The sequence below is a fragment of the Diorhabda sublineata genome, chromosome Y, assembly GCF_026230105.1.
Source record: "Diorhabda sublineata isolate icDioSubl1.1 chromosome Y, icDioSubl1.1, whole genome shotgun sequence".
In the NCBI taxonomy this organism is placed as follows: domain Eukaryota; kingdom Metazoa; phylum Arthropoda; class Insecta; order Coleoptera; family Chrysomelidae; genus Diorhabda; species Diorhabda sublineata.
In genome coordinates, this window is record NC_079486.1 from 435,963 (window position 1) to 580,141 (window position 144,179).

At 31.6% G+C, this 144,179-nt stretch overlaps 1 protein-coding gene across 1 annotated transcript; it reads right to left on the reverse strand.

Annotated features, from left to right (window-relative positions):
• Positions 1-81,541: 81,541 nt before the first annotated feature.
• Positions 81,542-82,635, reverse strand: LOC130451961 (uncharacterized). The gene has a single exon (XM_056791320.1). The coding sequence runs from the start codon at positions 82,485-82,487 to the stop codon at positions 81,711-81,713; it is 777 nt and encodes a 258-aa protein (XP_056647298.1). The 5' UTR covers positions 82,488-82,635; the 3' UTR covers positions 81,542-81,710.
• Between the last annotated feature and the right edge of the window lie 61,544 nt (positions 82,636-144,179).

Consider the following 144,179-nt stretch of genomic DNA (forward strand, 5'->3'; position numbering starts at 1 on the left):
GTCGACGTTATCCTAGTGTTGGCCACATATTTCCTCAGTTTTCATAGCCAGGTAAAATAATCTTAGTAAGCGAACTACTGATTTCCTAGTGAAACTAGAGGGACTAATACAGTACTGAATTGAATCGCGGCCCATCTTTATTCCGAATTTATTCTAGGTCTATTACCGAATTTAATTTTGATTAAATCAAGGAGAATCAAGGGATTTGTACCATCTAAATATGTCAAATTTTCTACTTGCATCCCTCTAAAAACTGAGAACAAATAATTTTTTGAGGACGGATCAACTGCTCCAATGGTCTTACCTTCGGCGCATGTGCGTTAGAAAAAATCCTGATTAAATCAATTTTTTAAAAAAAGCATCATATATCATCAACTCATTTGCACTCTTAGATAAAGTGGAGAGAACATAAAATGGCTTTATTTTCATTTGTACCACCTTAAAAAGTAAATACTAGAGTTTCACGTTATTCCATATCCAGTTTTCATATATGTTTTGCGTTTACCAAATCAAAATATGAATATAAATTTTATTCAATAAGATTTTGATTATTCATGGCAATAGTGGTACCTAACAATTAAAGGTAAATACTCATTGGTTTCCTTGTGAATATATCTATATATAATAAGAAAATGGATAGATTCTAACTGATCTAATAGTATAAATTAAAAATTGAAAACAATCATATTATATCAGAAATAAATAAAAAAATAATTTCATAATTTTGTTAATCATATTTTAAATAGTCTTTTATTTTACGGAGCAGGCAGGAAACTATATTCCTTGTAAATAGCGTTGCCAGGCGTCCAGATAAAGCCGAACGTAAGTAGGCTAGAGATGGTACGAAATACCTGTCACAGGTATCTTGGAACAGGTATCGACTAGGAACAATTTGTAACAGGTACGGATCGTACTCGTACTCGATTACTAGCGTAGACGAGTATACATTTGAAAACGCGTGCGTACGACGTTAACGTAGTCGATCCGCTCCGGACCCGTCGGTAAGAACGGTGGGGCTCGGATAAGTTTGTGTCAGGGTACGCTGAAATATGGGAGATATCGGAATGGAATGGAATCGAACAGTTATACGGACATCTGGGGATTTCTTCATTTAGCTGACATTGATTTGAATTTTGAATATAAATTACTAGCTGTTATAAACTTTTTTATTAAAGGATCACAACCACATTCTGCAATCAGCAGGTCATAACAGAAATAATATTCTTCATAACAAATAAAAATATATTCTTAAAAAAATAGTTATTTAAAACAATAAAACTCTTCTTTGGAAATAAAAGGAACTGAATGATTGCGGGAATGCCTTTGAAGAATAATTTCATAATTACTTCATGAACTTACTATTCAATTCAAAAACAACATTTGTTGTAGTTTTTTCGCACTTAAACGAGTACGTTTTTCATGCAATAAATTTCCAGCTTTGGAAAATAGTCTTTCACATGGCACCGATGTTGCCAAGGCACAACATTTTTGCCTCACCTGCTTACTCAAATTAGGGTACATATAGCTACAGTCTTTCTACCACTGCTTGGGATTCTTATTCCTTTCCAAGAGATCATCCTCCATATATCTTTGTAACTCCATTAGAGCCCTTGAAGTTGAATTTTTTTCATGCTACCATGACCACTCGCTATCTTGTCAAGTGAAGACCAAATAGAAAATTCAGCAATAACATTTTCTTCATTCGTTTTCGGTTTTTTTGAAACAGGTTCGTCGGATGAATTGATTTCATTATTTGATTCCGCGGAATCAATTTTATTTTTTTTTTCCGTAGAATCTATTATTTCTACTAAAGCGCTAATAACATTTTTACGAACCCTTTCCACGGCATCTGCATTTTTAAAACCAAATGTTTTGAACCTTGGACAAATAGCCATTGTATTGCTGTATTCCATATTGCCCAATCGTTCTCGAAGTCCAGTTTCACATTTTTTCAAAACAGACTTCGATATCTCTGACAAGTCTGGAATACGTGACAATTCATTGCACACATCTAGTAAACCGTTGGTAATTACTATAACTAAAGAGGCCGACATATAGTTTTCTCCGCTTACAGAACGAGTAGCGCTTTCAAAAGGGCGCAGAATTTTGCATATATCTTTCATTATACCCCATTCTGCCATTGAGATTGTTGGTAAATTTGCATCAAGTAGAGCAATTGTTGAACGCAGTGGAACTTCCAAATCTATAAATCTCTCGAACATATAAAATGTGGAGTTCCATCTGGTGACCACATCTTGAAGTATTTTTTTTTGGAACTTGAATTCCAGAATTTTTCTGGATTTCATTCAATTTAGCAGTAGCCTTGGAACTTCGTTTGAAATGACTCACTATAGTTCTAAGTTTATCCAAAATAGGTTTTATTGTGGGTAATTTGAGAGCATCTTGAACAACGAGATTCAAAGTGTGAGCATAACAACAAAAAAACTTTAACATTAGATGCATTATCCGATACAGCTAGTATAATTTTTTTTTCTAATCCCCAATGTCTCGTAACTTCGATAAGTTCTCTGGTTAAGTCTTCGATAGTATGACTCTCATAAAAAACTGCACACTTCAAAAGTGCCGAATGTATCTCAAACTCTTCATCTATAAAATGCACAGTTATAGCCATAAAACTGTCATTATTCAATGATGTCCAACAATCAGTAGTCAGACAAACAAAGGGATCTATTTTTTTTAGTATTTCACTCAAACTAATTTGACACTTTACATACAAATTCGGAATCATTGTTTTTGATATTAGTTGTCTGGTAGGTAATTCATAACTTGAATTCAAAGCTTTCACGAAAAGTCTGAAACCCTTATCTTCGACTATTCTGTACGGCTGATAATCCAAATAAAACAATTTGACAAATTCATTATCAATCTTTCTTTTTACGGGTACGGTAAGTTTCCTCGGTATGTAATTGTCAATTTTATTATTTTGCCGTGTTTGTTCTATTTTTCTTCGTGTAATTGTTTCCATACAAGAAGAGGAAGTTGATTGTGCTGACACTGCTGACTCTATTGACACGCCATCGTCATCATGAAGAGACACCAGAGACTCGCCCTATAAAGTTTAAATGACTACTCATGCATTTACTATATTATTGAAATTCGGAATATTATTCGATACTGGTAGCAGCGTTCGTTTTGTAGAAGTTATTCCGGTATCTTCATGATCTGTATCCAGTACTTTATTTTCTGTCTCATCTGAATTGACATTGCTAATAGTGTTAGAAGATACAGGAATTTTTACGGTAGGATGTTTTCTTTGAAAATGCTTCCTCAAATTTGAAATAGATGATTTATACGAAAGTTTTTGTTTGCATAAATCACAAATTGCAATCTGTTTCTCGTTTTGAACTACCGAGAAAAAATTCCACACAACACTTCACTTCCTATTCTGGACATTCATTTCTCGAATGATAACAACAATTACCTACTGATATAACTTGATGATAGCTTCAACATTCAACGGCATCAAGACATAAATGCAAAACTAATGAGACTTCACCACCGTTGGACGTGAACCAAATCGGGAATCCACCTATAAACGATGATTATCGAAATACGCGCGGGAGTATTTCATATTTCATAATCTACAGATTCCTGGCAACTTCTCGTACGCATGGCACGGCGGCGCGCTGTTCCAACAAAGAGTATTTTTGTGGTTTCGAGTCCGAAAAGTATGATACTAAACGAGTCAGGCGGGAGCGAATCGTTCATGGAACAGGTATTCTTGGAACAGGTATCTGTCACAGGTATGACTTAGTAACTGGAACGGAACGTACCTGTTACTAGAAAATACTGGTTTTTAACATCTCTAAAGTAGGCTTCTTGATAGTGTGTCTAGCCAAAATAACGGTGTGTGGCTTGTCTGGCTTTTGTCAGGCTTTTCACATTTCGCAAACGAGCGTGACCGAGCGCAAGCGACGAGAGTCGACTGTCGGTCGCTCACGCAGGTCAAAGTATCGTAGGTCTGTTGATTTCAAGAAGCTGGTAGGTCATAAAAAATGGGTAGCCTATTTTAAATCAATATTGTTTTGCAGAATTTATAACTATTCCCAACTTTTTAATAATGTCGGCATAATAATATTGTCGGCACCGTAAGGTACGTTTTTTCCCATACCAACTGTCCATATAGGAGTATTACATATATGAACGCAACACATTACGTGTAGACTCTGTTGCCAAAGAAACTGAGCTCTTACTCGTAAAGCAGGTTTCGGTTAACCAAAAATATGAATAATTATTTTTATTGTGAAACTCAAAGAGAAGCTATAATTTAACTTAAAGAGAAGAAGTTTTTGATTATTTTTTTTTCAGTTGAGAGTCGAATTTTTTTGTCGTACCAAATGTCCAACCAAATTGGCTGGCTTTTAGCTTTGCGACTTGGCAACTCTAGCTGAAAACCTTAAAAATGTGACAACTGTTAAATTTAAAACCATATAAATAATACCCATATACACATGTCTTTGAATCAAATATTACTTTTGGAATCAAAATAAAACTTTAGAAGTATTCAAAATACTCATACTTCACAATCTTCACATTTCAATACCAGCGTGATGTCACATTGTAGATTGCGCATGCCTAGGCATGTAATCTCTCTATTCGCAACCAATCATATTTTCCTTTCACATGTCAGCATCAATTAATACCATCTTGCCCCTTCTATATCTGTCTAAATATTCCTATGTATTATTATCTACATATAACAGCTTACAGTTCGTTTCCGCTCTTTTAACTCTTAACCTTTATAGGCTACACGTTTTAACTACGTAGTCTAACACAATATGGTTCAATTAAAAAATTTATTAGTAATATGGTGAATAGTGAAATTAAACAAGAGAAATCACAACGATAGGACATGATCAACCAGCACATTAGTATTTCTTATATAGTTTTTCTACACATGGATGAAATGTCCTAAATCCATCAACCACGTGTTTCAAAGATGGTGAAATTCAAGGTAAGAAACTAACTTATTAATATCTTTTTATACGTTAGAACATATTAATCTTGTCCCCGCTCTAGTTGAAGTTAGAATTTTCTGGTAAAACTGAAAACATTTTTGTCTTATTCACATTAGAATCATTCAAACACCCTATCTGATTGTATTTGATAAAATTCTTGTGAATTTTTACCATAGTCATAAAATTTAAGGCAATCTACACAATTCATCAACCACGTGTTACAAAAACGTTTAAAACAAAATAACTAACTCATTTGTGAAATTTTGAAACGTAAAAACATTATGTCTACCTTTAAAGTACAGTCTGCTAATAATATTGAAAACATTTGAGCCTTATTTTCACTAATATAATTCAAGTACATACACAATCTGATTCTATTTGATAATTACTTGGCGTTATATAGTGATACATAATCTGGTTGCAGTGACGGATTTACAAATTTGCTGCCTGTACGTTATTCAACTTTTGTCGCCTCTACTGACCTCTGAAATTTAATTAATACCTCAGTTCACAATAATTTGAATTACATTTTTTAGCAGTAGAATATAAACTTGATAATTTAAGAACTAACTTTTAGTGTAAGATCCTACATTTTTTCACGGCAGAGAATTGTTAAGACATTATTTTAAGTGAAGAAAATTTCAATCACGTAATACTTTCCCCAATCACATAAGTCATACCTCCTCCTTTTTTTTAATGACTGTAGCTCAGCAGCCACTATTTTAGGATTCTATGTTGTGCCTAAAACCGTGTGTTTAATATTTCTCAGATCCTTCATCATTTGTATTATGTATTAAGGAAACAAGAAAAGTGTTTTCAATTTTTTTTATAGTTTAAGAACACCATTATTTTGTCGCCTTTATGTAAAATCTGGAACTGGATTTTCCACATGGTCCCAACAAAAGTAAGTGATTTTTCATAAGTTCATAACATGCGAATCAATTATCAGATGTAATGTTTCTGTTTGTTCCATAATATGGCTTATTCAATTCCAATACGTCATGTAGGTCATGATATTCCACTTATCCCTTTATTCTCCTCTTTACCAACATATTGTTTTAAAGGGGCACTGTCCTCGGAAGCTAAGAAGAGTCTCATCTACAGGAATGTACACCATTTGCGTAAACCATTTGGAACAGTTGAAAATGAAAATATCTCGTAATTCGCGGAAAAGCTGCAAACTTATCGGATGATTTTCTTATTTTCCTTGTAATTTTACTGTCAAACCAAAGGTGCTCAATAGAAAATGAAAACGATTTCTCGTCATGATACTTCTGAATATTGGAGAACCAAATGTGAAGGAGAACATGTCTTCAATATTCAACTCTGAATAAATCTGCAGTTTTATACAATAATCCAATTAGTGCTTTCATCACCAAAGCATTTTTATGGGCTAAGAAATAATGAGAAGAATTATATTTGTTTCTTAATCTATCAATTTTTTTATTTGTATATTGTACAATTTTATTAATGATTGTTCCTTCGCTTATGAATTTTGAAAAAAATCTGATTTCTCGTGTTTTTCCTCTACATTCTGGAAAATGGAAAACAATATTTATTGAGGGAGTCCTAGAAAATTTTGAACCTAATTGTTTATCTGCTCAAATTGTTTCTTGGTCCTTTCCTAGCTCGAAACACCTTCTGGTTCTTTTGAGGTGGGTTGTGAATCATATTCACTATCACTTTCTACTGAAAAAAACCATCTTCATATTATCATTTATCAAAACGCAATCTTGTCTTCGGAATCCGACTTATCAGACAGAAAATTCTCATTGTCGAATTCCTCTTGCTGATTTCGCATTTCTTCTAAATCCTCTTCTGGAGTTGAGAAATATGGTTTTTGCTCCATGGTAGTGCAAATAAAACAATATCAAAACGTTTAAATATATTTTAAAGATTCAATTGGAAATAATTTAACTAATAATTCAAGAATTTCATATCTATACCCAATAGAAATTTGTTACATACTGAATAAGGTGGGGTCGTTTGCAACCCGTCCAGAGAGTAAATGGGATTAAAGTAAAATAATTGTTACTAGGAGGTGACTTTTTGGTAAACACACTTCAATAAAACGAGAAATAAGTATGACTCATAGAGTAGTTATTAATGTTCAAAAAGTCATTATAATAATGATTATGCTGATTATTTCTAATATCATTTATTATATTGGATGTGATGTTTTTCTTATTTATACAATTTCTAACTCATAATAATATGCTTATCACTATCACTTAACTCACATGAATAATTTATTTAAATTCTTAGATTAATTTGCCAATTCATTCTGTTTACTACGAATATTTATTATAAACTGAACTAAACTGCGCTAAATGAACCAATGATCCTCTTTATATATCTCTTCAGAATTGGAAAAGAAACTAAACAAATAAATAAACCGCTTGCTATAAAAACGGAGATAAAACAACAAACATCAAACGGATTTGGCGTTAGTTAGCGTAAGTCAAAGTGCCAAATTTTAAAATTTATTTATTTATATATATATATATATATATATATATATATATATATATATATATATATATATATATGATCAGAAATCTAAAAGCAAGTAGGTACATAATGAAAATTTATAATTTATTGAGATTAGTTTTACTAAAGATAATTAAACTAAAGGCAAAAAATCGATAAAAAAATAAAAGAAATTGAATTGATATTTGCAAGTTAATTAATTATAGTTATTTTATATATAAGGAATTATTTATTAAAAATGATATATTCTAAAGGATTGCATATGTACAAATCATAATTTGTATCATAGAATAATGTTATTAATTATAAATTAATATAAAACTTAGTGGAAGATCGATTTTTTTAAAAAAATATATGAAACTGTTGCCAAAAGGACCCATAATAGTGAAAATTTATAAACTATTAATGAAATAAAAGTTTATTTAAAAACATAAATATAAGATCTGACAAGTGTTTGTTTGACAAGTGTTTGTCATTGTGACATTGTGAGGAGACAAAAGCAAAAGTCTAGTGAGTCATATGATATGGTTGCTAAGGAGATAAAAAAAAAGAGGATCATTATTTATTTAGAAAAAAAAGTAGTATCAGCAGAAAAGAGAATGGGGAGTGCAAAGTTATAAGAAATAGAAGTTAAATTTGAATCAAAATACAAAATAATTGCGAAATTAAAGATGAATGGAAGATAAATATCTGTACTGAAGAAAATCTAACGAGTTGAAGATTTGTTACTAATCCAATGAGTGGAAAATTTGTTACTGACAATTCACAGAAGTAAATACAAGTTTTAGATCTGATATTGCAAGATATTATCATCTCAGGTCAGTTCCTTCACGTATTATTGGCCAATAATAATAATAATAGTAATAATATAAAATAATTTATAAAAAAAAAGGAATATTACCTATACTTACGTTGACAGTGGATAAAATTCCTTATTTGTGAGGTTAAGATTCCTTTTCCGTAGAAATAATATGAATTGTGTAGTATAATTAAATTTTTGTTCAATGTATCATATGTAATCCTTCCACAAAAATAGAACTTCTTGATTATATCATATAAAATTGACATAATTTTTTTTTATATTTTCCTTATATTGTACATCTAAATAATAGAATATTCATCTGAGTCGATTTATAACAGAGAACTGTGTAGAATTAACAAATTAGAGGAACCTCAGGTTAGACTCATAGGCGTACTCAACTACATTTTATTAAACTTTATTTGAATTAAAAATAATACAATTAACTATTAACATAAAACTTTTATTGTTTTGTTAAAAGGAAAAACAACCATAAGTTATTTATTTATGCCAGAACTCAAAGAGAGAATGAGTTTTTTGCCCGGCAAATAACGTGCTAGCGACAACAATAGAAAAATAAATACAATAATAGAGGTAGAAATAAATAATTTCAAATTGGCACCCAACGTGGGGCTCACATAAAACGAAAAACGTGGGCTCTTAAGTAATAATAACACATCACTAAAAATAAAAATGAATGAACTTAAGAAATGGAAAACAGGTAGGTACAGAAGAAAGATCAGATGAGGAAAAGGAAGAACGAAGGCATAGAAGTGGTGATTTTGAGGTGCAGTATTTAGAACAAGGAAGAGAACAATCAGATGGAAATGTGACAGGGGATGAATTGGAAGAACAGGAGGATAGGAGACAACAAAGAAACAATTATGATCAATTAATGGAATTTTTGATTAGTATGAGGGGAGAAATTAAACAAGATATGAATAATATGAGGGGAGATTTTAATGAAAAGATGGATAATATTAATGGAAATATGAATAGATTGGAGAGGAAAATTGAAGAGGTTAAAATTGAAGGTTTGAAGGAAATTAAGAAACTTAGACAAGAAAATGAAGATTTTAAAAAAAGAATTGATAAGGTGCAAGAAAATATGGAACATCAAAATAAAAATCTAAGAATGGAGATCCAAGAAAATGGGATCAAAATCAGAGAAGAAATTGAAAAAAAGGTAGTGGAAGAGGTTCAAGCATTAGGAAAATGCATAGAAGAAAATTTACCAGAAACAATACTAATGGAAGTTACAAGACAAAATGAAGAAGTAATGCAGGAATATCAAGAAAATTTCAATAAAAAAATTAAAGACTTAGATGTTAGAGAAGAAGAAAAAACAGGACATGCGCTAAAAGAAATGAGACTATAGGCAAGCAATTTAATAGGGAATTGGAGGAGATGAATAAGAAATTGCGGGAAACTGTGGAATAGAAGATAAAATAAGACGAAATGGAAGAGGCATAATGTGTACAGGAAATGTGGAAATAGGGGTAAAATTTGATGGAAATATAAATACAATTCACCCTAAAGTTTTTATGAAAATAGTGAAGAGTAAAATGAAAGGAATAAAGGATTTGATGGAGATGAAAATAATAATTAGGGGAATGTTATCAGGACATGCACTAATGTGGTTTTGCAGTAAAGAAGAGCAGATTATAGATATGGAAGGTTTTGAAACACAATTTTTAATGTATTTCTGGGGGGAAATTCAACAGGCCAATTTTCGAGAAAGGTATTTCGGAAAATTTGACTACAATAAAAATAAAAATTTAAATTCTTATGCTATGCAACTTTATAATATAGCACAATATCTAGAACCAGCAATGAAGGAGGAAGAATTAGTTTTATATGTAGGAAGACATTTTAATGCTGAGATGTCTAAAACGATAGTTCTACATAATATAAAGACTATGGATAATATGTCAAGTTATTTACAAAGAGTTGAAAGGAGTATACAAAATGGAAACGGAATTAATAGATATCAAAGTGAAAATAGATATGAAGATATACGAAATGATAGACAGCGTGAAAATGGAAATGGATTTTTTAGAAAAGATCATTACGATAGATATGGAAATACAAATTACGAAAACAGAAGATATCAAGGAAATGTGGACAGGAATTTTGGAAATGAAGACAGAGGAAGATATAATGGACAGAATAATTTCAGGAATAGTAGTCACAGAAACAGGGATGATTTCAATAGACAATATGACAGGGGAGTTTATAATGGAAATAGAGGTAGGAATTTGCAGCAACAGGATAGGGGTAATTTCAGAAGAGATGAGTACAATTTTGATAGGGATCAAAGATCTGATAATAACAGGGATAATCATGCCGAATCAAAATAGTTAACATTATGACAAATAATTGAAGAATAATTTGATAGTTAAAAATGAGTTATTAGTAGAATTAGATTAATGTCAAATTAAAATTGTATGAATGGGTAGTATGATGATTTTATTTAACATACTGTGATAATTAATGAGATATTATGAAAAGTAAATTAAGAAACTGACGAAATATGATATAGGTTAATTGTAGGATGATTGAGTTATATTGTTATTAATGATATAATATTATAATAAAAAAAAATAAAGATATATGAATAATTATAGAATTGAAAAGAGAGAAATAAGAATATGATGATAATATTGAAAAATGCGAATTATTAAATAAAAGGGGAAATTATAGAAATGGGGGGAGAAATATGAAGATTATTATTATAATAATATGGCGAAATAAACGATAATTATAGGAATAGAGAGAATAGTATAAAGTAGGAAAAAGATAATCACAGTATTTTAAATAAGAATGTTGATTAATTGAATATGGATTGATGGATAAAAGATTGGAAATAGAAACTACAGATATATTAAAGAAATTGAGTTTGAAGACTTCATACAATTATTAGTGATAGGGAGTTTTATACATTATTAAATAGATAATTTAATTGGAATTCATAAAGAATTGATTATGAATAGTGAAATTATAAATTTTAATTATGGGGGGGGGGGGGAATTGAAATGATCAGAAATCTAAAAGCAAGTAGGTACATAATGAAAATTTATAATTTATTGAGATTAGTTTTACTAAAGATAATTTAACTAAAGGCAAAAAATCGATAAAAAAATAAAAGAAATTGAATTGATATTTGCAAGTTAATTAATTATAGTTATTTTATATATAAGGAATTATTTATTAAAAATGATATATTCTAAAGGATTGCATATGTACAAATCATAATTTGTATCATAGAATAATGTTATTAATTATAAATTAATATGAAACTTAGTGGAAGATCGATTTTTTTAAAAAAATATATGAAACTGTTGCCAAAAGGACCCATAATAGTGAAAATTTATAAACTATTAATGAAATAAAAGTTTATTTAAAAACATAAATATAAGATCTGACAAGTGTTTGTCATTGTGACATTGTGAGGAGACAAAAGCAAAAGTCTAGTGAGTCATATGATATGGTTGCTAAGGAGATAAAAAAAAAGAGGATCATTATTTATTTAGAAAAAAAAGTAGTATCAGCAGAAAAGAGAATGGGGAGTGCAAAGTTATAAGAAATAGAAGTTAAATTTGAATCAAAATACAAAATAATTGCGAAATTAAAGATGAATGGAAGATAAATATCTGTACTGAAGAAAATCTAACGAGTTGAAGATTTGTTACTAATCCAATGAGTGGAAAATTTGTTACTGACAATTCACAGAAGTAAATACAAGTTTTAGATCTGATATTGCAAGATATTATCATCTCAGGTCAGTTCCTTCACGTATTATTGGCCAATAATAATAATAATAGTAATAATATAAAATAATTTATAAAAAAAAAAGGAATATTACCTATACTTACGTTGACAGTGGATAAAGTTCCTTATTTGTGAGGTTAAGATTCCTTTTCCGTAGAAATAATATGAATTGTGTAGTATAATTAAATTTTTGTTCAATGTATCATATGTAATCCTTCCACAGAAATAGAACTTCTTGATTATATCATATAAAATTGACATAATTTTTTTTTATATTTTCCTTATATTGTACATCTAAATAATAGAATATTCATCTGAGTCGATTTATAACAGAGAACTGTGTAGAATTAACAAATTAGAGGAACGGCTAACCTCAGGTTAGACTCATAGGCGTACTCAACTACATTTTATTAAACTTTATTTGAATTAAAAATAATACAATTAACAATTAACTTAAAACTTTTATTGTTTTGTTAAAAGGAAAAACAACCATAAGTTATTTATGTCGATTCTTAGCTGTAATTGTACTATTTAAAAAAACGGTCGTAAATTTCACTTACTTCTTCTCTCGGAACTCGCTTTCCAGTTTTAATTTTCTGCTATCATATATCGATTCCAGGTATATGCGACTGTATACCAATGGTATACCTCTGTATATAATTGACTTAGTTGACCATTAAGATGGGCCAGACCTGTCACAGATAAAGAATTTTCTTTCTATTTCAAACTTATGACAAGTTCATAAATTCATTATTAAACGTATGTGGCCTTAACTATTTACATGTAGGCATTTCCGCTTACGAAAACTTTTCCTTAGGAGCTAGTTTATAAACGGTGTATCTTCGCAGATTGTGATCTGATTCAAAAACAACAGAATATTTAGAAGAGATAAGGGTTTAATGTAAGTCTAGTTTCCACCAACTGCTATAGCACTCCACAGGGACTTACAAATTTCGATAAACCCCACGCCGGATATGTTCAATTCAAATTTGAGTAAGAACTTCCAGAACACAACAGTGTTATTTATATTTCTTATGACAAAAGATTCCATAAGCTAAACGATGAAAAATGTTTGACGGGTCACCTTTCTTATCTCGGTGTTGACATCATTATATAACCTAAAAAAATTAACGCTTAGCTTCTTAATGAAAATTGACTACAATAAAAACCTATTGTTTGAAACTTGATAATTAAGATAAATGTTCCGATATTAAGGAACAAAGATTCTTTTAAAGTATTGCACACACTTTCACTGTTTAATTTATCTAACTGGAAATACTGGAAACAGGTAATAATCTTTTGTGTAATGAAAAAATCATTACTTCCATCCTTTTCCCCCGATATTTTGAAGCATATAGAAATTAAAATTGGGAAACCTGACAGCAATGTAATTTAAAAGATAAGAATGGACTATATCGGAATTCAACTGGTTTCAATTATTTAATATCTATTTAGAGGTAAACGAATTTTTTTATTCTTAAGATTTATGACTTACAGAAGTTATTCCGAGCTCTAATTGTAATTGATATATTTTTCTCATGAAACATTATATTAGGATTAAAAATTGGCTTTAAAAAGACTTTTTTTGAATCATTCCAAGTGCCCAGATAGCTATATGGACATTGAAATATGTTACATGATACTACAGTTGACAAAATATATTTCTCTTTAAGAAGAATGAGTTTATTTCTTTGCCTAACGTTGTAGAGTTGCCACGACTTATGTGCTTAACGGTAAAAAAAACAGTCGTAAGTGTGGTAGATAAAATCCTTTTCGTAGATTAAGTGTTCACAAGACAATCATCTTTGACTAACTCGCATCCTATTAACAATTAACAAACAAGAGCTGCATGAATGTTTACAACGAGAAAGCCAATTTATTTGGCATATTAGGCACCCGTGATATCTTGAAAGGAAGTAATATATATAAAGGTTTGAGCTATTCAGTAAATGAAGTTTGAATTTTGGGAACCTTTGGTGATATTCATAGTGAATACAGTGTTTACATTACCAACACAAACACTCACAATTACACTGTTTGACGCGTGTTTCTAACCAAGTTTAGAGACTGAAGTGGAAATAAAACCTTTTAACTTGGTTTACTATTCAATACTAAATCTTCCCAGGAAAATAATTTCAATAGGGAAAACCTCCTTGGCGGGAATTTTCACAATTATTCCTCAATTACTAAACTATGGAGTTGTTTATAGAAGAAATAGGCCTTTTTCCCCATTTAAACTGTTCTCACATTTAATAATTTCAATGCTTTTGAATGCATCCAATAATTTTTGAAAATTTCACATTAATATTTACGTCATGATAATGACAGGCAGGTTGATCCATAATCCTCGATTTTTCTGTCCATTCATATTTTAAATGCGACATGCTATTTCATTTTATTGATATTAACGGATCTTTAGTCTGCCCAATATACTTCTAGTCACAATCACTACAACTAATTTCATATTAACCACTTTTTTCCAAATTTGGTATTTTATCCTTGGGATTAACCTACAATTGATTTAATGTATAGTTGAATTTATTAATCATTTTAGAGAACCCACTCTATTGAAAATTCCTTTCCATATTTGTAAAAACAAGAATGAAAGATTCCAGGGCAATATTGAGTAAATGTAGTAAATCGAGTAAAATTATTAATTAATGTATCCAATAATAAATTGTTGGATGCATTTGAAAGCTTAAGTTTAAATAGGAACAAAGAGTTTATTCGTTACAGCCCACTCACACATTCTTGCCAATTATATGTTTGTTAAATTTTGTTTTCTCAATATTTCTGCTGGAAAAGTTTACATATTAATACCGAATAAAAAAAAATAATCTGCTACCGGAATGCATCATGTTCATAACTTCCCTAGCTGAATAAAAAGTCATTATGATCATTCATATACCTGTTCACGCTTTCGTCGTTAAGCACTTTTTCTCCTGACCTAACAAATATGAAGAGGCTTGTCATCATCATATTTTTTTATATAATTTGTTGTAAAAGTTGATCGATTTTTCGTGAAGTTACATAATGACTATAATAATATTTTAAAGTATGCCGCACCAGATGAAATATTAAAACTTCAGACCATTATTAACATTTTACTTGTACGATTTATCATTATAGGAATTTCATCCATTTTTATCATATGATTTTGAGGCTGATAATGATATAATTATTTTTATCGAGAAAAACCGTAATTCTCTTGAGAAGATATTTGGAAAATGGTTTTATCTAAATTATGACTTTTTAGTGCATATGTGCCTCAAAGTTTCCGATAATTTTTGAACCAAATGTGTTTTATTACATCATTTAGCTCAGTCAAGTTAGTACATGAGGAGAAAAAGTGTGAACAAGAGATTTTTTTTGTCTTAACATGTAGTACTATATGCCCCGAGTATGCCCTTAATTTCCCCAAAGTTTCCCCGTTTCACATATTGGAAAATTTCGACCTTGAAGTTGGAAAACCTACATTTGACGCATCACATCTCTGGAACCGTACGTACAAATTAGATATTTTGAAGCTCATTTCATTCATTAGATTATGTTCTTTGAAAAGTGTCAATGATATTTTTCTCTTGGACAGGGTTTTGGCGGAAAACTTGATTTTCCACCAAAAAACGTGATTTTCTAAACTTGAATTTTGATTCAACATTAAATATTTCGAAAACCAAATAAAAATAATAAAAACTACCCAGACTAAAACATTTAGCAAATTTATTAAGCATTCCAAAAATATATAGGTTTACAACATTTGACGTTCTGGAGGGGGTGTAGCGCTTGGTCAAAGCGGGGCCGAGCGCGACCTTGGTCCATAGACAGGTATAAAACTTGGTTCCTCAGTAGGTATTTTCATAAGATTCTTAATAATTTATTTATTTATTATTTATATATATACATTTTTTTTCTTTTAGAATGTATGTAACCTATGTATGTACCTATATATATATCGCTTGAATACCATCCAGCTCGTACCCTTCTAGTAGGCTTGAAAATAAAGATTTTGAGAATTTGTTCCTCCTGCAGGCTGACAGTATAGAGCCAAATTTACTACTAGTTATTCTGTACTTTCTAGCAACTAGCCAATTTTCATTAATTGACTGTCCTAGTTATTTGTTCAACTTTATTTATAGTATCGATATCTACTGAGCATTTTGATTTTAAAAATGTCTCTTTGTCAGTAGCCTGTGTATACTCTAGTGAATATAAAATATATTCAATATTCTTTATTATGCTTGTCAATTGTGATTGCTCAGGCATAAACAGCCATGTAAATCCAACTGGATTAGAGTATCCTAATTCATTCCTAAAATCTGCCATTTCTTGGGTTGATGCTGGTCTCGAAAAAGCCTGAAAATTAGAAAATTTTGGTTTGTAGAGATCACTAATCCTAACAATTTTTTCTCCATCGCCAGTAGGTTTGCGCTGATTCCACACACAGGTTTTGTCAGTAACACTGACGTTGTTGTGTGCATGAAAACATACAGCTGCCATGTGATGGCATACTGCTTGTCCCCTGGGGCAGGAGCAGTTGGCATCCAATATACCATCCTCGTAATCAATGGAAACCTGAAAAATAACATGATTATGCAAAATAATAACGATCTTTTTGATAGGACTTCAAAACTCACCTCAACATTATAAGTTCTATTCTTCATACTGGCTGTAACTTCACCTCGAAGTAAGGCGATCCAGCAGGATCGAAAATCATTTTTTTCACATTGCCACTGCTATAAGAGTTTTCACCTCTTTGTAGTTGGGCGATATTGTCCTTAAAAAAGGTTGCTATAGCAGATAATGTTAAAACATGCGTTGATGACACTAGAACAAATAATCAGTATTATTTAATTTGATATATTTCAATATTATTCCAATAGTATACATTAATCTAGTGAGCATAACCTAAAATATTGTTGAGATTTTATAAATTATAGAGTTGGCAACAATGCAGTTTGTCAATGATCCATTCATTGGCACTTTTGGAGCGACATGATGTATTAATTATAAGGTTAGCTAGTAGTTTTTCACTCACCACGTTGTGTTATATTTTTGACCAAAAATAAACCTTTTATTTGAAGGATGTTTTAATCTTGTGACAACCTAAAACCGTAACGGGTTCTTAACAGGTTATGGGCCCAGAAGGCGAATAAGAAAGAAATAAAATTTTTAAGACATTAGAAGTTAAATAAGTTAATAAAATGGCCAATACCATAATAAATCTTCCTCAACTCACAACTGCGACAAATTTCAATAACTGGAAGTTCAGAGTTACCATATTATTAGATGAAAGACAAATATCTGAAGTTTTGGAGAAAACAGAAGAAAATTACAGCGAAGAAAGACAAAAAGCAGAATTCAGTGTGTTCACAAAGCTAACTTTTAAACGTAAGCTGCTGACATTGAAGCTAAGGCGAGGCGAAAAACTAGAAGATCACTTTTTAGTATTTGACACCCTTATAAGAGATTTAGAAAACTCAGGATCTAAACTGGAGGAGAAAGACAAGGTATGCCACTTACTATTATCGTTAAATGCACAATATGAATCAGTAATCACAGATATAGAAACAATGAATACAAGTATTAAAATGGACTTTGTAAAATCAAGATTACTGGATGAAGAAATGAAGCTTAAGTCGAGGCAGGAGAAATTATCTACTAATGAAATGTCGTTTTAAACTAGTCTGCAGCTCATTTGCTACAAGTGTCACAAACCAGGACACAAAATGTCTGAATGTCGACAAAAAAGGAGAGTGGATTCTAGAGGCTATCCCAGAGGAAATTTTCGAGGCGGTTTCTCTTCCCGAGAAAAATTTTTAGCTGGAAATTCCAACACATATAATGGGCAAAATCAAGGTAGTAGTCAATCACAAGCAAATTCAGCGAGTGACATAGCCTTCATTGCTTTAAGTGGCACTGAAGCTAGCTGCAATATAGCAACATCTGATGTGCAAACTTTTATTTTGGACTCTGGATGCACACAGCACATGGTTATGGGAGAAATGGTAAAATATATGACTGAAATAGAAGATATCCACACAATAAAAATTGGAACTGCAAAGAATGGTGAAGCTTTGTATGCAAACAAAAAAGGGATATTAAATGGCAAATGTCAAGGTAAAGGTATAAAAATTGAAGTGCTCATTGTATCAGGTATGTCACACAACCTTATTTCTGTATCAAAACTACTAGAAAAGAATTTTAAGATAACATTTGTTAATGGGATTGATGGGACAAGACAAGCAATTTTAGATAAAGAACATTCTAAGTTTAAATGTGAAATGTCAAATAATTTATTTTGTCTTTATGTTGATTTTAATAATAAACCAGATGATGTAGCATACATGAATAATAGTAATACTGATATAAATTTATGGCACAGGCGATTAGGGCACATAAATAGGAATAATTTGAAAAGATTAGATTTACCCTATAGTTTAGAAATATGTAAAGCTTGTATGGAGGGAAAAAGTACACGTCAACCATTTTTTTTATGTAACAAAGCCAGTACAAAGATTGGTCAATTGATACATTCAGATATTGCAGGTCCAGTTACAGTAGCTACACCAGAAGGGTACAAATATTTCCAAGTTTTGATTGATGATTATTCACATTTTCTGATAGTAAAGCTACTAAGAAATAAAACTGAGGCAGATCAGAATATCATTGACTTTATTAAATTGATTAAGACGCAACATAATTCAAAAACGCAATTCGTATTGACAATTGCGGGGAGTTCATATCAAATGATTTTAAAATTTTTTGTCGAAGTAAAGGTATTGAGCTGGAATATACTATGCCACATTCTCCACAAGAAAATGGAGTAGCCGAGCGAATGAATCGAAGCCTACTGGACAAGGTACGCACCAAATTTGCCGAAACAAACTTGCCAAGAGAATTATGGGGAGAAGCTATTTTATGCTCAGCATATGAATTAAATCGAACGCCAACCCAAGCCAACAATGAGGAAACACCAGCAACCAGATGGTACAAGAAGAATGATTTAGGAAAATTGAAAATATTCGGAAGTCAAGCATGGGCAGTAATTTTACCAAGACAAAGTAAATTAGAAAGAAGAGCACAACTTTGCATCATGATGGGATATACCAAAGCTGGATATAGACTTTGGAATTATGAGGACAACAAATTTTTTCACTCAAAAGATGTCAGATTTGATGAAACAACAACAGATTACAATGAAATTATTAAGGCTAGTGGGAAGAAAAGTATAAATATAAAGGTCATAGAGATACAATACGAAAATGAATTACAAGAAGAACCAAATGCCATAGAGGAAGAAGCAATAGAAGAGACTGACTTCAGCAATAATAATGATGAAACAGAAAGCACAAGGTCAGAGGATGTAGATGAAAGCTTACCCAAAGTAGAGAGTACACAGAGAGGAAGAAAAACTAGACAGCCAAAATATCTGAATGAATATGAAGTCTACACAGCTTATTGTCTAATATCAGCAGAAGAAGATAACCCTATAAGCTATAAAGATGCCGTAAAGGACCAAGATTGGATAAATGCTATGAAAAAGGAACTAGATGCGCACGAGAGATTGAATACGTGGACAGAAACGGAGCTACCAACAAATGGAAATGTTATTCAAACAAGATGGGTTTTCAGGACAAAAGAAGATGGAACGAAAAAGGCAAGAATAGTTGCAAAGGGGTTCCAAATTAAGGAGGAGGATCAGTTTGAACCCAACTACTCACCAGTTGCAAGGATTTCAACGATTAAGTTACTCTTATCTGTAGCATTACAAAATAATTTTAAGATCAGACAAATGGATATCCCGACTGCATTTTTAAATGGAAAACTTGAGAATGATGTCTACATATATGCACCAGCCGGACTTAAAGTGAATAAATCAAAAATACTAAAACTTAACAGAGCTCTGTATGGATTAAAAGAAGCATCAAAGGTGTGGAATAATACATTTAATGATTTTACAATTCAGAATAATTTTAAGAGATCCTTATATGACTGTTGTCTATACAGTAATCAAAAGGTTTGGATACTTATTTATGTTGATGATATTTTGTTAATAGGATAAGACAAAGATGTGAACGAGACTATGAATTTATTGAAAAGCTGTTTTCAAGCAAAGGATTTGAATGAAATGAATAATTTTCTAGGAATGAAGATCACTAGAACAGAAGATATCATTAAAATCGAACAACAGCAATTTATTGACAAATTGCTAAATTATTTTAATATGAAAGACTGTAAACCAAAGAGGACTCCAATGGAAAAAAGATTCCAATATAACGACAAGGCCAAAATTTTGACAAACATTCCATATAGACAACTCATCGGAGGTTTGATATATTTAGCAACAACTAGTAGACCTGACATCAGTTATGCTGTGGCATACTTGAGCAGATTTTTGGATCGTGTAACTGAAGAGACCTGGACTGCAGGAAAACGAGTCTTGAGGTATCTACAGGGAACTAAAACTCTAGGATTGACTTATACTAAACATACAAATGGTGATGTAATACTTGAAGGATATTCAGATGCTGATTGGGCAACGGACAAGGAAAGTAGAAAAAGCGTTAGTGGATCTATAATTTTATATGGTAATAACCCAATATCATGGTCATCCAAGAAACAAACTTGCGTGGCTTTATCAACAGCGGAAGCTGAATATGTGGCAGCAGCACAAACAGCTCAAGACCTAATCAACGTAAAGGGTATTTTAGGGGACTTAAATACAATTGCCAAAACGATTCTATATTGTGATAATAAGAGCACAATTTTAATGTCCAAAAGCAATGAAAATTCGAAAAGAACCAAACATATTGATATTAAAAACCATTATATAAAAGATTTAATTAGTAAGAGGGAAATAGAAATAAATTATGTATCAAGTGAACAAAATTTAGCCGATATGTTTACTAAATCATTATATATAATTGTGTATAATTTAAAGCATCATGTTTTTAGTTGTATATTACATAATATCTTAAGTTGATTGAGCGATTTTCATTAATACATGTCAAATCGAGGAGGAGTGTTGAGATTTTATAAATTATAGAGTTGGCAACAATGCAGTTTGTCAATGATCCATTCATTGGCACTTTTGGCGCGACATGATGTATTAATTGTAAGGTTAGCTAGTAGTTTTTCACTCACCACGTTGTGTTATATTTTTGACCAAAAATTAATAAACCGTTTATTTGGAGGATGTTTTAATCTAGTGACAACCTAAAACCGTAACGGGTTCTTAACAAATATATCAATTTCAAAGGATGTCCGAGACTCAAGTTGTGATCCAACAAAAGTGGATGTTACAAAATGTTGTCAAGGCGTCCATGGACTATCTTTAATTACTACAGACGAAGTTATGAGCAGTTTAACAGGCGTGTCATTGGCAATTTTCTCATATCTCTTAACTTTACTTCCAGACTGTAAAGCCTCGAAATAGATAAAAAACCAGTTTATTAATTACACTAATAAAATTAAAGACTGGTTTATCATTTACGGCACTCTCAGTATTGTTTAATATTCAATGAACTTTGATCTTTGTAAAACATATACAAGAATTGAATATTTTACTGAAAAATTTTATTTTTTGCCTTCTAAATCAAGTATACAAGCATCTCTACCATAATCATTCAAACGACACTACCCAGAAACTCATAAGTCATAATTGATTGCTCGGAAGTTAATACCGAAATACCACCGGAAGTAAATCAAAGGGTATTAATGTATTCAGAATATAAGCATCATCATACAGTGAAGTTTATGGTGGGTTGTACGCCAAGTGGATTTATCAGTTTTATTTCTGTTATGGTGGTCGTGCTGGTGATTGCTTTATAACGAATGATTGTGGTTTAGTCGATTTAATTGAGACTGGTGATGTAGTTCTTGCTGATAAACGCTTTCCACAGATAAAAACCCAAGTAGAAAATAAAAATGCTGTTTTTGTGATGCCTCCTTTTGGTCACAAAGATCAATTTACCCCGGAAGAAGTAGATGAAACATACAACATCCCTTCTGTAAGGATAAATATTGAACGCGTTAATCAACGAATCAAGGACTTTGAAATTCTATGTAAAGTACCAAATTCGTTATTTCCTCATATTGATGAGATAGATTTTATCATCTGCGCCTTAATAAATGTTCAGAAACCATTGTTTAAAGAGAAAGAAGTAGTTGAGTAAAATTTTTTGAGAAAAATTGTAAATAATATATTGAATTGAGAATTGTATCAAAGAAATCGATACATAATATTTATATAAATGTTTTTATTATAGAAAGTAATAAAAATTAAATGTTTAATATTTATTTTATTATTATTTGAACATCAGGTAATTGTAAGTTAAGTAATAGTTTTCTTGATGTTAAATATTTCTATTTTATCACATTTATAATAAAATTTTTTAACTAATTTAACATTTAAGTTTTTTTTTAATTCTTATAAATTAATATATTATTAAGTAAATAAGTATTTCAATAAAACTTTAAAAATATTAAAACGTATTATTACCATTATTTTTAAACTCTATCTAGATTTTAAAACAATCAGAGTTATGTAACTTGACATCCGTGGAAAATTGTTATCTCTTTGATCAATACATAATACTTAGACAGTATTGCTGCTTCTATAATTCACGCACGATCTTTATTACAAATAATTTATTTTTAGGTAAAGGAGCGTGATTCTTATTTACCAAAGTGGCCTCTAATAAAAAAGAATATACATACTCTAACATATTCACCAAATTCACTATGGTAGCTTGATCTGAACTGGGCCTGGAAGTTTCTATTGCAATGTCTGTGAATTTCCAGTTACAAAAAAAATTCGATTATTGAAGTAGTACCAAGAGAACCGCGTCCACCCGGCTTTGAAAATTTTAGCGGTACTTCTATCATTTAGGTAATATTTTTGGAAATTTGATAAAACAATCCCCAACAACACTTTTTTTTCAAATATTTACCTATATATAATGATTGATATAATAGATGGATTCATATGTGGATTATTAGTAGCTTTGGAGTACCTACCTTATGGAATTGCAAGATAAAGATCATTCAAACTTTGAATGAACTAGGAGCTTATCCGTAAGTTACAGTATTAATTTCATATTCTTGAACCGATTTGGATTTATCTTCTCGCCACAATATATGTTGAAATTGTCGATCCGAGGGATGTAATTTAATCTGGCGGTACATCTCTATATCTGCCATAAAAGTAATTTGGTGCTTTCTAAATCTTAACAATGTATTGAATATATCGGGTTGTATGATGGGACATACCATCAAAATGTCGTTTAGACGTTATTATTTGATTTACACGAACCATCAAAAACTACGCGTACCTTTATAGTCAAAGAACTAGATTTTAGTACAGTGGTAAGATAAAATTAATTTAGCTTCTGATTTTACAGATTCATTTGCCAAAGAATATTCCGTATTCAAGTAACTATTATTCTGCAGACTTCAGCTAGTTTTAGAGCTATATCTCTAGTTTGACCCAAAATAGGTTTTTTTTGAAAGATAATTTAACAACAAATCGGCCATTACCTTCTCTATAAAAGTTTTTTACGGAAAGCTCCTCACATTCTTACAACTATTTTCTTCTACCAAGTAAACTGATTTCTTCGTATTAGAAACTCTAATTGTTCCTGAACGTCTATTTTAGAAAGGTTACAAAATGTAGAATTCGAAGGAACTGTAAAATTTCCTGAAATGATCCATCCCAAATGTGATTTCTGTAGGATAGGTAGTCTTTTCCCTAACTTGATTGGATTGCTTAATAAAAGTTCGTAAAATATATTACAACCAGGCAAAATAATGTCAACCTTAGCTGATGTATCAAAAGTAATATCAGCTAGCAATAAATTATTAGGAATTTTAATGTTTGAAAAGTCTATATTAAACTGTTGTTCTTTACCTGTAATTTGATCTATGACTAGAAATGGTAATTTTGCTTCCAATTCGGTATGAATTGATTTTAATTCAATTTTAATTTTAGAGACAATCGTAGAGTTTGTTGCATTTATACCTACTACTGGAATCGAACAGATTTACATGGTAATTTCAATGCATCTGCTAACTCGGTTGTACAGAGGGAACTTTGACTTCCTGAATCTAAGAGAGCTGTGCACTCCACTGGTTTGTTATTAACATCAAAGGTATCTATTAATGCAGAGGATAAAATAACACTGTTATTAAAAATACTTGTAGAACTCAAGATATTAATTTCGGATGCAGTTTCAGTATTATTGACGATTGTAGATTTAATTTCAAATTCATTTTCATTATTTATGTATTTTGTATTGGGCTAATTTCCTTTAATATTCAAATTTTTGGTTGCATTACTAGCTTCATTTATATGTAATAATACGTTATGTTTCTTGTTACATATGCTACAATTGTATCCTCCACAAACATTAGCAAAGTGGCCCTTGCGAAGACAATTTACACAACCCTTTAATTTCCATACTGAATTTAGTCTATAGACTGCATCTAACCGCAAATAACTTTCACAATTATAAATTAAATGATTTATTGCAATATATACAAAATTCACCTTTAGCTTGTAAAGAAGTGTGACTTAACACTTTATTGTGTTTTACATGGGTATGATTATTTATATTTTTATTTAGGATACACCTTTCCTTTAAAAAGTCAACAAATAAATCAATTTTTGGAGATTTTATTTTATGTACATTAGTTTCCTATTCCTTGCGTGTATGTCTGTCAAGTTTTTCTTCTAATAAATATAATTGGAGCGTTTGGATGGATTCACATGTGGACCTTTAGTAAGTTTGGAGTACCTTATCGAATTGCAAGATGAAGATCATTCAAAGGAACTGTGGTATTTCTGCACAATAAATATGTGATAGAAAAGATCCTCCTATTGTTCTGACCCATTTTACTTGTTTTATTCATATTTCTTCTTCTTCTTCTTCTTCTTCTTCTTCTTACGTTAGGACTAGGTCCTGTATTTTCATCAAGGGTTTGCCAGGAGTAGATGGGATGCTGAGGACCAGCTTCCATACCACCTTATAGGTGATCGTCCAGGAGGTCGAGTTGTGTCTGGTTTCTTTTCCTTTGCAATTTTTGCTAACAGTTCATTTGGCATTCTGTCAACATGGTCTCTCCATTCTCTTCTGCGGCTCTTGCCCATCTTACTACATCCTGAATATCGCACATGTCCCTTATTTCTCCATTTCTCTTCCGATCGAGTAACGTATATCCTGTTATTGATCTCAGAGTTCGCATTTCTGTTGTTCTTAGGAGCCGTTTAGTGGTTGTGTTCTCCGCTCTAGTTTCTATTGCATATGTCATGACCAGCCTTGCGCAAGTTTTATATATTCTAATTTTACATTTTGTGCTCATGTATTTATTTTGCCAAATCTCTAAGGTATCCTGATATTAATACTGCCTTCGTTGTTTGTGCTTTTACTTCTTTCTTTAGATTTCTATCGCTTGTTATGTTTGTCCCTAGATATTTGAAGGACATCACTTGTTCTACGTTCTGATCGTAGATCGCTAGTTTACATCTTCTCAGTTCTTTAGATATTGTGAGAGATTTTGTTTTTTTTTGTGGATATTTGCATGTTGTACGAGTTCGCTATTTGTTGAAATTTATATAGGAGCTTCTGTAGGTTATCTTCGTCTTCCGAGATGATTAGTGAGTCATCAGCATAGCATATTATTTTTATCTCTTTGTCTCCCATTCGGTATCCACTCCCGGCTTTCTTTACTTCGTTGATGATTTCGTCCATTATAATATTTAACAGGATTGGGCTTAGGCTATCACCTTGTCTGATACCAGTTGCCACAGGTATTTTATTGCCTAATTTGTTTGCCATTCTCACAAAGGTATAATTATCGGTGTTAAGTTTTTCGATACCTCGTATTATATTGGAGTGAACGTTCCTTTTTTTGTTTAGTAGAGTTATAACATCAGTTAAGCGTATCCTATCAAACGCTTGGGTGAGATCAATGAAGCACATAAAGGCTGCCTTATTAAACTCTATGGCTTTTTCAGTTATTTGGCGCATTATAAATATAGCATCTATAGCATCTAAGATTTTTATGAATAGTTTCAAAACCGTACTCATCAGGCTAATGCCTCACTATAATTCAACACTATATCTGTCAATGAAACTGAATGAGTAATGAAGAAATTTCCTGAAAAGTCCTATATGCATATGACTTGGTTGAGTGTAAATTTAGCTTAGCGAATACATTGTACTGCAACTTAATGGTTTATTGTACTCAATATCAAAAGTATTTTAGAGTTGTTGAATATTCAAGAAACATTTTTGTTTGAATTGGGTGAGATATTGCCGTTTCTACTGACACATACCCTAAACATCAAAATGTAGGCTGTCGTATGGAAGGTATCTATTTGATATTAATTATATGTATAAAGAATTTTTAGGGGACCGTACTTCTAAATGTTTTCGCACATTTGTTCTTAGCTTTTCAACTCTGTGTCACTCTTTACTGTTATGAGATATATAGAATAATTGTAGATAAGTATAATTTTGAATATGCCTCTTTCTGTTACTCCTTTTAATTTTGTTAGTACATGTCATCAAAATTCATTATTTTCATTACTAAAGTGGAGTTTATCAATTCACTCCATCATAATCCTATTTTTTTCGTGTTTAAAACGCATCGGATTGATTCCTCAACATATATAGCTGTCATAAAAACCCCTGATCTCATTTTTTACATTGCTGACTTGCTGTACTATTATGATAAAAACTTTTTGTAAATTACAGACATCCAACCCAATTTTACTTTAATAATTTTTGAATTGTTGAACAAGATATTTTCTAAAACGACTCATTTCTTCAATAATTCACTTTATTTTCTTCAATTTTCCTGATTCCCTTTTTATTATAACTTGTAATTGGACCATTTCGACGAAATTCCAAGTTGCATGATTTACTCAATTTATCAATGCAAAGGTGAAAACAAAGTAACGGCTTTTTGTGATGGTTACATTTCACTCACTATTACACTGTATATCGCCTGTTTCGATGTTCTCTAGTTTCTATGTGTTTTGTACAAAACAAAAGATATTACCGCTTATAATTTGATTTCAGATGGTGAGTTGATTGAATTAATAACTCACGAAAGGCATTGAAAAAGATATGAAATTTGATCCATTTGGTCGAAAGATACAACAGGAAGAGGTGATTCATAAGATATCAACTGTTTTTGGTATTTGTAATAACAGCAAATCATCAATGGATTATTTCTTGAAGGAAATACTAGCTATCATTACTTAGACTGGATTAGAACAATTTTCAAATTCAGTGGTAAATTCAATAATTACTCATTTTGTACTGGATACTGTGAACAATTTAAAGTTTTTGTATCTCTTAGATAAACCCCAAAAAATTGATATTGTGTGTTACATAACCCTAAAGTGATGAAAATTGATGTAATATTCCAGGTGGATATTCGCAATTGTTGTCGCTTCCAAAATCGTTTTTTCCTTAACTTTGCCGGGTCGTTATAAGTTTTATCAGTCCTATCCGAGGCTACTTTCTTCGTTCTCTGAGCAAATGGCTGTTTTACATGAGCTAGCCTTTCCTTACAGCCCTCCTGTTTTATCAGGGCTTGGGACCGGCAGCATGGTCGTTGAGCTACTAAATCCGCCCAACGGCCATACTGGCAGAGTTGAAAACACAAGACACAGTCTTAAAATAAGAAGAAGAAGAAGAAGGAAGTAATGAAAATGTCATTTTCGAGTAGATAATCTCAAATATTTGAGAATCCCAAAGTGGAGGGATACGACGATATATTGATAAGTTGATAGCCTAGACCAGTTCCAAGCATAAATAAAATATTGCGTTACCATAGCAACAAACAATAACTTATTGAAAGTGTCAGTGTTAAGTTTTACGTCAAAAACTTAAACCAGATTTACGCAATAAATTGAAAGAAAAAATATGTCCACCGAAATTGTAAAAATAGAAAAATTGAGGTATCGAGCCATCATCAAGTACCTGTATTTAGAAGCGTTAAGAGGTGAGCAGATTAACGAGGTATATTTTCCATTGAAGATGAAGACCGATCGGGAAGGCGAGCCCTGTGTCAGTCCTCGAAAATATCGAAACAGTTTATGAGATGATTTTATCAGATCGTCGAATTGGCCTAAAACCCATTGTTACTATGGGTGAGACGGGTACATTTCTATGATCCAGAAACAAAGCAACAATGGATGGAATGGCGACACTATGGTTTTCCCAGACCAAAGAAGTTTCGTGTCCAAAAATGTGCTGGAAAAGTTCTTCCTCCAGTTTTTTGGGATTGCCATGGAGTAATCATGATTGATTTTTTAAATAAGGGTAGAACAATAACTGGAGATTACTATTCGACATTACTCACCACTCAACTGAAAAAAAGTTAAATAGGTCGTAAATTTTCTCCCAACGAGGAGGTAATAAAAGCTGTGGAGGTCTGATTGCGTAATAAAATATTTTGACATTGAAATTTTGTTTGGTTCTATAGTAGGATAAGAATTTTTCAATATATCCTCGTATCACCACAGAACTGCATAACGCAATAAATAACTAAAGGAATTTCTTGGTTGTCTAGGGTTCTTTTCTGCTTAAACCGGTTAGAAAGAAAACACTTTTATTACAGAATTTGTGCCTGGATGTAGGATGGAGTAGAGCAATAATCTCGATCCTACATTCGGCCATCCTGCTCAGAATCCGCCTCGGATTCGTCTCTTTCATAGCTGACCCAACTTCGATTTCAACAACGTCATATATATATATATATATATATATATATATATATATATATATATATATATATATATATATATATAATGTTCAAGGTAAAATGCCTTTAAATTGAAAGTTATGCTGCAGTTTTGTCATTTTTCAGTTTTTAGGAAAAAATAGATTAGATAGTTACGTATTTTTATCATATTCCTATGTCACAATCGTTGTGAAGAAGTGATTCATGAGTAAAAATGCTAATAAAATTTGAAAACTTTATTTTTTTGGCCAGTTTATATAATATCAACAAAATACTTTATCAAAATAAAAAACAAACAATATTATCACCTTTGCATAAAAAAAGTACCAACTCAATACTCAACGAAAAGTATATCAATCAGTTGTTCTACAGTTTACAGACCAAGTACCTAATCAAAATAATCTTTCTGGCTTTCTGAATGACAAATTTATCAATAATTTCCGTAAAACCTATTTTTTCACAGATTTCGAATTTAATTTGAAGAGAGATTTTCTTTGAAGAGCCACTCTATTTCTCAGAATACTCATAGTTTGTTGAAAAATCCTATTTTTTCATTAGTTTTATGCAAATCATTATTTATTCATTCATTTTCATGCCTTTTCCTTAAATTTCAAAGAAAAATTCAATTATATTGTCTTAAAGCGTCATAAATATGAGTAATTCCATGATTAACACGTTGACCGCAGAGCCAAACATGTTTATGCCCCTTTCCGTCAATTTGATGAGCAATTCCATTTGGCACAAAAATTTCATAAATATGACTAAACTCATTCAACTGTCAACACGTTAACTGTCAAGCCGATAATTTTTCTTATGTCCAAGTCAATCAATTTTATTTATTTTTCAATAAATTCCAATAAAACAACTTGAAAATAGCAAATTTTTCGCGTAATTTCGATGCACAAATCAAAGAATTTCAACATTTTTTTCCGCCACAATTAGGATAGAATATTGTTTCATATCGTAAAAAGAATAGATAAAACAACAGTGAGTGAAGAAATACTTAAACTAGAAAAATTTGATTGTTGTAGTATATTTGTATTTTCTAAAATTAATATTCATCATAATAAAAGGTTGATAGTAAATTGACGAAATTTCGACTGGGAAAATGTGAAAACCAACCAGGAAACATCGGAAGGAGACTAGTACTTGATTTTCAATTTTTACTGGACACAATATTTCAAGAAAAGTTGTAGATGTAACGGATAAAAGTATGGACAAATGTTGACTCGTTTTTGTTGAGAAGCTATGTGCACATCCAAGTACTCTGCTTGGAGTTGAAGGTAAAGTTATTCCAAGTTTCTCAGACAGAACTGACACTGAATGAAAACTCTTCCGACAGAATAGAGTGCAGCATTGCAGTGCAGAAAGCACATTCATTACTTCCTCTACCTTCCGTTGAACTATCAAGAGCTTCTAGAAGAGCGAGGAGTGTGTTTTACACAGTGTCTTTGAACTATATTTACCTGGCTTACTTAAATCGGAGATATGGACAGTTGCTGTATACTGCAAGAGGTTAAATCTTGGAAATTCTGGTTTGGACTTTCTTAATTATTCCACATTCTAATCCCGGAGCTTTTGACGAACATTATCTAAACAAAGTGTATTTCGAACTAGAGTTTCCATAGATTGTTTTATCCCAATTTCACAAAATATGGTTGCAATTGTGAAGAATCAGCGATCAATGTCCAATTGGGAGGAGTATTAATTGAACTACTCATATTATTGGTTGTTATACTAATATATGGAGTATTGTCAATATTCTCAGTAGTTCTAGAATTACTAATTTCATTTATTATTTATTCTGCTACTTTTTTATTTTTTTCTGTATCCTTATATTTTGGTTGATCTGCATCAGAACCCCAGATACAATATTTTCCTACAGACAAATTTAGAAATTACTATATTTAAAATTGGTATTTTCATCTTACCTCTTCAATCGCAAAGTTATCCTGAAATCCACTTGACGAAGGACTGGCTTTTCCACTACATTCACTTTGAGATTGCTACTCTTCTAATAGACTTTTCGCGGATAAATTGATCATTAGAACTGTACGCAGTAGCAGAACATTGTAAAATAAAGTGTTACGAGAAACCTGCCAATTTAAAGAAGACTACACCGTTCATATTCCGAGCTGATCTACTCGAGGTTACTGGAACCGGAAATAAGTGAGATTGCCAGTTTAAACCTGGAGGAAGCCTGATGTGAGAAATATTTTTCCTTTTATTATTCGAAGTCCACGATCTAGTGATCAGTGACGGAAGGCTGCAAATTTTTAGATACATTCTAACAATACTTATTTAAAAAAAGAGTAGAAGAAGAGTAGAAAACAGTTGTACAAACTATAATTATCGAAATTCAATTAGTTTACCTGAATTACAAAATATTTTCTGTAGCTAAGGTGAATAATAAGTTTATATTGTATTGATTGTAACCGAAATTTTTTAGGATAATTTGGATTTTTTCTTTGCTGTAAAAACGAGATATTTTTTTATATAGCATATTTGTCTTCTGAGTAGAAAGGTACAGGATTAAGTTTTAATAAACGAAAGACAAAGAGTCGTTTTCTTCTATTTTTTTTTAAATTTTATATATTTTGCGTAGAATAAATCTTTTGATTTAATCATGATAACGTTGAGTTCTGTAGGTAGAATTGGTCACAACATTACGCATGCTAAACTCAAAGTTATAAAAGTTTTACATTTGTTTTTCTAATGACTCCGAACCGAGGATAACTCGTTAGGCTCTACGTGCTTTTCCGTGGTTCAATAGGGAGGAAGTGAAGAAATTAATAGAAAACTAAAAACCACTCAAAGCGAAGACAACGAATATTGAGGTGAAAATTGTACTGAAAAGCGAAGAACCGATTTATCAGCGACCAAGAAGACTATCGGCACCCGAAAAAGAAGAAGTAGATAGACATATAGAGGAATGGTTAAAAGATGGAATAATCAAACCGAGTGTTCGAATTTCGCTAGCCCTATTGTACTAGTGAGAAAAAAGGATGACCGAATCAGAATTTGTTGCGATTATCGCAAATTAAACAAAAATATAATACGCGATAAATTTCCACTTCCCCTTATTGAAGATGTCCTAGACAGCTTACAGGGAGCAAGGATATTCAGCACTCGCACCTACGAGTTTATGAAATGTCCATTTGGAATGTGTAGTAGTCCAGCAGTTTTCCAACGATTCATCGCTTATGTCTTGAGGGAGTTGACTGCTAGAATGTACGTTATATACTACATGGACGATGTTATCATCTTGAGTGCGAACGAAGAAGAGGGGATAGAAAGACTAAAACTTGTATTAAAGACAGCTGTAGAATATGGACTAGGAATGAAAAAGAAAAAGTGCTAAGTGTTGAAAACCAGAGGAAACCAAAATTCTGGCGATCAAGAAATTTCCAGAGCCGAAGAACCAGAAACAAGTCCAATCATAACTACACACCTATGCAAGTATATATGGTTATTGAGTATTCTTTTAGCGGCGATCTAGTGACGATTCGAAGCTTCACCCGATATAGTAGTAGAATGACGACCCCTGCAGAGATGAACTAGGAACGAAATTTAAAATAGTTACAGACTGTAATGCATTCATAAAAACCATGGAGAAAAGGGACCTTACAACACGATAGGCACTAATGCTAGAAGAATTTCATTATGAAATTTTGTATAGTCGAGGTACACAGATGGCGATAAAAAGGATTTTGACTACAGAAGAGTATGAAGATTTTTATTTAGAGCATGATATATTGTATAAATACGATAATGGATTAAAATTACTTGTCATTCCAAAGAACATGCAGACTTAAAAAATAATAACAGTACTCGAAATATGAAATTTTTGAAAGGAAAAAACAGAAGAAGTAGTAAACAAGGATACCAAGACTAAAAGACAAAATAGAAACGATTAAAAATAACTGTATACCTTGTATATTATGGAATAAAAAGGAAGGAAAGAAAGAATGAATGCTCCATCCTATACAAAAGCTAGAAGGTCCGCTAAAGACGTATCACGTCGACCAATTAGGACCAATGAAGTAAACAAAAAAAATTATCAGCACATTTTTGTGGTAGTTGATGACTTTTCCAAATTTGTGTGGCTTTACCTAACAAAATCAACCACGACGATAGAAGTGACATGTTGTCTTGAAAAATAACGTAAAATATATCACCTCGTCCTGTAGAAAGGAAAGAAGGAATGCTTCATACTAAAATCAACAAAAAAAAAACCAGGACGAAAGAAGTGATATGTTGTCTTAGCTTAAAATATGTGGTAGCCCGTCAAGGATAATATCTGACAGAGGATCCGCGTTCCGTTCTGAAGAATTCGAATCGTATTGCCGAGAAGAAAATATTAAACATGTGTTAACAACTTATGGAGTTCCTCGAGGTAATGGACAAGTGGAAAGGGTAAAGCGGACCGTTATACCAGTCTTAATAAAACTCCGTTTGGAAGAGCCAGGAAAGTGGTACAAATACGTTGACAAAGTACACACTGCCTCGAATACCACCTATCAGCAAAGCATAAGTACCACACCCTTTGAAGTATATACAACTGATCCAAAATTGAAGAGAAAATTTTTTGATCCTCACGAAATTGTTAAGGTTAAAGAAAATGATAGATATGACGTTGTTAAAATCGGAGATCACGAGATTATCGCTCTACTCCATCCTACGGCGAGACACAAATTCAGTAATAAAAGTGTTTTCTTTCTAACCGGCGTTTTAAGCAGAAAAGGACCCTAGACATCCCAGAAATTCCTTTAGTTATTTATTGCGTTATGCAGTTCTGTGGTGATACGAGGATATATTGAAAAATTCTTAGCCTACTATAGAACCAAACAAAATTTCAATGTCAAAATATTTTAATCCCTCACAGTTTTTATTACCTCCTCGTTGGGAAAAAATTTACGACCTATTAAACGTTTTTTCAGTTGAGTGGTCAGTAATGTCGAATATTAATCTCCAGTTATTGTTCTACCCTTTTTAAAATCATGATTACTCCATGGCAATCACAAAAAACTGGAGCAAGAACTTTTACAGCACATTTTTTGACACGTAACTTCTTAGATCTGGGAAAATCAGAGTGTCACCATTCCATCTATTGTTGATTTGTTTCTGGATCGTAGAAATATACCCGTCTCATGCATAGTAACAATGGGTTTTTGCCCAATTCGACGGTCTGATAAAATCATGTCATAAACTGTATCGATATTTTCGAGGACTGACACAGGGCTGGCCTTCTCGATCGGTCATCAACTTCATGGAAAATTTACTTCATAAACCTGCTCACCTCTTAACGCATAAAAAATAATCTATTTATGATTTGCAGTTATTACAAATACCAAAAACAGTTGATATCTTATGAATGTTGTATCTTTCGACCAAATGGATCAAATTGCATATTTTTTTCAATGCCTTTAGTGAGTTACTACTTCAATCAACTAACCATCTGAAATAAAATTATAAGCGGCAATATCTTTTGTTTTGTACAAAACACATAGAAACTACAGATTATCGAAATAGTCCACAGATTAGACTTTTAATGAAAGACAACGATTTCATTCATTCAATGAATGATTTAGAAGCAGAAGCTTGGAAATCTTCTGTTGCTGTTGAAAAAAATATTTTAGGAAATCAGAAGGCCGAAAATTACAAAGAATTAGTTCATAAGCTCTTAATTGGTTTTAAAAATCTTAGATGTAATATGAGCATTAAAATACAGTATCTGAACAATCATTTAGACAAGTTTCCTGAAAATCTTGGAGCGTATAGCTAAGAACAAAGAGAACGTTACCATCAAGATTTAAAGTTGATGGAAGATAGATACCAAGGTCGCTGGGATGAGCATATGATGGCAAATTACTGTTGGAGTATTACACGGGAATGTACTGAAGACATCCACCGGAAAATATCTAAAAATAGGTGCTTCTAACCTGTAAAATATTGAGTAATATAATGTATTTAAATGTTTTGAATTAAATGTTCTTTTTTTTTAATAAACTTAACACTTAAGTGTTTTTTGATTTATTTACCCTTGCGAAATCTCGAAAACCACACGTAGCATTAAAAAAGTAAGTATCAATTTAGTAGCAGCCGGGTACTCTCAAAGCTCTGGGCAGGTTCTGAATATTTTTTTAGACATTTCAGTGGGAGAGTTTAAAAGATTACAATAATAAGATGTTATTTACTTTGCACTATTACCGTAAATAGCACAAATTTATATGCACGCGTCTAATGCATCTTTGTTTTTTTGAAAAAAAAAACATAACATTGAATTTTCTCCAGAATCATGTGAAAGCTATGAAATGATTAAGTGAATTGTTCATGTTTCAGTAAATTGTGTATAATATTAAAAAGGAGAAGATCAAGATGTGATTTGCTGTAGTATTAGAAATCGAATATGACTCTCAAAGAGGTACTTAACTTTGTTAAATTTTCACATTCTGCAGTATTTTCAGATTATTTAGCTAAGAACTGTGCTTTCAAATTGACTAAACAATTTGTACACCTAATCTTTTCTTTGTAATTTTCTCAGCTACGATTTAATCCTATATTGGTATTCAAATTTCATAGATCCAATAATTGAGTCGCAATTCAGTTGTTCCATTCAATTTTATTATGAAAAGTTTAACGAAGTTTCATTAAAAAAGGACATTAATTATGAAGTAAATGAAAATTTCGCCTAGAGCGACTGTTTTAAGGTTTTTTTGAAAAATTTTATTTGTCCAACGTGCCTGTTAACAAGATACAAAAGAATGCCTCTCTCGTCACAAAATATTATGTAACCAGTGAGCACATTTTTTGTTATTGAAATAAAGTGGAAGCATGAAAAATTTGAGGGAAATGAGCTGAAATATCCTATATTTACCTATTCTATATGTACAAATTCTTTTATTTGTACATTAGTTTTCTTTGAAATTCATAAATTTTACAAAGAGGTACTAGAAATAAGCAACAATTTTTGTTGTCAATGTGATATCACGATGTGTTAAAAGTCGTTTCATTTAAGCGAGTTCTTGGCTTCTAAACATTGTTGGTCCACTACTGGGTTACTCACTAGATTTCCGAAAATCTAGAGATGTGCTGTGAGAAAAACGTTCTGAAATCATTCCTAACATTGCGAGGGCTATGAAAGAACAGATGAAAACCATTAAAAAAAACTTTCATTACCTCATTACCGTACGCTATGTTTTACACTATATGTGAAAAAGCTATCTGCAAGATGGGTATCTTGCTTGAAAATGATGCCGATTGAAAGCACACTTGCAATGAAAAACCAAACGAAATTTCAATTTGATACCAGTTGACAAAATGCACTTTGGCAGAGAGAACGATAACAATAATAAAAAATTACCGCGTTTGTTCAAGAAAACCGTTCCCATCTTAACTATGCACCTGTCGATTCTTGTTACAAGTATTCTATGAATTTTTTGAAACCTGGTGAATTACTTGAACAGCCAAATGGCCGACGACATCCACAGCTGTACCCGCCTTTGCGCAATTCCGCATAGAGAACACACTCTAAAATTTCTTTGGTCCGTCGAGCCATTTTGTATTGTTTTTTTGTTTAATTCATAAATCTAACACCATGCGCTATAGATAACGGACACAGAAAAAGCGAACGCCCCATCAAAATCTTTCAACACAAAAAATATACCAATTCCAGGCCAACAAAAGAAAAACGCTTCTGCTTCAGGACCATTTATGAAACAAACCATATTCCACACAAAGATTCTCCTGTCACCCCCACAAAGAAATCAGAACGAACTACTTTTTTTTAGTTAAATGTTGAAGCGGATATTGATTTGTTTGTAATTATGTCAAAAATTCATCTTTTAATCTGGCGAACATAAAAAAAGAATCAAAGACCAAGGCGAAAAGAAGTTATTGGAAGCCATATGGATTTTTTGAGTTTGAAGAGTTGGAGCATCAGATACATTTAAACTGTTCGTAATAAATGTGTTTCTTAACGTTCTATGGTTTTTGGAACAATTTATAAATTGAAGTATTTTTCGAACAATATTCGACTCAAATCTATCAACATTATTGTATGTTCAGATTTCTCATTATTTTAATTTTTTTGCCAAATTACGTTGAAAAAACCAATTAAAAAGGATAGAGAAAATGGAAGTGATGTTTCTTTAACATGTACCAACAAATCTTCGATACGAAGTTTCGTGCCTTCACGAGGCAAACATATAGGTTTTTAATGAGGATATGCTTATTTATTATAATTATTAGTCAACTTAAGTCAAAAACAAGTTGAAAGTAATGTGAAGAAGAGCATTGATGAGGAAAATGCTGCTGAAAACAAAAAACAAGAAACAGAAAAGTCAAAAGTGTAAAATGAAGACAACAAGGAACAAGAAATAAGGAAATCATAAAGATAAAAGTCGGGATTGCTTAGGCCGTGACTTAATGAAAGTTACAACCTTCACTTCATAGCACGAGCACCATCAGTCGTTCGTCCAATCCTTTTAATCCGTTTTATTTCGTTATCTGTAATTAAATCATCGAGATATTTAAAAGTCTTTTCTCCTGTTGGTTTTGACGATAAAGACTTGCAACAAAGCAGTTCTTCTTTAATGCTACCGAGTGTTCTGTTCCTTTTCTAGCTATCAATAAGGATAGGCGATATGATGCAATTGTAGCTTGTCTATTTTTCTTGCCAGAAATTGATGTTTTCATTATTGAGTTTGACTTTAAGAATTCTTTTTCTTTGTACTGAAAGAAATACATATGTTTTTTTGGTGAAAAGTCTTCACAGTTTTGAAGGTTTCATACGCTCATCAGCAAATACTTCGAAACATAAAACACACTGTGCCAATAACCATCTAGATCTAGACTATCTAAAACATTCAAATACGTTTGAAATGTAAACGAAAATGATTTCTTTCTGAACTTGATTGAATTAGTAACTCACTAAAGGTATTTAACAAAATATGTAATTTGATCCATTTGGTCGAAAGATAGAAAAAACTACAGGAAGAGGTGATTTATAAGATATTAACTGTTTTTGGTATTTGTAATAACTGCAAATTATCAAAGGATTATTTCTTAAAGGAAAGACTATCATTACTCTGACTGAATTAGAACAACTTTCAAATTCAGTGGTAAGTTCAATAATTACTCATATTGTACTGGATACTGTGAACAATTTGAAATTAATATTATTATAATTATTTTCTAGTTTATGCTCTTTGAAAAATAGCAAATGAATGCTCTAAAATTTTTTCGATAATAATATAATGGGATAATGGGCTTTTATTACTTGCCATTTTTTACATTATTAAGAGAAGTTAATTTGAAATTAGAATTTTCTCTACATAGAAAAATTGTTTTGACTTTGTATAATAGTGTTTCTATTAATGATCTTCACACAATGTTTTTGTAATCCATTTACTTAACACAATTTATCTGTCTTGATTAAACTTTTAATGAATATGTAACTAACTCCTAATTTTAATGTACGGACAAAAATAATTATTGAAAAATGTGAAGTTATTTCGGTTTTCTAGAAAATCCGAGTGTGTCTGATTTTCTATAGAAATTTTAAAACTTTTCAGGTCGGTCTGGTGAAAACATCCAAAGCGACTAACATGGACTTTTAAATATAGTTACAGAATTTTTGATGCCATTGAATTTAAAGAATATTTGTCAGGTTTTGATTTACAAACGCAATTGAAAATTTTTAAAGATTTATACATCATAGAAATGCGTAACTCAATAAATAACTTAATATTAATGATGATGCAAGAGCCAGGAAATGTAGAAAAAGTGAGAAAATTCGTTGATTCAAGTCCAAATTCAGAATCAAATAACAATACTGAAGTGAATGTAGTGGAAAAGTCAGTCCTTCATCAAGTGGATTTGAGGATAACTTGGCGAATGAAGAGGTAAGATGAAAATACCAATTTTAAATATAGTAATTTCTAAATTTTTCTGTAGGAAAATGTTGCATCTGGTGTTCTAAAATCATTTAGATTGTGTAAATCATACTCATCAACATGCATATTTATTGCATATTCCGTATTTTATAACAATGTCTGAAAGAGCCGCTTCACTAAATTTCCCTAAATTGAATTATTACACAAATTTGAAACTTTCAGTGCTTCCAAGAGTGAGACTAACTCTTGTAACCATCATGAAGAATGTTCTAATAATATCACTGGTATCGAGGTTCCATTGAAAAAACAGGAAACTAACATGAATACTGATGAATTACTCGAAGCAAGGTACCTATTGAGTACTTCATTCTGCAAGGACTTTGTGGTAGCAAATTTAGTAAAAAAATGCCTTGGATTCATTCAAGAAAGAGGGGACAGATTTTTCAAATTTGAATTCTTCAAAAACATTTTTTAACCATCCCATCACCCAAGAGCTTTTTATATTTCCCGTTCCCTATCATATGGTTCAGATAGTTAGTAATGTTATTGAGTAGAGATATTTAGAGGAGTTAGTAAGATAGTGAAGGACCTAGAGCATATGATTTGTTGGGGTTTATTTAACAGATACCAAATTTTAAATTGTCCACAAAATCCAGTACAAGATTAGTACTTATTGAACCTACAATTGCATTTGAAAATTATTCTAATTCACTCACAGTAATGATAAACTTTCCTTCAAGAAATAATCCATTGATGATTTGCAGTTATTACAAATACCAAAAACAGTTGATATCTTATGAATCACCTTTTCCTGTTGTTGAAAATATTTTTTTGTTTTGTACAAAACACATAGAGACTAACAGGGAACATCGAAACAGGCGTCAGACAGTGTAATAGTGAGTGTGGTAGTAGTACAAGTACAAGTCTTGGATTTCTCAATGTGAATATTCTTCTTATCTTCATAGCATCTTTTGAGCACTTTTACTTTTGTGATATGCTCGTTGAATGAAAACATCAATTTCTGGTGAGCAAAATAGACAAGCTACAATTGCATCATATCGACTATCCTTATTGTTAGCTAAAAATGGAACAGCTCACTCTGTAGGGTAGAATTATATTTTACCATCAGTCCAAATAATATCTAAAGTTTTCTTCACTGAAAAGGAATTGAAAAATTTGGTCAAATTCACAGTTACAGTTTTAAAACAAACTTTTCACTTCAACTTGATGAAAGTACTGAAATTGCCTGCCAGGGTAATCTATTAGCCTTTCTTAGATTTGGACTGACGAATGATGGTGCGCGTGCTATCAAGTGAAGGTTGTAAATTTCATAACTCACGGCCTAAGCGATACCAACTTTCGCCATTATGTGAGATGAAATGGGAAGTGAGCACAAAGCATTCCTGCTTCATTGTGAAGTATGGTGGCTTTCAAGAGGTGAAGTGCTGTCAAGATTGTTTAAGCTTCTTGATGAGTTAAGATTGTTTTTGTTGGAAAATCATAATAGGTCAGAATGTTTTCTTTTTGATTTCCTTATTTCCTGTTCCTTGTTATCTTCAACATTATTTCACACTTCTCACTTTATTGTTCCTTGTTCTTTGTTTTCAACATCATTCTCCTCATCGTGGCTTTTCTTTACATTACTTTCATCTTGTTTTTGACATCTGCTTTCTTCATTATTTTTTAATACCCGAGTTATTATTTTTATATTATTTCAATTTATTTCGATTTTATTCCAGAGCCGATATCCATTCGAGTATCCTATTATCTGAAGTTTTTTATTTCTCTTGTAAAATTCTTTTTTAAATTTTTGGCATAAGCAATACACTTGGGCTACTTAGTTTCGGTGGTTTATCCTCAATAGACTTTTCCATTAAGTTATATTTCCTGGAGTTTAATCAAGAATACTACCTCATTTTGCATTTATTCTTTTTTCCCTTTACTCATATATTCTTCCCCATTTTCTGATCTTAATTAATGAATTTTTGTATCAAATTTGGTTACTACTATACAATACTACTCGGTATTCGGGTTTTAACCACGTCCATAAGTCTATATGCTTTTAAAGTTATTCCACTTATTTTACAGTTTCCAGAAAAGACTTTTTTGTTCTAATGAATTTTCGTTTTTATTTTTGTAATACGAATTATTTATTTATACAGTGTAAGTATAGGACCCATAACTTGTTGTTTTTAGTATCATTAGAATAAAAATATCCTTTTTATTGTTATAACTTAATATGATGACAGATATGCAATAACCTAAACTGGGATGTTGCAAAAAATATTCTAGACAACGTTGTAAAATATTATTTTGATCATATTACATTGTCTAACATATGCTGTAATACTAGTATTACTCAAATGTGGAAGACTCCTCTATGGACAGTTGGTATTACATATAAGTTGCATACATATTTTCATTTTATTTGTTTTAAATAGTTAAATCATCGTAACTATAGCGGTTTTATTTCGTGATGTACATTGGGAAAAATCGTTTTTTTTTTCTTATTTTTTATTCCCGATATCGATCGTGATTTCAAGGAAAAATTTTGGTCGTAATTGAAATTTTCGTTCTAATTTACATATTACAGGGGAAAAATCTATATTTAGTAGAATAGTCTGGAATACAGTTCTCACCTCATCAACATTACTACATTACTGGGGCGAGGCATGTAGGCCACAGCTTGGGTTTTGTCGGGGGCTTTCAGTATTTTATTATGCTCAACGATATGCCGAAGAAATGGAACCCGAGTTAGGAACAAGCATATTTGTTCTTGTTCCGGTGAAAATTCCAGGCAAATTATCAAGTTCTGTTTACACTTGTCAACTGTGACACATTAACAAATCATGTCATCCATTTCAGAAGGAGCTGTTCTTATAACGATACTCAATCGGTTCATCCTATACATGCCTCTATGGTAGGTAATAGTTTGAATGACACTGTTCCGCTGGTCTACTTTCGAAAGCAAATATGCTTAATATGGATCCAGCTTCAATAAGTATGTGAGACACTCCCATCAGGCTTCGGAATAACCACCACAGGGGAGCCCAAGTCGATAGTGACAACAATTTCAAGCTGCTTATACAATAAAGAAGTGAAATATGCACAGAACTTCTTTGAAATAAACAAATTTAGTTCTGTCTAGAGGTTGAGCAAATATATCAACATTATTATCTTTGGATATTACATAATCTATATATGTATAACTTAGTAAATACAGGGTGTTTCTATATTCGACCGACAATGTTGTACCACAGAGATCTCAATAAATGATTCAGTTTGATATAGGAATACGAACCATTACGGGGCCTATTAGTTGAGATATGGGGTGTTCAACATTTTATATCAAAAATTTGCCATGAATGAAGAACGCCTTTAAATTTTCTCCTCAAATTTGGTGACCAATATGCTCCTTAATAAAGTAATATTTTGACAAAGCAATCTTTGGAAAAATTTAACCATTGGCGCGCTGTCTGAGTTAGTTGTCACTTTTATGCCCTTATTTTTAGTTGAAAAACTAATAACCTTCTATGTAGCTACAATGATCTTTTTTTATTCTTTTTTCTTAATTTCAAAACTTTCCCATTTTCTAAACAAATCTCGTGTTCATTGGCCAACATAAACATCATCTAAATAGTTTTAGTTTGAAAATAACAAGGTATAAGACATCAATCAATCCAAAATATAAGTCAAATTCACTTTATTTACAATCCAAATTACAAATATAATGATACGAATATACACTATCTATGGAAATTTAAATACCCGGATCTGATCAACAGTTATTGAACAAAGTCATAGAACATTTTAATCCCGGAGCTTTTGGCGAACATTATCTAATGAAAGTGTATTTCAAACTAGAATTTCCATACATCATCCCATTGTTTTATCCTCATTTCACAAAATCTGGTTGCAATTGTGAAGAATCAGCGCTCATGCCCAATTTGGGGGAGTATCAATTGAATTACTGATATTATTGGTTGTTACACTAATAGATGGAGTTGAAAATCCAATTGGTCGCTTTGGATGTTTTCATCAGACCGACCTGAAAAATTTTAAAATTCCTATACAAAATCTGTCACACTGGGATTTTCTAGAAATATTTTCAGTAGTTCTAGAATCATTAATTCTATTTACTATTTATTCTGTTACTTTTTTATTTTTTTCTGTATCCTTATATTTTAAAATTTCAGTAACTGTTTTAATGATGTCCTCAAAAGTATATTCTTCCTCTTCTAAACCTATCCAAAACTCAATATCTCCATTTTCTGATTCTGCTTGATTGAGATTGGATTTTTCTATCAGATCACCAGATGCAACATTTTACTACAGGAAAATTTAGAAATTACTATATTTAAAATTGATGTAGGACTGGCTTATCCACTTCTTTCACAAAGTGATTTGTGATTCCTCTTCTTCTAATAGACTTAGACGTGCTTAAATTGATCATTAGAGCTGTACGCAATCGAAGAACATTGTAAAATAATGTGTTACGACAAACCTGCAAATTTAAAGAAGACTATTTACACTGTTCATATTCCGAGCTGATCTACTTGAAGTTGCTGGAGCCGGAAATAAGTAAAATTTCCAGTTTAAACCTGGAGGAAGCCTGAGGAGAGGAGTATTATTTTTTTTATTATTTGAAGTCCACGGCTGCAAATTTTTTTTAAATAGACATTCTATCAATACTTATATAAAAAAGATCAGAATACATTTGTACAAACTATAATTATCGAAATTCAATTAGTTTACCTGAATTACAAAATATTTTCTGTAGCTAAGGTAAATAATAAGTTTATATTGTATTGACTGTATCTGGTTTTTTCTTTGCTGTAAAAACGAGATATTTTTTTAAATAGCATATTTGTCTTCTGAGTAGAAAGTTGCAGGATTAATTGTAACGAAAACAAAGAAAAATCTGTTTGTACATACGTTTGATAGTACAAATATTAGTTCACACATTTGATTAGACACATGCCTATTTTTACAAATACGCGGAACTTTTGATTGAATTTCTACTTTAAGTTCTAAACGAAAGACAAAGAGTTGTTTTCTGGGATTCATAATAAGTAACGGAAAAATCCAACACGAAATTTCTAGAGCCGAAGAACCAGAAACATTCCAATTATATTTAGGCACAACCGGATACTTCAGAAAGTTTATTGCTGGTGTTTGTGCTCAATACTAATTTCAGTGAATTTATTGAGGAAACTATTAAAGATAAAGAGTTGTCGAAAGATATTTTAATTGAGTAGAAAACCTGTTAAGTAGTATAGAGGGTACATTATTACAGAAACTTACAGACATTCAGGAACGTATTGAAATATTAACCGAAGAAAATAATTTAGCTTTGAAATATAAAGAGCAACCTGATTTTGAAAACTGGTATTATAGTGCATAGTGCAACTATTGTACACCAACGCCATGACAGTTGCTCGAAAAATCCCGCCAAAGGCAGTCATATTGTAACATGACGTCAGAATACTAGTCTGAAACGGACCCTAACACGCATGAGTGAGGCGCTGGCCCACAGATCATCCGTTTCAGACTTGGATACCCAATGTTAATTTTTTAAACAGTTTTTAGCGCCCCCAAGTTACAATAAGAATGAACTAAACGAAAAAAAGCTGGCTTATGTGAGTGTGTTTTTTCTTATTTTTTTATTTAGTAGGAATATTGGGAATTAAAAAATTGTATAATTTTCAGGTAAGTGAAAAATTATTTATTCGAAGATTTCAGAATTTCAGAAAACAATTATGCTTTTTTCAGAGTATTGCCGAAATGTTAGTTTTATATCTACATAAATAATTTTTCACTTTACTGAAAAATCCACAATGTTTATGTAATTCACATATCCAAAAGAAACGAATAATGTTCTATGTAATATTTATTTGAAAATAAATTAAAATTACAAAATAATATTCACAAAATGTGTTATGCAGAGCAGCCACATGCTAGCATCGATATTGATTGGTTGCATCATCGATTAGACAGATCAATTCATTAGTCAGCTGATTGTCTTTGCAAAAAATTCAAATTAGCGCTAGCAGCGCCAACTACCTTGTCTAAGAAGTAAACAAAACTCTGTTTCAGATCTCTCATTTGAGTGTCACATCTTGCTTTGGCTTCTCTGACTCGCATCTCTCAACGCTTCATTGTTGCGAAAAACTCGCGGAGCCGATATTTTCGAAAACTTTAAAGAAGTATGTAATAAATTACAATTGATTGTCAGTAATTTAGTCAGTGTCTGCACCGATGGCGCACCTTCCATGAGAGGCAAAAAATAAGGATTCGTTGCTTTGTTAAAAAAGGAAAACTTGAAAAAATTGATATAATTTCACTGCATTTTGCATCAGCAAAATCTTTCTACCATTTTGCAAGACACTCTGGATAGAACCATTGCTATTGTCAACTATATTCATAGATAAAGGATAGTGTACTATATTCGCGTAAATGCAATGCGTCGTCGTGAATTTCGGCAGATGATCTCTTTAGATGAGGAAACGTATAGTATTGACCTACCATACTACTGCAAGGTTCGCTGGCTATCAACAGGTCAGGTTTTGATAAAAGTTTTGTCTTTACGACGACAAACTTTTATCAAGAACAAGGAAAACATTGTGATCTATCAGATGAAGTATTTCTCAGAAACCTTGCCTGCCAGGTGAATCGAGGTATATTTATGAAATGTGGCAAAAGATCCAAAGGTTTAGAAAAAATTTTTCTTTTTTTAAAATATTGCTTTGTCGATCGGAAATATCTGCACAACACTTCCCGGAGCTAGCTAAAATGTTAACTGAGCAGAACTGTGAAAATAAAATATTCGGTCAATATGTAGGTGTCTTGGATTTTTTAAGAGAAGAGTATACTAATAGATTTTCTGCTATGTAATTGCAACATTTAATAGATATATCCGAGGCTCCTGCAGAACTACAAATGAAGATAGTATCATCAAATCCCTTTTTAACGCTAAAAAGGATCCCATAGAAATCTGGAAAAATGCTGTTGAATATCTATACCTTCGAGAACATGCTCACCGTTTACTTTCCTGCTTCGGAAGTACCTACAGTTGCGAGAAAACATTTTCTCTCATGTCAAAAATAAAAACAAATTCAAGAACACAAATTACAGATGCACATTTAGAGGATCAATTAAAGCTGTGTGTTACGTAGCTTGATCCAAATATACAATTATTGTCAACCAAAAAACAAAGCCAAATAAGTCACTAACTTAAAAAAAAAGCGATTTCTTAATCTAGAACGCAGACTAAATAATAACGATGCTTATAAACAATTATATAGTGACTTTATTTATGAGTATATTCAATTGGAGCACTTGTCTAAAGAAAGCATATCAGAAAGTGACACATATTCAGATTATTATATGAGCCATCACGGTATTTACTAAGAAGACGCTATCACCACTTCTTTAATAGTTGTTTTTGACGCGTCGTTGCCCAGCTGGACGGGTTTTTCGTTAAACAATATATTAATGGTTGGACCAACTATCCAACAAAATTTGTTTACCATTCTAGTTTAAGACAGCACAGCATAGTTATTGCCGCTGACTTTACAAAAATGTACAGATCAGTATTAGTAGCACCCGAAGATGGACATTTACAGAAAATTGTATGGCGATACAGTGATAACAAACCAATTGATACTTATCAGTTGAGAACTTTGACATACGGAGCTGCACCTGCTTCATTTTTAGCAATCAGGTGTTTATTTGAAATTGTTAATAACGTCCAAACGCAATATCCATATATTATAATACATTATAAAAAATGATTGTTATGTAGATGATTTATTAACAAGCGCGGATTCGGTTCAAGAAGCGAGAAGGATAACGTAATTAGTTTTTAAGGTATTAAAGGAAGGTTGTTTCTTTTTGAGGTTTGTATCAAAGAATCCGAGTATTTCAGATTGTATACCAAAAAACGATTCATTAGCAACAATTATTGAATTTGGTGAGAATGGTGGAAAAAAACTCTTCCATTAATTTGGTGTCCATCACAAGACAAATTGATGTTCAATGTCAAGAATTTTCCTATTAAACAAATTACTAAGCGGATCATTTTGTCGAATTCCTCAAAGACTTTTGACCCATTAGGCTTAGTCAGTCCCTGTACAATATCTGTAAAAATGTTATTGCAAAGTCTTTGGCTTGAAAATTATCCTGGAATGATCAAGTAACCAATCATATTACTCGGGAGTGGCTAGATTTTGAGTTGGACTGAAAATAGAACGTCATTTAATATGCGAAAATGCAAAAAATATTGAAATACACTGTTTTTCTGACAGTTCAGAAAAGGCGAATGGCTCTTTCATTGACTTAAAATCTATTGATAATAAAGATGAAGCTTTTGTGTACCTCTTTGCACCAAAGGCAAAGGTTGCTCCATTGCAGTCTGTTACTTTACCACGTTTGGGACTGTGTGGGGTACTAGTTGTCGCTAAACTGGCGGGTAAGGTATCTAAAGCCTTGAGACTTACGGTGAAAAAAATATATTTCTGGACAGACTCCACCGTCGTTTTGGGATGGATAAAACGCCTCCCAATAAGTTGAAAAGTTTTGTTGTAAATAGGGTCTCGGAGATACAGACTATTACAAATCACGATTATTGGGGACACGTACCCAGTGAACTAAATCCTGCTGATTACGTATCACGGGGAGTCAAATGCTCCGAAATACAAAGTTTAGATATTTGGTGGCATGGACCACAATTCTTAAACTCCGACGAGTCAAAGTGGCCAACAAATATTTGTCAAAGTAGCGATTTACCTGATATAAGAAAAGTGAAAACGGCTTGCAGTACAGAGGTCGTAACATGCAAAGAAAATTATGTTATTGACAGATTTTCTAATATAATTAAATTGAAACGAATAGTTGCTCTGATGCGCAGATTTATATATAATTGAAAACACACTAAAAACGAACGAAAATATGGTCCCATATCAGAGGGCGAAAGAGATGAGGCATTTAATTTACTTCTTTGGCATGTGCAACAGATCTTTTTTCAAATCAAAATATTACAAATTAATAACAATAAATTAAAATCCTGCAAACTGTTAAGTTTAAATCCGTTCAATGACCAGTATGGATTTTTCAAAGTAGGGGGAAGATTGATAAACTCTAAATTTGAATTTGAGAAAAGGCATCCGTTACTGCTGCCACATAATCACCGCCTCACGAAATTAATTGTTGGAGTTTCAATCGTGATAATGACGCGATTTTGAGCAATGAATTGATTAATGAAGAGGTGGACTGGCATTTTATACTATCATTCACCTCATTTGGGGGGCCTGCGGGAGGTGGGCGTAAAATCGATGAGGGTTGTCACTAAAACTCCGCTTACGTTTGAGCAATTTTATACTTTGTTTTCGGAGGTTGAAGCTATAATGAATTGTCGTCCCTTTTTTACACTTTCCTCTAGCTCAAACGACTTCACTTCATTGACACCAGCACACTTTCTAATTGATCGTCAAATAAACCTTATCGACAGTTTAGATTTACGAAGTTTGCCAGTTAATCGTTTATCTCTGTATCAACAAATGAAACAACATATATGTGACCATTGGAGTAAGGAGTGGAAGTGGAAGCAGAACTGTCACAATTTGAAAGTGGGAGAAATAGTGCTCATTACAGACGACAAAATGCCCCCCATGAAATGGAAGATGGGTAAAGTGCTGGAAGTGTTTGTAGGAAAGGACAATGTTGCCCGAGTGGCTTTACTAAAAACTGAGATGGGCAATTTAAAAAGGTCATTTCCAAAAATCTGCCCTTTGCCTATAAACTATTAATTTGTTAACCGAGCGCAGAAGTCACATGTTTGTGTTCATTATTTGCACATTTAATTTTGATTTGAGTTATTTAATAGTGCAAATATAAACTCAACAGCTGGATATACCTATATCGCAAAGCCTCTGAGTGACTTACTCCGCAAAGGCGAAGAATTTAAGCTTGAATCACCACAAAGAGAAGAATTCAAAACCTTAAAGGCGAAACTTATTTGTGAACCGGTGTTGCATATTTATCAACAAGGAGCTTATACCGAACCACACACCTATGCAAGTATACATGGTTATGGAGCATGCCTTTCGCAACGATCTAGTGACAATTCGAAGCTTCACCCGGTATACTACATGAGTAGAAAGACGACTCCTGCAGAGAAGAAGTATACAAGCAATGAGCTCGAAGAACTTGCCATTAATAAAAGTGTGAAGAAATTCAGAACTATACTTGCTAGGAACGAAATTACAATACTTTCAGACTGTAATGCAATCACAAAAACCATTGAGAAAAGAGACCTTACAACACGAGTTGCACGATGGGCCCTGATCCCGTAATATTGACAATTGCTACAGAATGAGTAATCATTCATAGAATTAGACAAGAGAAAGATGAGCACATTAAAGGATAAAAAGGATTTTGACTATAGAAGTGTATGAGGATTTTTATTTAGAGCATGATACATTGTATAAATACGAGAATGGATTAAAAATACTTGTCGTTCTAAAGGACATGCAGACTTAAAAAATAATAACAAAAGCCTACAAGAGGGGAAATTTTTGAAAGAAAAAGACAGAAGTAGTAATAATTTTCCAAAAACTTGAAACTAAAGATATATGTATAAGATTTTGCATGATAATTTACAAACTTGTTATGGTTTTCTTTCCAAATGAATAAATTGTAAAATTATTACTATCCAAGTTTGATATTGATTTGGCATGTGAATTTTACATTTGAAGTGTACAAGTCCGTACATTAAAATTAGGTATTAGTTACATATTCATTGAAAAGTTTAATCAAGACAGATAAAGTGGGTTAAGTAAATGGATTACAAAAAAATCTATGGGAAGATCATTAATAGAAACGAACACTATTATACCAAATCAGAAACAGTTTTTCTATATAGAGAAAATTCTAATTTTAAATTAAAATCTGTTAATAATGTGATTTTTTATTATAAGAAACATTTTAATCCAGAAAAATGGCAAGTAACAAAAGCAGTTCATTAAAAATCCCGTTATACTATTATGGAAAATATTGGCGATAAATAATTCACTATTTTCTAAAAAGCATAAAATTGAAAATATCACAAGGATATATTGAAAAATTCTTAGCCTACCAACCAAACAAAATTTCAATTTCAAAATATTTTATTACGCAACCAGACATCCACAGCTTTTATTACCTCCTCGTTGGAAGAATTTTTTCGGTTGGGGAAAGAGATGATAGTCGGACGGTGCCAAACCTGTTTAATAAGAGTGGTGTTCAAAGTCTGGGAAAACCAGAGTGTCACCCATTCCATCCAGTGTAATAGTGACTGTGGTGGTAGCAGTAGTAGTAAATACAGCCCACAAATTGTCCTCACGTATTTTATGAAATAATCATCACTTTTTCCCTTTTGTTTTCTATTATCATCTTCATTAGCCATTCGAAGTATTATCTGATCTGGAATTGTCAGTATTGGTATTGCCATTGACCAGATCAACACATTGGGGATCTGCATCTGAAAAATATACCTGTTTTTATATCTCAATACAAGATAATATTTTGTAATGAAAAACAATGGGTCATTAAAAAATAATGAAATTAGTACATTCTTAGTGTAACATGAATTGCTTTATAATATGAATATTGAAAATACATTACATAATGTGAAAGATATGAAGTTGTAACATTTAGAAATACGGTCCCCTCAAAATTCTTTATACATACATATAATTAATATGAAATAGAGACCTTCCATATGGCAGCTGTAAGCCGACATTTTGATGTTTAGGACTTTTTTGAAAAGATTACTGGTCCCTTTCCATTCTTCCTTCCATTAGAATGATTTGATAACAACATACTTTCAACTGGTTGTTTTTTTTTCAATTCAAACAAAAATGTTTTTTGAATATTCAACAACTCTAAAATACCTTTGATATGGAGTACAATAAACCATCAAGTTGCATTAAAATGTATTCGCTACGCTAAATTTACATACAGGACTTTTCAGGAAAATTCTTCATTACTCATTTAGTTTCATTGGCAGATATAGTGTTGAATTTGTACAAAGTGATTAAAGTGATGAAATTTGTAAGTGACTTGAAAGTTCTTATTCAAAAACAAGTGGTAAGACAATAATTTGAAATATGTAATGATGAAAACATGACATTGCAAAAGCTATTTTTTTTCAGAGTAATTTGAGATTTTTAAAGGAAGTCATCTAATTTACTTAACAAAATATATGATTTAATATCAAATATTGTTGAGCAACTACTAATTATTTTGAATAAGAGTAAATTTATTGAGAAAATATGATAATTTTTATAGAAATATCAACCCACTGGCAACATTTTTCATCAATTCATTGTAAACGACAAGTTACTCATTCTTCTCAATTGGGGTAAAATTTCTTTAAAGAACTTAACCAAACCAAAATTACTCAATATCTTATTCTCTCACCTCAGAACAATACTAGGATCTTTTCTATCACATATTTATTGTGCAGAAATACCACAGTTCCTTTAAATGATCTTATCTTATTTAAAAAAAAAAGTGTTGTTGGGGATTGTTTTATCAAATTTCCAAAAATATTACATAAATGATAGAATCACTGCAAAAATCTTCGAAGCCGGGTAGATGCGGCTCACTTGGTGCTACTTCAATAATCTAATTCTTTTTTTGTAACTGGACATTCACAGACATTACAATACAAACTTACAGGCCCAGTTTAGATCAAGTTACCATAGTGAAATTGGTGAATATGGTAAAGAACATGCAATTATTTTTTATTAGAGGCCAATTTGGTAAATGAGAAACCACGCTCCTTTACCTAAAAATAAATTATTTATAAACTACTTCCAGTATTGGTATAGTGCCTATACTTGTTATTAAAAAAGATATTCAATTACTTGCCAACCTCTTAAAAGCATTTAGCTTGTTTAAACCATATTCATCAACATAGAACATTGTGGTGTGTACATGAGCATTTTCAAATACACACAAGTACGTATATATTAAGTTTAAAACTCTGACATCAATAAGATGATGAATATGATGGCAAAATCATATGGAAGAATACGACATGCAATATCAATTACTTAGTTAAAGGTGTAGAAAATGTGAAAAATAATTGTACATACCTACTATGTATCTTTAGTGAAAATTTAGTTCATTACTTAAACTATATTCACTCAATCTTCTTGTATAAAACTTAAACGTAATAAGTTTTCCAACTAGATACAAATTCCGTTCCTATCATTATAATGAATTCCGAAGTTCCTTTGTTTGAAACTTTGATTTACTTTGACCTTGGACAAAAAAAAAGATGGACCCAGCTGGAATGTTTGAATATAAATGAAGCCAACTTACAGTAAAACTCAATGTTGTAAAATTTTACAATTTATTTGTTACGTTACAAAAATATTTATTTATACATCGTAAATTATTAAAAATCAATAAGAATCTGGCTCTAGTTCTCACTAATTTTGGTTCATGGGCAATATTTTCCACAACTGAACTAAACAAAGATCAAGAAAATAATTTTGGTGAGAATGTTTATGAAAAAATATAAGCTAGGCAACATTGCTATGTATCTGTATTCGTATGTGATAAAATGACTGTCTTTGTTTATAAATACTGAGAAAGCATTTTGAATAGATTTGTTCAAGTGAAATATTTTTGAGTGTTTAGATATTTTTCAAGTGACATTTTGTATTTTCATTCCGTAGGCGAGTTAGGCGAGTATAAGTGGCGTAACGCAAATTTATTTGTTGATAAATCGATTAACTTTTTACAATATAAAATTGTAGATTTCGTATGAAGGTAAAGCAAAGACAAAAGTAGCTAGCTGCATTGAAATACCATTGTTGCGCTCATTTTAAAGCAGACGATTTTCAATGGAAGAAAATCCGGGAAAAATATTTTTGAAAAAGAATGTGTAACTGATAAAAGAATTGGCTTATTTACAGAGAATATTGTTTTCAGGCAAAAAGTTATGTTGAATTTGGGGATATTAAACTGGTTACTTATCAGTGTTTAGACTCAACATCTGAAAGGTTTTTATTGTCTGTTGGAAAAATGTTAGGTTAGGAAAAATGTTGTTGCATACTTAATGCATATAGTAGTCATAGAGGCGGTTCAGGCAGACAGGTAGACATCCGGTCCAGCCGCTCTGACCGCAGCGCTAACCGCAAGTCGAAAGCAGTGATAACAGCGTTTACTATACTACGTGTACACCTTCTAATTAAGATACATTAATTAATCAATTTATTTAATTAAACAATTTAATTGCGGTGGAACTGAAAGTTTTAGACTTTTGTGTTTGAAGGATTTTGATAATTTTAGCACATCGCGCGACAAGCATCGTAGATAATGAAGGTCTTTCGTGACAGTAAGATCCGCATTCGATAATGAATATACTTAATTGTCCGCTCTGTATATAAAATAAATATACATTTATCATGCAAACTGTGGGTATAATGAATTATATTCCGCCTTGTCTGGCCTGTATGATAACGGCGAAAAGGATGTAGTTACTAGATTATCCAGGTCGTCGAAAAAGTTACTAAACACTCTGTATAAATAATATTAAGAATTGTGCATTTGTTGTTGAAGTGTATAAAAATTATTTTATCACAAAGCCACAAAGGACGATAAGACCAACGGTCCGTGCTGAAAAACACTTTATTCGGGTCGACGAAGTGAAAGTTGACCGAGTCTCTTTGGAAAAACAAATAGGTGCGTGTGAACAGGAGCCATTCTGAAGCATGTTTAAAAAGGTAAGTCACTTTGTTAGGCATTCACAAGTATTTAACGCTTTTACTATTTATGTATCGAATATGTCTAATAAAATAATATTTTTACTGTCAATGGCTACAGAACCATTACACACACAGTTGTAGTGAGATTAGTGGTGTAGTTTATTTTATAGGTACATGGTGGGGCAACGGCAATAGAGTCGGAGTAATAGAGATTTTTACACCTCCTAAACAATAGGTAATAAAATTTTTGTTATTTATGAAAAATATAGTTTCTCCTACTAACAATCCTAACAAGACAGCCTTGACGATTCGAAATAAAATCGAGAAGCAACATCATCCAATTACTGGTAAAACTAACGTTTTATCAAAATTTACTATTTTTCTTGGTCTTCGCGATATTTTTTCTGAATTCCGTGAAAGTGTGTTTTTAACATATCTATTGAGGAATGAGCGTCTAAAAACCTCTCTCGAAACATATCTAACCGCAAGTCGAAAGCAGTGATAACAGCGTTTACTATACTATGTGTAAACCTTCTAATAATTTTAGCAAAAAATGTTACGAATAATCACCTATTATATAATTTTGCATACAAGGTGGTAAAAAGTTTTTAGAAATTATGTAGTAATAGTTGATACAATATTCCGAGACCTTCCTTGGCTATAATTTGATTTTCTTGATCATACACTAAAAAGGCGTAAATAAAAACGTACAAAGAATAGTCCGTTTCCACAGCACCTAGGCGGTAGGACTAACGATGCGCTGTATTTAATCTTTAACGTGGCAAATACATCCCCAGTAGGCCTACGAACCACTAGTTATTGCTGAATCATGTCTAGACTTTGCAGCATCTTTTCATGGCTCTTCATGAGTAGCATCTTTTAATGGCTCTTATAAATTAATGACTCTTAGATAAACTAAGCTATCACTAATTGGTGGCATCTTTTCTTGGCTACTATTTATTGGCATCTTTTTGTGGCTGAGTCTCCGAGATGATTCAGCAACATATCTTTTAATAATGATAAATGTAAACTTATAATATTGCACCTTGATTTAAATGGAGACTTTAAATAATTTTTCAAATTCTGTTTAATAATTTTAAAAATACTTATGTACTTTGATGAAAGGGTATGAGGAAGGGATAGGAAGGAAATAGCTATGAAAACAGCTGATATTTAATACAGCTAGCATGTTAAATCGAATGTTTCCGCAGAATAGCTATGAACTGACCTCTCAACCTCACTCTGTTTTTCTTAGGTGGATAACTTTACAAAAATACTACTTAAAAAAGATTACCAATACTAGATGCATTGCCGTTTGTATCAATAAGGAACGGAGTCATAGTTTTCAATTCGTTTCCGTTTAGTAAAAGTGGTGCGGAATACTTTAGTTACCTCTTTGGTGACGACAGAATTGTTGGTATTTCTTAATATATTTCGAGTGGTTACGTACTCTTCGGTGGCATCGTTAAGGACCATATCTTTTAATTTATCGAAATTTACTTGTTTATGTGTGCTATAGTTAAGTGTTAACTTTTATAATATCAATGGTTTTATCTGTATCTGTTGAATAAACCCTATAAACATAGAGCTTAGGGCCGCCTGAGACAAAGTCTGTAATATAACTACCCTCACCGTATTCAGCTAGCTCGTCCGTCATCTCGCCGAGATAGCTTCCAATGGGTACTTCATACGTATCTCCAGGGCGCGAGACGTAGATAGCAGAATCAGTATCGTGGTACATTACTCTATCACCTAGTTTCTCGAGATATGAATATAGATTTAGTCTAGCATGTGCGGTCGTGAAGGCTGCCAAAACAACATTTACGGTCGGTAGAGAAGTGTATACCTCATCTTTAAAGGACCAGTTAACGATGAGAGTGTTGATGATTTCTTTTTGGAAATCAAAAACGTAGTTTTGCTCAGAGAGACCTTTGTGCCAGGATATAAGTTGATTTCTAGCATCCTCTTCCTCGTCTAATTTTGGAACATATTTTAAACTGTCAGGGTCATAGTATTCGAGAGCAGGTAACGGACCAATATAGTTCCAATTTTCTTTTTTATTAAATAAATGTGGAAAGTACCCTTTTTTTATATTTTTTAAATCAAAGACTTTTGGTAACTTTGCTAGAGGCATCGGAAAATAATTTAGCGAGTCGATAAAACTGACGTTACCCACTTTTAATTGTAATAGTTTTGTTCCTCGTGTAATTAGTTCAGGTGTGAGATCTGTCTTTGTCATTATATGATTTAACATAAACTGATTATCGTAGAGTCCACCTGCATGACCAGCTACGATGATTTTCTTGAATAGAGTGCGCTGGTTTAATACATATTCCATAAAACGAGCAACGGGGTCTATTTTTAGAACTTGGTATCTAACACCACAATCACACCATTTTATATCTGTACCTATACATGGTGCACAGTGTTGTTCAAACACACACAAATTCCAGTTACGACGATGAGTACCGTCAGGCATAACCTCTTCTTGTGTACACTCGAGGTCGTAAAATATGAAGAGAGTACCGTCCATTGTGGGTTTATGTGTATCTACTGGCATGTAACAGTTGTGGGGAGAGAGTTTAAATTCTCTACACACTTTACAGAAAATCTCACCACATGTATGTACTCTATCTTTCCTAAAAGTTTTTAGGCATAATGTACAAGCTACCACCCGGTCGCAGAGTTTAGTCTGAATGTGATAAGCATAACAATTTTGCCCTCTAAAATAGCGATTACAGTTGGTGCACACAATTTTTGTGCTAAAAGTACAAGGTGGAACTTGTTCACAGGCAGGACAATTTCTTTCACAGAGGTGTGAGGTCTTGTGTGTGTAGGGGCTGTGACAATTTTCGCAGAAATATGAACAGCAAAAAGCAGATGTTAAAGAAATTATTACGTTATAGTGATTTTCGTGATACAGCAAATTAGTTTTCTTACAGCCACCTATTCCTTCAAACACGACATCACGACCTTTTGCACCATAGTGGTAAACAGTTAAAATTTAGTCTGTCAAATATTCTTGAAATTTATTCAATTCTGGTATACCACCGCCCTCTTTGGGTATCTCGATACCACTAGATTCTAATAGCTCTAGAGTTTTTTGCGTCTGAAGCCCCGTAATTTTACGAAGCTTCGTTTTGTCGGGGTCTTTATCATCATATGCTTTGGCCACAACTATGGCTCTAGCCAGGCATAGGTGGTCTTTATTAACTATTGTTATAATACCACTACGACGAGCACATTCTTCGTCAAAGTTGTTATATTTACGCCCACGCAAATTACCTTTACCGCTAGGCATTTTTACAGTTGTTGCCCCGAGACAAAACGTTTCGGTATCGAAAGCCGACGAATTAGACTGGTACACTTTCGAAATCATATCCCATATATCTTCAAACTTTATTTGTGAAGCCTGTCGAAAAGACAACCATCCATCGCCACGTGTAAACTCTTTAGAGCAAAAAGTAAAACCGATCTGATCACTTGACTCTGTTCCTTCAGTTACTCTATCGACAACGCCCTTAAGACCGTCTTTGATCCATTTTAATAGATCATAGTCTTCGGGAGCCGGGCGAATCTTAAACTCTATATGTCTACCTGTTAAACCAAATTTACGAACTTTCTTAACAATATTTTTGGTTACCAAAAACTTTTCCATTGTTTCAAACAGTAACAAATTCTATAAATAAGTCAAGATAAAAAAATGAAAAACACAATAGTGAAAAAAGAAAAGTTTTTCGACAAAACTCAAAAAATCCTAAAAATGTTCGATAATCAAAAATTCCAAAAATTTTTCAAAAGTCGAAAACTCACAATCAAAAATTATTTTAGACTTACCGCAAGAGCACGTCTGAAACGTCACGAGAGCTAGAGAGAAAAGAGGCTTAGCAGCTCTGTGACCTGCTTTAAATAGAAAAAATTTGTGGGCGTGGCTTAAATGCTATCACGTGATCTTCTCAAGAGAAAATATCTTTTTCCGAGGTTCTTAACATATGATTTGTCTTTTTGAGGTTGTTAACATATGATTTGTATTTTTTAATCAGGGAATTACTACTGTGAATCATTTATAAAGATATGGGTGTAATTTTTCGAGTTTGAAACGCTTAAACCAGCGCGTGGTTAGATAACCTCACTTTTATTATTTCGATAACGTCTGGCTTTATCAGCTGTTATGATTAATGTGGAATCTCCTTTCCAAAATAAAAGCTATTCTATTGAATGCTAGTGGTTAAAACTAAAAATTGAGAAAATTTTAAAAATACGTGAAAGATATTTCAAATTAAGTATATGGTGGTAAAGTGACGCGCTTGCATATAAACATAGATAAGAAAAATGGTGATAATTTGAAGAGTTTTCATTGAAAACTCTTATCTCTAAAAAAGGTATTGCGCAATTTTAGATAACATTGCATAATTAGTGAAAATGTCTGAAAAGTGGCGTGACAAGCATAAAATAGTGATAAGAAAATTATTTGAAAAATTTCATTTGAAAAGTTTATTGAAAACTCTCTAAAAAGGTATTGCACAATCTTAGATGACATTGCATAATTAGTGAAGAAAGTTGAATAAATTGTCTGAAAAGTAGCGTGACAAGCATAAAATAGTGATAAGAAAGTTATGATTATTCTTCTCAGTGCAAAATTATAGTTTAAAGTTGTTGCTAGTTAAGAAAATTATAATAATTTGAAATCCTCATTGAAAAATGATTTATAATTAAAAAGGTACTGCATAAACTTAAAAAGCTAAGTATAATACCGAAAACTTTTATAAAATTGCTATAATTATTCATTAATGTAAAACTTGTAATATAGGATAATTAATATTTAGAGGTGGTTTTAGAAAATGGTGCAAAGTAAAACAATGTAAATCGAGAAAAATATTTTATTAATAAATAAATTTTTACAAAATAATACAATATGAACATTTTTATCTAAACACTATTAGAGTTTTACTGAAGTAATTTTCAAACAAAGTGTTTCTGTGCTAAATCCCGTTGAGTTGGATTGATAGATGGAAGATATAGTATCCCACACGTCATTAATAGACACATCTTTGGCTTTCTTGAAATTAATCCATCCTTGTTCTTTAGCGAGGTCTTTGGAGCAGAAAGTGAAGCCTACATAAGCTTCGGGCGACAATTCTTCAGTTCCTTTACGAACAATTTGGTTGATAGCCTCTTTTACCCATGCTACTGGATCGGCACCTTCTGAGATCTCTTTAATTCTAAACTCCAAAGCTCTGACTGATACACCAAAGCGTTTACATGTTTGTGATTCATCTTTAATTATTATAAATTTTTCCATAATATACGTCTATTCACTACAAGAGGTAAGACAAAAGTGGGGTACGCGCGAATGAGCTGCTTAATATATAGAACTTTTTTTCTTGAATCAACATTCTTTACACCAAGCTGTGAACTTGTAATATTCGATTCCTTTCCGGTCACAATTGTACTCTTCATCGTGCTGGTATACTTCTTTTTTCTGACAAAAAGAACAAAAACTTAATCCGCAGTCGCTGCAGTTACACGCTTTCCCCCAAGCACAATTAGGCATCTTCACTCTAGAACGGTTCGTCTTGAAATGACTACCATAGCCTTTGGAAATGTCTTTTATTCGATTATGTCTGCTCGCCTGAGCTCTTCAATTATTTCCCAAATTCTTCTTCTTTGTTTAGATATTTAAGTGTGTTTACGAGATTATTTGGTCCATTTGGCATCTTCGCTGTAGAACGGAATTCAACTTATTTTTATTCGATGATACCTGCTGTCTTAAGTTCGTGAATTATTTGATGGAATTCGTCATCTTCTCTGTTGAGCTGTTTTAGACGATCAACAAGTACGTTCGGGTCTGTCCAACCTTGGAGCCACGTAGTTTGTCTTGGATATTTCCTCACTTTTCTACGGCAATTGTTCTTACATAGAGGCTTAATAATCTCATCAAATTTAGTTGATCGTTGTTGATGTTTTAAAAACCCTCTTGAATCTCTATGTACCCCCGACAGTTCCAATATTTGCCTATATAGTTGCAAATCGGTGATGGTAAAAGCTCGCGGGGTTCTGCAAAACACTAGCTGTTGTAAGCCGGGTGTATTTTTAAATATTTTGTTGTCTACAATTATATTTTCGTCATTGAATTCTAAGCGAGAGCGTCCAAGTAGCCATTCTCTATTTTCAAGCACAGGTCCATATATCGAATCATTGTCGTTGCATGTAACACTGTATTGATTTGATGGTGGCTGCTCTATATCCTGTAAATCGTGATTTGGTTGTTCTGTTACGTGTTGTATATGTCCGTCTTGATGTGATAATATAGTTTCAAGTGGTTCTGTCACAGGTTTAAATATACGTTGAAGCTGATCTTCATGGCCACGTTCAGACCTTTTAAGTAAATTATACTTTTCTCGAACAGCTTTAGCAAGCTTTGGCACCTGTTGCTTATATGACATCCTGATGTTAAATGAACATTATATGCGAGTGAAGTTCTATTTACAGCATTGATATCTGCCTTTCCACTGACACGTACCTGACTGACGTACACCTGACGTATATCTGACACATACCTGACATGTACCTGACGCGTATCTGACACGTACCTAACACGTACCTGATACGTACCTGACACGTACCTGACGACGCTGTGACGCGTAAGCTGACGCATCTGACGACGATGTGACACCTGTCAACGTTATCTGTCATAGCTGTCAACGTTATTTGACCCATCTGACGACACTGTAACGTGTAAGCTGACCCATCTGACGACGCTGTGACACGCAAGCTGACCCATCTAACGACGCTGTGACACGTAAGCTGACCCATCTAACGACGCTGTCGCTTCTAGCACCGCTGTACCACGTAAGCTGTCGCTTCTGCCAAAGCTGTGACGTGTAAGCTGTCGTACCTGACTGACGTACACCTGACGTATATCTGACACATACCTGAGACGTATCTGACACATACCTGACACGTACCTGATACGTACCTGATACGTACCTGATACGTACCTGATACGTACCTGATACGTACCTGACACGTACCTGCCTTGCAGTATTTAATCTTAGCAATAGAAACCAGTGAGCAGGTGGTGTCTTCCTTCTGTCGGGGGTGGTAAAGATACGGGAAAGTGTAGAGCGAGAATACTCCTTTCCAAGGGATGAGGAGACATATGTACCACCGCTCCCTAGAGAGGAATAACATACCTTATTGTGGAAAATAAGCGGGTATTTGTAACATATACTTTTTAATAGTTTTCACTCATGCTTCTGGTAACTATCTGTCAATGTTAACTTTATTTTTCAACGGAATATAAAATAGTTTTAGAAAAAACAATTCATGCCTTGCTCATTTTTTGTTTCAGTTTTTCGAAATAATTATAGCGCTTTTTAAAATAAAAAAATTACAAATTTTGACATAATTTTCTAGGGATTTTTTCTTTTCTATTATGATTTCTCAATTTTCTAATGTTAGAGGGGATAGCTAAGTTGGTTGTTCATTTTTTTTGTTTCAGTTTAATTTTTCGAAAATACTTATAGTGTTTTTAAAATAAAACATTTTTACAAACTTGACATATTTTTTCTAGGGCTTTTTTCTTTCAATTTTCTAATGTTAGAGGGATAACTAGGTTGATTGGATGAAAGTGGCTATTATTGTGTTATTAAAATAATAGAGGAAGAATATACACTGTTTAGAAATGAAATGCATTTCCTCTAATAATTTTCGTCTTCTGACGCGCTAGTCAGAACTTCACAGCTAAAAAATGATTATTCTGTTCAGGTCGGATATCTCGTATATTCTATATCAGAATTTAAATGTAATGATATAAATATTTGTGTATTAATAACTTACTCGTAGAGGACCGGCTCTCCCAACAACTTCAACATATCGCTACAAATAATTATATTTAATACAATTTTACATTTTATGAACACTTTTCAAAATAAACACCACTACTTATTTTTAGCAGTTGAAACTGTAGTCTTTTAAAATTATTTTAGAATAAAATAAACCGTTAAAAGCTTACATTTAATTCATTTATGTTAATTTATGAATAATATTTGGTAAGTTGTGTTATGTTAGTCAACATAAAAAGTTGTCCAAGGGTGACCAAGCGGGGAGGTAGACACTTTCATCAAATTTCTATAAAACTTGACTACTTCACCCTCAGGATAATGGGGGAATAAAGGACTTTGGTTAAGTACTGGGTGAGGGTAATTAAAAACAAGAAAAACTCTATTTTTTATTTTTATGTTTCCAGCTGAAAAAATGTTACTACAGATTAGTACATACAAAATATAAACTTTCATAAAGTTTTATATATTAAATACTTACAACCGGCGAAGTTCTCATCAGATCTCTGAAAAAAGAATATGAAATAATTATTTCTGTTTTAATATAAAATTGAAGATTAGAAACTCACGGGTCATTTAGGACCAAAAGTCCTGATGCCGTTGATACACTAGAAAAAAAGAAAATCGATGATTTTTGGATCGGTTTTACATTTTGAGTACTTACAATTCCGTTGGCTCGCTGTAAAAAAGGTACGTTTTTAACATACTACTTTTATTTTAAAACCTCTTGTTTACTTACGCGTTATGTCGAACCAGACACCCTGCAAAAAATATGTTAAATTTTCGGTTTAAAAATATTATAAAACGACCTACATCTATTTTTAATTACCACAAAGGGGTCGGGGGCACAAAAGACCCAGCAGGTACCTACCGGTGCCAGCTGGTATGTAGCCGATTTCTTAAATTTTTCTACAAACTCGTTCCTAAAAATATAATTCATTAATTTTACCAATAATATAAAGTTGATTACACTTACATGGCCACTTCTAATTTAATAAGCTTTAAAAGATATCAGCAGCTTTTATAAGCCACAAGAGTTGTTTACGGCACTTTTGATTTTATAAATGATTATCTGAGGTTTTTTCTATAACACTAACTGATTATTATTTATTACTATTATTTTTCTTTGATATCTCATGTGCATTTTGACCATCTAATTTTGAGTTATTGACTTGCTGGAATGAAAACAACTATTTTAAATAGGTAGCACCACACATTTTTTGTTGTATTTTTTGTTGAGAATTCGTGTATTTTCGAAAAAACACCATCTGCTTCTGTATTCTATTACAAAATTTTAATATAGGATATCTATATAGAGAAAGAATAAACACGATGACCCCTAAACCGATATATATGATTTGGACTACCACTCAGAAAATGTATACGGAAACGAAACCTCAACACATCTATCTCGCAACCCAAGCACTTGGCAACATCTCACATATGATGAAGACTTTTCAATATTTATATTATTAGGTAAGACTGTGTAAAATATTATAACTACAAAAAGGTACAAAAACTTACAGCTCTAAAGTTAAAACTTTGGGTCTCCTAAAAATTCCTTCGCCATTTTCCACAAGTTTCTAAAATGTGTCACTGCCTTATTTTCATAATCTATTTGGTGTACTCCTCGTTTAATGTATTTGTTTTCTTACTCCTTGTTTCTTAAAAGGGGTTCGGTGCAGCACCCGTGTTACCGAAGTCATTATGTTTATAGTTATATACATATGTATTTACTTTTATATAGTTTATGTCCACAAATCGCTACGTCAAAAGTTACACAAGTTGGCGTTATCCTTTTATGATGTACTATATATTATAGATACAAAATGGATCTTTTAAGATTGTCTACAGTTTCATTTACCCTGTGGTTGCTTCAAGATTGCTGTATTCTACAGATTTTTAATATAGGATGATTATCTCTAGAGAAAGAATACAACATCAATCTCATTTTAGACTTCTATCCTTTTAATAAACACACCCTTAATGTAAGATAATTCTACATCAGGGTGTAGTTGCCCCCGGTCCATATGGTGAAAGACTCGTGAGATAGAAAGTGTGACCCTGTTGGCAAATCGTCACACAGTTCTATACGAATCATTTCTTTCAAGCGCTGCCTCATGCGTCTATGTGCCTGAAAAAGAAAAAAATAAAATTTAACTTTTTATTTCCTTAACTTTTTTCTTTACTTACGATATTTTTTCTCTCCGTTGTGACGTATCACAAAAGGATTTTAATACTATTTGGTACTATTCTATCTGAAAAAACAATAAGAGCTCAGCAGACTTTTTTATGACATGCTTACCTTCCATAGTCGCAATAAATAAAAATCCTGTTTTTTCAGATTTATACAACTCTACTACACTTTAGTACATAGGAAACGAAACCTCAATAACTTGTGCTCTCACTACTTGGCAACATCTCACATGGGTATTTTCAATTAAATAAGGCATTTTAAATATATCACCCTGTAATACATACGTTGCACAAATGGTAAAAATTTTTAGCGTATTGAACAATATGTTCCTAGTTTTAGTCATTTTAGAAAACATCTATATGATACCAACAAGTTGTGGAAAAAAACGACCCTTCTTTTTGAAGTAAACTGTTCATAAAACCTAGAATATGATAACGTTTCTTTTAGCGTTCCTGTTTTGAAAAACAAAATGCTTTATATAAATCGCAACCGTTATCTTTGTAAAAGATTAATTTTAAAATTTAAAATATCATTTCTAGGCTGCCCTTGAAACAAAAACTGCATTTCTGTGCGCTGCAAAGTCATACGGAAGTGAAAATCACAAAAATGGATTATTAGCAAACTGAAGATTCAAGGCATCAACTTTTGACCATAGTTTTATTTCGAATGAAAAAAACCACAAAAGGTATATTTTTTCAAACATGATAAATACGCATATATTGTTATCACTTTCGTTATATTTTTACATTTTTTCGAATGATACGAGAGTTATAATTTATATACAGAGTGTTAAAATATTCTTTTTTATATTTTACGATCGATCGAACAATAAGATCTCATAATTCTCTATCAACCCTTGCTCGCGGCTCTCGTCGGATCTTACAATATTACGATACATAAATAGTAAAAGCGTTAAATACTTGTGAATGCCTAACAAAGTGACTTACCTTTTTAAACATGCTTCAGAATGGCTCCTGTTCACACGCACCTGTTTGTTTTTCCAAAAAGACACGGTCTACTTTCACTTCGTCGACCCGAATAAAGTGTTTTTCAGCACGGACCGTTGGTCTTATCGTCCTTTGTGGCTTTGTGATAAAATAATTTTTATACACTTCAACAACAAATGCACAATTCTTAATATTATTTATACAGAGTGTTTAGTAACTTTTTCGACGACCTGGATAATCTAGTAACTACACCCTTTTCGCCGTTATCATACAGGCCAGACAAGGCGGAATATAATTCATTATACCCACAGTTTGCATGATAAATGAATATATATTTTATATACAGAGCGGACAATTAAGTATATTCATTATCGAATGCGGATCTTACTGTCACGAAAGACCTTCATTATCTACGATGCTTGACGCGCGATGTGCTAAAATTATCAAAATCCTTCAAACACAAAAGTCTAAAACTTTCAGTTCCACCGCAATTAAATTGTTTAATTAAATAAATTGATTGATTATTGTATCTTAATTAGAAGGTGTACACGTAGTATAGTAAACGCTGTTATCACTGCTTTCGACTTGCGGTTAGAGCTGCGGTCAGAGCGGCTGGACCGGATGTCTGCCTGTCTGCCTGAACCGCCTCTATGACTACTGCATATTTTATACTTTACATCAGTCTGAAAAATTCGCTTCATCCAAATTTTCAGAAATTGAATTATTTTACTCATCTGAAAATTTAAGTGCTTCTAAGAGTGAGACTAACTCCTGTAACCAACAAGAAGAATGTTCTTATAATGTCATTGGTATCGAGGTTCCTATAAAACAGGAAACTTTGTAGGAAATCTCATCAGTTCTGATTTCAATACACCGAAGGAGGCCAAGAAAAATATGAGTATGTATTCTGAAAAATACAGTGGCTCTTCAAAGCAAAAATTTTAAGCGACTTCATAAACTTGATCGAAAACTAGGGTCTTCAAAATCTCTGGTATGTGAAGAAATATCTTCAATTATGGAAAATGCCAAAAAAACTTTGTTGGTAAGTTCTTTGAGTAACAATTTCCTCATAAATAATAGATTTTCTATAAGTAGGCTATTAAGAAATGTAGGGGAAGTTGGGGCAAAGTGGTCACCTTAACAAAGCCTTCCTATAAATATTTTTTTAGTAACTGAGAGAGTATTTTGGATGGCTGAAGTCTCTTCTTCCATGATTTAGCTGTTGTTTCCCGACATATCCAGTGATTCCAGACCAGAGCTATGAATTTATAGAAGAAAGAGGATACGTACATCGGGGCAAAGTGGAAAGTAATTACCAGATAAAAGAAAACACTTTTCGTACACAAGAGTTTAATACAAAAACAAATAACACTTCATTGCTGTGATGAAAACAGCGAAAACGAATTTTAACAATTTTGAGCATTATGTATCAAAGAAAACCTTAAAAGATTGTAGGCTTTTTACTATGAAGCACCACTTATTATTGAAATGAAAGAAAAATAAACATTTCCTCTACAAAAAAAAAGAAAGGAACAACTGACATAAACATAAAGATATTCCTAATAAAAATTTAAGAAGGTTATTAACAAACTTTAATTTTTCCGTGCCTCAAAATTTCTACTTTAACTTTTCCTAAAATTTCGTTAATAACAACTTCGCTAATGTCTTTCACTTCAGGGAAAACAAAAATATCTTTCGATTGTCTATATTGACGCAAAAAGGAAACAATAATCTTAGGTTCAGAGGTTTTTTCAATGCTAACTATTTGGGCAAGAAACTTTTTTTTGTCAATTTGTCAGATGTTAATTCTGTTAATATAAATTCATCACTTTGTCTGAGGATAAAATTCTAGATCGCTATCTGTATCACTTGAATTTACCAACTCAACCAAAATTGAACTGTCTAACGACGTATCTTCATCCGTCTTTGTTCCCTTTTGTATCTTTGTTTTCTTGGTTTTTACCAATATTTTTTTAACCGCTTCTTTTTTGCCTTTTGATATTTTAATTTCTTTTGCAACTCTTAACTCTTCATAATTAGGGGTTGATGTTAGCACCATGGTTTTCCCCCTTTTTAATTTTCTTTTGGGCGCTCCTACATCACTCACATTGGGTAAGGGTAATATGTCTTGCGGTGAATAATATAGGTTTCCAGAGATTTCTTTTGAAATGGGATCTACAGCTTGTGATTTTTTTAGTACTGAATGGACTATAGGAGACGGGGATCTAACTCTAGAGGGCCCTGGTTGTGGAAACTGACTTATTTCATTAAATCTATTCTCAAGTAGAACTGATTGCGGAGTGTTTGGACGCTCATCCTCTGGTAGTCTGTCAGTAGTCTCTGCCGGTTTGAATAGTTCCTCTGGAAATACATCCGGATTATATGGATAAATTCCAGTGGCTTTGAAGCCATTAATAGCATTTTGTGCAGTTTAAATGCGTTACCAAACAGTTCTCCGACTTGATATAATGTTATCACCTTCCCAGGATTATTCAGTAACCATTTCTTCGTTTCTTGTTCATAGTACGTATTGAGCGGAAACATGGAGGCAACATCTAATGGCTGTAGCCGGTGGGATGTATGTGGAGGTATTACAATTATGTTTACATAATTTGCCCTTGCCTTTTCAACTAACGTTAAATTCTTAGTGTGCGTTGCATGGCCATCAAGAATCAGTAACACCGGGTCAGTCTCGGTGGGTTTGGTATATTTCAGGAAGTGATTAAACCAAACATCAGAAAAAATCTCACTCTGCATCCACCCACTCGGGTGATATTCGACGATCGATTCCGGGGGAAGCCCGTGCTCAAGTGCTGGGCATTTTCTTATTCGCGGGAAAATTACTAGTGGAGGAATATAGAATCCAACGGCATTGAAACAAATTTCTGCAGAAGTTAAGGTGCCTCTTTCCGCGGAACTAACACAACCCACCTGTTTTTTTCCTTTAATGGAGAATATTCTGGAGGGCCTATTTGGTACCGTAGACACACCTGTTTCGTCGCAATTAAAAATTCTGCTGGGTGGATACTTATGTTTCTCGAACATTTTTTCAGAAGCTTAAAGAATGAACTTACATTAAATTTATTGAAAGACGAGGCCCTAGCAGCTGACGTATATTCTGGCAGTCTTAGAGAAATATTTTTGTTTCTGGTTAAAAACCCATAAATTCAATCCCGCCCTGCAAGACCTTTGATGGCATGAAAATAATGAGCAATCTTATTTTTTTCTGCAAACTGGACTAAATCGCCCTAGATATTTTCTTGAAGCTGCTTCAGGGTCCTTGTTCGATTTGACTCGTCTTCGAAGTGTTGTCAAAGGGACTTGGTACTGACTTGCTGCCTTTTTGCACTAAGTATATTATTTCTGACATCCCGTTTTGCTGCTATCATACTGTCTTCCGACCAAGATTGTTGCTGAGTTTTACGTATATATTTACGCACCATTATGGAAATTCTGAAAAAAAATTCAACTTAATTTTTCTATAGGGCCAAAGTGGAACACTTTGCCCCATAATAGAAAACCCACTTTGCCCCAATACGTATAGAAGCAGTATTTTGAAAGTAATAAAAAAATTAGCTTGTTTTGTTTGATTGCTTATATGTACGTCTCAGATATATATAAAATGTCATTCTAACCTTATATAATACCGAACAAACAATTTGTATTTTCAGCTAAACTGCTACTTTACTTACCAATGAATATTACAAGCACGTGGTTCAAAACTTTTCACTTAACGAAAAAATTGCGTGCAGTCTCGACCGTGGTTAAATGCAGATTAAGTTAGCTGTACATACGTAAGGGGAATGATATACGCGAAGATACCTATAGATGTCGTAACCATGTTGGAAATACCATATAAAATCACTTTGCCCCGAGGGGCCACTTTGCCCCAACTTCCCCTATTTTAATAACTATTGTGCTTCATTTAAATAAAAAACACTTATTTGGTGTTTGATGGACTTTGATTGAGAGCAAAGTAACCGTCTAGTCTCAAATAAAAGTTAATCTTCTAAAATTTATACAACCAAACTTTTTATTTTTAGGCTTCCATTCCAGGCAGCACTAATGAGATTTTTAAAAGAATGCTGAAAACAAGAAGTAAAGAAAAGTATTCTCTAGAGTTAAGGTCGTTTGCTGTAACCTTAAGTTTAACCAATAGCATATAATCAATTCCATTTCAAAATGGTATCAAAGTGCAGAGCATAGAAGCTTTAGGTGCTCTAAACCCAAAAGCTAAAGAATTTTGTGACAGGGAAATTGTATGCAATTTGATTTGGGATGAAATTTGTAATAAGAAGACGGATTGAATGGAGAGGAAAAAAATTTACAGGATATGTCAACATTGGAACAAACGTGAATACTGATGAATTACCCGAAGCAAGGGATCTGTTGGGTACCTCTTTTTGAAAGGACTTTGTAGTGGCGAAAATTTGGTAAACAAGTGCCATGAATTTATGCGTGAAAGTTGGGTAAAAGTTTTGTCAATTATATTTGATGATGCCATGGCCAATTGGCAAAGGGTTAAGTCTTTAGGGGCAGATTTTTCAAATTCCTTAAAAACATTTTTTAACCATCCCAAAACCCAAGCAACTTCACGTTAAGGGAGGACTTAGGTTGAGGACAAGAATTAAAACAAGTCATAGTTTTTATGAAAAGAAATAAATGAAAGTTAAATTGGCATCCCAAATTTTAAGTAAAAGTACAATAGATGTCCTTTATTTATCGAGAACAGATATTAATTCATATTTCCATAATGCAGGTGCTACAACTGAATTTGTTTTAATTTTTATTGATTAATTTGATATTTTTAACTCTCGTAATAGATTTACAAAATAAATATTTTAAAAACCACTTAGTTCAACAACAAAATATATACTTGCATCAATTTATTATTTTTGAAACTATATTAATACATATACCTCGAAATATTTCATTTTCTTTGAAACTGGCTTTAATGGAATCATATGTTTATATCAATTTTTTAAAACTCAATTTTTACCTTTTTCATGGCACTTCTATGTTCGAATAATGCCATGTTTGCTTTCGGCTGCGGGAAAACAATAACAAACTGTCGTTAAGTTTGCTTCATCATCAACTGTGTGTTATGTGTTATGATCTATCGTTTTTAATCCAAAAATCTACAGAAAACCTCAAAAATAGACAGATAAATATGAAACATCAGATGATTCAGGATACTCGAATAATGTATATCGACTCTAGAATAAAATTTAAATACATAGAGATGTGGAATTCGGTGAAGAATATAAAGATAAAATCATTTCTTGGATGATGAAAGATTATGAGCAAAGCAGAAGTGAAAAACAAGATGAAAGTAATGTGAAGAACCATGATGAGGAAAATGGTGCTGAAAACAGAAAACAAGAAACAGAAAAGTCAGAAGTGTGTCATTAACAAGCTCAAACAATCTTGACAGCACTTTCATTCATTTTATCACACAGAATGGCAAAAAGTCGGGATTGCTCAGGGCGTGACTTAATGAAAGTTACAACCTTCACTTCATAGCACGTGCACCATCAGTCGTCAGTCCAATCCTTTTTGTCCGTTTTATTTTGTTATCTGTAATTGAATCATCGAGATATTTAAAAATCTTTATGGTCAATGATCTCAGTAGTTCGAGAATCACTAATTCCAATTGTTGTATCTTCTGCTACTTTTTCCTTTTTTTTTCTTCTTAAATTTCGGTAACTGATGTCTTCTAAATCTATATGGAACTTTATATCGTCATTTTCTGATTCTACTTGATTTCGATTGTTTTTTTTTCCAACAGATAACCAGATTCACCATTTTCCTACAGAAAATGTATATTTAAAATTGATCTTGGTCAAGTGGCCAATGGGATGACAATATGTAATAATACATACAAATAGAAGGTAAATGTCTCAGTTAGATTTTGGTATGAGTGTTTTAAAACTTTAACCTGGAATAATAGGGACTCTAAATATTCTCTTGTGAGAAGTTATCCGACTGATCAATGACATTTTCGACTCTATCAATGTACTTTTTGTCACAATATGAATAATGATTCTGCCAAAGTTTTGACAGCTGAAAAAAAAACTACAAACTACTCTTTAGAAACAACATATATTGCCCAAAATGATCAATGTATTAATGAGAAAACTGATTTAAATAATCTTAGTGTAATTTATGCATATCTTTCAAATTTTTAAAAAGCATATTCTATAAAAATTCAACGCCTCTAACCTCACCTAAATAAATTTAAACTTCACATATAACGACCTAATCTATGAAATTTATTGTCATTTCTATTCGAACCTTTAAATATTCAGCTATATTCATAACGACTGAACTTATTCAAATTTGATGTTATTCATAAATTCACCAATCAATATTCAACATCATTCACTACAATTTATCCTTATCTAACCTAGAAAAATTCAACGTTATTCATTCAAATTCATAAATAATCAAAAGTTAATTAAAATACATGAAAATTTCTTTAATTTCTTATTTTTTAGACCTTCTGATATGTTAATGCATCTAAATGTTCTTGATTTTAGGTCTCTTCTGTTTCAAAATTAGTTTTTTTTGATAGTTTTTAAAGGAAAGATAAATTTTGACGTATCGACTTTTCTTTAAGTCTTTATAAAAATATGATATTGACAATGACAATTTGCTTATTTATATTGATTTATAGGTCACTTTCATCATGAATATCAAAATAAGGATAAAATCAACTTAGAGCTTTGTTCCAATAAGAAGAATAAATTTTTCTTTCGTTTCCCTTAAATATATTAAATTTTTAGAATTTACAAAATAGAGCTATAAATTTTACTTAAATTATTTACACGTTTTTTATCATTTATAGCTTTTTTGTTCGTATTAATTTCTAAAAATTCTCTTTTCGTGTATTAGATTCAGTTTCAAGAATTTTCGAATCTTTATAATTGAGTTTATGTTTTTTTTGATATTTCATGGTTCGTTAATGCAGTTCTATTTTTTTATCGTATTGATGACCTCTTAATTTATTCTCTAAATACTGAGATGTTTGCCCTATGTAAACAGCGTCACAATTAGTACCAGGCACTTGATACGTATATTACTTCTTTTGTTTTTTGTTGTTTTCGATTTCAATTTAGCGAAATATTTGTTTAGGTTAGTAATGTATTATGTCCTTTATGACTTACACACTTATACTTCATATTTATTGAAATAATTCCATAATTGTTGGGAAAGTCCTTGTACATATGGTAAGGAAAAATGTTTTGTTGTTTCTGTTTTGTTTTTAAATTGATTGTAGTATCTGTTTATTTTTTTCTTGAATATGTTATTTATCATTTTTTCCGGATAATTATTATCTTTGAATGCAGTTTCTGCTTTTTGAATAGCTAAGCATCTAAATTCAGGATCTGATAGTTGGGTAGATCTATCAGCCTAACTTTTTATCACTGTTCTTTTTTTGTGACATAGGATGACATAAAGACAGGGCCGGATTAGGGTTTATAAGGCCCGGGGCTAAAATAATGACGGGGCCCTCTTAAGGAATTCGAAAACCCGGAAAAATTCACAAAATAATATCAATACGTTAGATTTGTGGTATCAACACATCAAAAAATACAGAATGATTTCCAAATGATGAGGCACTCTTGGACTTGGGGCCCGGGGCTATAGCCCTCCCAAGCCCCTAGCTTAATCCGTCCCTGCATGAAGAGAAGTTCAAATATCTTGATGAACAAATTGGTTTCGTATACCATTCTGTTTTCATGTTATTGTTAATTTTATATAATGTGACATCAAGAAAATTGATTCTATTATTTTGCTCAACCTCGATTGTGAAATGAAGTTTTTTTGATAAGAAATCAATTTTTTTTATGTTTTCAATTTGATTCTTTGGTACAGCAGGAAAAATTAATTTTTTTTATCAGAACAAAGTTCTAAGTTGATTTTATCCTTATTTTGATATTCATGATGAAGGTGATCTATAGATCTATATAAATAAGCAAATTGTTAGTGTCCATATCATATTTTGATAGAGTTGAAAAAAGTCGAAACGTCAAAATTTATCTTTTTTTTTCTCAAAATTTTAAAACAAAAAGAGCATTTAGATGCATTAATATAAATCAAAAGGTCTAAGAAATAAGAAATTGAATATTGAAAACTTTTACAAGCTTTGATAATAACAAAAATCACCCTCCTTACATCTTAAATATATAGTAGTAGTCAATTAAATTATTTGTATTTTTATTAGAATTTACAAAGTAGTGCTAATAATTTTACTAAAATTCTTCAGGTCCTTTTTAACAATTCATAGCTTTTTTTCTAGATTCTTATGAATGTGAATCACTCCTAAAAATTCTCTTTTTCATGTATTAGATTTCAAAGAAAAAATTAAAAGTATGAAAATTCCTAAAGAATTTGTATTTATTTCATTAGATGTGGTTTCTTTATATACAGGGTCCTTCACGACGTGCTGATTCGATATGTATATGGGAAAGTACTGGGACTAGTGTTCTGAAAATTTTCTTGCATGGGTTTTCCGAAATGCTCGTTTTAGTTAAAATAATTTCAGTTGTCTGAAGTTTCCGGTTCTACCGGAAGTGGATTCAAACTTCGTTATTTTAAACGGAATGCTATGGTTTTGGACACATGCCCTCCACTAAAAAATTATATTTCTAAGTTCAAGTGAGTTAGGTCCAATATCTTTGGACAAATAACACTTACAGCTTTCAAAATCTGTGAAAACCTTGACAAAAATTCGTATAAGATGATCAGAAAATTGTGGCGAATTTCGCTATCTAAAAACTTAATTTTTTCAAATGGCAATTTATTTTTCTCTTCACTACTGGATTCTAAATTAATAAGCGATTAATGGCGATTAATAAAAAATCAGAGAAAAGAGACCAACGAACTAATCGTACCTAAACATTCTCGTTTAACAAAGGAAACCTGGGTCGAATATCTCACAATACAGTAGAGAGGAAGATGCTATTGAGCGCAACACTACAGATATAGTCACAAATGAGGATATACAAATAGATAACAGAGACATAGAATTGGCGGTCCGACAATTAAAAAACAGAAAAAGCCCTGGACCCGACAACATTCCCAATGAACTGCTTAAGCACGGTGGTCAACAACTAACCAAACTGATTAACTAAATACCTGATAAATGGCGAACATGCAGTACCATTCTTATGTTTAAAAAGAGAGACAAAAAATGCCAGAGAATTACAGAGGCATAAACCTACTGAGTACAACATTAAAACTATCAACAAAAATAATAACAAACAAAATAAATAGTATTATATCCCTGTCGGCTGGACAATAAGGATTTAGAACGGGAAGCTCATGCACTGATGGAGTGTTTGTTAAAAGACAGATTGCAGAGAAGTCGATCGAATACAACAAACCAGCCTACTGATCTGTAAAAAGCATTTAACCGAGTTTAGTTAGAATGTTGTACATTTACTCTACGACAGAAAAGTAACCCATACCTTAATCAAAGTCATAGAGAATCTATACAGCGAGGAAAGAGGAATACGACAAGGCGATTCACTGAGTCCACTTTTCTACATAATTATGGATGAAATAATAAAATCGAAATGTATTCCGAACTCTTTCCTGACAGTCTTCTTTTGTTCCAATAAGAAGAATTAATTTTTCCTTGGTTTCCACATCTTAAATATATTAAATTTATTAGAATTTACCAAATAGAGCAATAAATTTTACTTAAATTATTTACACATTTTTTATCATTTATAGCTTTTTCGTTCGTATGAATGTTAACCATTTCTAAAAATTCTCTTTTTGTGAATTAGATTCAGTTTCAAGAATTTTTGAATCTTAATAATTGAATTGTTTGAAATGTTTTTGAATTGAAATGTTTTTTTTTTTGATATTTCATGGTTCGTTAATGCAGTTCTATTTTTTTATCGTATTGATTGATACGCATTCCAAACTCTTTCCTGGCAGACTTCTTTTGTAGATAGCGACAAAAAATCTAATGGGATGATATCTGGTGAACGGTGAGGCCATTGATGCAAAGTACTATCCATCAATCCTCAAAATGAGTCTGTAAAAAGTTGTGGTGGGGCTCCGTCGTACTGATATCACAGCTGATTCCAAATCAGATTTAGTTGTGAATAATTTTCTAATTTTTTTAGATATCTGAAATAAACAAAAATTTGAAGTAAAATTCATCCTCAAATTTAAATACTAAGATTACCATCCGAATTTTCGCCATAAAAATGTACCAGCAGCATACAGTCATTTTTTATCGCATCATAAACATTGAAATTCAAGTACCTTGAAACTGTCTTTCACTCAACATTTGAGGATTAGTATCACTCCAATAATGAGAGTTACGCCGGTTAAATATTTCATTCTAATGAATTTTACATTTGTCCAAATTGAATTTTGTAAAAAATTATCGTCTTCATGAGTTTTAATTAATATAAATTCACAAAAAGCAATTCTTTTATTGTCACCTGGCTTTAAATTTTGTATGAACGAGATTGAATACGGATGGAACTTGTGTTTTTTAAGAATCCTTTGAATACTCATATCTAATATTCCCAAATCTCTCTCCGCATCGGTCAATGAATTTTCAGGATACGCTTTGAAGTATCGCAAGACTTTAATTTCATTGGCATCATTGTCTACAACAGCACCTTCTTCAATTACTATGTAATGTACTATGCAACAAACTGACCGTGGGTTTTACAATTATGAATGAGCCCTGTAAGAGTATCAGAGGTGGGTCGTAGTCTATCCAGTTATCGAAAATAAAAAGTATCACACGCTCGTTCAATAACCCTATCACATTCTCCGTATATTACCAGCAAATTGAAATAATTTTGATCAATAAGTCGTAAACGGGACATGATGAACACTTTTGAAACGCTTAAATGTCAAGCTGTTTTCTTTGTACGTACGAAACAAGAGATTCACCAGTTATTGTTCTACCCTTATCCAAAAAATCCAAAAAATCACTCATGATTACTCCATGGCAATCCCAAAAAACGGAAGTAAGAACTTTTCCAGCTGATTTTTGGAGACGAAACTTCTTTTAGTCTTGGAGAATCTGAGTGTTGCCATTCCATCGATTCTTGCTTTATTTCTGGATCGTAGAAGTGTACCCAAGTCTACATCGTTTTCAAATCGAGCACAGGTGGAACGCGATGCTTCTACCCTTGCACTTCAATGGAATAGAAAATTTACTTCTTTTGATGCTTACAGTCCAATTTTTCACGTTTGCATACGAAAGATATTGATCACCAAGGGTATTACGTATATCTTCGTAAATCTGCTTACCACTTTTAAATAAAGATACTTAATGATTGCTGGATACTCCAATATTTCGATTTTCATAATATCGTTGAACATCTTTTTTAACGTCAAAATTTACACTGACACTTCTAATAAGTTATTGTTCGTTGCTATGGTAACGCAATATTTTGTTTATGCATGGAACTGATCTAGGCTAACTAGATATCAATACATCCTCGTACATATTCTGCTATCAAATGCTCAATTGCAGAATAAATTTCATTTGCTGTTGTATTATCTGTCAATTGAACGCACTTAAATAGTCCTTCAGTTATTTTAGTTACTGTTAATGCTAATGTTAATGTTAATAATAATAAAAACTGCAAGTTTGCGTTATATACTTACAGGGTAAAAATCTGATTGTCACTCAAATGTATTCAAATATTCAAGCATTTGAAACTAAGTTGAGACTGTGGGAAAATTAGGTAAATAATGAATCTTTGAAGAATTTCCGTTATTTAAAATCATTTGGAACTGTGAACCAAAAAATGGGAAGTTTATTGTCAACATCTGTAGAATTTCATTACGGAATTCAACAATCGATTTGAAGTCTTTCGCAAAATGAATAAAATTGAATTCCCAATTTTCAACAATCCATTTTGAAGTTTCACAGCCACCAGTTCATTTACAAATGGAGTTGATAGATCCTCAATCGGAGAGTATTTTGAGATAAAAACTTTAATGATGTTAAAGCTCTTGTATTTTATACACAATATTTCAAGAGTTTGGATAATTACCGGAATTAAAAAAGCATGCAGCATGCATACTCTGCATGTAAGCACAATTAGTAATGGAAGATCTCGAGGAAACTGTCCTTAGCAAACTTGATATAAATAGTCCATTCTTTTTCCGATATGTAGATGATTGCATTACTGTTGTACCAAAGAATCAAATTGAAAACGTAAATAAAAAATTCAACTTATATCATAAAAAAACAGAATGGTATACGAAACCAATTTGTTCATCAAGATATTTGAACTTCTCTTCATGTCATCCTATGTCACAAAAAAAAGATCAGTGATAAGTTAGGCTGATAGATCTATCAAACTATCAGTACATGAAACATTAAAACATAAAATACAAGGACTTTCCCATCAACTATCAAATTATTTTAATAAATATATTATTAAGAGTCATAAAGGACATAATACCATATCCAAATATTTGACTAAATTAAAATCTAAAACACCAAAAAACAAAAGAAGTAATATTATATATCAAGTGCCTTGTACTAATTGGCTGGCTGGCTAATGTTTTTTTGATATTTCGTGGTTCGTTAATGCAGATCTATTTCTTTAAAGGTATTGATGACCTTTTAATCTATGTTCTAAATACTGAGAATAAATACAAGGCACTTGATATATAATATTACTTCCAATATTATATATCAAGTACCTTGAATTTTAGCGGCATATGTAACGACCATAGCCTTCACAGCTATTTTGAAAAAGTTCCTTCATACAGGGTGATTGATATACCTCAAAATATGATGATACTGTTCATCATGCCTTATGCAAATATTGCTAGTTTCCAAGATACGGGGTGTTCAAAGTTTAAATTTAAATTTTGATTTTCGCAATAATTTTTTATGTTTTCACAATTTCTCTTTGAAAATTGTCAATTTTGCGTTTTTTGGCATGAGGATTCATAATTTACACTAAATTCAATAAATTTCAATTACAAATTTATTATTCCTCAAATTTGTAACAATATCAAATTTGTCAACAAAAATATAAAATGCCTAAAAATGTCCACCATTTACTTCAATACACTTTATAATCCGCTTTCGTAAAGATCTTTTAGCCACTTTTAGACAGTTTGTGTAAAAGCAATAATTGGATAATAATAAGAATAAGTAATACATTAGTGTACCATTTATTAACAATTTAGTAATTAACAAGAGAAATAGTTATTTATCAAATAATGCCTAGGCATAACGATTTCTCAAATAATGAGATGCGCGATATGATTTGTGTGTTTGCTCAGTCAAATTATAGTGGTCCAACTGTGGCTCGATGATATTCACAATTATACTCAAATCGAAGGCAATCCAATTACAAACTGTACCGAAATCTTTACAATCGCTTAGGTGAAACGGGGTCTTTACGCTCTAAAACTGAGCACGGTGCTACAAAAAAAATCACTGCCGATGAAGAAGATGAAATTTCAATTTGTGTTACGGAGAATCCAGATATCAGTACTCGCCGATTAAGTCTGCAAACAGGTATAAGCCAATCATCTATTTTTAGAATACTGAAGAGGAAAAAATTGCATCCATATCGTAATACTCCTGTTCAGAATTTATTATCTAAAGATTTACGTAAGCGTCTACAATTTATCCATTTTTTGCAAGATAAACAAAATGTTAACCCAGATTTTCTGGATACAATTCTTTTTACTGATGAGGCAACTGTTTCAGGTTAGCTTTAATATTATTATTTAAATAAAACACGTTTAGTTTTGAAAACACGTTTTACTTCGTTCTTCTATATGTTCTAACCTAACTATCTAAGTCTCCCGCTTCCCAACTGTCATTTGCCAGGTGACCATAGAACATTCAAGCTAGTACATGGCACTGTGAAGTGTCATATACGTAACATCTCCCCTTTTTGGACTTATACTGAAATAATTGAAATACTAACTAACTAATACTATAAACTAGACATGAAACTAATAATAATATTTTTTTTCCACTATGTATAATAGTCTCTTTACCTATTTGGTACATTGACGACCCGACCTGATCTTGTGCATTTGCTATTTGCTTCCTTGACACTTGTACATTCATTTGCCGTTTTATTATTATTAGTTCCACAACCGTTTTCATTATATACATCAGTTCTATTAGACAAACAAGTGTTCTCACTTGATTCATCAGCACTACTAGGTTTACAGTTTATGTTTATATTTTCGTTGTTGTTTGACGCATTTATAACCGTTGGATTTTTTGTATTTTTTAGAAAGGAAGAATTTCTTTTATAAACCCTGCCATTTTCATCACTAACCAAGTATGATCGTGGAGTATTAGTATTTGATAACTTTTCCCGGTGTCCAATACCCATCCTTCTTCAATTTAAATAGTATATCTTGATTTTCGTTAAAATCTGAGCTGCTACGTGCAAATTTATCATGATAGCTTTTTACTGCCAACTTTCTTTCTACTTTTTTCCCATACTCGTTAGTGGTTTTGGGTTCCAATAATTTGTTGGATATAGGCAAACCTGTTCTTAGTAACCTGCTTTGTAATAACTCTGAAGGTGAGGCCTCAAGACCACATAGTGGTGTAACTCTGTAATTTAACAAATGAACAAATATTTCGTCTTCATTGTTACACTTTTTTAATAACTGTTTACATATATGTACGGCTTTTTCAGCCAACCCATTCGACTTTGGGTACCTGGGACTCGTAAAAACACATTGTATGTTGTATTGATTACAAAATTCTTTAAATTTAAAGCTGTTGTAGGGATTGTTATCAGATATAAACTTTGCAGGTAATCCAAAATTAGAAAATATTACTTTTAATTGTTTTAAGATTTCATCTATACTTTTTCTTTGTATTTCTTTCAATTCGATCCAATTGCTGTAGTAATCGACTACAACTAAATAATATTTTGATGCTTATTCTAATATATCAGACCCCACTATCTCAAATGGATATTTAGGTACCTCGTGCGCTATTAGCGGTTCTTTTATTTTATTTCTGCTGAATTTCTCACATATGCGACACCTTGAAATAAAATTTTCAATATCAGTTATTATACCCGGCCAGTATAATATTTTCCTTGCCCACTTCTTTGTTTTTTCCATGCCAAAATGGGATTTATGTAGCTCTCTAGTCATATGATTTTGTAGTTTTTTGGGTACGCAAATTCGCTCGTTGAAAAATAAAATTCCATGGCGAACCAGTAGATCGTCTTTTATTTTATAATACTGCTTTAGTTCAGTGTTATCCAATACTTTTTTATCTGGCCAACCTTTAATGCAATATTCAGTAACTTTTTTAAGAGTACTATCATACAAAGTTTCCTTGCTTACCTCAGCTAATCGACTATTTGTAATGGGTCTTTCAATGTCAATCGTATGCACAACCTCTTCCATTTCACAATCTTCATTTACTTTGTCTTTTATGAATGACCTACTTGAAAGATCAGCTATATACATCTTTGAACCTGGTATGTACTCAACTTCGAAATTATATTTTAAGATTTTCAAGCGCATTCTCTGTAGTCTGGACGTAATTTTATTAATATCTTTTTGCTGAATGCCAATTATTGGCTTGTAATCGGTTTGTACTGTTATCTTATTACCGTAAACAAACGGATGAAACTTAATTAGACTAAAACAAATTGATAAATACTCCTTTTCTATTTGTGCGTACCTTGTCTCGGTTTCAGTAAGACGTCTTGAGCAAAATGCTATGGGTTGACCTCCTTGCATAAGGCACCCTCCCACTCCATACTGGGAACTATCACTTTGTACTGTAATAGGTAAGTTTGGGTTAAATATTTTAAGGGTTGGTAAATTACCTATAACTTTTTTCAGATTGCTAAATGTATTTTCATGATCAGCAGTCCACAAGAAATTTACGTTATTTTTTATTAAACCTCTTAGAGGCGCTACTATTTCTGACATCTTTGGTATAAATTTCGTTAAGTAATTTACCATGCCCAGAATTCTCAGCAATTATTTTTTATTTTTTGGCGCTTCTAAAGCCATTATTGCCTCTACATATGAATTATTTGGTTTTATCTCCTCTTTGGAATAAACCTGCCCCAAGTATTTTACTTCCTTTACTTTGTATTGTAACTTGTTAGCATTAAATCTTACATTAAACTGTTTAGCTCTCTCTAGTACTTTATTCATTATCAAATCATGTTCTCTTTCGTCTTTACCAGCAATTATTAAGTCATCAAAATATATTGGGATATTTAAATCTCCGAAAATTCTTTCATTTACTCGTTGGAAAACTTCTGGACTACATGATAGACCAAAACATAACCTCTTAAAACGATATTTACCGAATGGTGTTATAAATGTGCATAATTTTTGGCTATCTTTAACCAATCCTATGTGATAGAAGGCAACTGACATATCTATCACACTGTAGATACTTTTCCCTCTTAATTTTAAGCCTATTTCTTCTGTTGTTGGTATAGGATGCCTATCTATACAAATATACTTATTTAAATGTATAGGGTCTAAACAGATTCTTAACTTGTCTGAATTAGGTTTTTCGACACATACTATATTACTTACCCATTCTGAAGGTTCATCGACCTTCTCAATTATATCTTTGTCTACTAACTCATCCAAAGTGTTTTTTAGCTTTCCTTTAATTTTTTCAGCGACTCTTCTGCAATTACTTACAACTGGTTTGTAACCCTCTTTTAATAAAATCCTATATTTAAACGGAACCTTACCAGTACCTTCAAACAACTTTTTATTCTGATTGATGAAATTTTCTTTAGGATCTCTTTTATTCTTTAAGTTAACTTCATCCAGCTTGCATATTATATTTAATTTTACACAGGTTTTTAATCCAAGAATAGGTTTGCCTCGTATATCTACAACCAAGAACTTTACATTTTGAATATTATTTTTAATTAAACATTTTAAAATTATACTTCCTACAACTCTGATTTTATTGTTGCCATAGGCTATAATACTTTGCTCTGAATGTATTATGTCATTCTCCCTTTCTAATTTTTTTATATAACTTATTGGAAGCACATTACATTGAGCTCCAGAATCAACCTTAAACTTAATTACACTATTATCAATACATACATTTTCTGTCCATATTTTTTCAAATTCTGAATTATCATTCTCATAAATATTGAATACAGTTAGATTGTTAATAACAAAATCTTCATCACTCGAATCATTTTCATCAACAAGATTTACATGTTGATTACTATTTATATTTCTATTGTGACTGTTAAAATATTTACCTTTGTTCTTATTTATCTTACTGTTACTAAAGTTATCTTTTTTATTGTATCTGTTTTGCATCCTACAGCAAAATGTCCTTCCAGTCCACACTTAGCGTAGTTTTTTCCGAAAGCAAAACACTTGCCTTTGGTGTGTCTTCTGCCACATTTCAAGCACCTGTACTCTCTTCCGTTATTATTGCCACTGTCGCTAGTACTAGGGTCACCTTGACTGTATCCTCTTCTTCGAATTAAATTCACTTCTTCCTTGTTTAAATCTTTTGCTTGAAGCTTAGTAGCTTCTGTTGTTCTACAAGTGCTTTCTGCAGTTTCCAGATTTAAATTATTTATTCCCAATAGTTTTTCTTGCAAATTATGATCTTGGACCCCTAAAATTATTCTATCTCTTATAAGACTATCTTCTTGAGTTCCAAAATTGCACGGTTTAGCTAATAATTTCAAGTCTTTTATAAAATGATCCATGCTTTCTCCCTCTGTCTGATTTCTTGAGAAAAATTTGAAACGATCAAACGTTTCATTATTGCGTGGTTTACAATAATTGTCAAAAGCTGCTATGACTTCTTTGTAATTTCCTTTTTGATCTTCTGATAGACTTAATGTGCTGAATACTTCTATAGCCTCCTCACCAGCGGAGTTTAAAAACAAAGCGATTTTGCGTTCATCTGACTTTCCACTTAATTCGGTTGCTTTTAAGTAAATTTCGAAATGTTGTTTAAACTTCTCATAATTTTTATGAAGGTTTTGATCAAATACAAGACTTGATGGCGGTTTAAATCCGCTTGAATCCATATTAAAATCTTATTCTCAACTAAAGTTCTGTATTTTATATTTATTAAACTCACTCTTCTTGTTAATTCACACCTGACACCATGTTTCAGGTTAGCTTTAATATTATTATTTAAATAAAACACGATTAGTTTTGAGAACACGTTTTACTTCGTTCCTCTATATGTTCTAACCTAACTATTTAAGTCCCCTGCTTCCCAACTGTCACTTGCCAGATGACCATAGAACATTCAAGCTAGTACATGGCACTGTGAAGTGTCATATACGTAACATATAGAAACGAAATTTTATAATAAATCTGAATTTGCATTACAAGTAATTTCGTATTGAAACATGAGAAAATTCTCTTTCGAATTTATCCTTGGAAAACAGGCAAAAACACACACAAACTCGATATTCTTTGGAGATGCTTTAGCGAAATGAAATGCCTGCTTTTTCTGCTTAACGATTTGACAAGTGCTATTCGTTAAATGTAAAATTCATTCCAATAATATATCAACAAACGGAAACGGAAACTTCATTTATTTACTTACAAAGTTTTCTCTAACTAATTTTGGAAAAATCAATTGTAACTTTATTCATATTTTTGAATATTCAACTGATCCTGAAAATTAAGTATTTCGATGTTTACCTGGACAAGTTGTTTTATACATTCAAAACCCAGTTTTTTTTATTTAATTCTTTTTCGCACGATTTATAAGTTATTTGATCACAATTCTCAGAAAAAATATAAAAGCTCCTTAATAATATTTTTTATCATGAAACAAGTTAATTATAGATTAGGCAACTTGAGGTAGACATTTCAAACAACAAGTTTTTATAGCCGTTTATTGTATTTATTTTTGGAAAAACTCACATGGTAAACGAAGCTGTGTTTGAGAAAACTTTCTGGAAGGATGAGATCTGATATCAGCTCTTTTGGATTCACTCTTATTAATTAAAAGTCCAATTTCAAGCATTATTTCGAGATGAATTGTTCAGTCCAAAAACTCAACTGTCCTCATTATCAAAAATAAAGATAATAACGTCATAAGCTCGAATGCAGTATCAAAATGGATCGTGTTGAACAACGCGCGGTGATTTAATTATTGAGTTAAACTAAAATCAAAAGTTCGTAGGTTTAAATTGTCCACAAATGAACATTTTTGAAATTTGAAAATCCTTTCTGTTCCAGAAACGTCAATTATTTAATTCTTCTTTTTTGATTGGGTAATTTAAAAATGGTAAAGTCTGCGCGTCGTCGATTTATAACCCAACGGCTTTTGGGATGCTATTAAGTTTAAACGAATACCAGTCTAAAATTCAAAATTTAATTAATTCTTAATCTTTATCCTGAGAAATCTTTGATTAAACCTAATACCGGAATTATCAGAAATATCATGAGGATTTGAATTCTACGAGATATATCCACAATTCAAGTTCCGTTTATCATATCTTTTAGTAGCAGTGGTTTGATCGCAGCTCCGACATGATTATTAACATATGATAGTTGGAAAATTCAGTTTTGTGGTCACGTATATTTCTGACACAACCAACTGGGAAATCGCGCGCGGAGTTGTGCATACAAAAGCTAATAGGTTTCCTCGTTAACACAGTTATAATAATTTAAAATCCCTTACCGCTCAAAGATTTTTCTACAACTAGAGTTCATTGCACCAAACATCCGTACGAAAAATATTTTTTTATTCTGTTATAATCGAATTTTAAGCAAAAATCTATCATGTACCCCCCGAGTTTTTTTAAAATTTTGGAAAATACGAAATAGGTTATAAGTCACCAAATTTAATTGCAGCGAATATTTTTTGAGGGGCTGTTTAAAGTCAAAAGTTACATTTATGTAAGAAACAATGAAAAAAGAGAATGAAAATAAAAGTTTGATGATCGAGAATAATGATCCAAAGATATTAGATGGTGTGAAGATTGATTTGGAAAGAAAAGGGATGAGAAACTAGGGGTTAATAACTATGGATAGGTAAAAATGGAAGGTATTGGTTAATAAGCTTAAGTTTGAGGATGAACTTACCTTGAAAATGGCTTGAAAAGAAACTTCCGGAGTTGGTAGTAAATACAAATAATCATAATAGTTTAAGAAATTGTATAATAATGATTCTGAATATTTACATTTTGTGCTTCAATTAACAAAACTCTTTCGCTATTCTTAGTTTTATCCTTAACATTGTCTTTTATATAAGAAAATTCATTATCTTACGTATCGCAATTAATAGATGTAATAACACCGTCCGATTGCATTTCAAATCTTTTCATTCTTTGAAGTTTGATGTTTTCTTCTTTGGTAGCTTCGGGTGTTGGTTTGGAATTATCTCGAGCGCTCGAACTCGTTGGGACGCTACTACAATCGGTATTACTATCCGTAGCGGGTGTATCGTTTCTCAAATTTTCCATAATTTTGCGTTTATAACTCAAAGGACCCGGTTTAATTGCATCGCAAAAGCAACGCTTCTCTTTTCTCAACCTAGACATATCGGTTTTCAATTTATATCAATATTTGACATACAATCGCGTTAATGTCAAATTTACCTAACATAACCCCAAAAAAAAACATTTTATTTTTTACAATTGATTATTTGTATCCAACATACTTATTATAACTTTGAAATATTTTTCTTCTTTTTTATAATAATAAAAATAAATGGATTTCTCCAAAAAAAAGTAATAAAAGTCTACAAGCTATATAAATGTATTGAAATCCTCCACTTTCCGGATTTCGAGATAACTAATGTAAGTACATAGTGAGGAACCCAATCTTTATGTGGGATTTCTGCAGTCTTCTGTTACATACGCTTCCTGGTGGTATCTGACACCTCCAGAGAATATAGGTAAAGCATCAAGCATCTTCTAGGTGTCTTTATCAAAATAAAAAACAAACAATATTATCACCTTTGCATGAAAAAGTACCAAATCAATACTCAACGAAAAGTATATCAATCAGTTCTTCAACAGTTCACAGACTAAGTACCTAATCATTATAATCACCTAATTATAAAATAATCTTTCTGGCTTTCTGAGTGGCAAATTTATCAATCATTTCCGTAAAACCTGTTTTTTCACAGATTTCGAATTTAATTTGAAGAGAGATTTTCTTCGAAGAGTCACTCTATTTTTCATAATACTCATATTTTTTTTGGCCTTCATCAGTGTATCAAAATCAGAATTGCTGAGATTTTCTGCAAAGTTTCTAATTTTGTTGGAACCTTAATACCAATGACATTATAAGAACATTTTTCTTGTTGGTTACAAGAGTTATTCATACTTTCAGAAGCACTTAAATTTCGAATCTTGTTGAGCTCCAAAACTATTGATACCTTTACCTCCGTGCCCTTGCTATTCTTCACGCGAGTTTTTTTTGACAGATAGTTAATTCAGATTTAATCAATATATTTAATGTTTATAAGAAAAGTTGTTTAAATAACTTTTTGGTGTATAAATATAGTAATGAGAAAACACTGTATTTTGACATGTACATTGTTGCCGTTTCAGTTGGCAGGTGGGATGGACTTATCAATCTGGCTTTGTAATTACTATTTGAGAAAAGGTGATTCATTAGTATTAGATATTATCAACCTCTTAAAAGCATTTAGCTTGTGCAAATCATACTCATCAATATGCATATTCTGTATTTTACATCAGTCTGAAAGATCCGCTTCATCTAAATTTTCTTAAATTGAATTATTACACTCATCTGGAACCTTAAGTGCTTCCAAGACTGAGACTCTCTTATAACCAATAAAAAAAAATGTTTTAATAATGTCACTGATATTAAGGTTCCAATAAAAAATAAAAACAGGAAACAAACATGAATACTGATGAATTACCCGAAGCAAGGGACCTATTGGGTACTTCATTCTGCAAGGACAAGGAAAAACAAATTTACAAAAAAATGCCTTGAATTTATTCATGAAACTGGGGACAAATTTTTGAAATTTAAATTCTTAGAAACATTTTTTAATCATCCCATCACCTATGAAAACCTTTTTATATTTCCCAATCCTATCATATGGTTTAATTAGTTAATAATGTTGTTCGACTTCGAGATAATGAAGGTGTTAGAGCGGAAACAAAAATTAAACAATACATATATTCTACGAAAAGGATTTAAGGGATCTCAAATATTTGAGTTTATCTACTCGATACACTGTTTAGTGAGTTTACTAATTCAATCAACTGACGATCTTAAATCAAATTATACTCGGTAATATTTTTTTGTTTTGTACAAAACAATAGAGACTAACGGAGAACATCGAAACAGTCGTCAGACAGTGTAATAGCAAGTGTGGTAAAAGTAGTAGTACATGTCTTAGATTTCTCAATGTGAATATTCTCTTATCTTCTTTTACTTTTGTGATATGTTCATATATTCACAAATTTTGGGCAGCTGTGTGTATGTTCTCAGTGTCGATTCTTTGTACAATCAACAAATCAACATGTATACCATAAGTCTTGTTTAGCTGGGCGTCTAACCGGCAGCGGGCGCTTGTGTCTGTGGAATCATGTTTAATTTGGCGTTTGTCTGGAGGCATGGTCTTGGGTCTATAAAAACGTGTAGTTTGGCGTCTGGCCGGCGGAAAGCGCTAGTGTCTATAGAATCGTATTTAAATTGGCATCTGGCCGACGAGGGCCCTAGTGTCTTAGGAATCGTGTTTAGTTTGGCGTCTGGCCGGCAGGGAGAGCTACTGTCTATGAAATCGTGTTTAGTTTGGCATCTGGCCGGCTGGGGGCGCTAGTGTGTATAGAAATTAAACAGAAATAGAATTTTTATTTACTTCAACTTGCTGCCGCTATGTACTTTCAGTTCGACTATTCTTTGCTAGATGGCACAAGTTCGTGTTTTAGTTTGGCACTTGTCCGGCAGAGGGCGGTAGTGTCTATAGAATATAGTTCTGATTTTGATACACTGATGAAGGCCAAGAAAAAATATGAGTATTCTGAAAAATAGAGTGGTTCTTCAAAGAAAATCTCTCTTCAAATTAAATTCGAAATCTGTGAAAAAATAGGTTTTAAGGAAATTATTGATAAATTTGCCACTCAGAAAACAAGAAAGATTATTTTATAATTAGGTAATTATAATGATTAGGTACCTAGTCTGTAAACTGTAGAACAACTGATTGATATACATACTTTTCGTTGAGTATTGAGTTGGTACTTTTTTATGCAAAGGTGATAATATTGTATGTTTTTTATTTTGATAAAGTATTTTGTTGATATTATATAAGCTGGCCAAAGAAATAATGTTTTCAAATTTTATTTGCATTTTTACTCATGAATCACTTCTTCACAACGATTGTGATGTAGGAATACGATAAAAATACGTAACTATCTGATGTATTTTTCCCTAAAAACTGAAAAATAACAAAACTGCAGCATAACAATAAATTTAAAGGCATTTGACTTTGAACAGAAAAAGAATTTAGCCAGCGGCGGTTGATAATACAGTGAAGATTGTAAATTTCATTAAGTCGCAGCCTAAGCAATCCCGACTTTTTGCCATTCTGTGCGATGAAATGAGTGAAAGTGCTCACAAGATTGTTTGGGCTTGTTAATGAATTATGATTGTTTTTGTTGTAAAATTACCCGATGGGGCATAATTTTATCTTCTTTATTTCCTTATTTCTTGTTCTTTCTCTCTTCATTTTGCACTTTTGACTTTTCTGTTTCTTGTTTTTTGTTTTCAGCATCATTTTCCTAATCATGGCTCTTCTTCACATTACTTTCATCTTGTTTTTGACTACTGCTTTCCTCATAATAATATTATAAGTCAAAATATATATTATTCGTGTATCCTATTCTGTAGAGTTTTGTAAGTAACTAATTTAACCATATGACTGGAATGGGGAAATATAAAAAGCTTTACTAAAAATTGAAACTAAGACTAATATATCACTTGAACAATATCTAAACACTCAAAAATATTTCACTCCAACAAATCTATTCAAAATGCTTTTTTATTATTTAGTAAACAAAGGCAGCCATTTTATCGCAAACGAATACAGATACATAACGATTTTGCTTAGCTTATATATTTTCATAAACTTTTTCATCAAAATTAGTTTCTTGGTCTTGCCAAAATGGAGATCGTTTGACTACAAAAATCAAGGAAAAGTCGCAGAAAAAACCTTTGTTCTACCAAGATAATGTACCGATTTAGAAGTCGATGGCAACTATGGTTAAATTGAACGAATTACACTTTGAATTGGTTCATCATCCAGCGTATAGTCTAGAGTCTAGACTGTTTCGAGGCAAAAGATAAATTCTTCTACAAGAACGGCACGGAGAAGTTAGAGAAGCTTTGGAATTATTGTATTGCTCTTGAAGAAGATTACATTTTTGAATAATATCGATTTTTGGCAAAAAATGTGTTTTTCTTAGCTGGTCACACGCTTACGGATTTTACTTATATTTTTTATCTTCTAATTCATCAACTGATAGATAAGGAAAACATCTTCTTATTAACATTAATTTAAAAATACATAGCCTTTCCATCGAATTATGACATCGATGTTTGAGAATGTTTTAGAACTTGAAAATATCACTTGAATGTTATCTTAAATCCCATATATTTGAAACTTAACTTTACATATTGGATTTACTGGATACCTAATAAGTGTGTTTAAAATAAATTTCTACTGATTTACTCAAATGTAGAATTACTAAACTATTGACGAAATGAACACACTTTATAGTCTCACGCTACACCAACATTTTCCCTTGCACTAACAATTGGGATTAAAACTATGATAATTTTTATAATTATAGTGAAATTAATCAATTTGTATCTAAAAACAATCCGAAATTAGATGGAATGCTTCTTTCATTATTATATAATTGAATCCATTGTTTGTTCGATAATCTAATTACACTATTGTTGGAACGTACACTATTATAACAATTTTTAGTTCTCCGTCCGGCCAAATACTACGGGACTAACGTTACTATGAATTATTAAGAATTATTAAATCATAAACATTGTACATATGTCAAAAAAAGCAAAGTTACTTCCAAACGTTGAATCTGACATTTCACCAAAGATGAATACCACCAGTTGCAATGTTTCATCTGAGTTTTCTCAACAAAATGCAGAGCATGGTAAAAAAATAAATAGATCGAATGAAGAAATTATTCCTCAAGAAAACAAATTTAATAAGACGGAACAAATGGAAAACAGAACTGGAAAATCATATCATAATCACGCAGATGATGAGGTAGATCCAGACAATCTACAAGCGATTATGAAGGTTGCGAGACTCATGAAACACATTTGCGATTATGCACGATTAATATACAAGGATTAAGGACACAAGTTGTTACAAAGATACAGAACGAAATATCATTGATGTTGAAATACAAAATTATTGCTTTTGTTCCATTTAAACTTGTATTATTTTTATTCATAGTTTTGGTTTTTCTTATTATAAACGAATTCTTAATAAAGTTACTGTGACATTTAATGTGTTTTCATACAAACAACGTAACAAAAAAGTCTGATTGTTGGTAACTAAAATAATTTTTGACTAAGAAATAATATGAAGTACTTGAAATGTATTTTTATAATTTTGAACTTTGTACTAAATTACTAGGTATAACATTTTTTCGATACTGGTTTTTGTAGCTCATTTTGCAGATTATAACTTCTAAATAAAGAAGAATCGCAACGATTTCTCTATCCTCCGTGGTTTAAGCTCTATTCTGCGCATTCTCAAGCATGCGTACTGTAGACAAAGTGTCGCGAACGAGAGAAAAAATGAATATTGTCCATATAGGAGTATTACATACAGGTATATGAAATGGACACATATTATACGATCTATCGTAATACAGGTTGTACTACACCAAATTCCAGCTAATGAGAAGTTTAAGTTGTTAGTGAATATTCACAATTGTGAAGTAGAAAAAAGAACAGTAATTTTAATTCGACAATCTCTTAATAATTATGAACTCGTGGTTAAGTTACCCTAAGAAAACTTCAATAATTGGAAGTTTAGGATTGAAGTGATATAGAAACAAGTGGCTGTTGCATTGGAGATAGCAGTAGAGCACTTCGAAACATATTGGAAGAAAAAGTTATCAACCCTTAATTGCACAACAAATAAATTAGATCATTTATAGAATTTTTATTTCAATTATTCAACAATTATTTTTAATAGGTGACATTTATTAATTTCAATTGTAATATTTTTCTTGTTCTGGTTGATTCTTGATAATGATAACAAAAAGAGTTCTCACTACCAATTTTGAGAAAGATTCAACAACTCCAAGCTAAATACAAAAACTTGTAGAAAGAAGCAAAGACTAAGTTATTTGATGTTTTGCATGTGACCCATTGTGTTTTACAGACTAAATCTACTGTAGTGTCAGGCAGCAAAAGCAAGGGAAAATTACAGCCAGAAAAATGTATCGATTCTTATAATGTGTACTTTAGTGAATACAGTATTCATGTAAATGTCTCTGAACCATCAACTTATATCAATAGCCAATCCACTGATAGAAGTAAAAAAATTTGAAAAAAAAATATTAATGGAAGAGGAAACTGAAATTATGGAAAAAAATGAAGCACGTTAGAGTAGCACAGTAGATTCTTCTAAATCTTCAAATTAAAAGATTTAAATTCTTAATTGATTGTTTCATTTTTATCATATATTATATTTCCTCAACTTCTTATTTCTTAGACCTTTTTATATGTGGTTCGTGATAATTTTTTTGGATTTTTGTTTATAGTAACATGTTACCTCCGTCAATTTGCATAATTATATTAATCAGTAAATCGCCTACATCATGAATATCAAAATAAAAAAATAAATATTGTATTAAAATTGATGAAATAGAACTCAAAATTTGTTTATGAACCATTAAAAGAATTATTTACTATATTTATTTACAGAAACGTTATTTATTATTATTTTCTGTCAACTGTCTTAATAATTCTACTACCGCGTTCCCTACGCTGGGAAATCGTACCGGCTAGACAACAAACAGCGCAGCCACGTTGCACATCAAGATATGCTGCAATAGGAAATTATTATTTATAGATATGGTTTACAAATAAAGAACAAGGTGTGCTGGTGAAAATAATTAAAGATGTTAATATTTGGGAGATTGTCTTTTATTTAAACTAGAGTTTTTGAGTTGTTATTACAAATTTAAGTATCAGAAAGAATTGACTACATACAATTATTGTATAAACTAGATCTGTATGTTATATTCTATTGCAACATATTTGGATACGGTACATGGCTGTGCTGCTTGTGGCCTACCCTATAGGCTGAAATAATACTCAACGTAGGAAACGTGGTAGTAAAATTATTAAGACCGTTGACAAATATCAAGATAAAGATGCACTAGCGTAGGTCTAAATAACGTTTATATTTTATTTTATTTTCACCATTCGGTACATGTTGTTTCTCTTTTTAACGATACGTATTGGAATAGGACAGTGTAATGCCAACCCAAGAATAGTTCACCAATAGGATTGCTCAATAAACTGAATGTGTCTGCCATGTGCGTGCGAAAAATCTCCATACGTGACGTCACCTGCAGACCTCGACCGGTCTTAACTCTTTGTTGAGCTAGACTATTTGATGAGTTTAAAGGCCAATTTTAACAAAAATACAGTTATTTTTTTAAGTTTTATTCATTATTATGAATTAATATTAATTTAAAATCCAATTTCCAACTAATCAGTTAATTTTAAGTTCCATTTATAATAGGTATACAATGAAGAAAAGAAATTAAAGAAAATGAATTATTTTTTAAAATGATCTGTATTTTATAATTAGTAAAACAGAAGCCATTAACAAACTTTAAACTAAAAATTAAAAAGTAAAAACAAATGAAATGATTTAAACTGATTTATGAAAAATATTTCTAATAATAATCTAAATTATTAAATTTAAGAAAAATAATAAAATATCAGATATATATAAAATAAAGAGATAGGTAGAAATCTATCAATGAGTAATTTTGAACATTTTTTTCCAGTTTTTCTGCCGTCATCTTCATCCCCTTTTACAGACTTTCTCTTCAAATTCGTGCTTTCAAATTTAGCTTTTAGATTTCTAAAATTTATTCTGATTATAGTCCTTAATTTACAAAAAGCCTTAATTATTTTAAATGGATAGTTCGAATCTTTTTTAAAGATTTTCTTTGCTAAATTAAAAACAACACCTGGCCCTTTTCTGAACGATTCTCCATGATGGCTTTCAAAATAAGTGTTCCAAGTTTTAACTTTTTTTAAAAATTCTTCTGATGGCTTAGTGAGACCACCGTACGACAGTTGTTGAATCCAAGAAGGAATACTAAGTACATACGAGTGTTCTTGTGTCGTTTCGTATGTAAAATCACCCAGACTTGGAAAAATATTTTTGTATTTTTTAGCAAAAAGATTTAGGATTATGGTCTTCAGTATCATCAGAAAAAGTATTAATAGCAGCTGTTAACGTGGCTACTTTTAAAAGTTTGTTCACTTCCACCTTTGCATTTCGTTTGGCCAGTCTTTCTTCTCTGGAACTGATGCTTGAACTACTAGCTTCACTTGTTGATTTTTTTGAATACAATCCCAAAGTAGGAACAGCGGTTTTTTTCAATATTTTTCGTAGTGGTAAACCTAAAATACATATACATATTATATTTATTTATGAACAAATTGAGTTACTAAATTTCATTACCAAAATCATTTTGGGACAGTATAGACTTTGAAAGCTATAAACTATTACACTAAACAATTAAATAATTCACCAACCTAATAATTCTTCTGTAAGTCTCTTTCATAATCCTTTTCTGTGAAATGAACTGAGCAGATGTAGCTAGTATCAGGGTTAAATTTATCTTCCCGTTTGCATCGTAATATCCATTCTTTTCTCATAGTTTGGGAAACAAGATCTTTAGCTTTGGGAAACCGATGAAATATAAAATATTCATGTTCTTGCTGCCTTGTTTTATAGGTATTACCACAACCATACACAGCACAACGTGTACCAGGCATTTTGAAATAAAATAAAATAAAAATCTAGATTAGTTGCTGGACAAATGCAAACCAACCGACCAAAAACGCTGTTATGATTCGCCCATTTTTTTAATTTTTTATTGTGCTGTATAAAGAATAGAAATTTAAATAAGCCAATTAAATTGTCATTTCTGCTCAGCTGGTTTTCTTTCAGCCAGTAACTGACTTGGATTTTAATTTTTATTTTGCTATTTAAATCCAGCTTTAATATAACAAAACATTTTTACCTACCCTTGAAAGTCTCACAAGATTATTTTGCCTTAAACAATAATATTGTCTTTGTTCACTATTCTCCACATATATAATACACACAAATAATAGTTTTTAAAACGTAGAACTAAGTGAAAAACGAATTTCCAACTCTTCAATCACTTGTACGACCTTTTCGAATTAACAAAAACACAAGCAATACCGCACAGCGTAAATGGTAAACAAGCCGTCGAGGTCTGCAGGTGACGTAAGCATCACTTGACTTGGCTCAAGAATTGGCGTATGTACGTCTTATGGGATTGATCAATCCTATTGGTGAACTATTCTTGGGTCTAGATAACGTTTATGTTTTATTTTATTTTCACCATTCGGTACATGTTGTTTCTCTTTTTAACGATACGTATTGGAAGAGGACAGTGTAATGCCAACCCTTCAACGTCTTAAAGAAGCCACTTTGTTTCATTAGCAGTTTAAATGTGAAATACCTATGTTAATCATAGAATTATCACTGCTGGTTTTACAAAATATTTAGCATACCAAAATTATAAAATCACATATTTCAACGCCAATGTGTGAATATCGAGTTTCCTCGTGGAAACGGTAATACTTTGATTATAGCAAAAAATGAAATTTGTGCATTGTGCTTTTTGCATATTTAATCATTTCATTGACGTTATAAAATCCTCCTCAGTTGAAATATCAGAAATTCAGATTAAACATATCATCGGGATATTCTTTCGATTTCTTAGTATCCACGTATCATTCAAAAGAGTTTTTGGAGTAAAATATATGATCATCAGTAATCAAGGAGCACCGTCTACAGGAGTGTGTTGAAAAAAAATGGAGAATATGTTGAGAAAAAAAGAAAAGTTAGACTTTTCAAAGATATATAAATTAAGGCGAATATAGTATATTAGTAAATCAATAACCAATGCTGGTGATTGGGTAATCATTCGTAATAAAATTCTTTGTTGCCTGTTAATGAGAACAATGAAGAAATAATGAAAATTTTAATATCCTGATCCTGTAGGGAATGGAAAAAGTCTATAATCGATTGATACAGGTATCAAAAAGATTTGTCTTTAGGAAGAATGGCGAAAATAATAAAGTGCAACGGTAAAGGACGAATGAGTTCTTCGACTATCTAGAGCAGCGGTGCTCAAACTTTTTTCGTCGAGGTCTGCAGGTGACGTAAGCATCACTTGACCTTGGCTCAAGAATTGGCGTATGTACGTCTTATGGGATTGATCAATCCTATTGGTGAACTATTCTTGCTAGAGAGATATCACGTCGACCAATTAGGACCAATGAAGTCAACAAAAAAAAATATCAGTACATTTTTGTGGTAGTTGATGACTTTTCCAAATTTGTGTGGCTTTACCCAACAAAATAAACCACGACGAAAGATGTGATATGTTGTCTTAGCGTAAAATATTTGGAAGCCCTTCAAGGATAATATCTGACAGAGGATCCGCGTTCCGTTCTGAAAAATTCGAATCATATTGTCGAGAAGAAAATATTAAACATATGTTAACAACTTGTGAAGTCCCACGAGGTAATGGAGAAGTGGAAAGGGTAAATAGGACCCTTATACCAGTCTTAACAAAACTTAGCGGCCGCAAGTTGAACTTAATAAAAATTCTATTTGTGTTTAATTTCTATACCCACTATTCAAACGCCAAATTAAACACGATTCTATAGACACTATCTATCTCTGTCGACCAATCGCCAAGCTAAAACACTATTCTATGGACACTAGCGCCTCCTGTCGGTCAAACGCCAAATTAAACACGATTCAATAGTCAGCAGCGCCCCCAGCGAGCCAAACGCCAAACTAAACAAATTCCCATAGACACTGGCGCCTCCCGCTAGTCAAAAGTCAAATTAAACACGATTCTATAGACATATAAATCTATTTCAACAAATCGCCAAACTAAAACACGATTCTATAGACACCAGCGCCCCCTACGGGCAGACGCCAAATTAAACACGGTTCCATAAACAAAAGCACCTCTCGCTAGCAAAACGCCAAATTAAATACGATTCTGTAGACACCAGCGACCTCTGCCGGCCAGACGCCAAACTAAACAAGATTCCATAGACACTAGCGCCTCCCGCTAGCCAAACGTCAAATTAAAAACGATTCTATTGACCGATCGCCAAACTAACCAAACACGATCTTACGCCATCTGGCGAGGAATAGTCAAACTGGAAGTACCTAGCGGCTGCAAGTTGATCTTGATAAAAATACTATTTGTGTTTGATTTCTATACACATCAGCTTCTCCTGCCGGTCAGACGCTAAACTAGACCCGATTCTATAGACACTAGCGCCCTCTGCCGGCCGGACGTCAAACTAAACACGATTCTATACACACTACCGCCCTCTGCCGGCCAAACGATAAACTAAAACACGAACTAGCGCCATCTAGCAAGGAATAGTCGAACTGAAAGTACTTAGCGGCCGCAAGTTAAACTAAATGAAAATTCTCTTTGTGTTCAATTTCTATACACACTAGCGCCCCCCGCCAATGAGACACCAAACTAAATACGGTTCCATAGACACAAGCGCCTCCTGCCGGTCAAACGCCAAATTAAATACGATTCCATAGACAGTAGCGCCCCTGCCGGCCAGACGCCAAACTAAACATGGTTCCATAGACACTAGCGCACCCTGCTGGCCAGATGCCAAATTAAATTCAATTCTATAGACACTAGCGTCTCCCGCCAGCCAGATATTGTCATTCGTTTTCTTAATGCTTATTTGACACTTCTCAATTTGTCACTATGCAATCCAATCAACCGTTTATTCTATAATTATATCCATTCAGATTTGAGATCATTATTGAAGGTATCTACGTCTCCATTTTCCAATTCTTCTTCATACTTATACAATTCGAAATTATGTATGATTGTACCATTCAAGTCCAGAAAGAAATCATGCTCATATACGTTTCAAACGATAAGCATTCTTACTTCTTTTCAGCATCATTTTCCTCATCATGGCTCTTCACATTACTACAAATATATAATAATAATAATTTGTTCTTCAGCTAAGTGGTTTTTAAAATATTTATTTTGCCAATCTATTACGAGATTTAAGTATATTAAATAAATCATTAAAATTTAGAAGAAATTCATCTGTAGTACCTGCATTATGGAAATATGTATTAATATCTGTTCTCGATAAATAAAGAGGAACAGCTGCTCAATAACCATCACATTGTTTCCAACTTTACACTGATAAATTTCGCAAATCATGCAACTTGGAATTTCGTCGAAATGGTCCAATTACAACTCAGGTTAGCAAAAAGATATCGAAAAAAATTATATATCATTAGAAAATCTACACTCTAGCGATGTTTATAAAAAAACAAAAGCTTCCTACCACCTTTACTTTTTTTTAAACGCATGAATTGTTGTAATAATATGAATATTTAAGATATAATACATACTGTGAAAGTTATGAAGTTATAACTTCTTGCATAAGTTAAAATAAGAAGAGACATGAAAATCAGGAAAATGAAGAAAATAAAGTGAATTATTGAAGAAATGAGTCGTTTTAGAAAATATCTTGTTTCACAATTTAAAAATTTTCTAAATAAAATTGGGTTGGATGTCAGTAATTCACAAAAAGTTTTTGTCATAATAGTACAGCAAGTCAGCAATGTACAAAATGAGATCAGGATTTGTTATGACAGCTATAAATGATAAGGAATCAATCTGATGAGTTTTAAACACGAAAAAAAAAGGATTATGATAGAGTGGAGTGATAAACTCCACTTTAATAATGAAAATAATGAATTTTGATCTTCTGCTTTAGAAGATAATCTATAAAAAATACATCGAGGGAAAAAAAGACATGTACCAACAAAATTAAAAGGAGTAACAGAAAGAGGCATATTCAAAATTATACTTATCTACAATTATTCTATATATCTCGTATTAGTAAAGGATGACAGAGAGATGAAAAGCTAAGAACAAATGTGAGAAAACATTTAGAAATGTGGTCTCCTCAAAATTCTTTATACATATAATTAATATAAAATAGATACCTTCCATAGGACAGCTGTAAGCCTACATTTTGATGTTTAGGACTTGTTTTGAAAAGAATACTGTTCCCTTTTCGTTCTCTCAACGTTTTTGCTTCCATTAGAATGACTTGATAACAATATACTTTCAACTGGTTGTTGAGAAGGTAAAAAAATAAAACAAAAGTGTGTGGGTATGTATCAGTAGAAATGGCATTACCTCACCCAATTCAAACAAACATGTTTCTTCAATATTCAACAACTCTAAAATACCTTAAACATGGAGTGCAATAAACCATTAAGTTGCATTACAATGTATTCGCTAAGCTAAATTTACACTAAACCAAGTCATAAGCATACAGGACTTTTTAGGAAAATTCTTCATTACTCATTCAGTTTCATTGGCAGATATAGTGTTAAATTTGTACAAAGTGATGAAATGGTAAGTGACTTGAAAGTTCTTATTCAAAAACTGGTGAGACAATAATTTGAAATAATGATGGAAACATGACATTGCTAAAGTTATTTTTTTCAGACTAGTTTGAGATTTTCAAAGGAAGTCGCCTAAAATACTTAACAAAATATATGATTTAATATCAAATATTGATGAGCAACTACTAATTATTTTGATTAAGATTAAATTTATTAGAAAAATATTAATATTTAGACAAATATCAACTCACTGGCAACATTTTTCATCAATTCATTGTAAACTACAAGTTACTTATTCTTCACAATTGGGGTCGAGTCTCTTTAAATCAAACCAATCAAAAATTACTCAATATTTTATTTTCTTACCTCAGAAATATGAATAAAACAAGTAAGATGTGTCAGAACAATACGAGGATCTTTTCTATCATTTATTTATTGTGCAGAAATACCACAGTTCATTTGAATGATCTTTATCTTGCAATTCCATAAGGTAGGTACTCCAAAACTACTAAAGGTCCCCATGTGAATCCATCCAAACGCTCCTATTATATCAATCATTATATAGAGGTAAATATTTAAAAAAAAATGTGTTGTTGGGGATTGTTTTATCAAATTTCCAAAAATATTTCCTAAATGATAGAATCACTGCAAAAATCTTCAAAGCCGGGTAGATGCGGTTCTCTTGTTGTTACTTCAATAATATAATTCTTTTTTTGTAACTTGACATTCACAGATGTTACACTACAAATTTCCAGGCCCAGTTCAGATCAAGCTACCATAGCGAAATTAGTAAATATGTTAGAGTAAATACAATTCTTTTTTATTAGAGGCCATTTTGGTAAATGAGAAATCACGCTCCTTTACCTAAAAATAAATTATTTGTAAACTACTTCCAGTATTGGTGTAGTGCCTATACTTGTTATTAAAAAAGATATTCAAACACTTGCCAACACTTTAAAAGCATATTCATCAACATAAAACATTATGTTGTGTACGTGAGTATTTTTATCAAATTACTTAGTTAAAGGTGTAGAAAATGTGAAAAATAATTGTACATACCTACTATAAGAATCAAAATTTTAAAAATTTATACATTTTCAGTCAAAATTTACTTCATTACATAAACTACATTCACTTAATCTTCACGTACAAAACTTAAACATAAGTAAGTTTTCCAACTAGATACCAATTCCGTTTCTAACATTATAATGAATTCAGAAGTTCCTTTGTTTGAAACTTTGGTTTACTTTGACCTTGGACGAATAAAAAAGATTAACCCAGCTGGTATGTTTGAATATAACTGAAGCCAACTTACAGTAAACCTCAATGTTGTCAAATTTTACAATTTATTTGTTTATTATCTGGATGCATGTTACGTTTCAAAAATATTTATTTATACATCGTAATATTATTAAAAACCAATAAGAATGTGGCTCTAGTTCTCACTAAATTTGGTTAATGGACAATATTTCCCACAATTGATCTAAACAAAGATCAAGAAAATAATTTTGGCGAGAATGTTTATGAAAAAATATAAGCTAGGCAACATTGCTATGTAACTGTATTCATTTATGTTTTTGTTTTATCTTGCATAGAATGTTTGAAAGAAATAATATCAAATACTAGTTTTATTTGAATACAAATTTACTGTAGACATGTACTAACAAATCTTCGAGACAAACATATAGGTTTTTAATGAGGATATGCTTATTTATTATAATTATTAGTCAATTTAAGTCAAAAACAAGATGAAAGTAATGTGAAAACAAAAAACAAAGGCTAATAGATTAGCCTGGCCAGCAACTTCAGTACTTTCATCAAGTTGAAGTGAAAAGTTTGTTTTATTTAAACTGTAACAGTGAATTTGACCGATTTTTTTGCTTCCTTCTCAGTGAATGAAACTTCAGATTCTAACCTACAGAGTGTTCTGTTCCTTTTTTAGCTATCAATATGAATAGGCGATAAGATGCAAATGTAGCTTGTCTATTTTTCTCACCAGAAATTGATGTTTTCGTTATTGAGTTTGACTTTAAGAATTCTTTTTCTTTGTACTGAAAGAAATACATATGTTTTTTTGTGAAAAGTCTTTACAGTTTTGAAGGTTTCATACTCTCATCAGCAAATACTTCGAAACATAAAACACACTGAAGTAGCAGGTTGTCATCTGTGCCAGTAACCACAAAAACCATATTTCAAATAATCAGCAATGTTCTTATGGTTCGGTTTTGCCTTCTTAGGGACTTCTTTTAAAAATTCTAAACTAGCCTAATAAAAATAAGTTTTGCATTGAGATGTTTATTATTATAAATTATTAATAAATGAATTTTGCCTTATCACTTGTTTTTAAATAAGTACTTTTAAGGCAATTACCATTTAACCGATCTAATCACTGTACAAATTAAACATTATATGTGCAAATCGAACTAAACGAGTAATGGAGAACTGTTCTGAAAAGTTTTGATTGTATGTGACTTGGTTGAGATATTATAGATTATAAGGGAGACTAGCTAAAACGTTCAAATAAAATGATTTCTTTCTGAACTTGATTGATACAATCATACATAATTTAGAATTGTATAAATATGGAGAATTGGAAAATGGAGCCGAAGATAGCTCCAATAATGATCTTTAACTCGAATGGATACAATTATGGAATAAACGTTTGATTGAATGGAAAAGTGTTTATTATTTCATAAAGTACGCGAGGACAATTTGTGTGCTGTATTTACTACTACCTACTGCTACCACCACACTCACTATTATACTGTCTGACGCCGGTTTCGATGTACTCCTCTAGTTTCTATGTGATTTGTACAAAACAAACAAACAAAATATTACTGCGTATAATTTGATATCAGATGGTTATTTGATTGAATTAGTAACTCACTAAAGGTATTGAACAAAATATGTAATTTGATCCATTTGGTCGAAAGATTTTGGTATTTGTAATAACTGCAAATTATCAAAGGATTATTTCTTAAAGGAAAGATTATCATTACTCTGACTGAATTAGAACAACTCTAAAATTCAGTGGTAAGTTCAATAATTACTCATCTTGTACTGGATACTGTGAACAATTTGAAATTATTATTATAATTATTTTCTAGTTTATGCTCTTTGAAAAATAGCAAATGAATGCTCTCAAATTTTTTCGATAATAATATAATGGGAATCGTATAGAACTGCTTTTGTTACTTGCCATTTTTCTTGATTAAAAAATTTCTTATAATTAAAAATCACATTGTTAACAGAAGTTAATTTGAAATTAGAATTTTCTCTATATAGAAAAATTGTTTCTGATTTTGTATAATAGTGCTCGTTTCTATAATTGATCTTCACACAAATGTTTTTGTAATCCATTTACTTAACACACTTTATCTGTCTTGATTGAACTTCTCAGTGAATATGTAACTAAATCCTAATTTTAATGTACGGACAAAAATAATTATTGAAAATTGTGAAGTTATTTTGGTTTTCTAGAAAATCCCAGTGTGACAGATTTTGTATAGAAATTTTAAAACTTTGACTTATATTTTGTATTGATTGATGTCTTATACCTTGTTATTTTCAAACTAAAACTATTTAGATGATGTTTCTGTTTGCCAATGAACAAGAGAATTGTTCAGAAAATGGGAAAGTTTTGAAATTAAGAAAAAAGAAAGATCGTTTTAGTTCCATAAAAGGTTATTAGTTTTTCAACTATAAATATTAGTAAATAATAGTAATCTTTTTGTATTTACTCAACCTCTAAACAGAACTAAATTTGTTTATTTCAAAGAAGATCTGTGTATATTTTAGGATTTAGCTTTACTTCGTTTATTTTATATGTATGTTTTAATACAATTTCATTGTTGTTCTATTTTATACTGTTAACTCCTTTATTGTATGAGCACCTTTAAATTGTTGTCACTATCGACTTGGGCTCCCCTGTGGTGGTTATTCCGAAACCCGATGGGAGTGTCCCACATACTTTTTCAAGCTGAATCCATATTAAGCATATTTGCTTTCGAAAGTATACCAGCGGGGCAGTGTCATTCAAACTATTACCAACCATAGAGGCATGTATAGGATGAACAGATTGAGTATCGGTATAATAACAGCTCCTTCTTAAATGTTGATGAGGTGAGTGAGAAGTGTATCCCAGACTACTCTAATAAATATCGATTTTTTCTCTATTTGTTTCCCCTGTTATATGTGAATTTTATTTTTTTATTTAAGGATGAGGCTGAAACTGTTGAAATTAGGCATAAAAAATTATTTGCATAAAATTAATAGAAAAAAAATGATTTTATAACAAACTTTATTGAGAAAATTAACAAATTTTTATCAAAAATTAGAATGAATATTTTTCCTTCAAATCACGACACCATCACTCAAAAGTATCTTTCTGCTATTCTCCTCATATTTCATCCTCCTTCTCTCCTTCATCCTCCTCTACTTCTTGCTCCTCTTCTTCTTCTTCTTCGTAGTCTTCCGCGGAAGATTCCGTCTCATCACCCAACTTCGCGCGTTTCTTCTGTTTACCGCCGCCATCCTCACTCGCGTATCTCTATCGCTTCGTGTTTCTCGAAGATTTCGCATATCTATATATGAAGCTGTACTTTTTCAGTCTGTCGAGCAGCTTCATTTCGACGGCTTCTTTAACCTGTTTGACGACTACGTCCATCCTAAGTTTGAGTTTATTGAATTTATCGTTCAGCACAAGGTTATCGTCAATATTTTTCAAGAACGGTTTCAAATTTTCGGCCTTCACCCAAGATCTAGTCACCACGTCGGAATCGAAAAATGTCACGTGGTAGTGCGTCTGAAAATAATCGTTATCCGTCAATACACAGTGTGACTAACTCCATAGATCGAATACCTTGTGTCGTTTCAAGAATTTTATCGAAATATATTACGAAAAAAAGTCGATTAATCACCCTGTATATGGCCATCAAAATTTACAAATTAAAAAAAAAATAAAGCTGTATACGAGTTTACAAATTTCCCACTCTCCACTTTCAGTTGATAAAAAGAATCGCACTCTATTTAAGGTAACTTGAAATTTATTTCGATTTCCACTCCAAATGAAATATTGGAATAAGTAAAAAAATCACCCTGTATATAAGGTAACTTAATAATTTCGATATTAAAACAAAATCATCCTGTACGTGACATGAACTAAAAAAATGGTACTTACAACACTAACCTATTGAAAGTGACCAAGAGAAATATTTGACTTTTTCCTCCTTTGAAGCTTAGAGCGATACCGTTGAGTTTTGGTTTTGATAAGTTTGTTTTTTCTTCTCCTTAACCATTTTCAACCAGTTATTGAATTTTGTCACTACCAAATTTTTGTAATACAAATTGGTTTCTTTACTCAAAGTCGACGGCATATTAAAACTTCTACAATTTTAATATACAAATAACACTTATTAACCGTCTTACTTTCATTCACTTAAAAAAATATTTTTGACAATTGTTGACTTTTGAAATTTAAGCACTTTTAAATGTTTATCTCGTGAACCAATCGAAATCATCAATTGATGATATCTTTACGTATATTTAAGAAAAAAAAAACGATTTTTCGCGTTGTACATCACGAAATAAAACCGCTATAATTACGATGATTTAACTATCTGAAACAAATAAAATGAAAATATGTAGACATATATGTAATACCAACTGACCATATAGGAGTCTTACCTATATGAGTAATAATAGTATAACCATTGTATAAAGAATATTCTTTATACAATGTTATTACAGTATATGTTAGATAACGTATTATAACAAAAATAATATTTTACAACAATGCATAGAATATTTTTTGTGTTGAAAGATAAAATGGCAACATGCTAGTACGCTGTGAAGTTGGCTGCTAGTGATATTAGACAGTTTAGATTATTGCATATCTGTCTTTATATTAAATTATAACAATAAAAAGGATATTTTTATTCTAATAATACTAAAAACAACAAGTTATAGGTCCGAGACTTTTCACTGTATAAATAAATAATTCGGATTACGAAACTAAAAACGAAAATTCATTAAAACAAAAAACTTTTCTGGAAACTGTAACATAAATGGAATAACTTTAAAAGCATATAGAATTATGGACTTGGTTATAAAAAAAAGACATACATTTGTACATACATACATAACACATATTATGAGCTGTACTGGTAAATGATGAAATATTTGAAAAACTGTCTAAGCTGTATGAAGGAGATACAGAACAATTAAAAGGTAAGGTCACTCAAAAATATTTCAGCTATATCTATAAGAGAAATGACATCCAATATATCTGTATTCATAAGCGATAATAATAACCACAATGAGAGGCGATGAGTACACATTTAAAAAACTAGAAGATCAAAGCATGATGAAATCTACAAAATGTGACATAAGCGTAAAAGGTATTGGAAACAAACATTTTGATGAATACTTTCTTCAGAATGTTATAATATTTTCACTGGAACACAAAAGTTAAGTGTCAGACTGGATAATAGAATACATAAAAATGGTTGAAACTAAATTTAATACAAAAGTTCATTAAGTAAGATCAGAAATAATGGAGAATATACGAATAAACGAATGAAAGAATATATGAAAAAATGAGGTACTATTCTTGATTATACTCCAGCAAACTTCCCATAACTTAATGGAAAATTGGATTGAGGGTAAACCTTGGACACTAAGAAATCTAAGTGTATTTGGCTCAGATGCGAGGATTTGGCGAAGATACTCGAAAGGATATCGGCTCTGGAATAAAATTGAAATACATGATATGAAAATAATAACTAGGATATTAAAAGATAATGAAGAAACCAGAAGTCAAAAACAAGATGAAAGTAATGTGAAGAAGAGCCACAATGAGGAAAATGATGTTGAAAACAAAGAACAAATAACAGTAAAGTGAGAAGTGTAAAATAATATTGAGGAGAACAAGGAACAGGAAATAAGGAAATCAAAAAAAAAAATTTCTGACCTATTGTGATTTTCCAACAAAAACAATATTATTTCCTTAAGAAGTTTGAATAATCTTGACAGCACTTTACCTCTTGAGAGCCACCGTACTTCACAATGGAGCAGGAATGCTTTTTGCTCACTTCCCATTTGATCACACAGAATAGCAAAAAGTCAGCAAGTTAGCAAGCAACTTCAGTACTTTCATTAAGTTGATGTGAAAAGTTTTTTTTCAAAACTGTAACTGTGAAATTGAGCGATTTTTTTATTTTCTTTTCAGTGAATGAAACTTCAGATTCTACCCTAGAGAGTGTTCTGATCCTTTTTTAGCTAGCTGTCAATGTGAATAGGCGATATGATGCAATTGTAGCTTGTCTATTTTGCTCACCACAAATTGATGTTTTCATTAGTGAGTGAGACTTTAAGAATAAGTTCGAATAAGAGGTGAGAATGCTTATCATTTGAACTGAACTTGAATGTTACAATCATACATAATTTCGAATTGTATAGGTGTGAAGAAATGGAAAATGGAACCGAAGATACCTACAATATTAAACTCAAACCTGAATTGGATTGCACAGTGACAAATTGAGAAGTGTCAAAGAAGCATTAAGGAAATGATTGGCAATATTGAAAATTCCACATCAGATAATACTTTCAAATGGCTAATGAAGATGCTTATAGAATACAAAATGGGGAAAGTGAATCGAATAATAGAGTTAATTATTTAATTACAATAAATATATTTAAAAACTTATGATATACATATTGATTGGTTGATTGTACAATGAATCGACACTGAGGACATACACACAGCTGCCCAAAATTTGTTAAATGAACAATTCACAAAAGTAAAAGTCCTTAAAAGATACTAGAAGAATATTCACATTGAGAAATCCAAGACATGTACTACTATTACCACACTTACTTTTACACTGTCTGACACCTGTTTCAATGTTCTCCTTTAGTCTCTATGTGTTTTGTACAAAACAAAAAAATATTACCGAGAATAATTTGATTCAAGATCATCAGTTGATTGAATTAGTAAACTCACTCTCTACTCAATAACAACATTCTGTAGGCTAATGTAAAAAGCTTTTCTTGTTTGAATTTCCTGCCTCTCAACTGAAACGGCAACACTGCACATGTCAATAGGCAGTGTTGTTTTATTACTATTATTACTATATCTATACACGAAAAAATTAGTAACAATAATTTATTCCATCTGCTTAAGTTATTTAAACAACTTTTTTTATTAACAGCAAGGACACGGAGGTAAACGTATCAATAGTTTTGGAGCTCAACAAGATTTGAAATTTTTATAAAAAAATTCATGTATATCTTATATGAATGAATAATCTACATACCTTCAATTTCAAACACATATATAAACATTTTTCTTCAAAACAATTAAAAAACACAATTAAGATTTTTACTTCAACAAAGGGTTTGTGATAACCTTTTCAGAATGTAAATAAATGATTCTGTTAATGTAAAACGGTCGCTTAAACTTACATTCTGGTCCACATTTCTTAGAAGCACATTTTAAGCATTCTCCAAAGCAACCATGGCATCTTAAATTCAAGCAGTTACAAAGACCCATTTTTGATTTATTTTCATAAGATGTTGACGGCATTGCTGCATCAAACGGGATTGATGTTCTTCGTGGAAGAATATCGTTATTTTTCTTCAATTTGTACACTACTTGCGGAACCATATCGAAATGGTTTTTTTCATTTATTTCAATCTGTGACTTATACTGAGTCGATGTCGGTAGACTTGCGGAATCAAGTCGCCATGATCTTTCTCTATTTATATCAGTTTGTGGATAATTTTGACTGGATGCTGTAGATCTGACGGATTTAAATCGGATTAATCTTTTTCTTGAAAGCATCTTGTGAGATTTTCAGTTTGTGGTTTTGTTGTAAGTGGGTATAGATATGGAGGGCTAACGTTTTAATGCAGTTCTCTGACTCCTCTGGATAATAGCGGGATTGCGGAATTATACTGAGGCATCTTACTAGACATAATTTTTTCCTTGGAGGTTTATCGTTATTTTCCTCTTGCGGTATTAAATTGGATTGATGTTCCTAGTTGAAGGTTATCGTTGTATTTCCCAATCTGCACAATAGTCTTTTCTCTATGAATGTTGTTAGACTCGTAGCTCGAATCAAAATGGTTTTTCTTCATTTATTTCAGTTGTTGTCTCATTTTTACACGTTTTTTGTAAACTTGTGGTTTGACAGTAAACCTCAATGTTGTCAAAAGTGTAAAATGAAGAAAGAAAGAACAAGAAATAAGGAAATAAAGAAGATAAAATTATGCCCCATCGCGTAATTTTACAACAAAAGCAATCATAATTCATTAACAAGCCCAAACAATCTTGACAGCACTTTCACTCATTTCATCGCACAGAATGGCAAAAAGTCGGGATTGCTTAGGCTGCGACTTAATGAAATTTACAATCTTCACTGTATTATCAATCGCCGTTGGCTAAATTCTTTTTCTGTTCAAGGTCAAATGCCTTTAAATTTATTGTTATGCTGCAGTTTTGCTATTTTTCAGTTTTTAGGGAAAAATAGGTATTTTTATCGTAATCCTACATCACAATCGTTGTGAAGAAGTGATTCATGAGTAAAAATGCAATGCAATAAAATTTGAAAACATTATTTTTTTGGCCAGCTTATATAATATCAACAAAATACCTTAATACCAATGACATTATAAGAACATTTTTTTTGTTGGTTACAAGAGTTGTTCATACTTTCAGAAGCAGAAGAAGAAGTTTCAGGTGAGTGAAATAATTAAATTTCTAAAAATTTGGATGAAGCGAATCTTTCAGACTGATGTAAACTACAAAATCTGCAATAAGTATGCATTAACAACATTTTTCCAACAGACAATAAATACCTTTCAGATGTTGAACCTAAACACTGCCAAGAAGTACCCGGTTTATTACCCCCAAATTTAACATAACTTTTTGCCCAAAAACAAAATTATTTTCTTGGTCTTGAAATTATTTTTGTTTAGATTAATTGTGGAAAATATTGCCCATTAACCAAATTTAGTGAGAACTGAAGCCAGATCATAATGATTTTAATTATATTACGATTTATAAATAAATATTTGACAACATTGAGGTTTACTGTCAAACCACAAGTTTACAAAAAACGTGTAAAAATGAGACAACAACTGAAATAAATGAAGAAAAACCATTTTGATTCGAGCTACGAGTCTAACAACATTCATAGAGAAAAGACTATTGTGCAGATTGGGAAATACAACGATAACCTTCAACTAGGAACATCAATCCAATTTAATACCGCAAGAGGAAAATAACGATAAACCTCCAAGGAAAAAATTATGTCTAGTAAGATGCCTCGGTATAATTCCGCAATCCCGCTATTATCCAGAGGAGTCAGAGAACTGCATTAAAACGTTAGCCCTCCATATCTATACCCACTTACAACAAAACCACAAACTGAAAATCTCACAAGATGCTTTCAAGAAAAAGATTAATCCGATTTAAGTCAAAATTATCCACAAACTGATATAAATAGAGAAAGATCATGGCGACTTGATTCCGCAAGTCTACCGACATCGACTCAGTATAAGTCACAGATTGAAATAAATGAAAAAAACCATTTCGATATGGTTCCGCAAGTAGTGTACAAATTGAAGAAAAATAACGATATTCTTCCACGAAGAACATCAATCCCGTTTGATGCAGCAATGCCGTCAACATCTTATGAAAATAAATCAGAAATGGATCTTTGTAACTGCTTGAATTTAAGATGCCATGGTTGCTTTGGAAAATGCTTAAAATGTGCTTCTAAGAAATGTGGACCAGAATGTAAGTTTAACCGACCGTTTTACATTAACAGAATCATTTATTTACATTCTGAAAAGGTTATCACAAACCCTTTGTTGAAGTAAAAATCTTAATTGTGTTTTTTAATTGTTTTGAAGAAAAATGTTTATATATGTGTTTGAAATTGAAGGTATGTAGATTATTCATTCATATAAGATATACATGAATTTTTTTATAAAAATTTCAAATCTTGTTGAGCTCCAAAACTATTGATACGTTTACCTCCGTGCCCTTGCTGTTCTTCACGCGAATTCTTTTTTGACAGTTAGTTAATTCAGATTTAATCAATATATTTAATGTTTATAAAAAAAGTTGTTTAAATAACTTAAGCAGTTTGAATAAATTATTGTTAGAAATTTTTTGGTGTATAGATATAGTAATAAAACAACACTGTATTTTGACATGTACAGTGTTGCCGTTTCAGTTGGCAGGTGGGAAAATCAAAAAGTGATGGACTCATCGATCTGGCTTTGTAATTACTATTTGGGAAGAGGTGATTCATTCATTAGTATTAGATATTGCCAACGTCTTAAAAGCATTTAGCTTGTGTAAATCATATTCATGCATATTTATTGAATATTCTGTATTTTACAACAATGCATGAAAGAGACGCTTCATCTAAATTTTCCTAAATTGAATTATTACATTCATCTGAAACTGTAAGTGCTTCCAAGAGTGAGACTCTCTTATAACCAATAAGAAAAATGTTATAATAATGTCACTGATATTGAGGTTCCAATAAAAAATTTCCAACAGGAAACAAACATGAATACAAGGACCTATTGGGTACTTCATTTTGCAAGGACAAGGAAAAACTAATTCACAAAAAAAATGCCTTGAATTTATTCATGAAAGTGGGGACAGATTTTTAAAATTCAAATTTTTTAAAAACATCTCATCACCTAAGAAAAGCTTTTTATATTTCCCGATCCTATCGTATTGTTTAATTAGTTAGTAATGTTGTTCGACTTGGAAATGATGAAGGAGTTAGAGCGGAAACAAAAATTAATACATATTTTCTACGAAAAGGATTTTAGTGATCTCAAATATTTGAGTTTATCTACTCGAAAGTAGTTTTTTCATAACTACGGGGTTTTATATAAAATCATATGATTTGTTGGGATTTATTTAAGAGATACCAAGATTCAAATTGTCCACAGTATCCAGTAAAAGATTAGTAATTATTGAACTTATCACTGAATTTGGAAGTTGTTCTAATTCAATCTGAGTAATAGTAGTCTTTCTTTCAAGAAATAGTCCAAATGGATCAAAGTACATATTTTGTTCAATGCCTGCCTGAGTTTACTAACTCAATCAACTGACTATCTTAAATGAAATTATACTCGGTAATATTTTTTTGTTTTGTACAAAACAATAGAGACTAACGGAGAACATCGAAACAGGCGTCAGACAGTGTAATAGTAAGTGTGGTAAAAGTAGTAGTAGATGTCTTGGATTTCTCAATGTAAGTAGTCTCTTATCTTTTTTTACTTTCGTGATATGTTCATTTAACAAATTTTGGGCAGCTGTGTGTATGTCCTCAGTGTCGATTCTTTGTACAAACAACCAATCAACATGTATACCATAAGTTTTTACATATATTTATTGTATTTAAATATTTACCTCTATTATTCGATTCACTTTAACAATTTTGTTTTCTATAAGCATTTTCATTAGCCATTCGAAGTATTATCTGATGTGGAGTTGTCAATATTGGTATTGCCATTCGTTTTCTTAATGTTTCTTTTATACTTGTCAATTTGTCACTGTTACAATCAAACAAAGACTACGAAGAACAAGAAGAAGAGGAGAAGTAAGAAGTAGAGGAGGATAAAGAAGAGAACGTGGACGAAGTATAAGGAGAATAGCAGAAAGATACTTTTGAATGGCGATGTCGTGATTTTCAAAGAAATTTTCTGTCGGAATGCAAATTTCCGTTCTAATTTTTGATAACAATCCCTTAATTTTCTCAATAAAGTTTGTTGAAAAATCCTATTTTTTCATTAGTTTTATGCAAATCATTATTGATGCCAAATTTTATCATTTTCATGCCCTTTCCTTAGATTTCAAAAAAAAAAAATTCAATTATATTGTCTTAAAGCATCATAAATATGAGTAATTCCATGATTAACACGTTAACCGCAGAGCCAAACATGTATGCCCCTTTCCGTCAATTTGATGCCCAATTTCATTTATCACAAAAATTCATTATTCAACTGTCAAGCCGATAATTTTTCCTATGTCCAAGCCAATCAATTTTATTTATTTTTCAATAACAATTTTTTTCGCATAATTTCGATGCACAAATCGAAGATTCTCAACATTTTTTCCGCCATAATTAGGGTACAATATTGTTTCGTATCTTAAAAAGAATAGATTGAAAATTTTTGGAGACTCTCAAAAACAGCAGTTAGTGAAGAATTACTTAAACTAAAAAAATTTGCTTATTATATTATACTTGTATTTTCTAAAATTAATAATCATCATAATAGAAGGGTGATACTACATTGACGAAATTTCGACTGGGAAAATGTGATAACCAACCTGGAAAAATCGGGAGACTAGTACTTTCAATTTTTACTAGACACCCTATTTCAAGAAAAATTGTAGATGTAACGGATAAAAGTATGGACAAATATTGACTCATTTTTCCCGAATTTTCTGTATCTGAGTTGAGAAGCTATGTGCACATCCATGTACTCTAGTAGGAGTTGAAGGTAAAGTTATTCCAAGTTTCTCAGACAGAACTAAGACACTGAATGAAAACTTACGACAGAATAGAGTGCAGGAAAGCACATTCATTACTTCCTCTACCTTCCGTTAAACTATCAAGAGCTTCTAGAAGAGCGGGTAGTGCAGGAAGTTGTTTCATTAAGGTCAACACTGCTTCGAGCATTTCTATACACCTTGTTTTACACAGTGTCTTTGAACTATATTTACCTGGCTCAATTCAATCGGAAATATGGACAGTTGCTGTATACTGCAAGAGGTTAAATCTTGGAAATTCTGGTTTGGACTTTCTTAATTGTTCCACTCATTTTCATCTGCCATTATTGTGAAAAAATCTAGACTCTTTTCGTTCGGTTTTTGTTGGCAAAAATATTGTAGAAGCCTATGGATATTTAGTGTCAGTGTGTGAAGTAACTTTTCTTAATTCCAAAACTTTCCGATTTTCTGAAAAATTCTCCTATTCAATGGCAAACAGAAACATCATCTAAATAGTTTTAGTTTGAAAATAACAAGGTATAAGACATCAATCAATCCAAAATATGAGTCAAATTCACTTTATTTATAATCCAAATTAAAAATATAATGATATGAATATTCACTATCTATAGAAATTTAAATACCTGGATCTGATCGACGGTTATTGAACAAGTCATAGAACATTCTAATCCCGGAGCTTTTGGCGAACTTTATCTAATCAAAGTGTATTTCTAACTAGAGTTTCCATAGATAATTCAATTGTTTTATCCTAATTTCACAAAATCTGGTTGCAATTGTGAAGAATCAGCGATCAATGTCCAATTTGGCGAACAATCAATTGAACTACTCATATTATTGCTTGTTATACTAATAGATGGAGTATTGTCGATAGTCTCAGTAGTTCTAAAATCACTAACGTCTCTCCGAATCAAGTCTTAAGAGCTCGCGAAGAAGTTGAAACTTGATGGAGGAGTTTGTCCGAGATGTCCAAGGATCAAAAACCTTCTGAAGAAATCCCAAAAATATGTAACCAGTGAAGGTTATTACCTTATATTCGAACCGCCCTCGTATTAAAAGATTACAATTCATCAGCTCATAAATCTTGGTTGATAATTTTTGAAACAAAAAAAATAATAGTTCGATGAAAAACGGTTTATTACGATTATTGGCAGTCTTATAGAAGTCTTATAAAAAAAAGTTAAATGATAAAGTTGTAAAAAATTAAAAGATCTATAACTTTTATTTCAAAATTTTTTTCACAAAAATTCAAAATTTAATCGAAATTTGTGTTTGCTTTATGCGTAAAAAAAACCACATTCTAATATCTAGTTCTAGAACAATAATTGACAGTTTATATATCAGAATTGACAGATCTGTTTTGACACCTGTCATAATTTCTGATTCATTTATTATAATAATGAACATGAATATATTGAAAAGAAGGACCAGCGATACTTCCACGCAAACGGAATGTACATTTCCCATAGTACTTTTGAGAAATTACCTCGAGTACCACCAATACATTATTTACGTATAAAAAGTCTTAATACCAACGATTCGATCGTTATAACTAAAAGTAAATCGTGCGTAATCCGTAAATTACCTTCTCATTATAGTAATTTCGCTAAATCCATAAACAAGAATCAATCGGTGAATTCCACGTTGACCGACATCGATAAACCGATAATAGCTAAATCGAAGAAAACCGTTAGATTCGTGAGTCCAGTTGAAAGAAGCGCTGAAGATTTGAATGTATCTATCATGTTAAGCGAACCTTCTAGTTATAAACAAGAAGACCTCAAACTGGGTACTATTATTGAAAACGATAACGAAGATACGACAATACCTCAACTAGCATTAGCTTTCGATACTTCTAATCGTGAAGAAAAACCAGACAATGATTCCGAAAATGTAGATGTTGGAATAGTTACTATTAGAGCTCATACTGTTATTATTAATAATCATTTTTTCAAATAAATAACTTTAATTTGTTAAATTGTATGAATAAATTTATTTAAATATATAGAAATGTTCTTTAAGACACTTTTAACTTTTTTAAAAAGTACTTTTATTTACAATAAATGACTACAGAAGATAAATTTACAGACAAATCAATATTTTAACAATGAACAGTAACAAAACAATGAATGAACTCTAATTTAATGCAATGAACTTATATTTATTTGATACGTATTTTGGAATCCGCTGACTATGTGAATATTGTTTATTGCACTGTGGAATCCGCTGGTCGTGTGGCAGTGTCGGGGACCTATCACATTTCTCCTCCCTCTTTTGGTGTTGACTTCGTCCTCGAAGTCTCTGAGAACAAATCTTGAAAATCTGGATTTGAGTGGGTTGTAGTTTGAGACCATATAAGAATCTGGAAATTCTTTCTCGTTTCTTTACAGAGACTGTTATTAAAATGGCTAAAATAATCAAAATTGTAATTAAAGAAACAATACTGAGTCCTGCGGAAAATTGCGGCAGGAGTGGGATTGGTTCAATGGGTTGAACTTGTCCGTGCGTCTCTGGAATTTGGAGTTTTTCTAGCATAATTTCGTGTTTCGGATGCAGCTTGATTGGGACTACTTGCGGCACTGTAATTTCTTGCACAATTTTCTTATTGTATCGTATTCCTTCTATAGTAATTGGCTCGTTTGTCATTAAGATGCTACTTCTCCTAATTTCTTGGTTTTGAATTATGGTTGGATGAACTATTCCTAATAGAATTACTTTGCTGGTTTCTTGTGAAAAGTTGTGATTGACTTGGTGCTTCGTGAGTGGCTTCGTAAAAATTTTCGACCTGGACGTCTGGATGAGAATTTTCGTTTTCAAAATTGTCATTTGTATCGTCAAAGTCTAAAGTATCGTTAGGGTTGAAGTATTCATTTTGATGGGAGTCAACATTAAAATTAAAAGTTTTTCTCGTGGAAGTACTCATTGGTTGATTTCTACTAGAAATACTTTGTACACCACTCATTGGTTGTGGGACATTTCGAGTAGTTAGAGAATTTCTTTGGTGTTGTGGAGCAAGGGGGTTTGGATTATTTCCAAAAGAATTGTTGGTAGATGGATTATTAAATGTATGGTTATTACCAAAAGTATTATTAGGCTGAGATCTAGTGAAACTTTGGTTTTTTCTAAAGGGGTGGTTATTTTGGATTCTATTTATGGGAGAAATAAGGATATTTGAAAAAGAGTTATTTCGTGGGGGACTTGGGTTAATAATAGGGTTTCGCGTGAAAGTTTGATTAAATCTATTGTGGTTTGAAGGAATAGAATTTTGTTTTGATTTTTGGATAGAGGGTAGTCTTCTATTTTGTTGACTCCTCAAAAAGTTCATATATAATTGTTGATTTTTATGATTATCGTAGGAGATACATTTGTGCAGGGCTTCATCGAGAGAATTTATTTGAAAATGTGATAAATATTCACAATATGGCTCGTTAATGCTAGTGCAAAACGTTTTGAGAGAAATATTTTTAAAGTATGGGGTTTTGAAATTTACAGTTTCTATATTATCATTAAGAGCTATGTGTTGAAGCAAATCATTTAAATTATTAGAGATTCTTTGGTGATATTGGTCATACGTCTCATTATCGTACTGAACTGTTGTAGATAATTGAGTTAGTAAAATATCTTCGGAGCGTTGATCTCCGTATTTAGATAGTAATGCTGGACGTGCATCAGTCCAAAGTGTTAAATTTGAGTAGTTTAAAAAATCTCTAGGTTCCCCTTTTATACTAGAAATAATATTGGCATTTCATATGAATTCTTGAGATTGAGTGAGATTCTGTGACCGAAGGAACGTAATTAAGTTATCTACCGATTTTATAAATGTTGAAAGATTATCTTTCGAACTAAATTCAGGTAGAGTGGCACAGAGGCTGGAGATAACATTGTTTTGAAGAGACATATTCAAGCTAGCAGTATTTCGAACTTTTAAAATTTGATTTTTAAAAAATCGAGAACTATTAGTTGAAGTAGAACTGTCCAAAGGGTTTATAGAGTGATTTGACAATAATAAATGTAAGTTACTTTCAGAAATATCGCTAAAATTGCTCATAAATAAGGTGAAAAGGAATGTTGTACTTACAAGAGGATGATCACTGGTGATGTCTTCTGCATACTACGTTTTTCTCGCCTTGGTTCGATGGATCGTCTCGTTTAACAACTAAAGTTGACCAGGAAAACTTGTGTTTCTGTACGAATTTGATCCTGTTCGCAGCGCCAGAAATGTTCTTTAAGACACTTTTAACTTTTTTAAAAAGTATTTTTATTTACAATAAACGACTTATAATTTGTACAGAAAATAACTTTACAGACAAATCAATATTTTAACAATGAACAGTAACAAAACAATGAATGAACTCTAATTTAATGCAATGAACTTATATTTATTTGATACGTATTTTGGAATCCGCTGACTATGTGGATATTGTTTATTGCACTTTGGAATCCGCTGGTCGTGTGGCAGTGTCGGGGACCTTTCACATTTCTATATATATAAGTAGTTGTTTTTTTTTGAACATTATACAAAATTATAGTTTCGGAACATCGCCGTTACTTTAACAGCTTCATTCTTCCACCGTCTGCAACTTTTATTACGAATTTCCATGTTTTATATATTACATACATTATTGTTTTTGGATGTTTTTTTGTGATAAAATGTATACCAGTTTTGTTATTACATTTTTAATTATTCAAAATGCATATTTATTCCTCTCGCTATGAAAAGATGGATACATAAACACGAACCAATCAACTCTAATTGGAAAGTGTCGTAAAAAATAAATACAAAAAAGCGCGCGTGCACCATTAAAAAAGGAAATTGATGTGAATTGGGGAGTGATTATTTAACCGATAAACATGTTTGGTTTTCTATATTTTTCTAAAAATTTGTTCTATCCATTATGAGCAATTGTTTTTGATTTTTTTATCGTTTTCAACATATAGAGGGTGATGAATTTTGGGTTGGAACTCAACAACAACGAAACTACCATTTTTTAAAATAAATTCTACACTGTTAAATATTTTTCTTTGACTTTGTTTAACGTAAGACTTACACTTTTATTTTTGTACGTTTTTGGACGTTCTTTTCTTAAATTTTACTACTAACTACATATATAGTATGATTTTTGTTTATTTTTCGACATTATTTCAATTTAATTTTGAAATACTAATAAAAATTTGACGTTTTTTAAAATAAAAGACTCCAAAAATCAAGAAAACTTAGAAGTATGAACATATTAAAAGGTCTAAAAAATAAGAAATTAAATAAACTTATACAAAAGTCAGGCAAAGCTTTCGAAAAATCAGATATCTATGCGGGAGGTTTCGAGGGCGTAAATGCTCTTAGAATAAACAGTTTATCTTCAGTTTCTGAAGATAATATAACTTGATTATCGAAACGCGCGTCAATCTATATCGGAGTGAACATTGTATTCAGTCTGTTTGGTTATATAGCCACTGCTTTTTATAAATAATTCCCTTGCAGTACGCTGTATATCAAAATAAACTTGTACATTTCGTATAAACAGTATGTAATGAATTAAAAACCGAAATTGCAGGATATGTTGTGATGTCTCCTAGTCAAAACCGGATATTTTAAATTTCAAAAAGACATAAAAAAACATCACGAACTCCTAATAAAACAAATAATATCCAATAGAAAGTTTGAATATTAAATTTTATACAACAAATATTGAAACATAATAATTCATTCAGTTTTACGAATTGAGAAACGTAATTGGCTAAAAATCGATTATGATCGGTTATTCGAGTGGTAATCGTTTTGATTGTCAAGATATCCCAAAGCGTTTCATTACACAATGAAATTCGAATGTCCAGAAAAATGGCTTAAAATATAAGGAGTAGACATGTCTAGGTCAGGCTAGGTACTTATGGGAGCAACCACTCCACTGAAAATTTCTCTAAAACGACCTCGTTGAGAAATTTTTTATTCGGAATATTTTTCGCAACGTATTTTATTTTGGGGGATATTTGATGTCTCCCTTTTTTTCCAGGACGTACATGAAGTTCTAACGGAGTGTAAAACTTTACGTTGTATACTTTTTTATTAATTCATCCTCCCAAATAAATAAAAGCGTGGAGGGAAAAAAGTTGGAAATGGAAAACAAAAGGTGAACCTCCTCATCGGCTTTATAAACTGTGTTACAGAGAAATTTTGTTGTAACTGTTCATTAAATTAGATTGTTGATAAAATTATTGTTGATTTGATAGTCGAAATTATTTCATTTTGAAAATGGACGTTCACATGTATTGTTTGATATATAAAATAATCTCGGATCTTATTTTCCTTATAGGTAATGTATCTCTCCCTAAGTCCACTTATTTCTGGTTCCTAGTAATCCACCAACATTTTTTTATGATAAATGACAATTTCTTTTTGGAAAAAACGGATAAAAAAAAAGTTATTTTCTGACGTATATTCCATACATCTTACAATAAAACGGGAAAGGTTTGGAAGTTGATAAGGGACCCCGTTGTAATGCGGCCAATTTACGGTTTTCCGATGACGATGGTCCCCTTAATAAGCGTCGGAAATATACTACTAAACTAAGTAATCTTATGGTAGAACTGAGACAGTGTTTAATTTGAAATTGCAATGAAAAAAAATATCCACATGACCCATTTCGTTAAACCCCAAACTAAAAATGCGCGAGAAAGACTCATTAAGTAAATAAAAAAGAAGTAAAAAGAGTTAAACCAAATAAAAAAAAGGACGAAAGTATGGTCAAATCGTTTGACATAGATAAATCAACAACAACCAATGAAAATAAAACATTTTGGGTGTCCCATACTCCCCACTAAAATCCTCCAATCATATTAGAATAAAACACCACAATATGTTATGCGTAGTGAATAACTCTCAAAACAAACTTTATTAAAAACGTTAGAGCAACTTTATTGGGATAAATAAATGATAGTTATACTTTAGCCCAACTTTATTGGGATACATAAATATAGTTATACTTTAGCCCAACTTTATTGGGATACGTAAATGATAGTTATACTTTAGCCCAACTTTATTGGAATACATAAATGATAGTTATACTTTAGCCCAACTTTATTGGGATACGTAAATGATAGTTATACTTTAGCCCAACTTTATTGGAATACATAAATGATAGTTATACTTCAGCACAACTTGATTGGGATACATAAATGATAGTTATACTTTAGCCCAACTTCATTGGGATACATAAATAATAGTTATAATTTAGCCCAACTTTATTGGGATACATAAATGATAGTTATACTTTAGCCCAACTTTATTGGGATACATAAATGATAGTTATACGTTAGCCCAACCAGGTTTGAATCACAGTCCCACCAAGTTTAGGACACTGGTCCAAGTCTGGGCTTATTCTGTTCTGGACCCATCGTAAAATTCCATATGGGAAACAATAAGATGCTTTGAAAATGGAGCTCCTCGAGGAAGTCTTGAGATTAAAATTTGTTATAATACACGTATATAGAAACGAAATTTTATAATAAGACTGTATTTGCATTACAAGTAATTTCGTATTGAAACAGGAGAAAATTCTCTTTCGAATTTATCCTTGGAGAAACGGGCAAAACTACACACAAACTCGATATTCTTTGGAGATGAACAAAATATTCGCAAGAGTTATTATGAAATGTTAAATTTCTGTTCCGAAGCTTTAGCGAATTGAAATGCCCGCTTTTTTGCTTAACGATTTGACAAGTGCTATTCGTTAAATGTAAAATTCATTCCAATAATATATCAACAAACGGAAACGGAAACTTCATTTATTTACTTACAAAGTTTTCTCTAACTAATTTTTAAAAAATCAATTGTAACTTTATTCGATTTAGTAACTTCAAGGAATTTATTTTTTGTGTAATGTTGTTTATTCATACTTTTGAATAATCAACTGATTCTGAAAATTAAATATTTCGATATTTACCTGGACAAGTTATTTACTATTCAGTTCGCAAGGAAGCGTTAATTATCTTTTGAGATTTTCGTTATTGCACGAACAGTTTTATAAATTCAAAACTCAGTTTATATTTTATTAATTCTTTTTCGCACGATTATAAGTTATTTGATCACAATTCCCAGAAAAAATATAAAAGCTCCTTAATAATATTTTTCATCGTGAAGCAAGTTAATTAAAGTTCTAACAACTTGTAGTAGACAATCCAAACAACAAGTTTTTATAGCCGTTTATTGTATTTATTTTTGGAAAAATCTCACATGGTGTAATGTCTTGATTAGGGTTGAGTAAAAGTACCACGAGTGAAAATTCACTTACTTTATTAATTAAAAAAGAAACAATTCTTAATTAATATTACAATGTGTTCAATCTGACAACCGTGTATTCGATGTTAACGGTTCAACGATTCAAATAAATGAGAGGCGAACTCCTACTACAATAAGGAAAACGTGCATGCATACAATAAAAAATAACTCTTAAACGCCTGCGGTAAATATTCGAAATATCGTATCAAAAAGTAATAAGGGTTAGGTTAATAAGAAGATAGGTTTTTGAACCTATCTTCTTATGAATTATTCCCTTTACCCAAGAAGGCTTATTAACAACTCTATAATCCCTTACTGCTACATGATCTCCTATTAAATAAGTTTTATTTCTACTACCTTTGAAATATTTACATTGATTGTCCTGACTTTTAGATACTTGATTAAGATCTACTTTTACATTTTGTTTACTAATACTAAAGTCTGTTACATCAATAGCTTTATGATGGGGGGCTGTTTAAAGTCAAAAGTTCAGGTTACATTTATGTAAGAAACAATGAAAAAAGAGAATGAAAATAAAAGTTGGATGATCGAGAATAATGATCCAAAGATATTAGATGGTGTGAAAATTGATTTGGAAAGAAAAGGGATGAGAAACTAGGGGTTAATAAGTATGGATAGGTACAAATGGAAGGTATTGGTAAATAAGCTTAAGTTTGAGGATGAACATACCTTGAAAAGGGCTTGAAAATAAACTCCCGGAGTTATTGTTAATACAAATAATCGTAATAGTTTAAGAAATTGTATAATAATGATTCTGAATATCTACATTTTGTGCTTCAATTAACAAAACTGTTTCGCTATTCTTAGTTTTATCCTTAACATTGTCTTTTTTATAAGAAAATTCATTATCTTACGTATCGCAATTAATAGATGTAATAACACCGTCCGATTGCATTTTAAATCTCTTCATACTTCGAAGTTTGATGTTTTCTTCTTTGGTAGCTTCGGTTTTGGTTTGGAATTATCTCGAGCGCTCGAACTCGTTGGGACGCTTCTACAATCGGTATTACTATCCGTAGCGGGTGTATCGTTTCTCAAATTTTCCATAATTTTACGTTTATAACTCAAAGGGCCTGGTTTAATTGCATCGCAAAAGCAACGCTTCTCTTTTCTCAACCTAGACATATTGGTTTTGAATTTATATCAATATTTGACATACAAACGCGTTAATGTCAAATTTACCTAACATAACTCCAAAAAAACATTTTGTTTATTACAATTGATTATTTGTATCCAACATACTTATTATAACCTTGAAATATTCTTCTTCTTTTTTATACTAATAAAAATAAATGGATTTCCCCAAAAAAAGTAATAAAAGTCTACAAGCTATATAACTGTATTGAAATCCTCCACTTTCCGGATTTCGAGATAACTAATGTAAATACATACAAAGGAACCCAATCTTTATGTGGTATTTCTACAGATTTTCGTCTTCTGTTCCATACGCTTCCTGGTGGTATCTGACATCTCCAGAGAATATAGATAGAGCATCAAGCATTGTCTAGGTGTCTTTCTTATTACATTCGACATATTTTCTCTGATTTTAACTTCCCGGAAGAGTTTTGCCTGCGTAGATTGTCCCAGTAATTTCTATATACCACCATCTTCAACGGTTCCTCTATGGATCTATAGCTGATACCACAGACGGATTCAGGTTCTATAAAGGGTATGCCCGCCACTATTTTAGAGATTCTGTCAGTTATTTCGTTACCCTCTAATACAGTATGTCCCCGAATCCATTGCAGGGTAGTAGGTTAGATATTAGAGCTCTAATCGCTGCTTAATTGAAAAATGCTTGATTTTCTGCCCAGATTTCCAGAGTATTTGATACATTGATAGTTTCCTTAAAGTCATATTTCAGGTTTGGTTATTTTTTTTCCTAATCCTTCTCTGAACGTTCTAACGTTGTAATTCAATTCTTAGGATGTTGTATTTAAGAATATTTTCTTCTAAAGTTTAGTAAAGAGATTCAAGGACGTTGATATATAAACATAAAGTTTTATCACGTTTTCGAACCGCCTTTCCAGTCAGCAAAAGACGATGTAGACTAGTTTCAATTTTACATGACATATACTTTTTCATTTTGCATCGTGCCATATCTTATAACTAGAAAATACACGTGAGTAGCGTTCAACTTAAATAATCGATTTTCTAAGTGGAATTTAATGATTATAGTACAAGATGTAAATTTCAACCATTTTCATACTTATTTGATGCAGTTTAAGCAACATTTTTATGACGATTCACACTTAGTCCACTACTAAACTTCTAATACGAAAAAATAATCAAGACAGTGGGTTTTAAACGGTAGAAATGCTCAAGAAGGCAGTTTAGTTAGCTGGAAAAAAGATTACGATCATTTTTTTGGAGACTATGTTTATCAATTATCTTATTAAAAAAGAAAAAGAAAGTACTTTGAATTTATTCGCGAATTGGTTTACCAACCACCTTATTAACCAGATTTAGCCTTCCGCGACTGTTATTGTTACCCGACCTCAAATTTTCACTTGCAGAAGGAAAATGTTCAGCAATAATCGCTTGTTTTTTGAAGAAACGGTTAGTTCTTAAGGTGGAAACATTTTCCATAAAGTATATTAAAATTTAAATCTAAAACCACGTATTAGTTGATAACAAACAAATAATAAATGATTGTGTTGTTTTTTGTTGGAGACGTTGATAGATTTTGATAGGAAAATAATAATTAGAGTAGAGGATAGAAGTTTTAGTAGGATCTGAAGTATAGCAGATGTTATCTCGTTAGATCATCCTTTTTGATAACCTCCTTTTATAGAAAAACGTCCGTGGAACTGATCTAATTAAATACGTATATGTTTTAATCATCAGTTGTAGTAATTACAGAAAAATGAAAACTATAAAATGTTCTGAATTGATTTAGAGATGTAATGTTTGGAAATTTATGAAAATATTAAAAATTATTTTCAAAAAAAAAATTGAAATAAACTTGTACGATATTAAAGAAAAATGAAAATAAAGTGGTTGACTGTGTTTTTATGTGAAAAACTAATTTGATTTGCATACATATATGGAACGGTCTAAACAAACGTGTTTTTTTGATATTGAAATTACATAAAAAATTCTATAAATTAATCCTACAGAATAGGATTTTTTTTCCTTTATAGAACAGTAAAAAGTGAAAAGATATAACTACATAATGAACATTTTAGAGTATGATATGAAGTTGTAGACAATTGTAATTGCCGTGAAAACATAATTCGTTCTTTAAACTTCGTAATTTTCGGTCTGACTATTTACCTAAGATTTACCCCAAACGCGTCGTCTCTTAACCACGAGAATTAGAAAGTTTTCACACTAAAAAGTTTCCAATAAATACCAACACAACTAGTTGAATTCCAACTAAAAATCTTAAGTTCATCTACGATTTTTTTCTCAGGATTCTTTTCTGAATAATTACATCAAAAACAATTTAAGATAATACCATAATCGATTTTCATCATAATTCCTCATGAAGATTTGACAAAACTCCAAACGTCTCTCCGAATCTACTCTTAAGAGCTCGTGAAGAAGTTGAAGCTTAATGGAGGAGTTTGTCCGAGTTGTCCAAGGATCAAAAACCTTCTGAAGAAATCCCAAAAATATGTAACCATTGAAGGTTATTACCTTATATTCGAACCGCCCTCGTATTAAAAGTTTACAATTCATCAACACATAAATCTTGGTTGATAATTTTTGGAACAAAAAAATAATAGTTCGATGAAAAACGGTTTATCTCGATTTCTGGCAGTCTTATAGAAGTCTTAAAGAAAAAAGTTAAATGACAAAGTTGTGAAAAATTAAAATATCTATAACTTTTATTTCCACATTTTTTTCACATAAACTCAAAATTTAATCGAAATTTGTATTTGCTTTTTACGTAAAAAAAACCCACACTCTAATATCTAGTTCTACAACAATAATTGACAGTTTATTTATCAGAATTGACAGATCTGTTTTGACACCTGTCATAATTACTGATTCGTTTACTATAATAATGAACATGAATATATTGAGAAGAAGAACCAGAGATACTTCCACGCAAAAGGAATGTACATTCTCCATAGTACTTTTTGAGAAATTACCTCGAGTACCACCAATACATTCTTTACGTAAAAAAAGTCGTAATACCAAAGATTCAATCGTTATAACTAAAAGTAAATAGTGCGTAATCCGTAAATTACCTTCACATTATAGTAATTTCGCTAAATTGATAAACCGATAATAGCTAAATCGAAGAAAACCGTTAGATTCGTGAGTCCAGTTGAAAGAAGCGTTGGAGATTTGAATGTACCTATCATGTTAAGCGAACCTTCTAGTTGTAAACAAGAAGATCTCAAACTGGGTACTATTATTGAAAACGATAACGAAGATACGACAATACCTCAACTAGAATTAGCTTTCGATGAAGACGCTGTCGATACTTCTAATCGAGAAGAAAAACCAGACAATGATCCCGAAAATTTAGAAGTTTAAATAGTTACTATTAGAGCTCATACTGTTATTATCAATAATCATTTTTTCAAATAAATAACTTTAATTTGTTAAATTGTATGATTGAATTTATTTAAATATATATATATATATATATATATATATATATATATATATATATATATATATATATATATATATATATATATATAAAAGTTGTTGTTTTTTTTGAACATTATACAAAATTATAGTTTCTGAACATCGCCGTTACTTTAACAGCTTCATTCTACCACCGTCTGCAACTTTTATTACGAATTTCCATGTTCTATATAAAAGTACACTGAGAAACATATAACAAATTAAATTATTAACTCTATCTTTTTTATTGTTGATATTACGAAAAAAAATTGTTCTTTATAAAATGTTATGCGTGGTTTAAAATCTAAAATGCAATCAATAGATTTAAAAAAATTCATTCGTATACGAGATATGATGATTAATATGAATTTCATACAACTTAACCTAACAAAAGAGCAATTTGATAAAATATCGGTCAAATTTTTATTAGTTTTAACTATTGTTTGTTATTTTTCTATTTAGATTCGTTTGAAACTTCCTTTTCTCCTTTTCTATGATGTTTTGTTTGTTTCTAGACCGTTTCTACCATAGTCATTCGAATAAATCATTTGATTAAAATGATTAGTTTTTCAACATTTCTCTCCGTGTAGTTTTTAAACGTAGAACTCGGCATTGTATGATTCTATTTAATATCGGGGGTCGTAAAAAGCAAGAAGAAAATTTTGCGTAGGATATTGACTATAAAACTGTCTGAAATCTCGTGGATCGTTCAGTTTATTTATAGCAAACATACTCGACATTTACATCGTGTTTTAACTGAAAATTGTGACATTAGAAAGTTGTGTACAAGATGGATGCCGTGTTTGCGGACATTGAAACAAAACCATCGACGCGAAGATGTTTCCATCAAGCGTTTAACAATGTTTCACAGAAATAAAACCGTTTTATATGTTATAGATGAAACGTGGGTTCATAACAACGCCCTCGAGAATTGGTTTCATCAGCGAATTCATCAACATTCTGTAGTTAGTTTAATCTACGTCGAAAATCGTAGTAAACAACACGTTAGCCATTACAAATGTCAAACTTTATGATGACAATGACAGATTTGACATATTCACATCAGTGTTGCCGTATCACGAAACTTAAGTATCTATCAAATAACTCCGTTAAACAGGGTTGATCAGAAAGCGGAAAATATATCAGTATTAATTTATACATTATCGTTTTTGAATGTTTTTTTGTGATAAAATGTATATCAGTTTTGTTATTACATTTTCAATTATCCAAAATGCATATTTATTCCTCTCACTATAAAAAGATGGATAAATAAACACGAACCTATCAACTCTAAATGAAAAAGTATCGTAAAAAATAAATGCGAAAAGGGCGCGTGAACCATAAAAAAAGCAAATTGATGTGAATCGGTGCGTGATTATTCAACCGATAAACGTGTTTGGTTTTCTATATTTTTCTAAAAATTTGTTATATCCATACCATTTTTTAAAATAAATTTTACACTGTTAAATATTTTTCTTTGACTTTGTTTAAAGTAAGACTTACTCGTTACTTTTATTTTTGTTTTTGTATATTTTTGTATGTTATAGACGTTCTTTTATTAAATTTTTATTACTAACTACATATTTAGTTTGATGTTCGTCTATTTTTCGACATTATTTCAATTTAATTTTTGAAATACTTATAAAAAATTGACGTTTTTTAAAGATAAGACTCCAAAAATCAAGAAAATTTAGAAGTATGAACATATTAAAAGGTCTAAAAAATAAGAAATTAAATAAACTTATACAAAGGTCAGGCAAAGCTTTCGAAAATTCAGATATCTATGTGGGAGGTTTCGAGGGCCTAAATGCTCTTAGAATAAACAATTTATCTTCAGTTTTTGAAGATAATATAATTTGGTTATCGAAACGCGCGTCAATCTATATCGGCGTGAACAATGTATTTAGTCTGTTTGGTTATATAGCCATTGCTTTTTATAAATAAATCCCTTGCAGTACGCTGTATATCAAAATAAACTTATACATTTCGTATACACATGTAATGAATTAACATAATAATTCATTTACTTTTATGAATTGAGAAACGTAATTGGCTAAAAATCGATTATGATCAATTATTCAAGTGGTAATCGTTTTGATTGTCAAGATATGCCAAAGCGTTTCATTACACAATGAAATTCGAATGTCCTGAAAAGTGGCTTAAAATATAAGGAGTAGACATGTCTAGGTCAGGCTAGGTACTTGTGGGAGCACTCACTCTACTGAAAATTTCTCTAAAACGAACTCGTTGAGAAATTTTTTATTCGGAATATTTTTCGCAACGTATTTTATTTTGGGGGATATTTTATGTCTAACGGAGTGTAAAACTTTACGTTGTATACGTTTTTATTAATTTTGTTGTAACTGTTCATTAAATTAGATCGTTGAATACAATCTATTGTTGATTTGATAGTCGAAATTATTTTATTTTGAAAATGGACGTTCACATGTATAGTTTGATGAATAAAATAATCTTGGATCTTATTTTTCTTATATGTTATGTATCTCTCCCTAAGTCCATTTATATCTGGTTCCTAGAAATCCACAAACATTTTTTTATGACAACTGACAATTTATTTTTGGAAAAAACAAAACAAATTTCGTTTGTTTTTTCGAATACGACAGTTCTGTAAACCAAATGTCGGTTTATTTTTGAAAAACAAAGTTTCTGAAGACCAATTTTGGTTTGTTTTTAAAAATAAAGTTTCTTCAAACAAAATTTGGTTTCTAATTGCAGAAGAAAGCCTCTTTTGACAATATTTTTTTTGTTTTCGAAAAACGAAGTTTCTAAAGACGAATTTTGTTTTTTATCGAAATGGCAATTCCCGAAGTCAAATTTTGGTTTGCTTTTTGAAAAACAAAGTTTCTAAAGACGAATCTCATCTTATTTTTGGAAAAATGAAGTTTGTATAAACAAATTTTGATTTCTAATTGAAACAGAAGTCTCTTAAGACAAATGTCTAGCTAAATCGACAACATTCACAAATACACTGATTGATTCGCGTTTATATAACCATGTTGTCGTCCTCAAAAACTTTAGGTAAACATTTCAATGGATTATCATTATAACAATCGTCGTTTTATATAAACTCCTTTCATACAATATATTTATTTTCGTAATCACATCGACAATCGTTCTATTGGTAACATATTCTGCGAGTCCAGATTGAAAGAGATAAAAAAAAAGTTATTTTCTGACGTATATTCCATATATCTGACGATAAAACGGGAATGGTTTGGAAGTTGATACGGGACCTCGTTGTAATGCGGCCAATTTACGGTTTTCTGATGACGATGATCCCCTTAAACAGCGTCGGGAATAACTCCTAAACTAAGTAATCTTATGGTAGAACTGAGACAGTGTTTAGTTGAAATTGCAATGAAAAAAATATCGACTTGACCCATTTCCTTAAACCACAAACTGAAAATGCGCGAGAAAGACTCATTAAGTAAATAAAAAAGAAGTAAAAAGAGTTAAACCAAATAAAAAAAAGGACGAAAGTATGGTCAAATCGTTTGACATAGATAAATCAACAACAACCAATGAAAATAAAACATTTTGGGTGTCCATTCTCCCCACTAAAATCCTCCAATCATATTAGAATAAAACACTTTACTTTATTGGGATAAATAAATGATAGTTATACTTTAGCCCAACTTTATTGGGATACATAAATGATAGTTATACTTTAGCCCAACTTTATTGGGATACATAAATGATAGTTATACGCTAGCTCAACCAGGTTTGAATCACAGTCCCACCAAGTTTAGGACACTTGCTCCAAGTCTGGGCCTATACTGAACCCATCGTAAAATCCCATATGGGAAACAATAAGATGGTTTGAAAATGGAGCTCCTCGAGGAAGTCTTTAGATTAAAATTTATTATAATGCACGTATATACAAACGAAATTTTATAATAAAACTGAATTTGCATTACAAGTAATTTCGTATTGAAACACGAGAGAATTCTCTTTCGAATTTATCCTTGGAGAAACGGGCAAAACTACACACAAACTCGATATTCCTTGGGAATAAACAAAATATTCCCAAGTTATTATGAAATGTAAAATTTCTGTTACGAAGCTTTAGCGAATTGAGATGCCCGCTTTGTTTGCTTAAAGATTTGACAAGTGCTATTCGTAAAATGTAAAATCCATTCCAATAATATATCAACAAACGGAAACTTCACTTATTTACTTACAAAGTTTTCTCTGACTAATTTTTAAAAAATCAATTGTAACTTTATTCGATTTAGTTACTCCAAGGAATTAATTTTTTGTGTACTGTTGTTGTTTATTCATACTTTTGAATAATCAACTGATTCTGAAAATTAAATATTTCGATGTTTACCTGGACAAGTTGTTTACTATTCAGTTCGCGGGGAAGCGTTAATTATCTTTTGGGATTTTCGTTATTACACGAACAGTTTTATAAATTGAAAATCCAGTTTGTTTTTTGTTAATCCTTTTTCGCACGATTTATTTGATCACAATTCTCTCTAATTAATTTCAAGCATTATTTCGAGATAAATTGTACAGTCCAAAAGCTCAACTGTCCTCATTATCAAAAATAAAAATTAATAACGTCATAAGCTCGAATTCAGTATCAAAATGTATCCTGTTGAACAACGCGCGGTGATTTAATTGTTGAGTTACCCTCAAATCAAAAGTTCGTAGGTTTAAATAATCCACAAATGAACAATTCTGGAAAATCCTTTCTGTTCAAGAAACGTCAATTATTTAATTCTTTTTTTTTTGATTGGGTAATTTAAAAATGGTGATTACTGCGCGTCGTCGTTTTATATCCCAACGGCTTTTGGGATGCTATTACGTTTAAACGAATACCAGTCCAAAACTCAAAAGTTAATTAATTTTTATTCTTCATCCGATGAAATCTTTGATTAAACTTAATACCGGAATTGTCAGAAATATCATAAGGCTTTAAATACTAGGAGTTCAGTTTTGTGGTCACGTATATTTCAGACACAACAACCTGGAAAATCGCGCGCAGATTTGTGCATACAAAAGCTAATAGTTTCCCTCGTTAACACAGTTATAATAATTTAAAATCCCTTACAGGTCAAAGTCCCGCAGATTTTTCTACAAATTGAGGTCATTGTACCAAACATCCAGACGAAAAATATTTTTTTAGTCTGTTTTTTTAAAATTTTGGAAAATACGAAATAGGTTATGTTACCAAATTTAATTGCTGTGAATTTTTTTTGAGGGGCTGTTTAAAGTCAAAAGTTTATGTTACATTTATGTAAGGAACAATGAAAAAAGAGAATGAAAATAACCATGGATAGGTACAAATGGAAAGTATTGGTAAATAAGCTTAAGTTTGAGGATGAACTTACCTTGAAAATGGCTTGAAAATAAACTTCCGGAGTTGGTAGTAAATACAAATAATCATAATAGTTTAAGAAATTGTATAATAATGATTCTGAATATTTACATTTTGTGCTTCAATTAACAAGACTCTTTCGTTATTCTTAGTTTTATCCTTAAAATTGTCTTTTTTATAAGAAAATTCATTATCTTCAGACTTATCGCAATTAATAGATGTGATAACACCGTCCGATTGCATTTTAAATCTCTTCATACTTCGATGTTTGATCTTTTCTTCTTTGGTAGCTTCAGGTGTTGATTTGGAATTATCTCGAGCGCTCGAACTCGTTGGGACGCTACTACAATCGGTATAACTATCCGTAGCGGGTGTCTCATTTCTCAAATTTTCCATAATTTTGCGTTTATAACTCAAAGGACCCGGTTTAATTGCATCGCAAAAGCAACGCTTCTCTTTTCTCAACCTAGACATATCGGTTTTCAATTTATATCAATATTTGACATACGACCGCTTTAATGTCAAATTTAACTAACATAACCTCAAAAAAATATTTTGTTTTTTAAAATTGATTATTTGTATCCAACATACTTATTATAACCTTGAAATATTCTTCTTCTTTTTGATACGTCTGAGCGGTGTCAGATTCAATTAGACACTGTTTGAATCGGATTGCGGAGTCTAAAAATGCTAATAAAAATAAATGGATTTCCCCAAAAAAAAGTCTACAAGCTATATAAATGTATTGAAATCCTCCACGGACTCTCGGAGTCCGGATGGTGGCATTCCGGATTTCGAGATAACTAATGTAAATACATACTGAGGAACCCAATCTTTATGTGGGATATCTACAGATCCTCGTCTTCCTGGTGGTATCTGACACCTCCAGAGAATATAGATAAAGCATCAAGCATCTTCTAGGTATCTTTATCAAAATAAAAAACAAACAATATTATCACCTTTGCATGAAAAAGTACCAAATCAATACTCAACGAAAAGTACATCAATCAGTTGTTCAACAGTTTACAGACTAGGTACCTAATCATTATAATCACCTATCACCTATAAAATAATCTTTCTGGCTTTCTGAGTGGCAAATTTATCAATCATTTCCGTAAAACCTGTCTTTTCACAGATTTCGAATTTAATTTGAAGAGAGATTTTCTTCGAAGAGTCACTCTATTTTTGATAATACTCATATTTTTTTTGGCCTTCATCAGTGTATCAAAATCAGAATTGCTGAGATTTTCTGCAAAGTTTCTAATTTTGTTGGAACCTTAATACCAATGACATTATAAGAACATTTTTCTTGTTGGTTACAAGAGTTATTCATACTTTCAGAAGCACTTAAATTTCAAATCTTGTTGAGCTCCAAAACTATTGATACCTTTACCTCCGTGCCCTTGCTATTCTTCACGCGAGTTTTTTTTGACAGATAGTTAATTTAGATTTAATCAATATATTTAATGTTTATAAAAAAAATTGTTTAAATAACTTTTTGGTGTATAAATATAGTAATGAGAAAACACTGTATTTTGACATGTACAGTGTTGCCGTTTCAGTTGGCAGGTGGGAAAATCAAAAAGGGATGGACTCATCGATCTGGCTTTTTAATTACTATTTGAGAAAAGGTGATTCATTAGTATTAGATATTATCAACCTCTTAAAAGCATTTAGCTTGTGCAAATCATACTCATCAATATGCATATTCTGTATTTTACATCAGTCTGAAAGATCCGCTTCATCTAAATTTTCTTAAATTGAATTATTACACTCATCTGGAACTTTAAGTGCTTCCAAGAGTGAGACTCTCTTATAACCAATAAAAAAAATGTTTTAATAATGTCACTGATATTAAGGTTCCAATAAAAAATAAAAACAGGAAACAAACATGAATACTGATGAATTACCCGAAGCAAGGGATCTATTGGGTACTTCATTCTGCAAGGACAAGGAAAAACTAATTTACAAAAAAATGCCTTGAATTTATTCATGAAACTGGGGACAAATTTTTGAAATTTAAATTCTTAGAAACATTTTTTAATCATCCCATCACCTATGAAAACCTTTTTTTATTTCCCAATTCTATCATATGGTTTAATTAGTTAGTAATGTTGTTCGACTTCGAGATAATGAAGGAGTTAGAGCGGAAACAAAAATTTAACAATACATATATTCTACGATTTAAGGGATCTCAAATATTTGAGTTTATCTACTCGATTCATTTAAGAGATACCAAAATTTAAATTGTCCACAGTATCCAGTACAAGATGAGTAATTATTGAACTTACCACTGAATTTGGAAGTTGTTCTAATTCAATCTGAGTAATGATAGTCTTTCTTTCAAGAAATAGTCCAAATGTATCAAATTGCATATTTTTTTCAATGCCTTTAGTGAGTTTACTAATTCAATCAACTGACGATCTTAAATCAAATTATACTCGGTAATATTTTTGGTTTTGTACAAAACAATAGAGACTAACGGAGAACATCGAAACAGGCGTCAGACAGTGTAATAGCAAGTGTGGTAAAAGTAGTAGTACATGTCTTAAATTTCTCAATGTGAATATTCTCTTATCTTCTTTTACTTTTGTGATATGTTCAGTTAACAAATTTTGGGCAGCTGTGTGTATGTTCTCAGTGTCGATTCTTTGTACAATCAACCAATCAACATGTATACAATAAGTCTTGTTTAGCTGGGCGTCTAACCGGCAGCGAGCGCTTGTGTCTATGGAATCATGTTTAATTTGGCGTTTGTCTGGAGGCAGGGTCTTGGGTCTATAAAAACGTGTAGTTTGGCGTCTGGTCGGCGGAAGGCGCTAGTGTCTATAGAATCGTATTTAAATTGGCAACTGGCCGACGAGGGCCCTGGTGTCTTAGGAATCGTGTTTAGTTTGGCGTCTGGCCGGCAGGGAGAGCTACCGTCTATGAAATCGTCTTTAGTTTGGCATCTGGCCGGCTGGGGGCGCTAGTGTGTATAGAAATTAAACACAAATAGAATTTTTATTTTCTTCAACTTGCTGCCACTATGTTAAGTTAAGTTCGACTATTCTTTGCTAGATGGCACCAGTTCGTGTTTTAGTTTGGCACTTGTCCGGCAGAGGGCGGTAGTGTCTATAGAATCGTGCTTAGTTTGGCGTCTGGCCGGCGGGGACGCTAGTGTGTATAGAAATCAAACACAAATAGAAGTTTCATTTAGTTCAATTTGCGGCCGCCAAGTTTGTTAAGATTGATTGTTACGACTTCTAAATTTTATATGGAAGTTGTACCTGGCAACGCTGCGACCACGAGGGCCCAGAAGAGAGGCAGCAAAACCCCAGGGCATTGTTTGGTAAAGCCACACAAATTTGGAAAAGTCATCAACTACCACAAAAATGTGCTGATATTTTTTTTGTTGACTTCATTGGTCCTAATTGGTCGACGTGATACCTCTCTAGCGGATCTTCTAGCTTTTGTATAGGATGAAGCACTCATTCCTTCTTTCCTTCTTTTTTATTCTATAATTTACAAAGTATACAGTTATTTTTAATCGTTTCTATTTTGTCTTTTAGTCTTGGTATGTAGAATTCCTTGTTTACTATTTCTTCTGTTTTTTTCTTTCAAAAATTTTCTATCTCGTGGACTTTTATTATTATTTTTTGTTCTTTCTTGTTCATGTTCTTTGGAATGACAAGTAATTTCGTTTTTACAGCAAAAGAAAAACCAAATTATCCTCAAAAATGTTCGTTACAATCAATACAATATAAACTTATTATTCACCTTAGCTACAGAAAATATTTTGTAATTCAGATAAACTAATTGATTTCGATAATTATAGTTTGTACAAATGTATTCTGCCCTTTTTTTATACAAGTATTGTTAGAATGTATCTAAAAAAAATTTGCAGCCTTCCGCCACTGATCACTAGTTCGTGGACCTCGAAAAATACTTCTCACATCAGGCTTCCTCCAGATTTAAACTGGCAATTTCACTTATTTCCGATTCCAGTAACCTCGAGTAGATCAGCTCGGAATATGAACAGTGTTGTCTTCTTCAAAAATCAAGCAGATTTCTCGTAACACTTTATTTTACAATGTTCTGCTGTAGCGTACAGCTCCAAAGACCATTTTAACCACGGAAAGTCTATTAGAAGAGCAATCACAAAGTGAATGTAGTGGAAAAGCCAGTCCTTCATCAAGTGGATTTGAGGATAACTTTGTGAATGAAGAGGTAAGATGAAAATACCAATTTTTAATATAATAATTTCTAAATTTGTCTGTAGGAAAATGTTGCATCTGGTGATCTGATAGAAAAAACCAATCGCGATCAAGTAGAATATACGGATACAGAAAAAAAATAGCAGAATAAATAATAAATGAAATTAGTGATTCTAGAACTACTGAGAATATTTACAATACTCCATCTATTAGTATAACAACCAATAATATGAGTAGTTCAATTGAATCTTCGCCAAATTGGACATTGATCTCTGATTCTTCACATTCGCAACCAGATTTTGTCAAATTAGGATAAAACAATTGGATTATCTATGGAAACTCTAGTTCGAAACACACTTTGATTAGATAAGTAATGTTCGCCAAAAGCTCCAGGATTAGAATGTTCTATGACTTTGTTCAATAACCGTCGATGAGATCCGGGTATTTAAATTTCCATAGATAGTGAATATTCATATCTTTAAATTTGTAATTTGGATTGTAAATAAAATGAATTTGACTTATATTTTGGATTGATTGATGTCTTATACCTTTTTATTTTCAAACTAAAACTATTTAGATGATGTTTCTATTTGCCATTGAATAGTAGAATTTTTCAGAAAATGGGAAAGTTTTGAAATTAAGAAAAGTTACTTCACACACTGACGCTAAATATTCATAGGTTTCTTCAAGATTTTTGCCAACAAAAACCGTTTCTCAGATTGCACCTCAATTAAGCTTATTCCAATTATTAAATGGTGGTTTCATGTTGTGTCCAAAACGTATTATATAGAAGATGAAATTATAGATGCAACTGGGAGTTGTTTCGGCCAAGGGAATTTCACAGTATATCTAGCTTCAGAATTTGCGCCGAAGTAAATCGAATCGAAAAGTGGAATAGTTAAGAAAGTCCAAACCAGAATTTCCAAGATTTAACTTCTTGTAGTATACAGCAACTGTCTATATCTCCGATTGAATTGAACCAGGTAAATATAGTTCAAAGTCACTGTGTAAAACAAGGTGTATAGAAATGCTCCAAGCTGTGTTGACCTTAATGAAACAACTTCCTGCACTCCCCGCTCTTCTAGAAGCTCTTGATAGTTCAACTGAAGGTAGAGGAAGTAATGAATGTGCTTTCCTGCACTCTAGTCTCTCGTAAAAGTTTTCATTCAGTGTCTTAGTTCTGTCTGAGACACTTGGAATAACTTTACCTTCAACTCCAAGCAGAGTACATGGATGTGCACATAGCTTTTCAACTCAGATACAGAAAATTCAGGAAAAACGAGTCAACATTTGTCCTTACTTTTATACGTTACATCTACAACTTTTCTTGAAATAGGGTGTCCAGTAAAAATTGAGAATCAAGTACTAGTCTCCTCCCGATTTTTCCAGGTTGGTTTTCACATTTTCCCAGTCGAAATTTCGTTAATTTACTATCACCCTTCTATTATGATGAATATTAATTTTAGAAAATACAAGTATAATACAACAACCAAATTTTTTTAGTTTAAATAATTCTTCGCTCACTGCTGTTTTTGAGAGTCTCCAAAAACTTTCTATCTATTCTTTTTATGATACGCAACAATATTCTACCCTAAATGTTGAAATTCTTTGATTTGTGCATCGAAATTACGCGAAAAAAATTGCTATTTTCAAGTTGTTTTATTGGAATTTATTGAAAAATAAATAAAATTGATTGACTTGGACATAAGAAACATTATCGGCTTGACAGTTGAACAATGAGTTTAGTCATATTTATGAAATTTTTGTGCCAAATGGAATTGGGCATCAAATTGACGGAAAAGGGCATAAACATGTTTGGCTCTGCGGTCAACGCTTTAAGACAATATAATTGAATTTTTCTTTGAAATTTAAGGAAAAGGCATGAAAATGATAAAATTTGGTATAATGATTTGCATAAAACTAATGGGAAAATAGGATTTTCTAACAAACTTTATTGAGAAAATTACAAATTTTTATCAAAAATTAGAACGGAAATTTGAATTCCGACAAAAAATTTTTTAAAAATCATGACAACGCCATTCAAAAATATCTTTCTGCTATTCTCCTTATACTTCGACCTCCTTCTCTACTTCATACTCCTCTACTTCTTATTCGTAGTCTTGGTTTGATTGGATTGCACAGTGACAAATTGACAAGTGAAAAAGGAGCATTAAGAAAACAAATGGCAATACCAATACTGACAACTCCACATCAGATAATACTTCGAATGGCTAATGAAGATGCTAATAGAAAACAAAATGGGGAAAGTGACTCGAAAAATAGAGGTAAATATTTAAATACAATAAATATATGTAAAAACTTATGGTATAGATGTTGATTGGTTGATTGTACAATGAATCGAAACTGAGGTCATTCAGCCATCTGACGAAAATTTGTTGAATGAACATATTACAAAAGTAAAGTCCTTAAAAGATACTATGAAGATAAGAAGACTATTTCTTGAAAGAAAGACTATCATTACTCAGATTGAATTAGAACAACTTCCAAATTCAGTGGTAAGTTCAATAATTACTCATCTTGTACTGGATACTGTGGACAATTTAAATTTTGGTATCTCTTAAATGAATCGAGTAGATAAACTCAAATATTTGAGATCCCTTAAATCCTTCTCGTAGAATATATGTATTGTTTAATTTTTGTTTCCGCTCTAACTCCTTCATTATCTCGAAGTCGAACAACATTACTAACTAATTAAACCATATGATAGGATTGGCAAATATAAAAAGGTTTTCATAGGTGATGGGATGATTAAAAAATGTTTCTAAGAATTTAAATTTTAAAAATTTGTCCCCAGTTTCATGAATAAATTCAAGGCATTTTTTTGTAAATTAGTTTTTCCTTGTCCTTGCAGAATGAAGTACCCAATAGGTCCCTTGCTTCGGGTAATTCATCAGTATTCATGTTTGTTTCCTGTTTTTATTTTTTATTGGAACCTTAATATCAGTGACATTATTAAAACATTTTTTTATTGGTTATAAGAGAGTCTCACTCTTGGAAGCACTTAAAGTTCCAGATGAGTGTAATAATTCAATTTAAGAAAATTTAGATGAAGCGGATCTTTCAGACTGATGTAAAATACAGAATATGCATATTGATGAGTATGATTTGCACAAGCTAAATGCTTTTAAGAGGTTGATAATATCTAATACTAATGAATCACCTCTTCTCAAATAGTAATTACAAAGCCAGATCGATACGTCCATCCCTTTTTGATTTTCCCACCTGCCAACTGAAATGGCAACACTGTACATGTCAAAATACAGTGTTGTTTTATTACTATATCTATACACGAAAATATTACTAACAATAATTGATTCAATCTGCTTAAGTTATTTAAACAACTTTTTTTATTAACAGCAAGGGCACGGAGGTAAACGTATCAATAGTTTTGGAGCTCAACAAGATTTGAAATTTTTATAAAAAAATTCATGTATATCTTATATGAATGAATAATCTACATACCTTCAATTTCAAACACATATATAAACATTTTTCTTCAAAACAATTAGAAAACACAATTAAGATTTTTATTTCAACAAAGGGTTTGTGATAACCTTTTCAGAATGTAAATAAATGATTCTGTTAATGTAAAACGGTCGGTTAAACTTACATTCTGGTCCACATTTCTTAGAAGCACATTTTAAGCATTCTCCAAAGCAACCATGGCATCTTAAATTCAAGCAGTTACAAAGATCCATTTCTGATTTATTTTCATAAGATGTTGACGGCATTGCTGCATAAAACGGGATCGATGTTCTTCGTGGAAGAATATCGTTATTTTTCTTCAATTTGTACACTACTGTCTCTGAATGGTAAAAGACTTGCGGAACCATATCGAAATGGTTTTTTTCATTTATTTCAATCTGTGTCTTATACTGATTCGATGTCGGTAGACTTGCGGAATCAAGTCGCCATGATCTTTCTCTATTTATATCAGTTTGTGGATAATTTTGACTGGATGCTGTAGGTCTGACGGATTTAAATCGGATTAATCTTTTCCTTGAAAGCATCTTGTGAGATTTTCAGTTTGTGGTTTTGTTGTAAGTGGGTATAGATATGGAGGGCTAACGTTTTAATGCAGTTCTCTGACTCCTCCAGATAATAGCGGGATTGTGGAATTATACCGAGGCATCTTAACTAGACATAATTTTTTCCTTGGAGGTTTATCGTTATTTTCCTCTTGCGGTATTAAATTGGATTGATGTTCCTAGTTGAAGGTTATCGTTGTATTTCCCAATCTGCACAATAGTCTTTTCTCTATGAATGTTGTTAGACTGGTAGCTCGAATCGAAATGGTTTTTCTTCATTTATTTCAGTTGCTGTCTCATTTTTACACGTTTTTTGAAAACTTGTGGTTTGACAGTAAACCTCAATGTTGTCAAATATTTATTTATAAATTGTAATATAATTAAAATCATTATGATCTGGCTTCAGTTCTCACTAAATTTGGTTAATGGGCAATATTTTCCACAATTAATCTAAACAAAAATAATTTCAAGACCAAGAAAATAATTTTGTTTTCGGGCAAAAAGTTATGTTAAATTTGGGGGTAATAAACCGGGTACTTCTTGGCAGTGTTTAGGTTCAACATCTGAAAGGTATTTATTGTCTGTTGGAAAAATGTTGTTAATGCATACTTATTGCAGATTTTGTAGTTTACATCAGTCTGAAAGATTCGCTTCATCCAAATTTTTAGAAATTTAATTATTTCACTCACCTGAAACTTCTTCTTCTGCTTCTGAAAGTATGAATAACTCTTGTAACCAGCAAGAAAAATGTTCTTATAATGTCATTGGTATTAAGGTTCCTACAAAATTAGAAACTTTGCAGGAAATCTCAGCAGTTCTGATTTTGATACACTGATGAAGGCCAAGAAAAAATATGAGTATTCTGAAAAATAGAGTGGTTCTTCAAAGAAAATCTCTCTTCAAATTAAATTCGAAATCTGTGAAAAAATAGGTTTTAAGGAAATTATTGATAAATTTGCCACTCAGAAAACAAGAAAGATTATTTTATAATTAGGTAATTATAATGATTAGGTACCTAGTCTGTAAACTGTAGAACAACTAATTGATATACATACTTTTCGTTGAGTATTGAGTTGGTACTTTTTTATGCAAAGGTGATAATATTGTATGTTTTTTATTTTGATAAAGTATATTGTTGATATTATATAAGCTGGCCAAAAAAATAATGTTTTCAAATTTTATATGCATTTTTACTCATGAATCACTTCTTCACAACGATTGTGATGTAGGAATACGATAAAAATATCTAACTATCTAATCTATTTTTCCATAAAAACTGAAAAATAACACACTCTGCATCATAACAATAAATTTAAAGGCATTTGACTTTGAACAGAAAAGGAATTTAGCCAGCGGCGGTTGATAATACAGTGAAGATTGTAAATTTCATTAAGTCGCAGCCTAAGCAATCCCGACTTTTTGCCATTCTGTGCGATGAAATGAGTGAAAGTGCTGTCAAGATTGTTTGGGCTTGTTAATGAATTATGATTGTTTCTGTTGTAAAATTACGCGATGGGGCATAATTTTATCTTCTTTATTTCCTTATATCTTGTTTTTTCTTTCTTCATTTTACACTTTTGACTTTTCTGTTTCTTGTTTTTTGTTTTCAGCATCGTTTTCCTAATCATGGCTCTTCTTCACATTACTTTCATCTTGTTTTTGACTACTGCTTTCCTCATAATAATATTATAAGTCAAAATATACATTATTCGAGTATCCTATTCTGTAGAGTTTTGTAAGTAACTAATTTAACCATATGACTGGAATGGGGAAATATAAAAAGCTTTACTAAAATTTGAAACTAAGACTAATATATGACTTGAACAATATCTAAACACTCAAAAATATTTCACTCCAACAAATCTATTCAAAATGCTTTCTCAGTATTTAGTGAACAAAGGCAGCCATTTTATCACAAACGAATACAGATACATAACGATTTTGCCTAGCTTATATATTTTCATAAACTTTTTCACCAAAATTAGTTTCTTGGTCTTGAAAATATTTTTATTTAGGAAAATAACGATAAACCTCTAAGGAAAAAATCATGTCTAGTTAAGACGTATCAGTATAATTCCGCAATACCGTCAATATCCAGTGGAGTCAGAGCACTGAATGAAAACGTTAGCCCTCCAAAAAAGAAGAAAGTAAGATTTGATCTCGAAAATATATCTATATTCACTTACAACAAAACCACAAACTGAAAAATCTTACAAGATGCTTTCAAGAAAAACATTAATCCGATTTAAATCCTTCAGACCTACAGCATCCAGTCAAAATTCTCCACAAACTGATATAAATAGAGAAAGATCATGGCGACTTGATTCCGCAAGTCTACCGACATTGAACCAGTATAAGACACAGATTGAAATAAATGAAAAAAACCATTTCGATATGGTTCCGCAAGTAGTGTACAAATTGAAGAAAAATAACGATATTCTTCCACGAAGAACATCGATCCCGTTTGATGCAGCAATGCCGTCAACATCTTATGAAAATAAATCAGAAATGGATCTTTATAACTGCTTGAATTTAAGATGCCATGGTTGCTTTGGAGAATGCTTAAAATGTGCTTCTAAGAAATGTGGAGCAGAATGTAAGTTTAACCGACCGTTTTACATTAACAGAATCATTTATTTACATTCTGAAAAGGTTATCACAAACCCTTTGTTGAAGTAAAAATCTTAATTGTGTTTTCTAATTGTTTTGAAGAAAAATGTTTATATATGTGTTTGAAATTGAAGGTATGTAGATTATTCATTCATATAAGATATACATGAATTTTTTTATAAAAATTTCAAACCTCGTTGAGCTCCAAAACTATTGATACGTTTACCTCCGTGTCCTTGCTGTTAATAAAAAAAGTTGTTTAAATAACTTAAGCAGATTGAATCAATTATTGTTAGTAATATTTTCGTGTATAGATATAGTAATAATAGTAATAAAACAACACTGCCTATTGACATGTGCAGTGTTGCCGTTTCAGTTGGCAGGTGGGAAAATCAAAAAGTGATGGACTCATCGATCTTTGGTGATCGGCTTTGTAATTACTATTTGGGAAGAGGTGATTCATTCATTAGTATTAGATATTGCCAACGTCTTAAAAGCATTTAGCTTGTGTAAATCATATTCATGCATATTTATTGAATATTCTGTATTTTACAACAATGCATGAAAGAGACGCTTCATCTAAATTTTCCTAAATTGAATTATTACACTCATCTGAAACTGTAAGTGCTTCCTAGAGTGAGACTCTCTTATAACCAATAAGAAAAATGTTCTTATAATGTCACTGATATTGAGGTTCCAATAAAAAATCAAAACAGGAAACAAACATGAATACATGGACCTATTGGGTACTTCATTTTGCAAGGAAAAGGAAAAACTAATTTACAAAAAAAATGCTTTGAATTTATTCATGAAAGTGGGGACAGATTTTTAAAATTCAAATTCTTTAAAAAAATTTGTTAAACATCTCATCACCTAAGAAAACCTTTTTATATTTCCCGATCCTATCCTATTGTTTAATTAGTTAGTAATGTTGTTCGACTTCGAGATAATGAAGGAGTTAGAGCGGAAACAAAAATTAAAACAATACATATTTTCTACGAAAAGGATTTTAGTGATCTCAAATATTTGAGTTTATCTACTCGAAAGTACTTTTTTCATAACTACGGGGTTTTATATAAAATCATACGATTTGTTGGGATTTATTTAAGAGATACCAAGATTCAAATTGTCCACAGTATCCAGTAAAAGATGAGTAATTATTGAACTTACCACTGAATTTGGAAGTTGTTCTAATTCAATCTGAGTAATAGTAGTCTTTCTTTCAAGAAATAGTCCAAATGGATCAAAGTACATATTTTGTTCTATGCCAGAATGAGTTTACTAATTCAATCAACTGACTATCTTAAATGGAATTATACTCGGTAATATTTTTTTGTTTTGTACAAAACAATAGAGACTAACGGAGAACATCGAAACAGGCGTCAGACAGTGTAATAGTAAGTGTGGTAATAGTAGTACATGTCTTGGATTTCTCATTGTGAATATTCTTCTTATCTTCATAGTATCTTTCATTCAACAAATTTTCGTCAGCTGTCTGAATGACCTCAGTTTCGATTCATTGTACAATCAACCAATCAACATCTATACCATAAGTTTTTACATATATTTATTGTATTTAAATATTTACCTCTATTATTCGATTCACTTTCCCCATTTTGTTTTCTATTAGCTTCTTCATTAGCCATTCGAAGTATTATCTGATGTGGAGTTGTCAGTATTGGTATTGTCATTTGTTTTCTTAATGCTTCTTTTTCACTTGTCAATTTGTCACTGTGCAATCCAATCAAACGAAGACTACGAATAAGAAGTAGAGGAGTATGAAGAAGAGAAGGAGGTCGAAGTATAAGGAGAATATCAGAAAGATACTTTTGAATGGCGGTGTCGTGGTTTTTAAAAATTTTTCTGTCGGAATTCAAATTTCCGTTCTAATTTTTGATAAAAATTTGTAATTTTCTCAATAAATTTTGTTGAAAAATCCTATTTTACCATTAGTTTTATGCAAATCATTATGCCAAATTTTATCATTTTCATGCCTTTTCCTTAAATTTCAAAGAAAAATTCAATTATATTGTCTTAAAGCGTCATAAATATGAGTAATTCCATGATTAACACGTTGACCGCAGAGCCAAACATGTTTATGCCCAATTCCATTTGGCATAAAAATTTCATAAATATGACTAAACTCATTGTTCAACTGTCAACACGTTAACTGTCAAGCCGATAATGTTTCTTATGACCAAGTCAATCAATTTTATTTATTTTTCAATAAATTCCAATAAAACAACTTGAAAATAGCAATTTTTTTCGCGTAATTTCGATGCACAAATCAAAGAATTTCAACATTTAGGGTAGAATATTGTTGCGTATCATAAAAAGAATAGATAGAAAATTTTTGGAGACTCTCAAAAACAGCAGTGAGCGAAGAATTATTTAAACTAAAAAAATTTGGTTGTTGTATCATACTTGTATTTTCTAAAATTAATATTCATCATAATAGAAGGGTGATAGTAAATTAACGAAATTTCGACTGGGAAAATGTGAAAACCAACCCGGAAAAATCGGGAGGAGACTAGTACTTGATTTTCCATTTTCACTGGACACCCTATTTCAAGAAAAGTTATAGATGTAACGTATAAAAGAATTTTCTGTATCTGAGTTGAGAAGCTATGTGCACATCCATGTACTCTGCTTGGAGTTGAAGGCAAAGTTATTCCAAGTGTCTCAGACAGAACTAAGACACTGAATGAAAACTTGGAACATTTCTATACACCTTGTTTTACACAGTGACTTTAAACTATATTTACCTGGTTCAATTCAATCGGAGATATAGACAGTTGCTGTATACTACGAGAAGTTAAATCTTGGAAATTCTTGTTTGGACTTTCTTAATTATTCCACTTTCCAAATTCTGAAGCTAGATATACTGTGAAATTCCCTTGGCCGAAACAACTCCCAGTTGCATCTATAATTTCATCTTCTATATAATACGTTTTGGACACAACATGAAACCACCATTTAATAATTGGAATAAGCTTAATTGAGGTGCAATCTGCGAAACGGTTTTTGTTGGCAAAAATCTTGAAGAAACCTATGAATATTTAGCGTCAGTGTGTGAAGTAACTTTTCTTAATTTCAAAACTTTTCCATTTTCTGAAAAATTCTACTATTCAATGGCAAACAGAAACATCATCTAAATAGTTTTAGTTTGAAAATAAAAAGGTATAAGACATCAATAATATTCACTATCTATGGAAATTTAAATACCCGGATCTCATCGACGGTTATTGAACAAAGTCATAGAACATTCTAATCCTGGAGCTTTTGGCGAACATTACTTATCTAATTAAAGTGTATTTCGAACTAGAGTTTCCATAGATAATCCAATTGTTTTATCCTAATTTCACAAAATCTGGTTGCGAATGTGTA

Bases quoted from the DNA above. Each gene is read 5' to 3' on its own strand.
- LOC130451961 (XM_056791320.1), bottom strand. From the start codon at position 82,487: ATGGATTCAAGCGGATTTAAACCGCCATCAAGTCTTGTATTTGATCAA.